This window comes from Equus przewalskii, chromosome 32 (genome assembly GCF_037783145.1).
Source record: "Equus przewalskii isolate Varuska chromosome 32, EquPr2, whole genome shotgun sequence".
Lineage (NCBI taxonomy): Eukaryota > Metazoa > Chordata > Mammalia > Perissodactyla > Equidae > Equus > Equus przewalskii.
The window spans coordinates 20,447,422-20,590,933 of NC_091862.1; the positions used below are offsets into that span (position 1 = coordinate 20,447,422).

At 39.1% G+C, this 143,512-nt stretch overlaps 1 protein-coding gene across 4 annotated transcripts; it reads left to right on the forward strand.

Moving 5' to 3' along the window:
- Nucleotides 1-5,690: 5,690 nt before the first annotated feature.
- On the forward strand, nt 5,691-97,379 carry SHPRH (SNF2 histone linker PHD RING helicase). 4 transcript variants are annotated; one of them, XM_008540872.2, is made up of 30 exons: nt 5,691-6,025; nt 16,021-16,694; nt 19,016-19,145; nt 21,249-21,467; nt 22,509-22,587; nt 23,527-23,677; nt 24,820-24,928; nt 25,563-25,819; nt 27,262-27,921; nt 29,178-29,429; nt 31,565-31,643; nt 35,566-35,729; nt 35,842-36,098; nt 37,501-37,622; nt 48,398-48,486; nt 50,540-50,632; nt 53,356-53,463; nt 54,413-54,555; nt 59,154-59,327; nt 59,640-59,702; nt 60,707-60,932; nt 62,958-63,101; nt 64,227-64,328; nt 68,803-68,874; nt 72,094-72,282; nt 87,465-87,557; nt 88,259-88,345; nt 89,127-89,305; nt 94,109-94,189; nt 95,397-97,379. In XM_008540872.2, the coding sequence occupies exons 2-30, from the start codon at nt 16,053-16,055 to the stop codon at nt 95,491-95,493; spliced, it is 5,061 nt and encodes a 1,686-aa protein (XP_008539094.2). In that variant the 5' UTR covers nt 5,691-6,025; nt 16,021-16,052; the 3' UTR covers nt 95,494-97,379. The 4 variants fall into 4 exon arrangements, 2 of the variants coding, with proteins under 2 accessions (XP_008539094.2, XP_008539165.2); XR_011535451.1 differs by having other exon boundaries at nt 5,739-6,025; nt 89,191-89,305; XR_011535452.1 differs by lacking the exon at nt 5,691-6,025 and adding an exon at nt 6,057-6,234 and having other exon boundaries at nt 89,191-89,305.
- The last annotated feature ends 46,133 nt before the right edge of the window (nt 97,380-143,512 follow it).

Sequence of the window (143,512 nt, forward strand, 5' to 3'; positions counted from 1 at the left end):
ATCAGGCAAGAAAAAGAAATAAAAGGGAACCAAATTGGAAAGGAAGAAGTGAAATGGTCACTATTTGAGGATGACATGATTTTATATATAGAAAACTCTAAAGAATCCACCAAAAAACTCTTAGAAATAGTACATGACCACAGTAAAGTTGCAGGATACGAAATCAATATACAAATCAGTTGGGTTTCTAAACACTAACAATAAAGTAGCAGAAAGAGAAATTAAGAATACAGTCTCATTTACAATTGCAAGAAAAAGAATAAAATACCTAGGAATAAACTTAACCAAAGGTGAAAGATCTGTACATTGAAAACGATAAAACCTTGTTGAAAGAAATTGAAGAAAACACAAAGAAATGAAAAGCTATTCCATCCTCTTGAACTGGAATAATTAACATAGTTAAAATGTCCATATATCTCAAAGCTATCTACAGATTCAATGCAATCCCTATCAAAGTTCCAACAGCATTTTTCACAGAAACAGAACAAAGAAACCTAAAATTTATGTGGAACAACAAAAGACCTTGAATAGCCAAAGGAATCCTGAGAAAAAGAACTAAGCTGGAGATATCACACTCCCTGATTTCAAAATATACTACAAAGCTATAGTCATCAAAACAGCATCATACTGGCACAAAAACGACAAACAGATCAATGGAACAGAATCGAGAGCCCAGAAATAAACCCACACATCTATGGACAGCTAATTTTAGACAAGGGAGCAAAGAACATACAATGGAGAAAGAAAAGTCTCGTCAATAAATAGTGTTGGGAAAACTGGACAGCCACATGCGAAAGAATGAAAGTAGACCATTACTTACACCATGAACAAAAATTAATTCAAAATGGATTAAAGACTTGAATGTAAGACCTGAAACCATGAAAATTCTAGAAGAAGACATAGATAGTATGCTGTTTGACAGTCGTCTTAGCAGCACATTTTCAAGTACCATGTCTGACTGGGCAAGGAAAACAACAGAAAAGATAAACAAATGGGACTACATCAAACTAAAAAACTTCTGAACAGCAAAGGAAACCATCAACAAAATGAAAAGACAACCTAACAATTGGGAGAAGATATTTGCAAACCATATATCCGATAAGCGGTTAATATCTAAACTATCGAAAGGACTCATACATCTCAACAACAAGAAAACCAACAACCCAATTAAAAAATGGGCAAAAGATCTGAACAGATTTCTCTAAAGAAGATACATAGATGGCCAACAGGCACATGAAAATAAATTCAACATCACCAATTATCAAGGACATGCAAATCAAAAGTACCATGAGATATCACCTCATGCCCGTCAGAATGATTATAATTAACAAGATAGGAAATAACAAGTGTTGGAGAGGATGTGGAGAAAAGGGAAATCTCATACACTGTGCTGGTGGGGGTATGAACTGATGCAACCATTATACAAAACAGTATGGAGATTCCTCAAAAAAAAAAATAGAGCTATCATATAATCCAGCTATTCTACTGCTGGGTATTTATTCGCAAAACATGAAAACACAAATGCATAAAGATATATGTACCCCTATGTTCATTACAGCATTATTCACAATAGCCAAGACTTGGAAGGAACCTGGGTGCCCATCAAGGGGAGAATGGATAATGAAGATGTGGTATATATACACAATGCAATACTACTCAGTCATAAAAAAACAACAAAATCTGTCCATTTGTGACAACAGAGATGGAACTTGAGGGTATTAGGCTAAGCAAAATAAATTAGAAGGAGAAAGTCAGATATCATATGATCTCACTCATAAATAGAAGATAAAGACTACAACCAACAAACACAGAGAGACAGAGATTGGATTAGTGGTTACCAGAGGGGACGAGGGGAGGGAGGAGGGTGAAAGAGATGATTAGGCACATGTGTATGGTGGTGGATTTTAGTCAGTCTTTAGGTGATGAACATGATGTAATCTACACAGAAATCGAAATATAGGGCCTGCCCCCGTGGCCAAGTGGTTAAGTTCCCATGCTCCCCTGTGGCGGCCCAGGGTTTCACCAGTTCGGATCCTGGGCGCAGACATGGCACCACTCGTCAGGCCACGTTGAGGTGGCATCCCACAGGCCACAACTAGAAGGACCTGCAACTAAGATATACAACTATGTACTGGGGGGCATTTGGGGGAGATAAAGCAGAAAAAAAAAAAAGATTGGCAACAGTTGTTAGCTCAGGTGCCAATCTTTAAAAAAAAAGAAATCGAAATACAATGATGTACACCCAAAACTGATATAACGTTATAAACCAATGTTACTTCAATAAACAAACAAACAAAAAATACACCGATGCTGAAGTCTAAGCATAACACTGCCCTTCTAGTGGATGGAAGCTTTGGAAAGGTTCTTTATTTTTGGACAAGTGTCATTTTATGCTAACACTACTATGACTAAGCTTCCATGAGATTTTCGATTCATTCTGAAAGTGTTACGACACTATTTTTGTACTTTAAAATGATATATGATGGTGACTCTTGAAATATTCAAAAAATGTTTTACTTGTTTTTTTCTCAAAACTGCGTAATAAATATTACCTAAGTCATAAGCGTTAATAGACTCATCTACAATTTTCCTGTATCTTAATGCCCAGAGGCCACACTGACAAAATTAGTTGGAAAAAAATAAGCCATTGAAAAAGTAATAGTTGGGAAAGAAGGCAGGGAGGGACTGGGAAGCAGACCAATGATACAGATTTTTATCTTCATTGATAAACACTGAATGTAATCTCACATCTTTCGTTACCCAACAGACTCACCTTCAACCTTGCCGTTGCTGTTACCTAACTTACAAGCATTGCTTTATTAACACCCAAGACAAACACTTAAAAAGAAATGATGAATTTCCTTATCTTTATGTCATAAGTTCATGTCCAATGTAGCATTTTATGTACAGATTACAAATGTTACTTTACAAATTATAAGAGGCAGAAGGGACACAGCTTGAGTTTTTAGTTTGCAGGTTGAGCTGGCAGCAGGGGAGATAGAACAAACTTTGGACTTTGAAATAAATCCAATCTGCAAATTACCACGGAAAAATTTAATTGAAATTTAACAATTAAACCTATCCATGGCTGGCCTGAGGAAAAGCTGTGCAGCTCTAAACATGACAATTTGTTTTCAGGTCACATACCTCCTGCCCTCCACATATCCTACTCATGCTACAGCAAAGTGTGCCCAGTCCTCTGATGCCATTGCTTGCTTGTTTGACTTGGCAACACTCCCTTCAGGACAGCTGATCACCCCTGCCAGCACCAATTTTCCAAGACCATGTTTCTTTCTCCCACTCTCTGTTAGTACCACACATATTTTGACAATGGCTTTGGACATTGTAATTCATTCCAGAATAGTGACTTTGACCCTGATGTTTTCAATTTGTCTGGAAGAGGGAAAGCAATCCCAAGAGAGGTTGGTAGTAGAGGAAATGGCAACAGAGAGTCATCTTTGGCAACCATACTGAGTGGCCATCAACTTTGCTTCCAGACAGCAGGCAAAGATATGTAGAACATGGAGTAAATTTCTCAAGAAATTTTATTAAGGAGAAAACAGTGCTGGGCCCAAAGGATCCCTATTGTTGATATACACAGCCCTGTGTCATCAAATAATTACACACCTCTTGCCTTTATTTTTATTTTTCCCACGCCAACCTAGGAAGTTTGGTGATAAATTGTTTATTTTTATTTGATAGAAAATATGACTTAGGAATAAGAAGCAACAGCCTAGACGGAGAAGTCAAGAGGAATTCTCGGTCTTCTTGTTCCCTTAGAGCTAAACTGTGGCAAATCACCAAATTTCTCTGAGTCTCAGATCCTTCTTCTGTGAAATAAAAATTTTAAATCTCATATTATCATTCTAAGAATCAAATGGAAAAATGAACATGAAAGAGCTTTGCAAAACATAATGTTCTACTCACAAATCATCAATTATCCTGTTTCTGCCCCCAAAGGGAGTTAAATTTGCATTAACTCAACTACTCTCTCTCAACCAGTCCTCCTCCTTGAGAACAACCTATAGCATTCGTTTCTAATACAGATGACTTGGGTTAGGGCTATGGCTGGAATAAAGCTACTGTCCCCAAAAGGAACTGGAGCTAAAGCTTTGGCCTCACACTAGGAAGCAAGTGGTCTGACTGCTATCACATTGATGGTTTCAGGAAGAAGCAGTTGAACTCTATGAGCACTGATTCACTGATTGGTTTATGTTCAATCAATTTATTCCCACTTGTAGAATGCTGTTAGGTCACTAGCATCTAATAAGTGGACAGTGTTGTCAGGGGTGAACAGGTGTTTCACAGCTGGGAGCTTCCAGAGAGCTAAGGTGCAAAAATAAACCAAGTTTTCTGAAATTAGCTCGAGTGATTCTAATTTGACAACATTATCCCATGGAGGTTTTTCAAAGATAATACAGGACACCTTGCAAATACAGAATTGAACATACCACTGGAAAATTGAAGAGAAAAAACTTTGTTTAATTGTCATCACTAAACGATAGTGTATAGAATTCCATCTCTGTAGCTGAAATCACCTCTCTCCACAATTACAACTGGATCTGTAGTTTAATATATTGCACAACATAACAATAATTATGTCTATAGAGATTAATTACCCCAATCAAGGTGAACAAAGATGAAATGATGCTGTGTTTATTTTAAAATATTTCTGCCTGGCACCAGCTGGACTCAATCAAACTATGAACTTAATTCCCTGCTCCGATGGTGAGAAGTGACATAAAATTATCAAAGATAAACTTTTGCAGCACAATATACATTTAAATACTGAATTGCAAATTACACTTCCAAAAGAAAGGTTCCACTATGTCTTGTACTTAGTAAAACGATCAGTTCGCCAATAAAGAGAGACCCTGCTTGCCCAATGCCCCCGCATTAGCACTATTTCTTCAACTTGACTCATGAAACCTTGGATAAGGTCTCTGATTTCCATCAAATTTTACAGGGTTTTGTTTATGTAGATGGCTTCTTTCTGGCTATCTGAGAGGTTTGTGATGAAGTTCTTTACTAGGTCATATAGGGGCCACTCTGGATCATCTCTGCAACTACAACAGATGTTCTCTCAGGCAAGAGCTTACTTTCATGTTTCTGTGATCACACATGCCAAGATGCCCAGTCTTTTTGAATCAGCTGCTATTCACAGGATTTTCATGGCCAATTTTTTCAGAAGTGGGTGCCAGGTCCTTCTTGCTGACTGGAATGTCTGAGTCTAGAAGCTCCACTGAAACCCGTCCACCATGGGTGACCCTGCTATTTGAAATACTGGTGGCATAGCTTTCAGCATGTCCACCTTCGTGAGAAAGAGGCTATCTCTCAGTGAAGAGAAGGAAAAAAAGGCTAAGATATTGGAAGGCCAACTTCAGCACAATACATGTAGTTTTTCACTCACCTTAAAATATTTACTCACATTTCCCTGGAAAGTCTTTTTCAAAAAACTTTTTTGAGGGAGATAAGCCTCATCGGTACCTAATTAGTGGTTGCTTTCTAGAATCAATAAAAAAGATGCGTTTGCACAATTCTTGTCTGCCTTTTTACCAAAGCTATAAATCATTTACACCCGTCACTTGCTTCAAGGCGAGCCCCGCCCCTTCAGCAGGGAGCCCCGCCCATACAGGCTTAGAGCCCCGCCTCCTCCTTAGAGGGTCCAGCCAATCCTGTACAAATTCTTTAATAGCGTCGGGCAGAGCTATCGCGAGACTTTAGCTGTAGCCTTTGATAGTCTTTAACCGTGTGGACTTGCGCAGAAAAGACTCATGAAGCTATTGCGGGAGGAAAGGGGCGGGGCGCCCCGACGTGCGCGTTCACCTTGACCCCACGCTCCAGCGCGCGCCCGGCAGCTAGGAGCTGTGGTTTCTGGGTCTCCACGGAACCCCAACATAAACCAGCATAAAGCGCGCGCCCACCTCAGGCGGATGTTCGGTGGGTGGCCCGTGATCTGCGGGGGCATTAGAGGGCCCCGGGCCGTGCTGCAGAGAGGCTGAAGAGGCTTGGAGAGCCAGTCTTGGTAGGCGCTTGGGTGATAGAGGGTCAGGGGTCAGAGGTCGGGGACGGGAAAGGTCTCTGGACGGAGACAGGGAGGGAGGGAGGGAGGACTCAGTTGCTGTGGAGCCCGGGAAGTTGAAGGGCTGAGAGGCAGCCGCAGCGCGAGTCTCCCCGACCCTTCCCCATCCCGGACGTGCGGGCCTCGGGACGGCCAGGCTCCCCCGGGAGAAGGTGAGGCCGTGGGAAAGCGGGCTGTACTTCTCCCGGGGGCCGGGGCCTGCGGAGTTTTGTTCGGGGGTCCGAGGGCCTGTCGTCGCGCCCCTTGGGCTCGCGGTGGCTTGTTTGCCCGGCTTGCTGCAGCGACCCGGCGCCAGCACCCTGCTCCGAGTCCCGAACCGCTCTGCAGCCTTTCGGAAGAAAACGGAGTGGGGATCACCGTTCGCTGCAGAGATGCCTCTAGAGGCCGCAGCTGGGCAGCCGCCGAGCTTCTGGGTGCGCGGGATCGCAACGCAGCAAGAGGGGAGGCCGAGGCTTCTAAGTTAGTCCGAAAGTTCTCAATTACCTTCGGGGTCTGGTTCATTACATTCGCATTCAAAGCCACCCTTGCACTTTGTACTTTTTGACTCCAACGTAGTTGCTAGGTTTATGAACGAAGCTGTGTTAGCTGATGATTGACAGTCACTGTCTGATATACAGTATTACTAAATAATGACCATTAGGCTTGTGCCTTTTTTCTAGGTAACTTGACATTAGCCACGAGGTAGAAGTCCTCGGTGTTTGATGTTTTCTTGCTTGTATTTAAATTAACTTGAGGCTTTAACTGAACAAAATAAAATAATTTTAAAGTCATTATACCTATCTTTTGATAGAAAAAATGATGAAACTCCCATGGATAGAAGTGATCCATGAGATCTGTACTGTCACCGAAAAGACTGGTTGGTTTATGATCATTAACCGTGCAGGAAGCAGAGTAGTAGTGGGCAGTAGTTGGTCTTCCTAGAGCCTGGAAGGACCAGTTAGCCAACAGGCTGGCAGATTGAGAATAGAATAGTTTACTTTTGAAAGATGCTGTTGTATATATCCTCTTTTTACCCAGCCTAAAAGAATTGTACTTATAGAATTATTAAATCTTTTGTGAAGAGTTCAGGCTAGAACAATTTGGGGGAAACAGAATCTACTGGTGAAAATGCCTCTTATGAGGGCATTTTTCAAGCTCATGCAGTTAACACATATTTTAGAGTTCAACAGATGTAAATACTCTCACCCTACTGGAGTTATCACTACAGAAAAAGATTGTGGGCATGCCAGGTCGTCAGGAGCTTTTCAGTCATCAGTAATGATTAGGCTTCATTTGCATAATGTTCACCCTGGACAGCAATGTGGCAAATGCATACTCCTTGTTGCCTTTGATAGCCTAAAACCAGATCTGTCATGCATTTGCTGTAATTCAGGATTGGTTTGTGTCTTTTAATGAAGAGAGAATAATTTGGAGGAAAAAAATCAATTTATTTGTTGTATTGTCTTAGTAGCTTAACATTTTGTGTTTATGTTTCTAGCAATCTGATAGAAGTCAGTTTTCTCTGTCTGATTCTGTGCCAGAAATAGTAAGGAATAGTTTCATATTACCAATAGTCTTCTAGAATGTGATTGAGAGACACTTGTCCAAAAAGAAATGTGAGTAAAGTACTGTTAGGTCCTTAGAAAGAGAGAGAATATTCAGGGAGTTAGAGATCTTTGTTTCGCCTTATTTTGTATATCTTTTTCATCCTGGCACTAACCTGGTATTGGGGGTACAATGCTTAATAGGGTACTATTCCTGCCCAGCTTTCAAGAAGTTCAAAGTCAAACAGTTAAGAGCACTGTAGCAGTTGAGATCAAGGGGAAGAGGCCTGTAATTCAGCATACCTGGTCATGGAAGGTTTCATGGGGAGATTGGGACAGTGATAGGCAGAAAAATGTGAAAGGGCTTTTCAAGTATAAAGCTTTTTACATTTAAATGTGGGACAGTAAAAGTGTGGTCCATATAGAAAACTGCATATAATTTTGTTTTACCCAAACACTGATACTTAAGGGGGAGGAAGAAGAAGTGGAACCATCAAAGGTGTGATTCATGTGGTATGAAGAAAACCAGGAGAATGATTTGGAATTGGAATATGATTAGAGATATATAGAATTTTATTAGTACTTGACTTACTAGCTGCCAGTTAACATTATGGTTATAAGTAGAGTTGATTAAATGATATCTTCTTTGGTTCATGAAGTTATTCCTAGATAGAGATCTCTTAGAAAAAGAGTTAACCAAAACAAGATTGGAGAGAGGGGCAGGGGGGATCATGAATGTTTGCTCAGTTGAGAACTGAACAAAAGGAGAGCCTTGCTGGAAATCCTGGTATTTATGTTTCTCAACTTATCATTATAATTGATAAGCACTTTCAGCCTGTAATGTTGAAAGAATCAGGTTGGAGGCAAACATCAGGAGTGTGCAAATTATAGTGATATAGGTAATTCTAAAAGATACTGGATGAGTGTTACCAGAGCACAGAATAAACAGTTAAAGAAATGTGTTCTGGTTCAATATGTCTATTACAAGATTGTTGTAAGAGAAATGTCACACGTTACCTCCACTTACAATTCATTGGCTAGAACTGGTCATGGGACTATGCAGTGCCAGTTGGGCAGACATATCCCTCCATAATATACTTTGGAAGGAAAGAAATGGATTTTAGTAGGCAGCAGGTTATCCAAACTTGGCTACACAAAGGAATCACCTAGGGAGCCTAAAAACTCATGGGGCTAATGCCTGGGTCCTATCCCCAGAGATTCTGGCTTAATTGGCCGTGAGGTACCTGGGCCTCAGGATTTTTAAAAGTCCCCCTTCGGTGATTCTAAGGTGCAGTTAAATTTGAAACACACTGATCTAGGGTCCCCCATCCCACTACATTAAAGTTTGGATATTGTAAACTGGAGTTTATATTGTTCTCAGGTTGGTGATGATAGCAACTGCCACTTACTGAATATGTGCTAAATTTCTGTTACTGTGCTGTTGTATTTCATTGTCTCTAACCATAGTCCCACTATCATTCCTATTTTAGAGAAGAGAAAACTGTCAGAGAGAGGCTAGATAACTAGTCCAGTGCCACACAGTTAGTAAATGCCAAAGCTAGAATTAGAACCTAGGGCTTCAAAGCCCACATTCTCACCTGTCCGCCGCATCACTCTGCAGATGTGAGACTCTATAGCTGGTTGCTTTGGGGGGCGTTAAGAGTTAATGATTCCATAATTACCATGTGATTAATACTACTGTGGTTGGTGTGATGGATTGTGTAACTGGCCCAATTCCCTCCCCACCCCCTACCTCATATCCACACTCTTTGCCATGACCAGTTGTACCCAGTAAAGAAGTGTAGTATATTTCCTCACCTCTTGACTGAAGTCCATCTGTGTCACTTTTCCTTTGGCTCATGGAACCTTAGTGGTTTTGCCATGACCAAGCACTTTGAAAAGTACTTGTGTAATTGGATTTGCACTTTCACACCTGAGCCATTGCCGGAAGAACATGCCTGGGTTACTTTGCTGGTCCCCGGAGGAGGATGAGAACTACGTTAAACAGAGCCAAACTGCCTCTCCAGAAACCTAGCCTAGATCAGCCAGTCGTCAGCTAACCTGCTCATCTGTGAAAATAAATGGTAGCTGTCTCAAGGCATTGAGCTCTAGGGTGGTGTGTTACAGAGCATATTTGTGGCAGTAGTTAACCGATAAGCTGGTAGAGCCTAACTTCTCAACATTCCAGCTGAGTGACCTAATTCTAGTATTCCACCCTGTGCTTTGAGGAGAACTGGACAAAGATAAACACTTAGGTTATTAGGGGCTTCCTATGCTATTCTGATCTCTTATCAAGATAAGAGAGGAGGTAAGATGCTTGAAAAGTGATTAACCGTAGTCAGATGGATTATAGACCATCACCTGCACATTGGTAACCAAGCGCTGGCTAAGGGAATGGAATTCTCATGATTGGCGTAGACCAGCCCTGGTGTGTGTGTGTGTTTGTTTGTTTGTTTTTTCCTCATTAATTTTTTTTATTGTGGTCATAACAGCGTATAACATAGTGAGATTTCAGTTGTACATTATTGTTTGTCAGACACCATGTAAGTATGCCCCTTCACCCCTTGTGCCACCCTCTGCATCCCTTCCCCCGGTAACCACTAATTTATCTCTGTCCGCAGGTTTGTTTACATTCCACATGTAAGTGAAATCATACGGTGTTTGTCTCTCTGTCTAGACCAGCACTGTTTCATAGACGTTTTGCAATTATGAGAATGTTCTCTGTCTGCGCTGTCCAGTACACTAGCCACTAGTCACATACGGTTTTTGAGACCTTCAAGTGTGGTGAGCTCAGGAGCTGAGTTTATATTATTGTTTAATCTTATTTAAAGTTAAATAACTACATGCAGCTTGTGGCAACCTTACTGGACAGCAGAGACAAACAACTTCCTTGGGGCTGCTGAGAAAACCACCCTCCTTATAAGTCACAAGGCCACCATGTTCCTCAATAAAAGGGAAGTTCTATCAGCAAGGAAGCAGGGTAGATCTTAGCTAGATAAGTAATGTTACTTCGCTTTCTTTTATGGTTATCGTTCTATTCAGATTTTCTATTTCTTGGGCCAATGTCATTCATTTATATTTTGTTAGTAAATTACCCATTTTATCTAGATATTTCAAGTTTATTAGAATAAAGCTGTTCTTAATATTCCCTTATAATTTTTAAATCCCTCCTGTATCTACTTTTTGTTTTTGCTTTTTAAATCAGCTTTATCAAGGTATAATTTACATATAATAAAATCCAACAATTTTAAATGTCCAGTTTGATGAGTTTTGACAAATGTGTGCAATCATGGAATCACCATTTGACAAATGTATACAATACAGGCTTTATGACACTTTCGTTACGATGCTTAGAACGTTTCTGTCACCCCACAGCTCTCCCTCCAGGTCCTTTACTGTCAGTTACCTCTTACCACTTCCTGGCGCCTGGTAACCACGAATCTGCTTTCTCTCACTAGGTTTTTGCCTTTTCTAGAGTTTCGTGTAAATGGAATCACAGTATGTAGCCTTGCACATCTGGCTTCCTTCACTTAGTGTAATGCCTTAATAATTCATCCTTGTTGTATATATCAGCAGTTTATCATGGAGTAGTGTTCCATTTGTTTATCCGTTCACCAGGAGATGGACATTTGGGTTGTTTCCAGTTTGAGGCTTTTATTAGTAAAACTGCTGTTAACATTCAAGTTTGTCTTTTTTTGTGAATCCGTGTTTTTATTTCTCTTTGGTAATACCTGGGAATGGGATTACTAGGCTTCGCAGAAGGTATGTATTTACTTTTATAAGAAACTGACAAACATTTCCTGTTGGCGTGTTGGAGAGTTCGGTTCCAGTTGCTCTATAGTCTCAGGTTTGTGAATTTTAACCATTCTAGTGGATATGTAGTTTCTCACTGCAGTTTGTGGGTTGTATTTGCCTTGACTTAATGACTGATGATGGTGAAGATATTTTCATGTGCTTATTTGCCACTTATAGATCATCTTTGGTGAAATATCTGTTCAAAATTTTTGTCCATTTTTTTAATAAGGTTATTTGTCTCACTGTTGATTTCTGAGAGTTCTTTCTATATTCCACATACAAATCTTTCATCAAATATTTGTTTTACTAATAGTGTCTCCCATCTGTGACTTCCCCTCTCATTTCCATAACAGTATCTTTTGAAGAACCAAAGTGTTTAATTTTGATGAAGCTTAATTTATCATTTTCTTATAGTCTCTGCTTTTTGTGTCCTATTTAATTACTTTTTTTGCCTAATCCACTGTTACTTAGATTTTCTCCTCTGTTTTCTTCCAGTTTTATAGTTTTAACTTTTATGTTTCAGTTTATGATCCATTTCAAGTTAATTTTTATATGTGGTGTGAGGTAAAGGTCAAAGTTCTTTTTTTTTTTGCATATGGATATCTGTTTATTGAAAAGAATATTCTTTCCCCATTGATTACCTTTCAACTTCTTTCAAAAATCAATTGACCATACTTAGGTGGGTCTATTTCAGGACACACTATTGTGTTCCATTGATTTACATGTCTGTCTCTATACTGTGACCACACTGCTTTGATTACTGTCAATCTAAGTGCTGGAGTCAGTGTAAGTCTTTCAACCTATTCTTATTTTTCAAAGTTGTTTGACTTTTCTAGAACTTAGGCATTTCAATATAAATTTTAGAATCAGCTTGTCAGTTTCTAAAAAAAAAATCCTGTTGGGATTTTGAATGAGATTTCTTTGACTCTAGATCAATATCCAGGACTTGGTATCTGGAGTCTTCCAGCCCATAAACATAGTACATAGGATGTCTCTATGATTATATTACCATACTGTTTTCTCTCTTTTTACATAGGCTTGACAATTTTCAGAATAAAAACTTTTAAAAATTTAAAAAAATTAATTATAAAGAAATGTAAAAACGAGAAAACATATATATTTATACACATATTTTTCATTTATGATGTTTTTATTCCTTTGTGTAGATCCATGTTTCCATCTAATATCATTTTTCTTCTGCTTGAGAACTACTTTTAACATTTCTTGTAGTGTAGGTCTATAGGTGATAAATTCTCTTGGCTTTTGTGTGTCATTTTTTTTGCCTGAATTTTTTAAAGATATATTGCTAGATTTAGAAGTTTATGTTGAGAGAAATGCCTAAAGCAGGAAGATGGGGCTAACCTGAAGAGATGGTCTTGCTTTTCAGCAATTTAATTAAATTGTATACCTTTTTGTGGTTGTCCTTGTGTTTACCCTGATTAGGTTTCTTTAAGCTTCTTGGTTCTCCAGGTTGATAGGTTTTAGCAAATTTGGAAAAAATTTTTGCTTCATTTTTTTCTTCTCCTTTCCCATTTCCTCCTGAGATTCCGGTTCCATGCATGCTGGACTGTTTGATGTTGTCCAGTAGGTCTCTGATTTTCTGTTTTTGTTTTTCCAGTCTTAGTTTCTTTCCCTGCTTCTTTTTGGTGAGGAAGATTGTCCCTGAGCTAACATCTGTTCCAGTCTTCCTCCATTTTGTATGTGGGTCGCTGCCACAGCATGGCTTGATGAGTGGTTTGTAGGTCCACATCCAGGATCCAAACCCACGAACCCCTGGCTGTTGAAGCAGAGCGTCCAAACTTAACCACTTCACCACTGGGCCAGCCCCCTCTACTGCATTTTTGATAGTTCTGTTGTTACTGTGTTTAAACTCATCTGCGTTTTTTCTGCCATGTCTCATCTGCTGTTAATCTCATACAGGATATTTTTCATTTCAGATATTGTGTTTTCCATCTGCATAAATTCCATTTGGGTCTCTTGTATACCTTCCATATTTCTTCATCATCTTCATGTTTTCCTCTACCTTCTTGAACATATTCAAATTGTGTACGATGGCTGTTTGAGAACTCTACATGATGCTTTGTTTATTAGGAGTCTTTCCACAAGCAGTTCTAGCCATGTACGAGTTCCAGGGATTGCTCCACCTACTTCTGCTAGTGATTCTTCCTCCAGCTTTGAATATTGCCCTCACACAAAGATCCAGGTCATCGCCCTCTCAGAGACTCAAGGGACTCCTCTGCGTATCTCCAGAGCCTCCTCTATGAGCAGCTCCTGCCTCTCTGGTATTTTTGCCCCACAAATTCTAAGTTCTGTCCCCTTAACTCAAGAGAGACCACTGGACCCTGTTTGAGTTTCTTCTCCCTGTGCTGTGCCTGGAAAGTGTCTGCTAGGGGTAAGCTAGGGTGGGGAAGACCAACCATTCTGGTTTGCCTGGAAGTAAGGGGTTTCCCTGGATTTGGGACTTTCATTGCTAAAACCAAGAAAGTCCCAGGCAGACTGGGAAGAGTTGGTTACCCTAACTGGGGCTGTGGTAGAACTTCCTTCATTTGTTTCATTTCTTTGAGGGATCACTGTAGCAACTGCTCTGTAGTTATACCCATTCTGCTATTGAGTCATTGGCCAAGTTATTTTTTCTTTTAAATTTCAGTAATAGATTACTTTTCTAAAATTGCTAATTTTTTTTAATAACCATCTTTTTTGCATTCTGACTTCCTGCTTCTATTTCATGAAAACAGTATTTTATCTTCTTGAGAATGTGGTGATGTCGATTGTATGTGATATAAAGTCCTATTCAGATTACTCTACCTGTTTCCTTGGGTGAAAGTTTGTCTTTGTTGATTTATTCTCCTGTTGGAGATCCCTTAATGTTTGATTGTTGCTTGTGAGCTCATCTTTGTAGTTGAGTTTCCCTGCTTCACCTTCCATTGTCTCTGCTTGTACGGTTTGCTGAAGGAGAGGGTCAGAAGCAGCTGCTGGGACTTGTTTTCCATTGTGTTGAGTGAGAATGGGGAATTGGTGAGAACTCTCTATAGGCAGAATTCATTGTCATCTGCTTTTTTTCTTCTGTAGTCAGTAAGAAAGGGCATCTTTCCAGTTTAGGGACTGCTCTCCCCAGGAAATAGATACTCGCATCACAGCTACCTTGCCTTTAGGAGAGGTAGGACAGGCAGGGACCTGCCAGTTCTCACTTTATTGCTCCAATATTATCTGTGTTTGTAGCCCTGGACCCACTTTGGTTTCCACTACCAGGTCCGCCACCATTGAGCTTGGAAGCCCTCTTGATGGTGCTCCCATCTTTTGTGCTAATACATTCACCTGTCACTTCGCTTTTCAGATTGATTCCCTCTGTATTGTTGTTTAGGAATTCCTCAAAGTTTCTCCTCAACTGAGATTTCTCCTAGTGGTTTTGTTCTGTTTTAAACAGGGCTGTATATTTCTGAATTGTTTCTTTGCAGCACATTTCCCGTTCTCTCCTAGATTTGCAGCAGAGTGGTTCAGGATGGGGGGAGTCTGTAGGGGTAGAGGGGTGTCAGCTGCTCTGTGTGCTCAGTTTGTCATCAGACATCAGTACATCATGTACTGTGCTCAGTACATCAGTCTGTACTCAATTAGAGATAGCGATTTGATCTATACGTCTTTTGTATCCTCCCCTAAAATACAGCACAGTACTGAGTACTTAATGGGGACTCAGCAAATACCTGATTGGATTCTACTGAAAAATGGGATTATTGAGAATATTTCTTAAACTCTAGTTGAAGTCAAATTTTAATTGTCTACACATTCATTTTTTTTCAGCTACATGGTAGGAATAGGCAGCAACCATCATTATGACTTTATGATTTAATCTCTTTGAATTGTTCTAGATTTCATATAGGAATTGGCTATTATTTTAGCAAGGGTGTAGTTTGGGCCCTACTTTATATAGGCTTCTTTCAGCCTGATTTTCTCTTTTGAGATCACAAATCTTTCTTTTCTTTTTTTCCTGCACTTTTTCTTTTCTTTTTCTTTTATTATCTCTGCCCCATTTCTTCTGGTTGCCATCATTACCTTATTCTTGGCCCAGCTAGCCCTCTCATCTTTTTTATCTGCTAATCCACAAAAAGAAATACATTTTGGTATTTTCATCATCCTTTTTTGAAAGAAAAGATACATTTGTAGGGATTTTTTAAACTATGTAAGGGTCAAGTGAAGTTTTGTTAACTCTTTGGGATTATAAAATAAAATTGAAATTCTGCAGTGATGCAGACATGAGTTTAAATGGTACTAAAACTCTTCAAATATGCATTTCCGGGATATTTGAGAGATTCACCTTACTGTCATGCTGCTCATTAAATGTATTTTTAGAATTTATTTTAGATAAATTGTTTTTATTAAATTTATCCATTGAACAGCAGTAAGACCATTAGAATTTATATCATGCCTGAGATTAAGGTCAGTATGTTCTTTAGCTATATTTGACTTATTAAAAAATACTATCCATTGTTTTGTGTATCTCTCTGAAGATTTCATACTATGGGTATGGACTGTAAGTTTATGCTGATTTTCTCCTTGGGAAATTTGTCAGGAACATTTTGATACTAAAATCCTCTCTTGGAATGCCTACTGTTTTTTACCTTCTAGAATTCACGTTTACCAACCAAGAAAACTTGAAAATGAGCAGCCGACGGAAACGTGCTCCTCCGGTGAGGATAGATGAAGAAAAGCAACAGCAGCTCCGTTGGAATATGCATGAGGACAGAAGAAATGAACCCCTCCTCTTAACTGATGACGAGCACTCCTGCCCTGGTTCAGATTCCTCTTCTGCTCATTGCATCATCCTAGATGATAGTCTGAAGGAAGAAGTGGCTCCCAGAGATAAGAAGAAGAGGTGTTCGGAAGTGGTGAGCGTCTCAAAATCAATCGACAGAGAAGAGACTGGTGGCACTTTTTCCCCTCTCTCTGTAAAGCTGAATATTGTGATTTCTCCCTATCACTTTGATAATTCTTGGAAAGCATTTCTAGGAGAATTAACTCTTCAGCTTCTTCCTGAACAGAATTTAGTTGAAAATTTTTCTGAAAGGAGTTTTACCTTGATGAGTTCCGAGTCCAGCAATCAGTTCCTGATCTGTGTTCATTCAGAATGCAAAGATGTAGAGAAACAGGAAAAAGGCCTCAATGAGCCAGTCAGTGTTTATGACAAAGGTATTCGAGTGGAAGCATCCTTCAGTGGAGAAATGTTAGAAGATTTGGGCTGGCTGCAAAAGAAGAAAAGAATAAAACTTTACCAAAAACCAGAAGGAAATCGCATAATCAAGGTACTCGATTTCTGTGATGTCTTTTAAGGCTCTTCTGCGTTGGGCAGTCCATTTTGAAGTTAACTTAGAAGGAAGGTCTAAAAAGCCAGAAATAAGTCTCTCATTATCAAGTTTCAAAGTACACTTTATTTTGGGCTTTCAGTAACCAGTAAAAAATATTTTTTTATAGCTAATCACTTCCAGGCTGTACTCCTTCAAGGAGGTCTTCCTGATTCCTCCTTTCCAGCTCTGCCCTCAGTGACTTATTTTGGTCTTCATTATCTCCTCCTCTTCCTGTGGCAGTCCTTTAACCATTTCCCTGTTTGCCTTTTCAGTTCCTCCCTCTACTTTGTCTCTGGAATGGCATATGAATGCAAATGGAATTCTCTTCTTTACTGCCTGCAGAATTGAGTATAGTCTGGCACATAAATCCCTCCTTTAGTAGTAGACAAGTAGCGCTTGTCAGCTTCTCCAGCCTCATCTTAGATCATTCTGCTTTGTTTTCTGTCCCAGAAATTCCAGATTGATATGTTTCCTGCACGTTCCCTGCCATCTTTCTGCATCTTTGTTCTTTTGCTCTCACAGTTCTCTCTGCCTGGGTTGTCCCCTCCTCTTCCCTGCTGACGCCTGCTCATTCTGTAATATTCAGCTCAGAGTTTGCCTCATCTAGGGAGGGCTTTTCTTAAACTCTGGATGCTGTTACATGCCCTTCCCCCGTCATACCTGATGCGCATGTTGATTTTTGCCGTGGTCACTTGTAGCATACTTAGATTTTAGATCTTTCTCCCTCACTACACTGTGAAGTCTTTTGTCTTCACAGCCTAGTAAAGTGCTTGATACTGAAAAGATTTTCAGTAAATGTATGAATAGATTTATAATTCATTTCAGGCTCTGCTGTGTAGTAGCCAAGTAACTTTATGTAAATCATTTAAATGCTCTAATTTCAGCTTCTTTCTGTATGAGATGTAAATCATACCCATTATTTTTGCCTCATACAATTGTGTTGAGAATCAGGTAAGAGAATGTAAGTAAATGTACCTTATAAACTATGAAGCAGGTTAATATGCTTTCATGCTAAAACTTGAAAAGAAATTCTAAAATGTTAAATTCACCTTTGTTCAATTGAAAACTGTCCTATACGTTTCTCACATTAAAAATAATTAGATCAATAGCCATGTTTATAGTTTCAGAATTGACAGGAGGAAAGGAGAAATTTTAGAAGTATTAGATTGTAATTAATTCTTCCCTGGATAATGAAACTGTGCAGCCAAATATTCCCTCACTTTGCTGATTGTGAGTGCCAAAATTGTGGCCCAAAGATAACAAGTCTGTAATGGCTTGCGTGCGTGTGTTCTATCCACCTGCCCCACACACCACGGCAGGTGGATAGAACACACACACACCACGTCGTGATCTCTTCTGTCTTCTCTGATCTTGATTTTTATAAATATTGCAACATTTATTGCTGCTGTAGTAAGGCCTCTCTAGGTGAACGCAAAGTAGAGTACAGATAATAATGGAATATAATCTGTACTACTCACTCCTATAGGAAGCTGTTCGATTCTTGTTCTTTAGGGAAAGAATGAGCATCTCAGTGATTAGGGCTTTAGGTCCCTGGTAATACAGAGAAATGAAGGGAACTCTGTTTATTGAGTATCTGCAATTAGGAAATGTTAAAATTGTATTATCTAGGCGTCTCATATAGGCTTCTCTCCATTTTGCAAATGAGAACTTCTCTCTAGGGTCGAAGTAAATGTTATGTTTCCTGTTTATTTAGCTCCTAAATATCAATGCCAGTATTCAAATTCAAATGTTTTAACTGAAATACTTCATACTGCATTGCTTCACCAGAATCAAGATATATAACATTAATCAAGGTCTGTTTTCCTAACCATTTTAGTGTTTGATCTGATAATAGGGATTCCCAAGCCTAATTGTGCTTAAGAATCCTAGCATATGTCAAAACCTCCTGGGAGAATCTGCATTTTTAACCAACTTCACTGATTATTCTGATCCTCATCAAGTTTGGAAATCATTGACTTGCTAGATAGAATTGGTGTTCTCATCACGTTCTCCCAGGTTTGGTTCCAGTTAGGGAAGTATTTTTTTCTGGCAACTTGAATGGTGCATCGACCCTAGCAGACCCTACATTTGTAGACTGAATTTGTTATTGCAAGTGAAAATGTGTGAGGGAGATTTGGTAGGTATATATTTAGTGTTTGTGGGGCAAGTACTCTGAATACTTTTAAAAATGGTGATGGTAAAAAATGTTTTTCTTATGTCCTCATAAAGAATGGTATAATACCATTAAAACTATTTTTATGTTGATTAATTCTTTCTAGGTTGGAATTTATCTTTTGGAAGATGGCCTAGCAAAACTAGACTTCTTGAGTGATGCAAATTCGAGAATGAAAAAGTTCAATCAACTCATGAAGAGAGTGATGGAAAAGTTACACGATTTCATTATTCCAGGTAATTTTTAAAGTAAACTTTGAAATTACTATTACTTAAGAGTTGTGGGTTTTTCCCTAACTCCTATAGATAACAAACAGAGAAACAGCTAATAAAACCATAATAAAAATTAAACAACCGGGGCCAGCCCCAGTGGCCACGTGGTTGAGTTCAGCATACTCCACTTCGGTGGCCTGGGTGCAGACCTCTACTGCTCTGTTAGCAGCCATGCTGTGCTGGTGGCCCACATACTAAAAAATAGAGGAAGATGGGCACAGATGTTAGTTCAGGGCGAATCTTCCTCAGCAAAAATTGAAAAAAAAAAAACCTCTGTAAAATCACTATATGACAAAATTATGTTTATCTGAAATGTTCCCACTAATATATTGTGTCTTTATTTGCTTAATATTGTGCTTAGCTTATAGTAAGTAGTCAAGAAATATTTGCAGAGTCAGTAGGCAGAGTCTAAAGGAATCTGAGTGGTTGGAATTTTTGCATTATTCCTGTGCTTTTATTTGGCCATGGCCAGAGATTCTTGGCTGGCCTTTATTCCACCTCTCCTTTGCATTCTGACAACTCATCTCAAGAGTGTGCTTCCCATAAAGACCAGTTCATTTTGCTACTGTTCCTTGGCAAGAAGTTGCATCCTTGCTCATGACTGCAGGTTCAGAGTTGTCTGCCATTGCTTCCCAAGGGAGAGTGTGGATGGCTTGGCGCAGCTCATCAACACTGCTGGGAAATGGTTTAAATTATCCAGGTCCTGCTTATGGTCAGTCAGCATTATTTCAGGTGCAAATTATAGAACATTTCATACTGGAATATTCGGGAAATGAGCTTCTAAGCTTGCTTGTCGAATTGTTTCTGCAGTACGTTCTTTGCAAAGCTTCATAATATACTAATAATAGTAAGTCATTTGTGCGTGTTTTTGCGTGCATAAAGACTTAAAAGGAGGAACATCTCTGGTTTCAGAATTGGATGGAATGCTTTTAAGTACGTCTAGAGCTTTTAAAGTTATGGTAAGAACTCCATTATTCTGCCTTTTAAAAATGAAACAGTTTGAACTTTTCAAAGGAAAACTTCAAAGAATTTTGAAGGAAAACTTCAAATTTAGTTATCAATGCTAGATTATGCAACTACAGTAACAGTTTGAAATAACCAAGCATTTACACATCAATTGTAAAGTTTTAAGAATCTTAACATGGCATATTTTTTATTGAAAAAGTAAGTTATGTATTTTGTGGCTGTGCATAATCTTTTATATGGAATAATCTTTTCATTCTAGGGCCTATGAGGTATGTCCTATAAAAGTGTATAGGCCTTCTTGAAACAATTCAGGAGTAAATCATTAGCTAAAGAGGGTTTGTAAATACAAGATTCTGAGTTTTTTCATGTTATATAGGCACAAATCTTCCACAGGGCAATTGTGTCCAACAAATGAATCTGATATTCTTACAAATTTGTATTAATGGCAGAACACTTATCTGCTAATTGGCTGATGCTGCTATCCCCTATTCTTTTTTAGCACAGGAAATAGAATGGGAATCCTCGTCTTATTAGACATAGAAAAATTATGTCTGCATAGGGATTTTTTTATGTTAAGATGTAAAAGTGAAATAAATTATGCTTTTATAAACTGGCAAAGGATATTCACATTAAGTTCCTCAAATGTTTATTAAATATGTACAATGGGCAGAGCGTGTGCCAGTTGCTCTGAGGAGCTATAAAAACAGAAGACGCCGTTTGCTTTCAGAGCATTACAGTTCAGTGCAGAAGGGATGAATACACGTAAATGATTGCGCTGCCAGACAGACTGTGACTTATTGCTGTATCCAACGTGTGAGTATTACACGAACACAGGAGAACATTAATTCTAACCGAGGAAAACAAAAGAAAATGCCATGGAAAAAGTAGCAGTTGAACTATCTTGCTGGATGGATGGGTAGATTAATCAGGGAAGAATTAAGGGTAGGGCCTTCCAGACACGAAACCCACTCAGCAAGACCCCAGAGGTGGGAGAGTGCATGTATGCTCTTGGAATAAGAATGACTTGTAGGAATAAGAATGACTTGTAGTTATAAAAGGTGGATTGGGTTATTTTGAGTACATTTGTTGTTGGGTGTACAGATGTGTTGGAAGAGGATGAGGAAGATTCAGAGAGTGAACCAGAGGGACAGGACATCGATGAGCTCTATCACTTTGTGAAGCAAACACATCAGGAAGAAACACAGTCCATCCAAGTGGATGTCCAGCATCCTGCATTGACTCCTGTGTTGAGACCATACCAAAGAGAGGCTGTCAATTGGATGCTACAACAAGAGCGTTTCAAAAGCACTCCTGCTAGTGGCAAGTATAAGATGCTTAAAGAAAGGCAAATTGATCAGAGGGATTATATGAGAGAAAGGGTGGGGGGGATTGATTATTAAACAAATCATATTGAAAAGATTGATTTAGAATGGGTGTTACTATGAATAAAATTATTTTCTAAGAAATCCTTCATAATTGAAATCTGGAGAAATTCATTTGTGAGTTCCTTGTCCATAAAAGTTTGAACTGATTTTTCGTGTCAAAACATAATGTTTTGAAATCCGATCCATGCTGCGTGGATCAGTAATTCATCTGTTTTTCCACAGACTGGATTTTTTGATGAAATCCCGTGTGTCGTGTGGTAGTTCTTCTGTCTCCTATAGTTCCCATAAATTGAAGCTTTTTCTCTTTAATTTTTTCATTTTATGAATCCTATGTATCTGTGTTCCTACTTCATCTGTTAATCCCTAAAGAAGGCAACAAGAAATTACTTGCTGTTTCACTGACGGGTGGAGACATACTTCCCATTTGGCAGTTGCTTTAAACAACGTGAAATGTTAAGAGAAAGGACAGTGGAAAATTCTGACTGAAACAAACTTAGTTCTTGAGTGTTAGAGTTTTACCTATTTTTTCCTCGGTTAAGTAAGCCTTCCCTCTTACTCTCAGACTCATGCAAAATGTTAGGTCTGATCTGAGTTAATGTCTTAGCCCACTAGCATAGGTCTCTTGAGTTATCTAAAGACCTCACGTAACTTTCTGAAGGATTTGTAAAAGAGAAGCTACTTTGCTTTACCGTTAAGAGTTTGTGATATGTGTTAGTTTTCTTCTTAATCCTCTATAGTTCACTCTGCTTTGTTTTCTGTCTTATCACTTGCTTATATGGAAAATATTTGTGCCCAAAGCAAAGGATGCTAAAGAATACTATCTGAAGAAAAGAATGAGAAGAATCCTAGCCTTTTTCCCACGTGTATGTGGCTTTGCAGGGTATCCTGACTGTTAACTTATTTTTGTTTTAATGTGATTATCTGGCAGAAAGGGAAACAAACAAAAACTTGTGCTTACAGTTATATTCTTCTTTAGAAAATGCCCTGAACTTCTTGTGGCAAGAGATTGTTACATCTGAGGGTGTGAAACTCTACTACAATCCATATACAGGCTGGTAAGATGAAACTTTATTTATGTGCTTGATAGTAAAAATAAATGTTACGAAAACCTGTATGAGATTGGTGACGGGTCTTTAGCCTTGGCAGTCCCTCGAGAAGGAATACTAAGTTAAAGTCTCTTTAGCCATTTTTATAGATAGCATAGATATAGGATTAATAGCACTTGTCATTTTTCAGTAAATGAATGCAATATAGTAGACTTCAGATGCTTAGTTATTGATATTTAAAGAGATTATGGGTCTTTGTAAAAATGTCGTGATATTACTATGGGCCAGTGTTTGTATTTTTCATTAAGTTTGTCAACTTCTATTCTAACAAAGTTTTTGGATCATTAACCGTAATTAGTGAGTCAGTAGGTATTGCCCTTCTTATTTTTTTATTCACAGATTCATAAAGGTCACAGAAAGAAGGCAGACATGTTTCCTTTGATTTATAGAAGAGAAAAAAATGATGGGTGTTTACCAATACCACTCCTCTTTCCACAGACTTAGTTGTCAACTCGGGCAATTGTTTTTTAATTTTTTGTTTTGAGGAAGATTAGCCCTGAGCTAACTACTTCCAATCCTCCTCATTTTGCTGAGGAAGCCTGGCCCTGAGCTAACATCCGTGCCCATCTTCCTCTACTTTATATGTGGGACGCCTACCACAGCATGGCTTACCAAGCAGTGCCATGTCCACACCCGGGATCCGAACCGGCGAACCCCGGGCCACTGAAGCAGAACGTGCGAACTTAACCGCTGTGCCACCAGGCCAGCCCCCAGTTTGGGCAGTTTTTTGATTATCACAGTTCTTAATACTCATGACTGAGGGATATGAATTGTTTAAAATGTAGTCTCAAAAAACTTAAACTTTTATGCATTTCTTCCAGATCTCTTTGGAACAGTATCATTTTGATTTGCATTCCTATGATGTGTTTTTCTTGTTTATTCCTTTAGCATCATCCGCGAGTACCCAAGTGCTGGGCCCCAGCTGCTTGGAGGAATCTTAGCAGATGAGATGGGTCTTGGAAAGACAGTAGAGGTGTTGGCTCTGATTCTGACACATACTCGACAAGATGTCAAACAAGATGCTCTCGCTCTTCCGGAGGTAGGAGGAGTACTGTAGGGTTGGGAAAGCAGGAGACATATGTTCTCAAAAAGCATCATATGTCGAACATTTGCTTGGCAGTTAAGCCAACACTTTCCGTTTACTCTGCAGCTAATGATTTATATTAGTCATTAGTTAACTTCAAGTGGGCACAGAGAATGGGATGTTTGTGACCCGGCAGGGTTTTTTAAGTGATGTTGGCCAACTAGGAAGAAGATATGCTGTCACCAAGCTTCCTTCTGGCTGGCAGAGAAACTCCCTTAGGAAAGTACTATTATTTCCTCAAATATTTTGTCACTACTGCAAGTCTCCGTATTACCACTAAATATTTTTGAGAGCTAGTTTTAAAAAAATTGTACATATCTCAGATACATAAATCCTAGAATCTAATAATTAGAACGTTGTTAGTAATTAGATTGCTAGATGAAACAAACTCTAGGTCCTTGTTCCAAAATATGTATAATTGTGTTTAAAAATATAACTTGTAGAGTTTACAAAAAAAAAAAAACTCCACTGAAGCAAGGATAGCTCATAGCACATATTTTCCAATAATAAAATCTAAAATCAGCACATTAAATCCTGCTGAAATGAGGCCACTAGTTAAGGGTATAACTAGTTACCTGTAGTGCCTACCATCCTCGCAACCTTAGTAATTATGTGACCTGTGATCTTTTGATAGGGTCAAGTTTGCAGAAGTAGCCTTTCCAATTTGAGTAGGGAATAGAAAATAGCTATTTCCTTTGCAGAAAGATGAGTTGGAGTATGCAGTTTTAACTCTCATTAACTTCTTTTGGGATTTTCTGCTCATTAGATATTTTAACTCTAAGTTATTTTCAATATTATTATAAGTTCACTAGGTTAATTCAGTATTTAAACAAACCTTAAGAAGTTAACTTCAGAAGTTCCACACTTAACATTTAGGTAATTCCAGATAATATGCACAATTTTGAAAAGTGATGGCTAGCTATAACCCCTGAAATGAAAAATAAGTTTTGTGTGTACGATAGCATATTTAGCCCTTTTGTTCGTGATTTTTTACAACTCTTTTGCATCTCCTTAATAGAAGGAGGATTCATTTTAATAAGCAACTCAGAATACTGAAAGCAAAACACTGTGTGACCGCTGAATGTTGTTTATGTCAGGGAAAAGTGGTGAATTACTTCATTCCATCACATCATTCTGGAGGAAAAGTGAAAAACACAGAAACCCAGAATATGGAATTTGAACCAAAAGAAAAAGTTCAGTGCCCCCGTAAGTATGAAAGCTCTTAAAGAAAATACCTTTTTACAGTGATCTTTGTTACAGTTCTTGTGATCTTTGTATGGAGAAATCTTGTAATTATTATGAATAATTGTTTTTACAGTTGTTTATACTTTGCATAAATTGATTCCATTGCAAGCCATATTATCTTAACAAAAGTAAAGATTTATTCTTTCATTTGACTTGGTCCAGGTAGTTCTTGCTCAATCCATTATATTTAAGTTTCTTTAACTTACAATTTAAAGCAGGCTTTGTTTATTCTTGAGTGTTGCTACTTCAATGTCTGCTAGCAAATGTATATTACCCTTGCTAATGGTAGCATATACATAGATAATTGTGAGAGCTTTTTTTTAAATAATTTTAAATGGTAGTTGCTTTGTAAGAATAACAAGGTGTAATTCTTCCTTAAGTTGTTTCCATTACAATAATTTATTTCTTAATGTGTTGAGATAAATTTTTATTTCATTGTCTTCTAAATGACAATATACAGACAATGTATCTTCAATAAATCTTTGATTTATTTTTTTCTTAACTTGGTCCTGAATGCACATTAAGATTAACTGCGTTTTATTTTCTTTGAATTTTAATTATTTTGACTGAATTAGTGTATCGTTTTTGCATTTAGCTACACGTGTGATGATCCTGACAGCTGTGAAAGAAATGAATGGAAAAAAAGGAGTTTCTATCCTTTCCATCTATAAGTATGTCAGTTCTATATATAGATATGATGTTCAGCGGAACAGGAGTCTTCTGAAACGGATGCTGAAGTGTTTAATCTTTGAAGGTCTTGTGAAACAAATCAAAGGCCATGGTTTTTCTGGGACTTTTACATTGGGGAAGAATTACAAGGAAGAGGATATATATGATAAAACAAAAAAGCAGGTAACAGAGCATTTATTAAGTAGCTATATCTGATACCTTACAGAATGAGTTGACAGTTCCCACCTTGACCCTGAAGCTCTCACAGTCCGAAGATAAAAACAAACTAGTTAGGAAAAGCACTTGTGGCTGTGACTTTGGTTTTCTACTTCCTGAATCTAAGTTCCATCCCAGAGAAGAGGGCTTGGTACATAGCACGTACTCAATAAATACTTATTGAGTGAATTAGAAAATTAGTTAAGCATATTATAATTTAAAACAACTTTTCTATCCTCATCATGCTGTTTGTTGTCAGCAGTTAAAAAGTTTGGTCCATACTTAAAAATGTTAATGATACCTTATATTTGCCTAGCTCTTTATATACATTTTGAATCTTTTATCTATAAACTCTCATTTTTCTCATGTCATCATCTTATAAAATTTTTACATTTTGTTATGAAACGGCTTTTTTTGGGCTAGTAATTTCAATTTGCTTTTAAGAATATAGTTATAAATTTGTAAACATAAATCTAGAAAAGACTAATGACAACAAGTCAAAGTGTGGAGCTACTGGCTTGGCTGCTGTGAAAGAGATGGCAGACAAGAAAGTTCATTTCCTAGAGTAGGGGGTCTAAGATTTTGTCCCCGGCCAGGGTGGAAGACTGCAGCGAACTTCTGTGCTCTCCGTAATCCTTTTGCCACCAAGAAAAGAAAATCTCCTTCAGTTGATGCTATTCATTCCATGCTCAGTGTCCCAACTCCTCTGTTCCACCTTGGCTCTGACATCACTTCTGGGAAGTTATGCTGGTACCTACCTCTCTCTCTTATATACCCCTCTCATGCATCTATAGTGTCATTTTATTTTTTATTGTTTTCTCTTTTCCAACAGACCCCTTTGAGACCAGGAGCTAAATATTCCTCATATTTGTATCCCCAGCACCTAATACTGTGCCTGGCACAGAAATAGCATTCAATAAATAATTTGCAAGAGTGGGCACAGGTAGAAAGAAGAAAGAAAGAAGAAATTTGTTTGCTAATTGCAGTAACTAGTAGATTAACTTTCACTTTTTTTAATGCTATATTTTAGTACTTGGTATTTTTGTAATTGCCCTACTTTGTGTATTTGTGTACTATAAACTGCTAGTCTTTTATTGATTTAGGCAGACAATAAATTATAAGAAGTTGGTAGCAAAATATTAGTAGCTCCTTTTATCTTTCTAATTTTTATTCTCTCCAAATTTTAAGTATACAGTAGTAGAGCCTCCTTTTTCTTTTGGACCTGCAGACTGCAGGGAGGGTTCTTACAGAGATGAGAATGAAAGCCACCGATCAGGAGTGATCCTCCTCAGGGAAGAGGGTAGCAAACACTGGCTACTGGATTTTTATGTAAAGCGCATAAAGTTGGGAATTTAATTTCAGAAATCTAACTTTGTTGAAATAAACTCAATAAATAATATTTTTCATAGGCAATAGGGAGTCCAAGGAAAATTCAGAGAGAGTCAAGAAAATCGGGGAGCAAGGACACAGATTCTGAATACTTGCCATCAAACACCTCTGATGATGATGATGATCCTTACTATTATTACTATAAGGCCAGGAGAAATCGTAGTAAATTGAGGAAAAAGCCTGTTCCACCCACAAAAAAGGGAAAAAGTCAGCATGACATCAATCTTAACTCACAAGATCACTGTCCAGCTACCAGTGACTGTGGAATTATCGATGTTACCACAGCTAATAGTACATGTGTATTTGACGTCAAGCAAGAACATGAAGCAAAGGACCAAACTGAATCTCTAAACCCAGCGGGTGGTGATGTCCCATTTACTAATATCATGAGTCCCTATAATTCCTCAGATTATCGCTTTGAGTGCATATGTGGTGAACTTGACCAGATAGACCAGAAACCTCGTGTTCAGTGCCTGAAATGCCACCTGTGGCAACATGCAAAGTGTGTGAATTATGAAGAGAAGAATCTGAAGATTAAGCCGTTTTATTGCCCCCACTGCCTTGTTGCAATGGAGCCAGTATCAACAAGAGCAACTCTGATCATCTCCCCCAGTTCCATCTGTCATCAGTGGGTGGATGAAATCAACAGGCATGTGAGGTCGTCATCTCTTCGAGTCTTGGTAAGGCGGTTTGGGCTCTTTAAGAGGATAGGAAAATGTAAATGTAAATTTTTACTTCTTTATGATAGTTTTTATACTCTTCATTGCTTTGTTGTTTATCCCCTAATTAACTCAATGAGATAATAATAGTAAATGAGAACTTGAAGAGGAAATTGAGAATAAGAAATAGAACAGTAGACTGTTTATTCTTTTCTGACATCAGAAGTTAAAGCATTTTAAGTGGAAAGATGTGAAAGCTTTTGAAAAACTTTGTATAAGCATTTATACGCTTAGAGAGGAATACAATCCAAAGGCAGCGTTGTGTAACGGTAGCTGCTTGTCTGATTTGCCACCTCTTAGCTCCAGAATCATCCTCTGAAGCATCAACTACCTCATCTATAAAATAATTTAGTCATTCACCAAGTATTTATTGAGCACCTGTTATGTGCCAGCAACGTTGCTAAGTTCTAAAAATAGTACCTCTCACAGACTTAACTGTGAAGATTAAATGATGTGGTAAAATGCTGGCACTTATTAATGGTCATTTGATGTTACTGTTTACTAATAGTACTCTTCACTCCCTCAGTTCTTTCCACACATACGTCGTTGGGGGTTTTCTGTATTTCAGCCACTATAATAGGCCTGGAGAATATAGTAATAAGCAAAACACCTTTTTTGCTGTTGGGGAACTCTGTTCTGTGGGGCAGGCAAACCTTGGTTTGACTCTTAACTCTACCAGTTTTGAGCAAGTCCCTTCATGTTTCTCATGTGTGGGATAGGAATAATAGCTACTCACAGGGTTGTTGTTGAAGGAGATAAAGCGTAGCCCAGTGTCTGAAACGTGAAAGGCATTCAGTAAATACTAGTTCTCACTGTTCTTTTTCATACCATTGTGCTTTTGCACATGCTGTTTCTTCCAGCTTCTTACCTGCCTGCAAGTCCTTTTCGCCTTTTCTCCACCTGCAAGAACTCCTAAATATTTTTCGAGGTCCACCTCAAATGTTAACTCCTCTCTGATGTACCTTCTCAACCATAGAATTGGTCTCTCCCTGTGATGCTGTCACAGTTACTTCTGTTACCGCTCTTTTCACATTGCTTATGTTACTAGTCTCCACGCTAAAATGTGTCTTTCTCTAGACAGGTGTAGGATGTATCTCATAGCATGTTTGGTCCTAACCAAATAGAAAGGGCCCAGTCAGGGTATAGATGGATAAATGCTTCAGTGATCTTTGATGAGCCTTTCCGCAGTGACTATGTCTGTGCTGACTGTTTCCTAGGTATATCAAGGAGTGAAGAAAGATGGCTTTTTACAGCCTCATTTTTTGGCAGAACAGGATATAGTTATCATTACCTATGACGTCCTTCGTTCAGAACTAAACTACGTGGATATCCCACACAGCAACAGTGAGGATGGGCGTCGCCTTCGGAAGCAGAAGCGCTACATGGCCGTTCCCAGCCCCCTGGTCGCTGTGGAGTGGTGGAGGATCTGCCTCGACGAGGCCCAGATGGTGGAGTGCCCTGCTGTCAAAGTGAGCGCTTCCGCAGAATCTTCTGTGGGCTGGAGGAGACACGGGGGAAGGGGTGGAGTGCCCTGCTGTCAAAGTGAGCGCTTCCGCAGAAGCTTCGTGGGCCGGAGGAGACACGGGGGAAAGGGGTGGAGTGCCCTGCTGTCAAAGTGAGCACTTCCGCAGAATCTTCGTGGGCTGGAGGAGACACGGGGGAAAGGGGTGGAGTGCCCTGCTGTCAAAGTGAGCACTTCCGCAGAAGCTTCGTGGGCCGGAGGAGACACGGGGGAAAGGGGTGGAGTGCCCTGCTGTCAAAGTGAGCACTTCCGCAGAATCTTCGTGGGCTGGAGGAGACACGGGGGAAAGGGGTGGAGTGCCCTGCTGTCAAAGTGAGCACTTCCGCAGAAGCTTCGTGGGCTGGAGGAGACACGGGGGAAAGGGGTGGAGTGCCCTGCTGTCAAAGTGAGCACTTCCGCAGAATCTTCGTGGGCTGGAGGAGACACGGGGGAAAGGGGTGGAGTGCCCTGCTGTCAAAGTGAGCACTTCCGCAGAAGCTTCGTGGGCTGGAGGAGACACGGGGGAAAGGGGTGGAGTGCCCTGCTGTCAAAGTGAGCACTTCCGCAGAAGCTTCGTGGGCCGGAGGAGACACGGGGGAAAGGGGTGGAGTGCCCTGCTGTCAAAGTGAGCACTTCCGCAGAAGCTTCGTGGGCTGGAGGAGACACGGGGGAAAGGGGTGGAGTGCCCTGCTGTCAAAGTGAGCACTTCCGCAGAATCTTCTGTGGGCTGGAGGAGACACGGGGGAAGGGGTGGAGTGCCCTGCTGTCAAAGTGAGCGCTTCCGCAGAAGCTTCGTGGGCTGGAGGAGACACGGGGGAAAGGGGTGGAGTGCCCTGCTGTCAAAGTGAGCGCTTCCGCAGAAGCTTCGTGGGCTGGAGGAGACACGGGGGAAAGGGGTGGAGTGCCCTGCTGTCAAAGTGAGCGCTTCCGCAGAAGCTTCGTGGGCTGGAGGAGACACGGGGGAAAGGGGTGGAGTGCCCTGCTGTCAAAGTGAGCGCTTCCGCAGAAGCTTCGTGGGCCGGAGGAGACACGGGGGAAAGGGGTGGAGTGCCCTGCTGTCAAAGTGAGCGCTTCCGCAGAAGCTTTGTGGGCCGGAGAAGACACGGGGGAAAGGGGTGGAGTGCCCTGCTGTCAAAGTGAGCGTTTCCGCAGAAGCTTTGTGGGCCGGAGGAGACACGGGGGAAAGGGGTTGAGTGCCCTGCTGTCAAAGTGAGCGCTTCCGCAGAAGCTTTGTGGGCTGGAGGAGACACGGGGGAAAGGGGTGGAGTGCCCTGCTGTCAAAGTGAGCGTTTCCGCAGAAGCTTTGTGGGCTGGAGGAGACACGGGGGAAAGGGGTCGAGGGAAGCTGTCCATGGAGAATTTAATAGTTATGGGGTAGTTAATCCATAGTATTGATATTGGCCAGAAGATGGCTATTAAACACTCCACATTCACTTTTCTCTTGTAGATAAACTACATACCCTCAGGAATTATCTTGGTACTCTGTGAATTGTTGCTTTATATGCAATGCTCACGTACATATGAATAAGATGGCAGTTTGTGTGTGATGCAGATCAAAGTAAACTCTATTTAGGGACTTTTCTAAGCATTTCTGCCAAATTGAAAGCTCATCATATAGGCTCTGATAGCTTTGGGCCAGAGTTGACTTTAGCAGTTTTTTTATCAGAGACCAAATGGTGACAGGAAAATACTCCTTTAGAGCATAGAATTTTGATTCAGTCTTTGTCTGTCATAGGCCAGTCTGTAACCTGAACTGAATTTATGAATCGTATCTATTGTCACAGTGGTTGATATCGGAGGATGGGCTGTTGAGAGGATGTAGCAGTCATTCAGGGAGCCTTTTCATTCTACTCATACTGAACTACCTTTTCTCTTTGGGGAGAGACGTGGCAGCCCCCTTCTCATGAGAACCACTGTACTAGAAGATGGCCCATTGAATATGGCATTCAACACTGAGTGCGATAACACTGAAATAAGAGCAAGTGCATCTGACCTGAAGTAGGGCTTTTTGTAGGCTATTTTCATGAGTAAACATATTCCTGACTTCTCCTTTTTTCTGTCTTTTTCTCCTTTTTGTTTTATTTCATGTTTCTCTCTCATCAGGCTGCAGAAATGGCTCAGCGCTTGAGTGGGATTAATCGCTGGTGCATCAGTGGCACTCCAGTACAGAGAGGATTGGAGGGTAATCGATGGTTTCCTCCCATATTGCATATGTTTGAAAAGCTTAATTTTTTTGAAGAAAATGTATTGTTATGTTTAACGTTTGCTGAAATGCTTAAGTGTTGATACATGTAAAAATTTATATTTGACTCCTAATGATTTTAAGCATTTGTCTTTTTAAATGGATTCCGATGATTTTTGTTTGTATGTCTGAGGACAGCTGTGTAGTGAGTAGTCTCATTCTCCTAAGTTGAAGGGTTCTTGTGCCTGCCCAAGCAGTGTACATACACGTCTGGACCGAACTCAGAGTTCCAAAGTGGTAGGGAGAAAACAAAGAGAGAGACAATGAGAGAGGAAAACAGAATGAGTCTGAATTGGCTATGTCTACAAAAATAAGGACCATAGTTTTCATTGGCTGAATCCATAAATAGTGAGACCATAATTTTTCTTATTGTGAAAGTTATAAAATATTAACAGCTTTACAATGTCATACCTTACGCGTAAGCCGTTACTCCTTCACCCATTCCTCTTAAGCATTTAGATCGTGTCTAGTGCCCCCTTGCTCCCACGCACACATTCGACTCCTGCTTCCACATTATCTCACTCATATAACCTACTTTTTCTGTAGAGCAGACACTGCATTTTTAAAACTTTTATTCAAGCTTTGAATATTCAAAACTAAAAGTTTAAGTAAATATTGTTTTGTATGATAAATTCCCTGAAAAGCTGTCATTAAAATGTAGTTAAATTATAAATATTCTTGGAGTCCTCTGGCAAGCATTCATCCTCAAAACTTATTTTTCTGAAAATTTAAGTTTTCATATATTGTTTTCAGCGGGGTGACTTATTCTGCTAAAATAAAAATATCAACATCCATTACTGTGACCTGAAAAACAGTACATTTTTTGATGATTATTTTTAGGGGAAAAACGGTTTTCTAAGAAGATTTTAAGTATATATTTAAATATTTGCATAATGTTAGTAAGTTACATTGATACATATTTATAGAATAATACCAGGCTAATTAAAAAGCCACATTTAGTGATCTGCTGTTACATTTGGAAACTGCCGAATTTGGGCAGTTTGTAAATATTTAGGTGTTAATAAGATCTCATTCAGCTCAAAAGTTAGCTGAGAGGGTACAGAAAAAAGGAAAATGCCTATCAGAGTTACTTTTACCTAGTTTTAATGTTGAAAGAATATGAGCAATAATTCCTCAGTTCCCTGGGTAGGTTATTTTGGATATATAGGATGTTGGCAGATGTTTGGAGCACTTATAATCATTCAACAAATTCTTGAGTAATTTTTTTTAAAATAGCTTTATTGAGGTATAAATGACGTGTAATAAAACTGTAAATATTTAAAGTGTAAAATCTACAAACTTTGGGCATATTTGTATACCCATGAATCTATTTCCACAATCAAGACAATGACCCTCCAAAGTTTCCTCATGCCCGGGTCTGGCCCGGTGGCACAGTAGTTAAGTGCGCACCTTCCGCTTCAGCGGCCCGGGGTTCACTGGTTCAGATCCCAGGTGTGGACATGGCACCGCTTGGCAAACCATGCTGTGGCAGGCGTCCCACGTATAAAGTAGAGGAAGATGGGCATGGATGTTAGCTCAGGGCCAGTCTTCCTCAGCAAAAAGAGGAGGATTGGCAGCAGATGTTAGCTCAGGGCTAATCCTCCTCAAAAACAAAAAAAAGGAAGGAAAAAAAAAAGTTTCCTCACGCCTTAGTTACTTACAAAAGAGCTTGCCAAACTTTCTGGAATTTGGGTTTCTCTTTCCTTTCTGATGTCTTTAACACTCTGATTCTTGCGATGTATCTGTTCTTTGTGTAGTTGCTGCAGTGCGAAGTTAGCCTGCCGGGACTTACTATGTTGTATTTGGAAGTGCAAGTCTCATTTGTTTTCCTTTTGTGTTAGACCAGGGTTTCTTAGCCTCATTGACATTTAGAGCCAGAGAAATCTTTTTTGCTGGGAGTTGTCCTGTAAATGTTGCATATTGGCTTCTACCCACTAGGTGCTAGCAGCACTCCCGCAATTGTGACACCCACAAATGTCTGCAGACCTTGCAAATGGCCCCTGGGGGGCAAAGTCACAGCCCTGCACCCCCACCTCAGTTGAGAACCACTGTGCTAGACTGATAGAGATAAATCAGATTTGATGATTTATTAATTAGCAACAACGTAGAGATCTGGTGAATCCCAGGTTGGCCACATATTGAGCAAGGAAGTGAGGCTAGGATGTTTTCATTCCATAGTTTGCCAGGCCTTAGTATGTTTCTCCCGTCAGGCTGAAATAATGTCCATCCACTTGGAAAGTCAAATAGGCAAGGACACTGCTCCTCTCACCCTCCATACCCGATGTCTGTATAATATACTTGTTTGTATAGTATACAGAGCATTGGCTTCGGGGGCTATATGAACCTGGATTCACATTCTGACTTATTAGCTATATATCCATAAACAAATTATTTAAACATTCAAATCCTTAATTTCCTTATTTGTAAAATAAGATGTTTTAAAGATTAATTATAACAAAGTGTGCAAAGTGTTTAGCATAGTACCTGGCAGATGTTAAATATTCACTGAGTGATAGCTGCTTCCACTGCTGCTGCTGCTGTTCTTATTTTCTATTTACGTATTCATATGTTTTGTTTCTTTGAAAGCGTTGACTTTAAAAAACTTAAGTACTTTGTGGTGCCTTTATTGGTTCATTTATTCTTTGTGACGTATAATAGCGAGCGAAAAATAGACAAGGTCCCTGACCTCGTTGAGCTTACAGCTTAGAGGGGAAGATCTATTTATTAAATACTTAAACAAATACGAGATTGCAATGAAGATAACTTTCATGTATGAGATAAATATAAAATTCTAACTATAACAGGTTTCAAAGAAAGAGGTCTAGTTCTGTGATGTCACATAAGAGGGATGCAGAAGGAAGTGACAACTGAACCAAGATCTGAAACATTAACATGAGCTAGGTAAAGAGGAGGGGAAGAATTCTCTATTATAGAGGAAACAGAAAATGTGAAGATCATGCGGCAGGAGGAGACCCAAAGAATGTCAGGGTGGCTAGAGTTCAGACTGCTGGGGAAAGCATGGTGGACTGAGAGCCTGAACAGGTGCATGTAGACCAGACCGTGGACACGTTGTAGGCCATGATAGAGAATTTTATTTATTTTCTTAAGAATATTAGGAGTTATCGAAAGGATTTTAAATGGTTGGGAATCATCTTGTGGTTAGAGTTATATTTCAAAGATCACTCTCTGGCAGTGTGGAGGATGGTTTAAGTGGGCAGAGTGGATCCTAGGACATCAGTTGGTTGGCTACAGTAAGTTATCTAGGCCCATGCCAGCACTTTTGTTGGACTAGGATTGTCCTGAGGAAATGGGAAAGTGGTTAAGGAAAAATTAACAAGGCTTGTAGAATGATCAGTAGATGTCCAGGACTTCTGACTTCGTGGCTTCATGGATGGTTACAGAATTCACCAGTGAGTAGCACTAGAAGAGAAGCAGGTGTGGCAGAAAGATTATGAATTTGATTTTTGCAAGTTGAGTTTGAAGCAGCTTTGAACCTCAAAGAAGTGGTAGCACATAGGCAATTGGATTGATTTGAACAGAAAATATAAATCTGTGGATATCTGCGTATAGGCAATGGTCCTTTCAGATGTTAATAACTCTCAGGAACCATCAAAGTCATTTAATTCAACCTAAATATTTGTTAATTGTCTTCAGAATAAATGTTGTAGATAGGGTCATAGCACAAAACATACAACAAAATAAATACTCAAAGGATGTAAGTAAGAGCCTATACAATCTGCATTTTAATTCATGGAAAGTTCTGTGTGCTGTGTAATGTCTATGAAAGTGGTTATTCAAAATAGTGATAAAGACATATAGAAACAGTTATTCTCAGTGTGCTTTTTTCTTTTTTTCTTTTCAGATCTTTTTGGGTTGGTGGTCTTTCTTGGTATTGAACCTTACTGTGTCAAACACTGGTGGGTTCGACTTCTCTATCGCCCTTACTGCAAGAAGAACCCTCAGCACCTCTACAGCTTTATTGCCAAGATACTCTGGAGGTCCGCAAAGAAAGATGTGATTGACCAAGTCAGTAGGATAAGTTTTTATTGATTAAGGGTACTATAAGAAAAAGAGAAGCAGCGTTGGGATGGGAAGTTACATTTCCAGGTGAAATCATTTTTTTTTTCTCTTCTTACAGATCCAGATACCCCCTCAGACAGAAGAAATACACTGGCTCCACTTTTCTCCAGTGGAAAGACATTTCTATCACCGTCAGCATGAGGTGTGCTGCCAGGATGCAGTAGTAAAACTCAGGAAGATTTCCGACTGGGCTCTGAAGCTCAGCAGCCTGGACAGAAGGACTGTCACTTCCATCCTGTACCCATTGCTGAGGCTCCGGCAGGCCTGCTGCCACCCACAGGCCGTTCGTGGGGAGTTCTTGCCACTCCAAAAAAGGTTTTCTTATAATTTCCTTATGCTGCGATTGATCATATGGTGGTAATAAACAATATTTGAGCAATTAGCTTCCTAGCCCACAGTTGGATTCAGAGTCTTATAACTGAGTTGTCATTTTTAGCAACGTGGTGGTTTTTCTTTGGTATGGAACCCCATTTGTGAAAGAGAATCACATCATCAAAATTATCTTTTTGGTTTTGAACGTTGGTTTTAAAATTAAGAGTATTATGGGATTTGTTGTTTTGCTTTATGTTTTTGCTGCACTCCAGATATGAAAGGCTTTTGTTCTTTTCTTATCGTATTTTTTTGTTCCCACATCAGGTAATTAGATGAATTAGATATTCATTGAATATTTTCTTTATAATGTGCTAACTTTGTCTCTTCGATTATTTCTTCCTAATGTGTTAAGGTATTTATGTCCACAATACTCTATTGTCCCAGAAACTTTTTTTGGTTCATCAGATTGTGACTCAGGAACTAACCATTTTTTTTAGCACCTGATATTAAAAAGATACCCTTTCAGGTGCTGTAAGAGAAATTATATTTTTGTCCTTGCCTTTAAGCAGTTCATAGACAAATAAAGGAGATAACAAAGATTATAGATTTCTATAATATAAGGCAAACATGATATATTTCACAAGAGGTACATATAAATTGCTGTGGACAATTAGAGTATGGAAACAATTTCTATATAAATGGCTAATGTTAGCCTCCTGTAGAAATGTCATTTGTTCAGATCTTTGGAGAATCTTCATTTTTAAAGATAAAAAAATTCAGGCTTGTGAAGGTTAATTAAGTTTTGATGCTGAGATTCAGACTCAGTCTTACATTCTAACATGCATACTGCTTCAAATATGTTGTACTTTGTGCTTTAGGAAGATTTTTCTAGTTCCATTCTCCATTGACTGAAATGGGAAAAAGTTAAAGAATGATGGGATCAGACAGAAGATTCTTGCTAGAATAGTAAGAGATAATTCAGTTAAAATTGATAGTGGTAAAATGGAGGTGAAGAGAAAGATGTTGAAGATATCACAGAGTCTGTAAGAGTCTGGCACTCTTTTTTTTTTTTTTTCTGATCAGGAAGATTGGCCCTGAGCTAACATCTGTTGCCAATCTTCCTCTTTTTGCTTGAGGAAGATTGTCACTGAGCTAACATCTATTCCAGTCTTCCTCTGTTTTGTATGTGGGACACCACCACAGCATGGCTTGATGAGCAGTGTGTAGATCCATGCCTGGGATCCAAACCCACGAACCCCTGACTGCTGAAGCTGAGCATGTGAACTTAACCACTATGCCACCAGGCCAGCCCATGATAGTCTTGATCTTATGTGATATAATACTCTCACTGAAATAACACTTAGAGTTTTCTTTCTAGTTCTAAACAGTCTGCCTTTTCTTTTAGCACCATGACAATGGAAGAGCTGCTGACATCTCTGCAGAAGAAGTGTGGAACTGAGTGTGAAGAAGCCCATCGGCAACTAGTTTGTGCTCTCAATGGCTTAGCAGGCATCCACATCATTAAAGGTAGAAGGTGATTGCTTTGTTAGCTCTGATTCTTCTAAATACTTAATGAGGAAGATTAGTTATAACAGAAATCAAAACCCCCCCCCAAGAAAGACACGCTCACTACTGAGCGTAATTTAGATGGCTTCCACTTAATGGAGAGCAGTTATGCAGACCATTTCAAACCTTCCAAGTTTATATATGCCTTCATCAACTTCCACTTTTAGAACTTATTTTTTTAGAGAAATTGGGATTTGAACAAAGATTTGGCTATAAATTATTAATCTTAGTCTGTAACAGTGAACAACTGAAAACAACCAAAATGTCTAGAAGTAGAAGAATGGTTAAATTTTGACATTCAGGGGAATATGTTGGTCATTGATTTACAAAATAGTATTGTTTGTAAATTCATTCTTTCAACTAATATTAAGAGTGTCTGCTGTGTGCTGGGCATGATCTCGGTAGTGAAGATGATACAGTAAAACAAAGTCAAGTCTCTCATTTGTGAACTTGAGATTCTTAACAGAGGAAGACAGACAAATACACATACACACATAATGTGTATGGGTATAGATATAGTGTTATATACAATGCACAAAATTTAAGCTGGTTGGAAAGATAACCTTATGTTTCACGGAAAGATGTTTACTTGGTGTTTCCCATCTCTTATTGATCACTGTTTTTCGTGGCCTGATGTCCAGGATCTTACAGACTGTTGTTTCATATATATTTTGTCTGCTATTTTAGTTGTTTCAGGAAGGAGGGTAAATCCATTGTGTGTTATTGGCCAGAAGCAGAAGTTATATAACTGGCTTTTCCAATGAGCACCATTTAGTAAACACCTTTCATAGAAATATGAGAATCATTATAACTGTATTACATAGGTTCAAGAATGAAGATTGAACATGTTAAGTAGAGACATTGAAACACAAATTCAGACTTCTAGAGATGCACATTTCAGAGCCTGATATGGAAATTATGCTTAATAAATAACAGTTTAGACACTGCGGAAAAAAAATTAGTAAAGTTGAAGAATAGAGTAGAAACTATCCAACATGAAAAAGAAATAGAATAAAGACTGAAAAATTTGAAAAGAGCATCAGTGAGATTGTGGACAACTTGACGTGGTGTAATATAAATGAATTGGAGTCTCTGAAGAAGAAAAATATGTGAAGAAATGTGTATTGTGGAATTTATAACATGTAAATGTAAAACGTACAGTAACAGTGGCACAAAGTCTGGGAGGGGACAAATGGATATGTAATGTAAAGTGTTTATACTGTATATGAAGTGGCATAATATCACATGACAATAGACTGTGACAAGTCAAAATATGTGCTCTACATCCTAAAGCAACACAGGAAAGAGTTAGAGGTAATAATCTAAAAGAGGAGATAAAGAGGAATAATAAAAAATCCTCAATCTAAGACAACAGGCAGAAAAAAGAAAAGAGAACAAAAGACAGATGAGGCAAATATAAAACAAATAGCAAGACAGTAGATTTAAACCCAGGCATATCAGTGATCACATTAGATGTAATGGTCTAAATATCCTAATTAGAAAGCAGAGATTTTTAGAATGGATAAAAAAACAAAAAGCAATATCCAATAATATACTGTCTACAAGAAACCTACTTTATATTTAAAGATGCGGATATAAGAGAATGAAAGAAGATAATACCATGTTAACTCTAATCAAAAGAAAGTGGAACGACTATGTTACTGTTAGGCAAAGAATATTGCCAAGGATAGAGAGTGTTATTTCATCACTGGAAAATAGCAATCCTAAATGTTTATGCACTTAAAATCAGGGCTCCAGAATAAATAAAACAAAAAGTGACAGAACTGCAATGAGAAATAGGCAAATCCGTAATTGTCGTTAGAATTTCAATATCCCCCTCTCAGTTATTGATAGAACAGGAAAGCAGAAAATAAGTAAGGATGTAGAAAACTCAACACTGTCAACTAAGTGACATGATCAATAGTTAAAGAACATTTTAGCCAACCAATGAAGAATACACGTTCTTTTCAAATGCACATGGAATGTTTACCAAGACGGCATATTCTAACCTGTAAAACCAGTCACTAAATTTAAATGGATTCGGGTCAAAAGAAGAGCAAAAAAATACCAAGTCAGCAAAAGACAGGAAATAGTAAAGATCAGTACAGGAGTCAATTAAAAGGAAAACAGAAAAACAGAGGAGAAAAACAATGAAATGAACAGCTGATATTCCTGGAGAAGATCAATAAAAATTTATAAACCTCCAGTCAAACTGTTCAGAAAAAAAGAAGACACAGATTACCGTTATCAGGAATCAAGAATAAGAGAGGTGACATCACTACAGATTCTACAGATGTTTAAAAGTATCATAAAGGAATATTATGAGCAACTTTATGCCAAAAATTTGACAACTTAGATAAATGGACAAATGCTTTGGAAGACAGAAGCTACTAAAACTCACTCAGGAAGTCAAACCACCAAAACTGACTCAGGAGGAAATAGATAACCTGCATAGCCCTCTGTCTAGTCAAGAAGTTAATTTTATAATTAAAAAGCTTACCCCAAAGAAAATTCTAGGCCCAGATGACTTCATTGGTGGATTCTACCACACATTTAAGGAAGAAATAATATTAAATCTCTATAAACATCCAGAAAACAGGAAAGGAAGGAATACTTCCCAACTTATATTATGGCAACATTATCCTGATTCCAAAACCAGAGACATTTCAAGAAAACAAAACTACAGACCAGTAACACTCAAGAACATAAATGCAAAATTCTTTAAAAATGTTAAACAAAATTAATCCAACAACATATAAAAGGGATAATACCTTATGACTGAGTGAAGTTTATCTGGGGATTGCAAGATTGGCTTCATATTCAAAAATCAATTAATATGATTCACCAAACTAACAACTAAAAAGGAAAACTTTGTGATCTACTCAATAAATGTAGGAAAAGTGTTTGGCAGAATCCAACATTCATTCCTGATAAACACTTTCAGCAATCTAGGTATCAAAAAGAATTTTCTCACTCTATAAAAGGTGTCTATAAAAAACCTACAGCTAATGTTACACTTAATAGTTGAAAACTGAATGTTTTCCCTCTAAGATCATGAACAAGTCAAGAATCTTCTGTTACCACCTCTATTCAACATTGTACCAGAGTTCTCTCCAGTGCTGTAAGACAGCTAAAAAAATAAGAGTTATCAGATTGAATGGGAAAAAAAATAAAACTATCTTTATTAGCTGCAATATGATTGTCTATGTAGGAAAACTACTAGAACTAATAAGTGAGTTTTGCAAGGTTGCATGATACAAGGTAAATATATAAAAATCTAGTTAATTTCTGTATGTTAGGAATGAACAATTAGAAATTCTAGCAAGAATATCATTCACAGTAGTATCAAAAAATATGAATAACAGGCATCAACTTGAAAAAGAGATGTATAATACCTATACAAAAATCACAAAAGCATTGAAAATTACATTGTTGAAAGAAATTAAAGAATACCTAATTGTTTCATGTTCATGGATCAGAAGACTTAGTGTAATTAAGGTGCTGATTCATCCCAAATTGATAAATAGAGTCAATGCAGTCAAAATCTCCCAGTCAAAATTTCTGCAGCTGTTTCCTGGAAGTTGACAAGCTGATTCTAAAATTCACCTAGAACAGCCAAAACAACTTTGGAAAAGAACAAAACAGTTGAAAGATTTATACTACCTGAATCAAGACTTACTTTAAAGCTACAGTAATTAAGACAGTGTGAGACATAGCCGTAAAGATAGGCAAGAAGACCGGTGGGACAAACTGGAGTCCAGAAATAGTCCCACTTATTTATGATCAGTTTATTTATTTATTTATTTTTTTTAAGATTTTATTTTTTCCTTTTTCTCCCCAAAGCCCCCCGGTACATAGTTGTGTATTCTTCGTTGTGGGTTCTTCTAGTTGTGGCATATGGGATGCTGCCTCAGCGTGGTCTGATGAGCAGTGCCATGTCCGCGCCCAGGATTCGAACTAATGAAACACTGGGCCACCTGCAGCGGAGCGTTCAAACTTAACCACTCGGCCACGGGGCCAGCCCCATGATCAGTTTATTTTTTAACAAAGATGTAAAGGCATTTCAGTGGAGAGGTTAATGTTTTCAGTAAATGGTGCTGGAATAATTAGTTATCCAAGTTCAAAAAGTAAATTTCAACCTTGTACTACATAAAAATCTCAAGATAAAGAGAATATTAAACTGAAATTAAAACGATGAAATTTCTAGAAGAAAACAGAAGATAAATATTTGGGATTTTGGATTAGGTAAAGACTTCTTAGATATGACACCACAAGTACAACCCATAAAAGAAAAAGTGATAAATTTGATTCCAGCTAAATTATTAACCTCTGCTGTTCAAAAGCCACTCTTAAGAAAATAAAAAGATAGAGCCAGCCCTGATGACCTAACAGTTAAAGTTTGATGCACTCTGCTTTGGCAGCCCAGGTTTAATTCCGGGCACAGAACCACACCACTCATCTGTCAGCAGCCCTGCTGTGGCAGCGGCTCACATAGAAGAACCAGAAGAACTCAGAGCTATCCACAACTATGTACTGGAGCTTTGAGGAAGGAAAAAAGCAGGAAGTTTGGCAACAGATGTTAGCTTAGGGCAAATCTTTCCCTGCAAAAAGCACGAGAAAAAGAAAAAGATAAAGCATGGAATAGAGAAAATATTTGCAAATCACATATCTGAGAAAGGACTTGTATCTAGAATATAAAAAGAGCTATTAAAAACCAATAAGAAAACAACCCAATGAGAATAGGCAAAATATTTGAACAGAGACTTCGGTGAATATATAGAGATAGCAAAAAGCACATGAAAAGATAGATATTCAACATCATTAGTCATTAGGTTTATGCAAATTCAAACCATAAGGATGCTACTATGCCCTGTTAGAATAGCTCAGAATAAACAGATCAGATGTTGGCAAGGATGTGGAAACAATAGGAATTCTCATTCATGCACTGATGATGAGAATATAAAATTGTACAGCCAGCTTTCTATTATTTCATTTGCTCATTAGCTTCATTTCTATGACTCAATTTACTTTTGTAACTTGGAATTAACTCACTGCCTCTACCTTTGTGTTAGAATCGTTCATTCTTTGCAGAAACTTATTCTAGATTTTCTTCCTGATAACTTTCCTGGCTATCTGAACTCGTGTTACTTTTTTGCAACTTGAATGAATCATTAGTACTCTTTTCAATAACTGTTTCAATCTCTTATTGCATTTGTAATATAATAAGAGTTTTGTAGTTTTTATACCATAGAAACTCTTAGGTGCTTTCTTATAGTAATGAGGAAATTACTGATGTAAATGTACCTTTTTATAAAGCTACTTTAAAACCTTGTCTAATAGCTTTGGTTTAGATAATTTGATCTTAGCTCTCCAAAACTAAGTAGAATATAGTCCTTGAAATCATTATGTATTTCTTAATGGTGAAATAATGTACATTTTCCTGCACTTTGATAACCTAGGGTATACAAGGGCTGCTCTATTTCTACTTTCCTCACAAAATCTGTGGAATGAGCTCATCGTTACAGTGTTACAGCTGGAAAGGCATTTCATGATAAATTCCACTTCCTTTCACCTTCCCACAAAGATTACTGATCCATTAGTCTACTTGGGTACACGATCATGGAGAGAATTTAGCATTATTCTCATTTACCTAAGACCTAAAAGAAATCAGTTGCCCAGGAAAATGTGTGCTTTTGTAGAATATGAGGAGGTGTTCTAAGCCTCTTGGAACTGAGTGGCCTGTCTTTAGTTATTAGCTCTTCAGCATAACAGAACCAGAACTAGAAAGTGTCTTCCTGTCCTGGATAAGTGGATAGAGTTTGACTCACAGAGGCCACGTAGAAGTCACTCTAGACAAGAACTGGAAAAGATGCGGCTTCTTACTTGCTGTCGTTGTAGCCCTGTGAACTTGAGTGCATTTTTCAGCATTTCTGAATCTCAGTTTCTTTATCAATAAAATGCAGATAATACTGCATGCTTAGCCTCCCTTGAAGTATTGCTCTTAATGTGAATGTGTATGCACATTGAAAAAACCCTATAGAAACATATAGATGAGGAAGGATGTTATTGATTATGGTAATATAAAGTGACCTTAGAGTCTTACCACTTTTCAACCTGCAGCCAACACAAATTTTATTATCAGTACCCAATAAGAGGAGAAAGGGCATATTATTACATAATATTCCTGATAAATTGTTCAAATATGGCACGTGCAACTTTGTGAGCAAATCTCCCCCCTGGGGCATTCCCTAGGAATTCTGCAATTTAGCTAGCAGTGTTTGCAAGTTTGGATTCTCTAATAATTCTTAATCTCAGTTGCTAAGTGCGCCTGTGACACTAGTATTCCAGGCATCAATCTACAATCTGAAATGATCTGTGCTTTACAATCCACAGTGAAAGACTAAGTAAGGCAACTTTTCAATAGAAAATTTTTTTAAAATTACACTTTCCTTTATTTCAACTTAGAAATAATGAGGCAAAAAGTAGGAAATTATGTGTCATATCTGATACCAGTTTCTCACAGTCCCAAATTAATTGAGTGGAATAATTGTGATTAAAATCTACAGAATACTTGGCTAATACAGATAAGAAAGAATGTGTGCTTGGTCTTTAAAATACTTGAATAATGAATATACTAATTAAAATATTTTCAGGTCAGTAAAATCTAGCATCGTATCTGAGAAATGATCATTTTTCTACAAGCGTTTTATATTATACATAACACTTTCACGTATATATTGTTTTATCCTCATAATTACCCAATGATTGAGGTATTATCATCCTCATTATACATAAGAAAACTAGAGCTGAGAAGGCTTAGTTGTTTTCTCAAGATTATAGCTAATAAGTGACAGAATTTGCATTGGGCCTTTTAATTTCAAATCAATCTTTTTTTATTATACTATGCTTCTTTATCAAATAGACATTTATAAACCTCAATATTATGCTGTCTTTAGTAAGTTGAAACCCTCCATCAAAAATTCCTAAAATAGGGGCTGGCGCAGTGGCGTAGCAGTTAAGTTGGCACGCTCTGCTTCAGCAGCCCGGGTTTGCTGGTTCAGATCCTGGGTGTGGGCCTACGCACCACTTAGCAAGCCATTCTATGGCAGCATCCTGCGTAGAAAATGGAGCACAGATGTTAGCTGAGGGCAAATCTTCCTCAGCAAAAAGAGGAGGATTGGCAGCACATGTTAGGTCAGGGCTAATCTTCCTCAAAAGAAAAAAAATTTCTAAAATAGAGTACTATATTACTTGTAGATTGTCACATTAATAAAAACAAATTTCAGATTTTCCATCTTCTAAACATGCATCCCTCATTTATTCTATGTTGTTATCACTCAGAAGCTTAGACAGTGAAGGAATTTCTTCACTTGCCCTGTTTTCTACTCTCCTTTTTGGATTTCTTGACCCCTTTTCCCTGCTGTGAAGTTATGCATGATGTGGGGATTGGGGAGAAAAGGTTATTCATCTGGTCATTTCCAAACACCGGAGCGCTGTAGCAGGCTCAGTGTGTAGGTGGCTTCTGCGTGGCAAAACCCCGTGTTTGGCATGTCTGTCACAGCATTCCCACTGTAGTTCTTTGTCTTTCTGTGCTTGGAAACTACTGCTGTTTGTTAAAAGAAATCCTTGTCAGCAAGTCCTAATAAGGGATATGTCCCTTCTTAGTTTAACTGTAATTATAAACTTAATTGTGACGGATTTACTGCTTTTAGTTTCCATTGCTTAATTTCATAGTGGTATGTTAAACAATAAACAATTTTTAAAGTAACATTGCATATTTAACTTACATAGTTCAAACTCTCCCAAAGTGAGATCAGGCAGTGAAGATCTAACTTCTGAAAGAAATCTAAGATTAATTTTAAACTCTAGAAGAATTTGCTTATATTATGTGCAAATGTATATATATGATAGACAATATACACTCTAAGGTCCTCACTGATTATGGTGTTAAAACGTGGTATTATTCCAATTTTGTACAATGTTTTTGGTACAAATTGTTTGGTGAAGATTTGCCTGGCAGTATCAAATCCAGTATGATTTGTTTATTTGGAGATGTTAGTGCCCTCAAGTGGCAAAGAATGAGTATTTCCAAATTTGGCTGAAACTTGCATAACTTTATTCAATATGCCTATTTTTGTCTTTCTCAGAAAGCGTGTCTTTTTTTGTTTGTTTTTTTTCAAGTATGCTTTGTGGTGAGGAAGATTGGCCCTGAGCTAACATCTGTTGCCCATCTTCCTCTTTTTTTTCCTCCCCAAAGCCCATACATGGTGGTATGTCCTAGTTGTAGGTCATTCTACTTCCTCTATGTGGGACGCTGCCTTAGCGTGGCTTGGTGAGCAGTTTGTAGGTCTGCGCGTGGGATGCAAACCTGTGAACCCCAGGCTGCCGAAGCAGAGAGCGTGAACTTAACCACTCAGCCATGGGGCTCGCCCCAAGCATGTCTTTTTTTAATGAGCATAAAAAAACATATTATAATGAATAGTTCAGATTCAACTGCTTATATTATAGTCTAGTCATTGGACTTCCTTCAAAAGGTAAAGGAATTATGAAGGGAGAATTGTTAAATGAATTATTCTCTATAAATGATAGTATAAATACTAGAAATAAATAATAGAATCCATGTCTTTTGAAAAGCTTTACAAGAATCTTCAAAACTAATAAAAGAGCTCATTGTGTGAAGATAATTGTGTTACTCCTACATTATCATGTAACTTTATTCTCATGAAAATAGTCTTCTCCCTTATCAATGTGAATAGAATTTGGCTAACTATAAAGTATGTGAAAATGTGTGCTTTAGAAGCTATATATAAAGCAGTGGTATAAAAGCAAGTATTTGCACAAGAATGTGAATGTTAATGCCACTGAACTACACATAAAAACGATTGAAATGGTAAATTTTATGTATATTTTACCACAATAAAATATATGTAATTGGCTTTAACAAAAGGAAGAGAGAGAACCAATAACAAAATTTACAAAAGTATATATAGAAAACTCATATGGCTATGAACAAAGTCCTAAATCCATGATATTAATAAAACCAGTATGAAATTTAAAAAGAAAACCAAGTGTGTGAGGATCAGGACAAAAGCTTTCTTAGTAAACTGAAACTAGAACATCTCTGTACCATTTCTTTTTTTGTATTTCATGATTTTGCCACTGTTAGATTTTTATGTTAGTTGTATTTATAAATTACCAGTTTTGAGTTTTTCCCCAGGTGGCAAATAAGATAGCTTCCCTTATTAAAAATGTTTCACCTCTCCTTTTATTGCAGTGTCATCAGACTTTTTCCAAAAGAACAAGATAATTAATATTTTAGTCTTTGAAAGCCATAAGATCCGTTGCAACTGCTCGGCTCTTATTCTAATGCCAGAGCAGCCACAGACAGTACATAAACAAAGGAACGTAGCTGAGTTTCAGTAAAACTTATTCATGGACCCTGAAATTTAATCTTGTATAATTTTCACATGTCACAGATTATTATTATTCTTTTGAATTTTTTTTCAGCTATTAAAAATCTAGGGGCTGGCCCGGTGGTGCAAGCGGTTAGGTTTGCACGTTCTGCTTCAGCGGCCTGGGGTTCACCGGTTCAGATCCCAGGCATGGACCTACGCACCACTTAGGAAGCCCTGCTGTGGAAGGCATCCCACATATAAAGTAGAGAAATATGGGCATGGATGTTAGCTCAGGGTCAGTCTTCCTCAGCAAAAAAGAGGACGATTGGCAGATGTTAGCTCAGGGCCAATCTTCCTCAGCAGCAGATATTAGCTAATGTCTGATCTTCCTCAAAAAAAAAAAAAATCTAACAGCTATTCTTAGCTTCTAGACCCTACAGAATGCAGAGGGTCAGATATGATCCATGGACCATAGTTTGCCAACCTGTGTTTCAGTTGATACTTTTTGAACTATTTTATTTGAATGAACTATTAATTGTGAACAATAAAAAACAGCATAAATCTCAGACTAATTGTGATTCGTGTGACCAGAAATAGAAAGAAGAATCCCTAAGTTTTTTTGGGGGGGGGGAGGTGAGGAAGACTCTCGCTGAGCCAACATCTGTGCCAGTCCTCCTCTATTTTATGTGGGACGCCGCTACAGCATGGCTTGATGAGCGGTGTGTAGGTCTGCACCCAGGATCCAAACCTGTGAACCCCCAGCCACTGAAGCAGTGTGTGTGAAGTTAACCACTATGCCACCAGGCCGACCCCTAGAGTCTCTAAGTTTTTGAAATGCAGTTTTTAATTGTAAATCAAGTTGGCCTAATACCAAGAAGAATAGAACCTATCAAGAAGAGTAAATTATTTTTCTGAGAATTATGTGTAGGTTGGTCATAATGTTTTGCATATTTGTTTATAAATATCTATAATTACCCCAAATTTGTCCTTAATTTCAAATATCATAATGATTCCTAGTTGGTGCCCTTTAACTTCAGTAAGAGGAAATCATTTATCTAAATTAAAAATTAATCCAGAATTTTTCATTATAATTTTTAAACATTATAAATTTATTTGTTTGGTGTTCTATTCTGTGGAATTAGGGAAACAAAAGGAGCTATCAGCTTTTTTACTAGAGCAGTCTTATTAATACTGAGTTAAATTCCTTTTCTTAAAAAAAATAGTGAGTTGTAATCATTGTGACGTTTTTAAGATAGATGTTTTTAGGTAATAGATTACTAGAGGACATGGGGAGCTAAACACATGAGTTTCTTAGGCTTTAAATACATTTTAATTCCTCAGGTGAGTATGCCTTGGCCGCAGAACTGTACAGAGAAGTGCTGCGTTCATCTGAGGAACATAAGGGAAAACTCAAAACCGATTCACTGCAAGTGAGTAAAAAGTAAACACTTTCAGGTATATGTTCTATTTGTTTTTTACAAAATAACTTTTCTGAATATTTAAGAGGATAAAGGATAACAAATGGACTGAGTCGTAATCTCTGAGGATAAAGCTTGGGATTCAGTTCTGTTAAAAAGCACCCAAGGTGATCTGTGTGTACACAAGAGTTTGAGAATCACTGCTGTTCCATCTGCTCAGGCCAGTATTGGCCACGAGACGGGCTAGATATGTCTCACCTACACTGGAAAAATGGCTCAAGGTATTTGTACTTTGAAGATTGAGGTCAGTTTTATCACTTTTGCATATCAACATATTTATTCAATGATATTCACCAAAAAGAAAAGAAAATGCGTCAAACTCAGCAATGGAATAGTAATAAAACTTATCCAGTGATCTTCTGTTGAACTTCTGGAGGTCTTTTAGGGAGATTTGGATGTTTGAATTATAACGCTTACCTAAGTGTGAAATATCTTCCCCTCCTTGGCTCTGTCCAGTGGATCATTTAGATAAGGCTTTCTTGCTAAGTGGCAAATAAGGACCACTTTTATTGATCTTGGTGAGGTTAGGCCTGAGTCCCAGGGGAGGCTTTTTTACCATTGAGAATCTAGACCTTGGGACCTCCGAGTTCACGTGTGCTTCATCGAGTGTGAGGAGATGTGTCTGCGAAAGAGGAGAGGAGAGAAAATTAAACACGAGTCTACTTATATTCTGCATGGGTAAGGATTACAGAAGGCGGGCCCTGGACCTTAGGCAAGTGTGCTTACCTTGTGGGAGAAGCAGGAAGCGCAAAGATGCCATGCCCCTGAATAAAGCAAACACAAATAGAGGTGTTGGCAAGAAGACAGATAGGTCCACTATGCCTGAGCTCAAGAGTGAGGAGTAAGCAGTCAGCCTGGTTCTGGCTTTGGAGTCACACCTACTGGTCAAGCATAGCCTCCTGAACGTCTTGCCTTGTCCAGTCAGATGAGCCGCTCTCTTCCCTCTGGATGAAGTGTGTGAGGGGGTGGAGGGAGGCAAGTATTCCTCACAGTGTATTCCTCCCTCTTGTGCATAAAGAGGCAGAAGTTCTCTTGCCCAAGAGTGCACATCGAGCAGAGGAACACGGTTCTGCTGCGTTGTTTCTCCAGTTGTATTCATACTTCTTTCTCTTGTTGCTGTTGAATCTGGTAGTCTTGCTGATTATATTATCTATGAAGCCGTGTTGGAGAGACCTAAGACAGTTGAGGTAGCTCTTCAAAGGTTGACTCCACAAAGATCCGTACAGTCGCCAAACAGAGTAAACCTTTATGCTCTCAAGTCACTGGCAGCAAATCAGATCTTACCAGGACTCTCCTGATCAGCCTTTAGCCCTAACTATCTTCCCAAGGAAAGACTCAAGTTAGATAGAAAATACTTTCAGTTTATGTCTTCTCATAGCCCTTGACTCCAGAGGGAGCCTCTAACCAGCCACAGACTCAGTATCACAGTGAGAAGCCTCCCTTACGTTGAATGCAGAGATAGAAGATGGAGTTTTGTCTTTCTTCCTACATCATCTTCACCTCTAGCTCCTCCCCTTTTCAGCCCTAAGTTCAACAGATTCAGGTCATAGCCCTGATTTCTTACGTATTTCCTCATCCTTATTTTTATCATAAGGTAGTTGCTCGGCTCATCCGGACTCATTTCCCAGGAGAAGAGGACTCAAGGCTGTGCAGTCAACCTTTCTACTGTACTGCACTTACCTAGCATACTTAGAGTTCCTCATCTAGACAAATGCATGCATATTAGAAGTATACCTATATCATATGTTCTGCAAAATAGACATATTTCATGAGACTGTATATTTTTAAGTGAAGAAAATTTATGTCATGAATTAAGACCTTTACTCTAAAACTGACTTTGGTTTTCTCTGAGAAAGTTGGTACTCAGATTGGTTTAGAGGAAAAGTATTCAGTGATCTGATCTTAAATGTAGTGTTAGTGCTGTGTATGGCAGATTAATAGTAGTTTCTCCCTTTAGTGTCCCCTGCATTGGCTGTCATAATTATTGCCTTCTGTGTGTTTGTAGAGACTTCATGCTACCCATAACTTGATGGAGTTGTTGGTAGCCAAGCACCCAGGGATACCTCCTACCTTGCGAGATGGCAGACTTGAGGAAGAGGTAATTATTATTTTTTCATTCTGTCTGTAAAAGAATATTTTTTTCAGACTTCATGCTCCATCGAATTGATGTTTCCTAGGGCCTACAACATTTAAAGATAACCGTGTTTTCCTCCTGCTTTGACCTTCCAGACTTTGGTGATTTTGGGTGGCAGAGAATGGCAATGCTCCGTATTATTTTGATTCTCTGGTGATCTGCTTGTGTTATATGGTAACTGCTTGTTGTAGATATGGCTGTTGGTAGCCGACAGCACAGAATGTAAATAAGCAACAAATGAAAAAAGGAGACCTTGCTGATCTCATGAGACAGATCTGCAAAGGGTGTAGTTTAGTAAAAATGAAAAGTTTTGTACTTTCTCCATCTTTCTGTGTATTATTTAAGGCAGTAAATAAACTCAAATTTTCAGTGGTGTTTCTTATGTCCTCCCAAAGAAGTTCCCTCTGCAATGAGTATTGACTCTCATTGGAAGGAAAGAGTGATATTTAAATATTTCATTATAAATTGTTAATGTTTATTATGCTAATTCCCCCATGGATTTTTGCCTTTTTAAAGATCAAAGAGAGATAGCAAAAGTAGTAGTTGTGTTTGACATGTGTTGAACCTACAAATGGAGCCTTTGTTTGAATCAACAAGATAAAAAATGAGATTGTAGGGCCCAGCCCTGTGGCCGAGTGGTTAAGTTCGCGTGCTCTGCTTCCTCAGCCCAGGGTTTCACTGGTTCAGATCCTGGGCGCAGATGTGGCACCGATCATCAGGCCATGTTGAGGCGGCGTCCCACATGCCACAACTAGAAGGACCCACAACTAAAATATACAACTATGTACTGGGGATATTTGGGGAGAAAAAGCAGAAAAAAAAAAGCAAAAAAGAAAATTGGCAACAGTTGTTAGCTCAGGTGCCAATCTTTAAAATAAATGAGATTGCATACATATGTCCAGCCCTTTCTTGATGTTAGATGACAGTCTAAGTGTTGGAAACTTTTGAGTGAAATTTTATTCCCAGGGTAGGCGTCTCATCCTTGGATAATTAGTTACTCTTTGTTTAAATACCTTCAGTGATAGGAACTCTCTAGGAGACAGTCCGATCTGTTAGTAGGCAGCTCTAATAACCAAACAATTATAGCCAAGGAATTTTAATAGAAATTAATTGGAAGGTTGTGACAGGAAAAGGAAAAATGCATCGTAGAGAGGAGGGTTCGTACTATATAGATGTATTTCTGAGGAGGCCTCAGTAGCACTTTTTCCCAGGTCTCATAGAATATGAAGCCACAGTATTTCAAAGCTGGACAAGATCTGAGAAATCATCTATTTCAACCCCTCCTTTTGCAAATGAAGTAGTGGAATCCCAGAGAAGTGGACTGGCTGGTCTAAAGAGTTGTAGCTGTTCCGTTGAACATCGTGACAGTGCCATTTTTGTAGGTCAAAGTGGTCTAGTATTGGCAATTTCATACGACTCAACCCGCTGCTAAGTGGAAGCGTTAGGATTTCCAGTTCAGTAGTCTTTCCACGTTTTCTTCCACTAAGCCATACAGCCTCGGATCCCCTCTCTTCATTCATAAAATAGTTTCAAGAGCCAGTTAAGTATTTCAGTTAAATGGAAGAAAGTGAAGAATTTTCATAAGCTCCCTAATGGGAATTTATAAGAATAAAATTTTTCAGTATTTCTGTTGCTTGCAAATGCGATCCTTCTTGTCTTGAAAAATTGAAAGGGGAAGAATTTTTAAATCCTTGTACTAATCTGCTAGGGCTGCCATAGCAAATTCCACAGACTGGGTGGCTTAAACGACAGACGTTTATTTCTCACAGTTCTGGAGGCTGGAAGTCCAAGATCAGGGTGTGGGCAGGTTTGGTTTCTCCTCTCTTTGGCTTGTAGATGGCTGCCTTCTCTCTCTGTCTTCACATGGCGTTTTCTCTATGCACTTGAATTCCTGGTGTCTCTCTTTTCCTTTAAGGACACCAGTCATACTGGATTAGGGCTCTGCCCTTATGATCTCATTTAACTGGATTTACTCATTTAATTACAGTCATGTGTTGCTTAATGACAGGGATATGTTCTAAGAAATGCATCCTTAGGCTATTTGGTCGTTGTGCAAACATCATGGAGTGCACTTACACAAACCTAGATGGTACAGCCCACTACACACCTGGGCTCTATGGTACTAATCTTATGGGACCTCTGTCGTATATGCAGTCTGTCATTGGCCAAAATCTTATGCAGCGTGACTGTACCTCCTTAAAGCTCTGTCTCCAAATATGGTCACATTGGGGGTTAGGGCTTTACCACATGGGTTTTGGGGGAACACAGTTTAGTCCATAATGTTGGTGTTACTGTAAATTCTCAAGTATTATTTCTAAACTAAAGTAATTCCAAGAAATCGTAATAAACGAGAAATTCTAAAAGATATCCTTGCTTTGCCTCATAATTTAAAATATTAGTATTCTTCCCTCTCCCTTTTTTTTAAATTTAAAAATGATAGAAATTTGGAGAGGAAACCCTTGGGATTTCTTAAATTTTGTGACTTACAGGCAACTATATTCTCTTCAATGTATGTCTTAGGAATTTCTTGCATGGCTTTTATATTCTCTACAGTGTACTTGTAGAGTTTTATGCTTACATCGAATTAAGTAACTTTAAATTTATAAAATAATCACTTTCTTGAAGCATACTAAATTATTTTCTAGACCTGGAGTGAAGGTTTATACTTGTTTCCTGTTTCAACACAGGCCAAGCAACTGCGAGAGCATTATATGAGCAAGTGTAATACGGAAGTTGCTGAAGCCCAGCAGGCTTTGCTACCTGTACAGCAGACCATACGTGAGCTCCAAAGAAAGGTATGGCCCCAAAATGACTTTTCTTGTGTTTGTTTCCACGTAACATTTTAGTTTGGGGAGAAAATTGAACTTTCTTATTCATCTTGGAATTCTTAGCACCTGGTACAATACCAGGCCCACAAGAAAAATTTATTTGCCATTAGCAGTGGTATTGATTGAATGAACAGATGCACAGACAAATCACCTATTTTGAGGTTATTCTCTTTCATCTCTTGTAAGCTATAATGGGTTTCCTTACTTTGGTTATATAACAAATTGTCCTTTGAAGAAAGTAAAGACTTCCATAACCTCCGTTTGATCTTAGATGTACATATTTCCAAAATCTTTGCTCTTAAGATGTCAAAACGTTAGAACACAGGTATTTTTCTTCTGGAATGCATGCCGTTTGTCATTTCTAAAATTTCTCTTTTATGAAATCAATAGCAAAAGCTAAAGAGGAGGCTACACAGTATGCTGTCTTTTGCTTTTTCATTTTAGTGAGTTACTCCACATTTTATTCTTCCTAATCCATTAATTACTTAATATTCAGGCATATAATTTTGTTAGTTATCATAGGTTATTCATTGAGTAGAATCTAGTTCAGTCAGTTGAACATTAGTATGAGGTCTGTCTTTATTCTGAGAAAGAAAACTATTATCTTTTCAAATATATAGAGTGAGTACTGAATTTTCATTTTGGTAAAGTACTTAAAAGAGCTTTGTTATACAAGTGTATACAGTAAATTCAGATTCATCCAGAGTAGTCAGAAAACAGGTGTTCTCTTTAATTATACATGCAAAAGTTACTCACTCATGTATGTAGAGTATGTATATTTGTCTCCTCACTATTCTAATTCCCTTGAGAGTTGCATTTATTACTTCCTTTGAAGTTTTCACAGCATCTTTCCCAGTGATAGAGACATAGTGAGTACTGAAAAAAATTAATTCATCAGCGGTTGTGTTTTTTACAGATACATTCTAATTCTCCTTGGTGGCTGAATGTGATCCACAGAGCAATAGAATTTGCTATTGATGAGGAACTGGTTCAACGAGTGCGAAATGAAATAACCAGCAACTACAAGCACCAAACGGGCAAGCTTTCTATGTCAGAAAAGTAAGAAAATTCTACAAAATAGAATAATTATATGAGTAGTCACCCCAAATATTTAGGTCGTTTGGCATTAAGAGGTGCAATTAAATATAAGAACTCGTTGTGGTTATGACCATCTGGATTTTACATATTGTTAAGAGTACATTTCAAACCAAAACATTAAGTATAAATCTAAAAGAAAAATCTGTTTTTCTATGTCTTAGTCATTTTTAAATGTTCTCTTTTTATTGTTGGTTTTTTGTCTGCTTTAAGTATTTTCTTTTACTTTTGTTGGACTAAGTTGCTTAAAGCCAACTTTAAGCACAGTTTTTTGTTTGTTTTTTTTTTCCTCAGGGGGGCTTTTAGTTTATTTTTTTATTTTATTGCAGTAACATTGGATTATAACATTATATAGCTTTCAGATGTACATCGTAATATATTTTGAATTCTGTGTAGATTACATCATGTTCACCACCCAAAAACTAATCTAATTATAGTCCATCCCCTCACACGTGAGCCTAATCACCCCTTTTGCCTTCCCCCCTTCCCCCTCCCCCATGGTAACCACCAATCCAATCTCCATTGTTATGTGTTTGTTTGTCATTGTTTTTATCTTCTACTTATGAGTCAGATCATACGGTTTTTGACTTTCTCCCTGTAACTTATTTCACTTCACATAATACCCTCAAGGTTCATCCATGTTGTCACAAATGGCCGGATTTCATCACTTCTTATGGCTAAATAGTAGTCCATTGTGTATATATACCACATCTTCTTTATCCATTCGTCCCTTGACGGGCATCTAGGTTGTCCTGGCTATTGTGTATAATGCTGCAATAAACATAGGGGTGCATGTATCTTTATGCCTTTGTGTTTTCAAGTTCTTTGCATAAATACCCAGCAATGGGATAGCTGGATCGTATGGTAGATCTGTTCTTAATTTTCTGAGGATACTCCATACTGCTTTCCATAGTGGTTGCACCAGTTTGCACTCCCACCAGCAGTGTACGAGGGTTCCCTTCTCTCCACATCCTCTCCAACATTTGTTGTTTCCTGTCTTGTTAATTATAGCCATTCTGACCGGAGTGAGGTGATACCTCATTGTAGTTTTGATTTGCATTTCCCTGATAGCTAATGATGTTGAGCGTCTTTTCATATGCCTGTTGGCCATCTGTATATCTTTTTTGGAGAAATCTCTGTTCAGATCTTTTGCCCATTTTTTAATTGGGTTGTTGATTTTTTTGTTGTTGAGATGTATGAGTTCTTTGTATATTTTGGATATTAACCCCTTATCTGATATATGGTTTGTAAATATCTTCTCCCAATTGTTAGGTTGTCTTTTCGTTTTGTTGTTGGTTTCCTTTGCTGTGCAGAAGCTTTTTAGTTTGATGTAGTCCCATTTGTTCATTTTTTCTTTTGTTTCCCTTGCCTGGTCAGACATGGTATTTGAAAATATGCTGCTCAGACCAATGTCAAAGAGTGTACTGCCTATGTTTTCTTCTAGCTGTTTCATGGTGTCAGGTCTTACATTCAAGTCTTTAATCCATTTTAAGTTGATTTTTGTAAGCACAGTTTTGAGGTAGACTTTGTTTTGGAGAAGTTCGTCCTTGGGGTAAGGCATTCATACTTCCTGTGGGATGTTCCCTAAGAGCTGAGCATAGTGCCCTGGTGGCCCGGTGTTATACTGTAGAGTTACCTGCTCTCTCTTCCCCATCTTTCTTCTCTTCAACACCACCCGTTCTTCAGTGTCTTCATAGGTAAGTTGGATTATTACTCTTTTTGTATAAATGGTGAATAATTCGTCCCAAAGAACAAGTTTACTCTTTATCAAAAGTGTCCTCGGTGATTTAACCCAAAGGAATGTCTGTCTAGTATGGGAATTTTAGATGTTGTGGCAGAACTGTTGGTTCTAGGAAGGGGAACAGAAAGAGGATCTTTTATTGCTTCTCAGATCATATCTCACTCTACAGTCAGCCTTGGATTAGTGTTAGTTTTCAGTGAATATTCAGCATAAGAATATTTTTGAAATGTTGCAGAATATTTTCATTTACCCTTCTAAAAACTTTTCTAAATGTCTGTGAAGACCCTAAAGAGATATGCTAAATTTCCATGTGTCATTGTTATCTTGGAGGTAGCTTATTACAATCATCATCTTTTTCACCATATAATACCTGATGAGCTTCTCATTTCTGATATGTATGCGGTATATTCTGCTCTTGAGTGCACTTCCTTTGTCCCTGGTAAGCCCAGGAGTCACCGTTCCAGAAGAAGTTGTCATTTAAGTCGTGATTCATTTTATCCAGTTTGAAGGGGTATCCTAATGTGTTGTGTCATCTCGTGGAATCAGTTGATAAAATATTTACAATATCTTGAGCTTGTTTTTCTTAAGTCACGCACAAACTACTTAAAAGTTGTACATCCCCATATTAGGACATATCCCTTATTAAATGTTTTGAGGTCCCAGGGCTGTAAAACGACCAATAGGAAATGTAAAACGTCCATTCATTACACACGTGTTCTTTTAAAAACATCAGGAATAAATAGAAGGTAACAAAACGCATTTTAAAATGTGTAACTTAACTATAGGTGAGTTAATGTTTTTTTGTATTACATATATATTCAGAGATCATTTGGACACAGTGCTGCCATGTTTTTAATGAGATTGCCATTTCTAAAGGCAAATTGCTCGCATGGGCTTGTTATTGATTCTTGGGAAAGGCTGTGTAGCTCAGTGGTTAAGAGCACGGGCAGGTTCTGCAGTCAGACCGCCTACGCTGTGTCCCAGCTCCACCACTCGCCAGCTCTGGACCATGGGACAGTTGGATAAGCTCTCTGCCTTAGTTTCTTCATCTATAAAACCACACAGCCTTGTGAGGGTTAATGGATTAATATTTGTACAGTGCTTACTTAAAGTGGTGCTACCATTTAGTATGATGTTTAAGAATTACCTTCTGTTAGTATGTTTTCTTCCCTTTCATTTATACGACCTGCAAGAGAGACCATTGCTAAGACTTGTTAGATGCTTGTCTGTGACAATATTTTTCAGCCCCTCGTCACGTGGCTCAGACTTGAGTTAGTGGAGAAAATTTTCCCAAAGCCACTTCTTCCCTGTGGTTCACAACTTAACTTTTGAAGAGCAATTTAAATTTCTAATAAGTTAGAAGTAAAAAACTTTTTGTTTTCCTGGGTAATATTTGATACCTACCCTAATTTTGTGCAAGCATCTGTGCAGATTGCTTTAGAAGTTACTGAGTAGCTACTCTGTGTCTGTTACATAGGTTCTCAAAAAGGACCTGATCTAATTCTTAGCTTCTGAAAGTTAGCCCAATGAGAAGACGAGACCCATGAGTGATTTGAGAAATAGGAATGTGTGCAAAAACTGAACACAAAGGACTCGAATGATATTTTTAATAAACTCCATGTACAGAAAGAAACAGAGATGGGTGTTGTGAAGCATTGGGGAAGCCTTCAGGAAGGAGCGTGGGCTCTGGAACACTTTGGAGAGAAAGGCGTGTGGCATTTTAGGAAGGAGAGGAATATGCTCAACTTAAAAAGCAAACAAATCCTGTTTGTATTTTCCCTTTTTTAATTTCTTATTATTCTAGACTTTCATTTTCCTTTCATAAACTCATAACACACATTCATACATTTTTTTCTTAGCTCATTTCATTCACAGTTTATCAAAATGGTTAAGGGGGGTCTGGCCCCGTGGCATAGTGGTTAAGTTCGGCATGCTTGACTTTGGTGGCCTGGGTTTACGAGTTCAGATTCCAGGTGCAGACCCACCACTCATTGGCCATGCTGTAGCAGCAACCCACATACAAACTGGAGGAAGATTGGCACAGATGTTAGCATAGGGCTAATCTTCCTCAAGTTAAAAAAGAGGAAGATTGACAACAGATGTGAGCTCAGGGCTAATCTTCCTCAGCAAAACAAAACAAAAAAATTGATTAAGAGCATTGTGTTTGAGTTTAACTCCTAACACTGCCACAAAATAACTTTGTAACTTTAGTTAAATTACTTCAATTCATTAAGCTTTATGCATAATGTGAGCACAGTAATATCTATTGAGATTATACAGGAGAACTACTTGACAAAATTCCTGGCATATAGTAAATGCTTAATAAAAAAAAGAAATATATATATACATGTTTATGTATATTTCTCACATATATATAATCTCCTTGTAACAAGGAATATAATTCTTGGCTATTTTTCTTCTTTCTTCCCAATATTCTTTATTTTTCATCCTGCTGTCACTTCTCCACATAGAACAAGGATATCAAGAGGGACATCTGTAGTTAGTCAGCATTAAGAAGAAAGAATGTGGCACTCCTGGTCTTTCAAAGACATCTGAGACAGAGATTTTGCATCCTGTTTTTCAGTCCCCGGGAGCTATCAGACTTTTCGTTGTCTTTTATAGTAGACAACCCAAAGTTATTATTCCTTGTCTACTACTAGAAACCAATTGAGTACACTCCTAAGGTAAACTCACTCAAGTGTGAGTAGGTAAAATGTTGCAGTTTCTTTAACACTTTATTTGCAGCTATTTTCTGAGTTTGAGGAAGTTGACCTACTGTCCTTTTCTTTGCGTTGTGCGTGGTGCTGGTGATGGGCATCAGGTTCCATGACTGCAGAGGTCTTCAGTTCTTACTTACAACGCAAATGGAAGAGCTCAGTAAATTCCAGAAGCTGGTAAGAGAGTCTGTGAAAAAACTGGAGGGACCTCCATCTCGAAATGTTATTGAGTCTGCAACAATCTGCCACCTGCGACCAGCCAGACTTCCTCTCAACTGGTAGGTAGTGGGAGACATCACAGTGAGAGGGCATTGTTCCACTCTGCGAGAGTTCTGCAGAGAGAAGAGACAGTGGCTCATATAAGAAACTTTTTTCATCTGAATTCAGACAGAAGTAGACATGTGTTATTAATCTAACTTAGAAAAAAGAAACTCTCAAGGACCACATACTGAAAACCATGTAACTTTTTTTCTAAAATGGCATATTTTTGTAAAGAAAAAGTGAAGTATAAAATGCTAAGCCTCTCTTAGGAAATCCTAATTGCTGGTTATGTTTGTGAATATTTCTCTGATAATTTCTTCTTTTTCCAGCTGTGTCTTTTGTAAGGCTGATGAGTTGTTCACAGAGTATGAATCGAAGCTGTTTTCTCAGACGTAAGTTCTCTGATTATTTCTCATCAAGAAAATGAAACATTTTACAAGACTTGGTGTTTTAATTTATAAGACTGTGTGTTCCTCATAGTAACCTTTCTCATATTTTTTCTCTTACTAAATCAATTCGGTCAACTTCGGCGTTTGGTCGTTCAGCATGCTCAGTTTCACCTGTGCGGAAGTTCCCCCCAAATGCTCATGTCACGTAGTTCTGTGTCATTGAGAGACTGTCGAGGGGAGTAACACTCTCCAGTCCACCACGTTTGAACTCAAATCTCTGCCCCACTGGCAGGCAGATGGCCTCTCTAAGCCTCAGAGTCCTCATTCGTGAAATGGAGATAACAACATGCCCTCATTGAGTTCTTTATGAATAGTAAATAAGAAAATGCACATAATTGCTTAGTTTAGTGTATGATACATGGTAAGTGTCCTATAAAATGTTAGCTCTCATTATGGATGCACTTTCTCCAACAGAAATTTGAGGTCTTCATCCCTGTGTTGGAGATTAAGCTACTTAGTGAGTGCGTATAGCCATGGCATTAGCAAGATTATCCCTAATTTACAAAGTGGAAATTGAGAAAGGGCTAAGTTCTGATTGTCTCCAAAAAAAAGAGATTGACAGTATACTTAAAGATCATCTGGTGGTGTTTTGTTTTGTTTTGTTTTTGTATGATTGATGATGGTGGTTTGTGTTTTGTATTGTTTTAATTCTCACAGTGGGAATTTATTTTTATAAATAAATTTATAGTGTGGAATTCATAGCCATTTTTCATTATAGTAGAGTGCGCTCAAGAAACACTGGTCAAATTTATGGTGCCTCAAACATTTTCAGAGTTGCTGTGGTTTTTCCAAAGACTTGTAGGCGTGATCTTAGAGACGTGACGTTGAAAGTTGTTGATGAAATTTTTGTCACTGACCTTGCTTCCCTGTTGGCTCTGCCAGTGTGACTTTCATAGTGCTTGTTAGCCACTCACAGTAGTTCCTGTTTTGTTCTCGTGTGTCTTCAGAGTCAAAGGCCAGACTGCAATATTTGAGGAGATGATAGAAGATGAAGAAGGACTGGTGGATGATCGGATGCCGACCACCAGCCGGGGTCTGTGGGCCGTGAGTGAGACAGAGCGAGCCATGAAAGCTCTGCTGTCGTTTGCGAAATCCCATCGACTTGATGTTGAATTCATTGATGAAGGAAGTACTTCCATGGATCTCTTTGAAGCTTGGAAGAAGGAATATAAGGTACAGTATTTTAAAACTTCCTTCCAGTATTAAAAATTCTCCTCCACTACATTAATTTTAATTGCTACTTTCCTTTTTCTCTCTTTAGTTTTTAAAAATCTACTTAAGAGACTTCAGGTATCATAATTTCTTTCCCTAAAATATAATGATTGTAATGATGAATAATAAGTACAATAATACTGAACAAATAAGGAACTTCTATTTATTAAATTGCTAGAAGAAAATCATTAAAATGAAGTTTACATGAAACCTTTTATTTAGCTGTGAAATTGTGTCATTCTATTCTTAGCTTGATCTTACACTGTTATTTTGTGAAATTAGAGTACCATTTTGTTTCGAGTTTGGTTTTGTTTTGCTTGTGCTCTGTGAATAACAACCAAACATCAACAGCTTTGAAGATTGGAGAATACGGTAAATATTTCTCAACATACAAGACTGGAAACCATTGAAATCAATAGTGCACAAAATAACCTTTCATACTTATACTTTAATAATTTCATCAAATTATAACTCTGCACTTGAGATAAGATTCCAGAATTCCTTAATTTTGAATTATTCTTTATATTTAGATTTGTTAGTCCATTATCCTCCTTTGCAAGTGAGATGAGTAAGGGAATGAAAGAAGTGTTTTATTTATCATGTTATAATTACATTTTATGTCTTTTTTTTTTTTTTAATCTGAAGTTCTTGCCTTTTAGAGCAGGGTAAAAGTTTCTATCCAGAAAGAAGATATGCTATCTGTAATATCAGCTCACACATTTGATAAATTGGGAAATGATACTTTTATAGATTCAAAATCATTTGTTGATAATTTTTTTTCTTTTCACATTGCTATTCTAAATGCAAAAGCACATTACCACAGTTAGTTACAGCAAGCCATATAGGAAGACAGCACTATATACGTGGTCCATTTGCCCCTGCATTCTTCCTTTGGGCTCAGTTTGGCCACGTGTTGTGTGTCAGAGGAGTGCTCATCGTCAGTTCTCCCAGGTCTTTGTGCGTCTGTTCTCTATAACGTGGTAGACTGTCCCCTTTTACAGCAAAGCAAATGAATGAGCTACTGCTACACACAAGAATCAGGATCCGCCTCAAAGCATAATGTTAGTGAAGAAAGCATATCAAAACTTGTATACTGGGGGCAGCCCCGTGGCCTAGCAGTTAAAGTTCCACGCACTCTGCTTCAGCGGTCTGGGTTCCTGGGTTCAGATCCCAGGCGCAGACCTGTTCCACTCATCAGCCATGTTGTGGAGGCATCCCACATGGAAGTAGAGGAAGATGGGCACAGATGTTAGCTCAGGGCTAACCTTCCTCAAGCCAAAAAAGAGGAAGATTGGCAATGGAAGTTAGCTCAGGGTGAATCTTCCTCACACACAAAAAATTTATACCAATTAATACCATTTCAGTAAATTTTAGAAATAGATACAACCAGGTTATTAAGGATGTATAGATTAGTATAACTCCAAGGAAAAGTATGAAATAATAAGTCCAATTCAGAAGAGCAGTTGCCCCATTATTGGGAGCTGAAGGAAGAATGCATGAGCAAGGAGGGTGAGTCAGTTGAGACAGAACACTGAGGCGTTATAAGGAGTTGGTATTGTTCTCTTTCTTAAATTGGATGATGGGGACTCAGTTATGTATTTTAGTATCCTCATTATCATATATACCTATTATTTTGAATATTTGAAATATTTTATAATAAAAAATATTTCTTTAAAAATGAAAGCAGAGATTTCACCAGCCTAGTATTAATATATAAAATATCTTTAGCCCACCAAGAAATCTTGGGGTATTCGGTTCCTAAGAGTCTGAAGAGGCAGTCCTCTGCAGTGTCCTGTGGAGATTATTCAGTCGCACTTCCTCATCCTAAAAATGGCCCAAGAATTGCTGATACCTTAGACAGTTAGTGAAGAAAATGTCTATGTCGTAAGTTGTCACTGAAGACTTTTGACCAAGGTACATCTTGGTAGTTTTAAGCAATTTTAATTAGATGTTTCACCACTGTCTTTGTCTTTGCTGTTCCTCCAGTTGCTTCATGAGTATTGGATGGCTCTGAGGAATCGTGTGTCTGCTGTGGATGAACTCGCAATGGCCACAGAACGATTTAGAGTACGTCATCCTAGGGAGCCAAAACCCAGCCCGCCTGTGCTTCACATCATTGAACCGCACGAGGTAATTAATTTGCAAGTAGATCTCAGAAAAGAGCCCAGCAAGTAGATGTCACAGAAATCCTAGATCCACAGAAGAGAGAGAGTCAGGGCAGTGGTCTCTTCAATAAGCATGTATTTAATCTTTATTCTTAGTTTGAGCCATAAGAAGTTTGCTTTTATAGGTCAAAACATGGTCAAAGATGAGCAATTTCATATCTACTACATGCTTAGCATTCACTATCTTGGTGCATTTGTTTGTTTCTCTCCCGATTGCATATTCATTTATTTTTGAGCACCCTCTATGTACCAAAACCTAAAGATATTCTTGGTTAGTTTTTAGATGTACATCCTATTACCTCAGCTTTTTCATAACCAGAAAAGCTTTCCCTAAGAACAACCAAAAACTTTTTTTCCAGTGTTTCCTTTGCTAATAATGAACAGATATTGATGACTTATCTTCTAATAAATCCCTTTTTGTATCTCAGGATTAAAAAATAACTCCACCAACTTTTTCTCTTTCACATTAAAAATATTATTTCTTTTATAATTTATTTTTATTCCTGTGTATGTCTAATTTTTAAATCTTTTTCTTCCTATAAAGCTTGGAGACTGTAACTTAGAAAAATGTACAAATATTTATTATATACTATTTCACTTTTAAAATAGAATTCTCAATAATTTTTTTCTTTGGAAACAAATTCCTCTTATTTTTATACTCCTTTCTGTCTACTATATTCTACTAATGGGGACCATGGAGAGGAGGTGGGCAGGGAAATTGTTTACTGTATTTCTTAAAATCACTTTGACCAAAGTAGCATATCATTTTGTTTTTCTTTAGCCCTTGGATATATTACTAAAAATGGTACACAAGTAGAATGTGGGTTGATTTTTATTTGACTTCAGCTGTATAGAGAAGCTTCCTATTTGAGAACTCTGTGTTGAATTTTATCTTTTATAAAGCAAAAATATATATATTTCCTTTTGAAGTATATTTTCTAGTATCCATTTTGAAAATTTAAGTTTTCACACGTAGATGGGTTTTTTTTTAAAATAGGACACATTTATATTATTGAGGAAGAATTATGCATATTTAATATAATTTTATCTTTCTGAGAGAGTAAAGAAATTATTTTGTTTTGTTTTTTAGGTAGAACAAAATCGTATAAAACTACTGAACGATAAAGCCGTTGCCACATCACAGCTTCAGAAAAAGCTTGGGCAGCTTCTCTACCTAACTAACCTAGAGAAGGTAATATTTTTAAAAGATACTACTTTTTCCCATGCCATATTATCAGTAAACCACTTTGGCGACTCCTTCCATTTAATCTATTAGTCCTATAATTAATGCTACAGGGGTTTTTTTTTTTAATCAATCTTATATTTGTATGTGTTAGTTATATGAGTCAGAACACTAGCTACGTCTGCGATAGCTACACAAATCACAAAAGAAGATGATATCTTTAGAAAATATTACATAGATAATATAAAGGGTGTGCCCTATATAGTACAGAACAGTGTCAATAGACTAAAGTTCAAAGCCTTGAATAGTGGAAGTATCACAGCTTACCTCTGGGCAAAGACTGCAGTATTTAATGTACATACATGCATTCGTTAATGCATACATAGATTTTTTTTAATTTGTTACTTGAAACCGTAAGAGGTATTCGGAAAGTTACTAAATCACAGGACATGGTAATAAATTATTTAATGTAATTCACAACACATTTTCTGAGTTGTGAGCAAAGTATTATATTGGACATTGATGAATCTAGTGCCATTTTATGGTGAGAATAAGAGGCAGTTGGCAGAATGCCTTATTAGAACGAGAGGTAATAGTAGATCTTTGGATGGGGCAAACAGAGGAGAGCAGTAGACTAGCGTTTGTCCTGGGCACTGGTCCAAAATACAGTGAAGTGAATCATTAAATCCCAATGATGACAAAATGCGAAGTTTACAGTTCATCATAGGTAAAATAGCATGGTGGTTAAGAAGATCGACTTTGGACCCAGACAGTTCAAGTTTGAATCTTGATGCCACTATTTTCTAGATAGAGGACTTTATTCAAGTTATTTACCTCTTGCCCTATCTGTAAAATGAGAATAATAACACTGTCTTGGCAAGGCTCTCTTGAGGTTTATATGAATTAATATATGTAAAGTGCTGAAGTAATTCCTGGCTTATTCAGCATTTTCTAGATGTTCGCTATTAATATTATTATCGTATTATTACTATGATGACTACTACTGTTATTCTGGCAGAATAAAAACTTTTTAGAAGTCAGTATCATGCAAAATGCTCGCACTGGAAAAATATTTGAGGAGCCAGCCCCATGGCTGAGTAGATAAGTTCACGTGCTCCACTTTGGCGGGCCAGGGTTCACAGGTTTGGATCCTGGGTGTGGACCTACACACCGCTCATCAAGCCATGCTGTGGCAGCATCCCACATGGAGGAACTAGAATGACTTGCAGCCAGAGAGATACAGCTATGTACTGGGGCATTGGGGAGAAAAAAAAAAGAGGAAAAATTGGCAATGGATGTTAGGTCAGGGCCAATGTTCCTCAATAAAAAAATAAAGAAAAATAATAGTTGGGAAACAAAAAGTCTTGACATTCCTGAACATGAGCTTTTAAATGTAAGATTCTTATACTTTAAATGTGAGTCAAAATTAAGATAGTTAATCATGTCTTAGTTATAGGACAGAAGTTGATATTCTTTATATGTTGAATTGTTTTTTAAAAAATTAAAATTTTAAGGATCTAAATATCTGCCTAGGAAAACCCAATTTGGCCAATAATATAAGAAAAAATGTTTAATCTGTAAATGAAGGAAAATCAAATTAAGCAGGTGTCATTTTCTGCCAACAAGTAGGCAAGGATTTTTTAAAAACACTCCACAGTGGTGAAGGGGCAGTGAAAGGTATTTTATGCATTATGATGAAAATATATGGGCCAGCCCTAGTGGCCTAGTGGTTAAGTTTGGTGTGTTCCACTTCGGCGGCCCAGGTTCGGTTCCTGAGTGTGGACCTACACCGCTCATCCATCAGTGGCCATGCTGTGGTGACGGCTCACCTACAAAGAGAGGAAGATGGGCAGCAGATGTTAGCTCAGGGCAAATCTTCTTCAGTGACAAAAAAGAAGAAGAAAATAGAAATTTATATGGCCTTTCCCTGAAATCACTTTAACGATGTATTAACAATTTTATATACTTTGTATCCTTTGACTCAGTAATTCTTGGAAGTTTTCCTAAATATTCTAAATAGATACAGATTTGGGAAGTGAATTAGGTATTAAGGATATTTATTGCAGTCGTATTTATAATAATATTGATAATAAACTGGAAATACTAAAGGTCCAACAAAAAGTACAATGTTTATATAAATTATGGGTTATTACAATGAGATTATGATATAAATACTTTAAATGGTGTTTTCAGTGAATAAATTGAGCTAAGAAAATGCTCATGTTAGAAAGTTCAGAGAAAGAAATAACTAAAATTATAAGTGGAATATTATCCCAATTTTTTGTGATTATGTTTATTCAAAATAAATAAAAGATAATGAATTAAACTTCTTTAAATAATTAATTTTTCTGACAGTCAACAAATGTTTATTGGGCACCACCTATGTGCACTCATTATACTGGGAGTTTGAAATAGGCAGACTTGGTCCCTGGCTTCAAGCAACTTTGAGTAATTTGATGTGGACATATCATAGGCACTAGATCAAATAGTGATTAATAAGATGTTAGTGATTCAACCAGACTTGACAGATTAAATGTAAATTAATCACTTAGTGCAGAATGGCACGCATTTGAGAATGCTGCAGAAATTCAAAGATGAACGTGTTCTATTGTCGATCAGCATTTTTCAGTGTCAGGCGCCAAGAAGCTGATAAATTTCCAGTGAGAGTCCAAAGCACAAAGAACGTCTGCAGAAGAAATGTTCTGAATAATACTAGGCAACCAAGAGCATCTTTCATAAAGAGTCCACCACTTACTGGGGACTGCCGCTTCTTTATAGGAACAGCAGGCAATGGCAAGCCATCACTGCTCCAATAACTAGGGAGGGAAAATGATTATAAAAGCCTCCTATTTTTAAAGACAGTGGAGACTTGTGCAAGCAAAAGGTTGAGATGAAATGACATTCCAGAGAAGGAAGAGCCCTTTCCAGGTGAGCTGAGATTGCTGGCCATTGTCCTGCCTGAAAGCATTTGCTGAGTGATTGCGGGCTGAGATTAAGGCTGGCTTTGCAGAGGGACTCAAATAGGGGAAAGAGAAATCAGTAGAACTTTTAATGGCCAGGTGAGTTGGTGTTACATTTTGAGACCTAGAGGAGCTTCAATGCACAACAAATTTTACTCAGTTGCTAAGTGATAGGGTTGCGTGACAGCTGGGCCTGAACTGGGAATACAGAGTGAAATTTTTCTCAGTCTCGCGCAGCGTTTAGGAGACAGTTTCTCCCCACAAGAGCAAGGGACCTCAACAAACACATAACAGGTCTTACCCTTAAGACATTTGAAAGCACAGGTAGACTAATTTTGAACTAAATTTGCAACAGTCCCCAAAACCAGCTCAATTTTTTACTGGAACGAGGTGATCAGCCACTCATACCTTAACCTAACTGCCTGTGAAGGGTAAGGATAATCCTCTCGGGAGGAAAATAACATCTAATTTTGTCTCTGCAGTTGTTTGTATAAACAAACTAGCAAATCTGGCATATAATTTAAAAATTATAAGAAATGTGAAGGGCAGGAAAATGTGACCAATAATTAAAGAGGAACAAGTGGACAATAGGTCCACGCCCAGGATCCGAACCTGTGAAACCCTGGGCCGCCAAAGCAGAGAGCACACACTCAGCCACTCGGCCATGGGGCTGGCCCCCAATTTTTTAAAATGCCTGCATACTTACATTTTAGTTAATGGAATTGTTTTTGAACCCTTAGAGTTGCTGCATCCATGTACAATTTAGCTTTTTTTTTTTCCTACTTAAAAACTTCAAAGGATAATCAAGAACCATTTTTTTTTAATGTTTAACTGTTTGGTTAGTGAAACCACAGGCTTAAAATCTTTAGTGATCTACAAGTCTAATTTACTTTTCTTTATGTTTTCTTCAGTTTTAAAACCTATTTGATGACTTTTTTGAAGCTGTTTCAATTTTTAAAATAGTTTTAAAGAGATTTTGAAAAGCTGTTATACTTCACTGTAATTTCCGGGCATAGATAGGTCTCAGATCAATAATATTTCTGCTTTCAAGTTATTTGCTTTGCTTTAATGAGATTAGACCAAGGATACTGAGAAGAAACCAGTATTAATAAGGAGTTTGGTAGATAAACGCTGCTTCTTCTCATGTCCGTAATCCCATGCCAAGGGGACATGCAGAATATGTATTTCTTTGTAACAAAATCTAGCTTGAAAGTAAAATTTAGCTAAGTTATATCACATTTTGCTTTTCATTTTGCCTTTTGTGATAATCACAAATGCAGTAATATGATAACTTTAACAAACTGTAATAAAAATTGTTTCCACTTTTTTGTTCTCTTCTTGAATAAATGTTATTTCTAAATCCCAGGAATGATAGTATTAGATAATAGATAAATTATTCGATCATCTCAATTATTAGGTTATTTAAATTGCAATTGTCAGCATTTACTTCTATAAATGAGTTATAAAACATGCATCAGGTTTTAAAATGTAACTAACGTACGCTTGAATTCTTTTTTGGATAGTCTCAAGACAAAACGTCAGGAGGTGTTAATCCAGAACCTTGTCCAATCTGTGCTCGGCAGCTGGGAAAACAGGTGAGATTGGAGTAAACATCACATGCATTTATAAAACGCTTTACAGTTTTCAAAGGCTTCTATAGACAATCAATCAATATTTCCTTCTCTCTCTCTCTCTCTCTCTCTCTCGACAACTTTGTATGCAAGGCAAATATTATCTCCATCCTAAAGATGGGCCAAAGGTTAGCTGACATGCTTAGTGCCACATATGTTTGAGCAGTGTTTTTCCTTAAGTGATAGGTGAAACATATTTCTAGAATAATCGTATTTTTTTCGTTAAAGATGCATGGTTTTGAATATTGTTTGTAGTTGTAAGATTGAGTCTTAAGTAATTTAACTTTGTTGGTTTAACATGCTTATTTGGTAATTGTACAGAAATATAATACAGTACACATGGATTTACTTAAGAAAGTATTACAAAGGTACAGTAACATAGCTCTTACTTAGCATTATTAATATCTAATAATACCAGGCTGTAGGGGCCGGCCCGGTGGCACAGCGGTTAAGTATGCATGTTTTGCTTCTTGGCGGCCCGGGGTTCACCAGTTCAGATCCCGGGTGCGGACATGGCACTGCTTGGCAAAAAGCCATGCTGTGGTAGGCGTCCCACATATAAAGTAGAGGAAGATGGGCATGGATGTTAGCTCAGGGCTAGTCTTCCTCAGCAAAAAGAGGAGGATTGGCAGGAGTTAGCTCAGGGCTAATCTTCCTCAAAAAAAAATAATAATAATAATAATACCAGCCTGTAAAGTACAAATAACAGCAATTCTGAGGGAATTTAAATGCGATTTTTAGAAGACCATTTTATCAATTGCGTATATTTCTTTGTGAATATTAGTATACAAATGTCTATGAGCTTGATGGTATTAGTTCTCCTCAAAGAGATTCTTATTTTTATCCTGCTAGCTGATTTATGAAACTATAAATTCCTACTTTATATGATAAATATATACAATATCAGAATATTGATTGCTTTTCAAAATTTGAAAAATAAGCCTATTACTGTTAAATGAATAAGAATCTTCTCAGCTGTTTTTTTTGTATGGAACCAAGTACAGAAAATTAAATAGATGAATTCCACATTCTGTCCTCTCATAATCAAAAAGAAAGTACCTTTTAGTTTCCACAGTTTATGAAAAAGGTGAGATTTTAAAGGACACTTTATTGGTAATAAATATTAAAAGGATAGGTATTAAATTGGAAACCGAGCAGAAGAATAGTAATGTACAGATACTGGTGATTTCTGATAAAAGTGATAAAAATTTTGTGAGAAAAGTTATGAAAAAGTGGAAAAGATCATGATATAGGTAGTTTCTAATTTGCTTTTTGTTTTGATGAGATGCCTGCAACTGGATTGATTGTCTCAGAAATTTTATCTAATTTTTGTCTTAAACACTTTAAGTTTTTAAATTTCTTTCATATACATTATTTCATGTAATTCTAGCATAACCCAAGTCTCCCACGCTTAGGGGAACATGTTGGATTATAATAAGAGTAACAAAATTTTACTTTTCTAACTCTTTTTTTTCTTTTTTTTTAAAGATTGGCACCTGAGCTAACAACTGTTGCCAATCTTTTCTTTTTGTTTTTCCCTGCTTTTTTCTCCCCGTATACCCCCAGCACATAGTTGTGTGTTTTTAGTTGTAGGTCCTTCTAGTTGTGGCATGTGGGATGCTGCCTCAGCGTGGCTTGACGAGCGGTGCCATGTCCTCGCCCAGGATCCAAACCAGCGAAACCCTGGGCCGCGGGAAGCGAAACGTGCGAACTTAACCACTCGGCCACGGGCCTGGCCCCTAACTCTTCATAACTATAGTCTGTAGGAACTCTAGATCCTTTCCCTTTAGCTTCCCAATTCTCCTCCTCTGTTCCTAATTTAGAGACTGTCTCGGAGTTAACTCACATATCCTGGCTAATGCCCTGGGAGGCATTGCCTTTTGTCTCTTCTTCTATTTAGGCCATTTTATTCAACTTCCTGTCACTCTAGTGCGCTCTGGTGCCCAATTTCTCTTTGGTTTCTCCTCCATCACAGATGTAGATGGACCCATCTTGCTGTTCAGCTTGTCCATTCTGAGCTTTCGAGAGCTGCACAAGTCCTCTCAAGTAGAGGAAGTGCTCTCCTCCCCCGGAGCACTAGAGGTACACTGAGTACAGATCAGTGCTGCTACGAAAATGCCAGAGGTACTTCTCTTGCAGCTGCAACTCCTGAGGACTCCGGCACAAATCCTTGAGAGCAGAGATGCAGCTAGAGAACAGCCTGACCGACATCAGCCAGTAGAACCCCAAATAACCCTCCCCCTTCCCAATAATTGTTCTAAAACCACATCTTTCTCTTCCCTTAGTGTGAATTCTTTTCCAAGGGGCTTCTTAGTCTGTCCTGCGAAGTACCTCGGGTAGGCCCAGCCGCACACCTTCTTTCCATGCAAGTCCATGCATGTCCAAATCCTAGAAAAAACAATAGCTCACAGCTTAGGAGACTTGTCACTCACAGCACCACTCAGTTCTTGTTGGTGGTGGTGGTTTTTACCACGTAAAAAAGGTTAAATTATGAGCATAAGATGCCATAGCTTTTAGAACTGACATGGAGACTAAATCTAATATGCTTCTACACCCCTCTGTTGCCAAAAAGGGGAGACATCTCCGTCATATGCTCCAGAGATTCAGAAGATTATTGGACTTTTCTTGAAATAAGACAAGGAGGTTTTAAAATATATTTTTATCAGTTTATTTGGGAGTTTTTTAATGTATTCAGAACCACTTTTAAAATAAACCTGAGATATTAGCCCATCTCATTTTGTATATCATAAATGCTTTAACATGTGAAAATGTAAATCTGTTTAATAAATTGTATAGAATATATTGAATATGATATTATCTCCAAATTAATATTGTTCTCAGTCTCTCTGTTGTATTTGCTGTTAGAGTGCTGAGGAGTAATTTGCATTTTTCCTAAATACTGAAGTGAGAACACCAGCTTCTTACAAAATAATGGTGACTGACTGACTATGAGGGTGAGCAGGGCTAAAGACTAAGAGAGCTTACTCTGATTGGTCTAAAAAACAGTTAATTTAAAAGTACAACTTATGACTTTTTAAGCTTTTATGACTTAAAGAATATTAATGTCATGAAATATTTGGGAAGTGGAATTATGACACTCTTCTCCTTTTAGCATATTTCTAGACTGGAAGGCATCTTTGAGCGCATCTCACTGAGGCATGTTCTCTGTGTTTTTTTTTTTAGTGGGCAGTCCTGACATGTGGGCACTGTTTCTGCAATGAGTGTGTCTCAATTATTATCGAGCAGTACAGCGTGGGGTCTCACAGAAGCTCCATTAAGTGTGCCATCTGCCGCCAGAACACGTCTCACAAGGAAATCTCGTACGTCTTCACCTCAGAGAAAGCCAACCAGGAAGAGGACATCCCTGTGAAGGTAAAGTAGGTTAAGAACGTGTAGACACCTAGTCAGGGCAGTGTAACAGGAGTCGGTATCTGGCAATGAGAGCATCGGCATCAGAACAGGCTGGCACGGTGAACGTGTAGAGACCTCTCTGGTCGGTCCATAGATCTGAGCCGAAAGCCTTGGCTTCACCATCTGCCTTTCCGCTGGGAGGAGCCCAAGGGCACTCTCTCAGACATAGGTAGCACTAGTCAGGCCCACTGTGGTAAAAAGCGCCGTCCTAGAATTCCAGTTCCCTGTCACATTCTGTAGCATCTCTGTCCGCTACAAATACATAGAGCTCTGGTTGAATTAGAGATGTATGTAAAGAAAGCTTCTTCCTCATTCTTTCATTCAGCCCTGGATATAAAGGGAAAAGGGTGTGCACAGCCAGATGGGTTCCTGAATTAGTGAAGGTGGCCTCAAGAACACAAGAAAGGTGTAGTGCGCTTCGCAATGGCGTGGATGGACGTTTCAGGGTACAGCCCAAACCTGGCTTGATTTTCCTAATTTTTTCCCCTGCTTCATTCACAATGTTAAGAAAGTGACTATAATTTGAAATCAAAACAGGATCCATAACTGGACTTTCTGTCTAAGGGCCATTTATTTAATGAAAAGCCTTTACTAGACGTTTTTTGTTCTTTGTTTTCCTTAAACATGCTCTTTTTTCTAAGCAAACTTAGACAAAGGACAAATCGATATATGAATGTAGAGGGAACATAGGGAATGTAAGGAGCAGTTGAGAGAATGGTGGAGCTGGCTCTTAAGCAATAGGTAGTAGAATCTTTTTCATTAATTTCTTCTCCTTCTGGGTTCTTGATGCTCTCTTCTCACTTAGTTATTTATTTTTTCCTTGGTGAGGAAGAATCACCCTGAGCTAACATCTGTTGCCAGTCTTCCTCTTTTTTTTTTGGCTTGAGGAAGATTGGCCCTGAGCTAACATCTGTGCCAGTCTTCCTCTATTTTGTGTGTGGGTCACCGCCACAGCATGGCCACCGACGAGTGGTGTAGGGCCATGCCCTGGATCCAAACCCACAAACTCAGGCTGCTGAAGCAGAGTGCACTGAACTCAACCACTAGGCCATAGGGCTGGCCCCTCTTCTCACTTATTTTTGAGGATTGTATTTGATGAGTAGAATTAACTACAAGTTGAAACTGCCAAGAGTTAGGCAGTTATTAGGATGCCCCTCTCCCAAGAAAACTACAGTTGAACTAAAGAATATCTAATTGCTGTTTATTCTCACTGTTATTTTAATAAAACCTGAAAATCTCAGTCACGTTGCTCTTTAGTGTGTTGAGACAAACAGAATCTCAAAGTTGAAATGAACTTTCATTCATGCATTCTTTGCATACATGTTTATTGGACACACACTGTGTGCCAGGCAGTGTTCAGGCCTCATGGCTGCAACATACAGTCATGAATAAAACAGACATGACTGCTGCTCTCATGGATTTTACAGATTGGCAGTGGAGGGAAAGAGTTTGAGTTGAGGCAGAAAGCACAGACATTAAACAAATAATTAATGTGGTATGATGTTTGTAAGCACTACAAAAGAAAATCAGACCTAGCCTCTCTGAGAGAATGACAGTTAAGCAGGTGTCCAAAGGATGAATGGATGATCCCACCTGGGGAGAGGGTAGAAGTGATCTTATGGAGAGGAGGCTGCCAGGCAGAAAAAAACAAACAAGAGCTCAGTATGTGCAAAGGTCTGAGACAAGAAGGAACTCAAATGGAACTGAATGGCTGTGGTGTAGAAAACACAGAGGAGAAAGGAATGAAATGAGCCTGGAACCTGAAGAGGGGCCACGTGGTAAAGGGCCACCTGGAGACTTGAGAATTTTTGTTTCAGATAAACAGAAAGCCGTTACATGTTAGAAGCAGAGAAGCTTCGTGATCAGATTGGGATTTTTAAAAGATCCCTCTTGCTGCAGTGTGGAAATGAGATTAGCAGGGACAGAAAAGAATAGAGTAGAAGAAATTGGAGAGCTCAGTGTAGGAGGCTACAGCAGTAGCAGTGGTGGCTTGGATTAGGTTGGTGGCGGTGGAGATATAAAGAAGTGGATGCAGTCAAGAGATATTTGGAGTAAAGTTGATTAGTAAGATAGAAGGTTAGAGGGCTTGAGGAAGAAGGAGATTTCGTGAATGACCCCATGGTTTCTGACGTGAAGAACCGGATGGATCATGGTGCAGTTACTGATATAAGGTATTTGGAAGAAGGGTACATTTAGACATACTATATTTGAAGAGCCTCAAACATCCCGGTAGAACAATCCAGCAAAGTGTTAATATGTGGAGCTGGAGGTAGAAAATTCAGAGTCATTGCATAAGTGGTCTGTGAAGCCATAAGAGTGAATGAGATTACTTAAGGAGAGAAACATAGCAGTTAGCTCAGATGAGGCCCTGCTGAAGTCCACAGTTTTTAAAGGTGGAATAAAGGGAGAGGAGCTGCAAAAGCAGACCAAGAAAGTGCAGCTGGAGACATAGGCAGTCCAGGAGGGCATGCTGTCCACAGAGGCCCCAAGAAAACTCTGCTTCAGCCAGGGGCCACTTACCAGCTGTGACCAGTGAGGCTGAAGGTGGCGTCACTACAGTGTGGACTGGTTTGGCTAATGAGGGTCACTGGTGACTTCAGAAGGACCTCTCTCAGTGGAAATGTACGGGCAAAAAGCAGATTGGGAAGGAATGAGGAGTGACCAGAAAGTGAATAAGCAGAGAGAAGAAATGCCCAACTATTGTAGAAATTTAGCTGTAAAGTAGAAAAGTGAGAATTGTAGCCAGAGGAGATAGGAAGTGCAAAAAGTCCCTATGTTGTTTTTTCTTTTTGATTTTGTTTAAAATAAAAAATTCTTGAGTATGTTTAATCTCCAGGAAAGAAGAATGGACTGAAGATATAGGAGAGAGAAGAGATAATCTGTAATAAAGTTTTCTTGAGAAAACGGGAAGGGTGTCGGTGGACAGAGAGAAAGTCGAGATCTCATTGAAATCAAGGAGCAGGTGCAGATTGGGCTGTTGAGCAAACAGACTGTAAGGGTAGGCGTCCGTACCAGAGAACAGGAGACCTTAATTAGTCCTTTTCAGAGAGGACAGGTATTCAGGACTCCAGATGTGACTGTGGGAATGGGTGGTCCAGTGAAGGTGGAGGAGGAAAGATGCTGGCAGATGCAGCGGTGAGACCTGCGTGTTGAATGGGTTGTCCAGGTGGACAAGTGCGTAACCTGCAGAGTTAGTTATACTTTATGCTACTCCCCCCACGAAGAACTGCCTTCCTTCTCAGTGCCCCCTCCCCTTTCTTCCCGCTTCTGTAGTTTCTCTCTTTCCTTCCCACAAAAATAGTCTTTCTTCGCCCTTTCTTCCTTCTCTTCTATCTCTTCCTCTGTCCTCAGGCATCCCAAGGACCACAGATGGCATTCTTGGCTAGGAAGGGCTGCTGACCCTTAGGTGAAAGCATTCATCCCCGCACAGGGACGGAGCAGAAGAAAGAACTGCTGTGTCAGGCTCCATGCAGCTCATGCAGTTGATGCAGTGAGGTTTAGGAAGCGATTGCTCTGGCTACTGGTAAACAGCACAGCCTCTGTGAAACTGAGTCACTGGGCCCATCCAACCCAAACACCTGCTCATTTTATGGCAGCTTTCCTAGACACCAGGAGAGAGATCAGGACAGTTACGTTTGTTGTCCTGTGGGGACAGGATTACCAGTCATCTGTTTATTATGCTCTTTCTTTCTGTCTTTCATGGGTACAGATGAACACATGAATTAATTGAAGCGTCTTGTAAAAATTTTGTAAGGTACAGAATTACTAAAGTTAATTTCCCTTTTGTTATAGATGCATATATACTTGCATTTCCTTTTTATTAAATATGTGACTGAATATTACACCTGTTATGCAAGTAAGTTTGATCCGTCTTCCACATTCTCATGGTGCTTCTTGCCACGTTACTTTTGCTTCTCACTGCCTTTTCTGTCACTGTTTGTGTCTGCCACTTCTACTTTCTGCCTCCTGTTCTATTTTCTGACTTCTGTCAAATTTCTGCCCTACCTGCCACCTTCTCCTTGAAGCATCTGCTTGTTGTTTTCTCAGAGACTCATGGCGCCCTTCTGACTCTCTGAAACTGTCGCACTAAATGGTCAGCTCATGTATCTCAGAACTGAGGGAGTAATCATATGTAAGATAAAGATAGCTCTGTGTGAATAATGAAAGCTTTGAAATTTTTATGTATTAGTTCAAACTGTTCCTAAACTTAGGGTGTTTTTCCTTTTGTGGTTGACTATCAAATCCCTGATCTTTCTTAAACAATCCTGAGAAGTAATTTTTTATTTTATTAAAGTTTTTGTGTTATCTGAAATGTTTATTTCACTCTAAGCAGTCACGTCGACTCTCAGACGTAGCAACCAGCATAATATAATATCATACGTAGTGCTTCATCATATGGCTGATCTTGGAGAAAAGCTATTTGGAGAACATAAAAATAGCATTAAATAATATGACATTTTTTTCTGCTAGTGTTTCACAATGTGAGGAATCCTACTGATTGACCGTAGAAATAAACCGAATGCTGAGATCACAGTGTGCCCTTCAGTGGATACATTTGCGTTACAGACTGTATCTGCCTAGCGGCAGTGTGACAGTATTCCTGAATGACCCTTGGAACCTACTGGGCATTTCACAAAGTAAACAAAATTCCCCTTGCAAGTTCTGACAACTGCCAGGCATTTGGGATGGTGAAGTAGGCCTTCTGGCAGGACATAGGCCCCACGTGGCATGTTCTCTGTGTCCTAAGTTGGCTGGGTTTCATATAAAGCATTTTTGTCACTGGAAACCCTGACCCTATAATGGACAAGATTGTTACGTCATAAGAAGTTTCTGTCCAAGAGAAGATATACTATATGGATTTATAGCCACAGCAAAACAGCAGCCACACGCAAGTGCAATGCTTCATCTTCTCAAACTTTTGAGTGACTAATAACTGGCATGCTTTTTAAAATAAAGAGTTTTTTCAAGCCCCATTCCTATAAATTTTAACTTATTAGATCTAGGATCTGGTCCAGGAATCTGCATTTTTAACGAGCAAATCTGTTGATAATAGAGATGTTTTATACAGTCCTTTTGTAGAGAAAAAAAATACTGTATTTCTATATTTATTTCTATAAGTTCCCAGAGAAGCCTAGGAATGCCATGTGTCAAATTCTACAATGTATAGAATCCTATCGTTTCCTTCCTTTTCTTTTTTTTAAGTTTTTATTCAGTTGATTCAAAGGTGACTTGTGAAGTCTGTCTTGTACTTTCTAAATATAATTAAAATAAACTTCTAGGTGGAAAAAGAATGATTACAAAATTCTGAGTTTAAAGTTGGCATAAAATAATTTGGTAAATATAACCCACAAGTAATTATATTTAAATACGCTTAACTAAATGTTTTTATATAAGATGCTTGCACGTGAACATTGCTACATTTAGAATGCAATTGTTTTTATCAGAAAATGTCATGAGTAAATATTATAATTGTAGAAAACAGTTTCTACTCACTGGCCAAAACTTGTAATTCTGAACTTAGTGAGTCTTGTGTTGAAGTTAGCAATAGCTTGCAATAAATTGAACTTGCAATAGAGACTTCTAAAATGAAAACTATAAATTATCTTTATGAAATTACCTTTGTGGAAAACTTATACTTTGTAGAGTGTAAATTCCATTAAAATGTGGAAAGGACATTACTCATGAGATGGGGCCTTTGTTTTATTCACTACTGTATCCTCAGCATCTAGAACAATGCGTAGCATGTAACAGGTACTCAGTAAGTGGATGCATGATGGATGGATGCATAAATAATTGAATAGTATTTCCATATAATATCCCTAAAGGGCTTTGTGTCCAAATAAAATTTTTAACCTTTTTGTAATTGCTAGCTTATCTCTTTGAAATCATTATGCAAAATGTTTAAAAGAATAGGGTAATATTTTGTGGCCTAGCACACTCGTAAGATTTCCCACACCCTAGGCAGAGTTTCCATTGAACTTTATTCAGGTAACATGTGAATGCTTGAAAAACCCAGCACTTGCCCCAGGAGTACGCTTGGAAATTATTCCTACTTTGTGAGACCAATCACACAAGCTGCATCACTGCGCTAAATTGTATCTGTCACTACCAACATGGGTTTTTAGCATGATGAACAGGTGCAGACCGAAATAAAACAATGTTAACTGATCTTACTCAGCTGGAACTACTATGGACAGCACAGGCACATTGAAAGAGTTAGCTCTACTTCAAAAAGAAATGTCCAGAATAAAAGTAGTGAAAGTGGGAAAATACCAAGACAGGAAATGACTTCCTCTATGGCGAACAATAATAGGAAACATTCAAGTTATTTGCAAGTTACAAACCACCAAGGAAAACTAAAGAAAGATCTACTACCTATCACCGAGTTATAATCCCAGTTGGTCATATTACTGATTACAGAACGTGGGTCTGTTTTGGGGGGAGGGGCGGGGAAAAGCTAAGTTGTGTAATTTTGTCTTCTTTAAAGTGTTGGTCCTCAGTGAGCTGAATCTTCAAAAAAATCTCTAGTCTCAAGACCTTTGATTCTTTTTTTTTTAATTAATTCTTTTTTTAAGGAAGATTAGCCCTGAGCTAACATCTGCTGCCAATCCTCCTCTTTTTGCTGAGGAAGACTGGCCCTGAGCTAACATCCACACCCATCTTCCTCCATTTTACATGTGGGACGCCCGCCACAGTGTGGCTTGACAAGCAGTGCATAGGTCCGCACCCGGGATCCAAACCAACAAACCCCAGGCTGCCAAGGTGGAGCGCATGAACTTAACTGCTCATGCTACCAGGCTGGCCCTTCAAAACCTTTGATTCTTATAGTATGTTTAAAAAACTGTAAAAATCTACTCAAGTAATAACTGGAAAGATGCAAATATTCTTTGTGCTCTGTTTCAGATGTGATTGCCCCACCTCTGACAAAGCTGAGACTCGGCGTCTGTGGCAGGTAGCACAGATTAGGCACCCATTTGACCCTAGAGCAGTGAGAGACTCTGCAGGTACAATGGCTTGCAGCACAAGGGTAGTGACGTAATCCGAAGACTAGCTCACTTGTGCTGAACAATTCCGATTGTATCATTGAAATAATAAGTTTAAAAGGGGCCAGAATTACAGGCCTCCCACCCATTCCCCTAAAACCCTCGTTTATCCATAAGAAATGAGGGTAGACAAAAAGCATATTGTTTATTTTTTAGTAGAAATAATTCATTCAAAATAAAACAGAACACACAAAAGTAATGCTCTGCTCCGTTCTCCCTTCTTTGCCTTGCCACTGTGACCAATTTCTATTTTTAGTTATAGACATCGTGTATGACTTTCAGTAATATATGTAAATTTTGTTTCTTGAAATACTAGCTTTCGACAGTATCTTCTGATGCCTCACTTTAAAATATGAGGAAATTAATGCATCTGTTCCTTCTTCACTCTTTCTTCTCCCCTCCACATCCTAACCTGTGTTGTAGTATCATTTTTATATTATAATGTTTATAACATTCACATTTGGTTATCTAATTATAGACATGTCTTCCAGACTAGAGAACATCAGTAAATGGTGTGTACAGCATTATAATATAAACACTGTTCACTGTAGAACCAAGTAAAGTGATTGAAGTCGTGCAGACGGGACTGTCACCCTAACCCTGTGTCATTTAAACTTTGCTTTTCAAAGAAGACTCTTCCACGCCCCCCAGTCTAACAGAATTTGTTATTTTTTTAGCCAGCTTCCCTCATTTCTGTGTCAGCTTCGTCTGGCACCGTTATCCATGTAATCCTCATTCTACAGTTCTTTTTTCACTACGTTATACTGCTTCAAGAAATTTTAGCATGCTGAGTATGTAAATGGCAAATTTCAGAGTTTTTACACTTCTGAAAATGACTTCCTTCTGCCTTCATTTTGGAGTCATAAGTGACTGACAACCCCCTTAATGTAAGACATTATTTGACATGTTGAGTATGTGTATTAGTGTGTGTGTATTTCATATGTATGGAATATACATAAACTCTCTAAAGATATGGCCTGCCTCTTGACATAAGAGAGTCTGTGAGCATGAATCGTCTGTCTCTCCAATGTTTGATGAAGAATGTGACTGAGAACACCACGGACTCCATTGTGTTGACTTTTTTCTGCTGTTCCTCAGGACACAGCAGCCACCTTCGCCCTTAATTCTACCAGTGGAGCTCAATAAGCACGACCCTCAGAATCCACAGATTTTACAAAGCGGAAGGGCTGGGAGGGGAGCGTGGACACATTAGGTAAAGAGGGAAAGTAAAAGGGGTGGAAGGAGGACGAAGGACTAGACCAGGGAATGAGGGAAATACGGCAGCAAGCTCACGGTTCAGGCTCATGGGCTGCCACGCCCTCCTTCCAGCCGCCCTAGTTTCCACTTTTATTGTAGAAGTTATTAAAGAAAAATGCAAAGCAACGATAGCTTTTCCGTCGTAGAGAACCATTTTTCTTTTATTTGTGTAAATCAAGTGTAAGTAGCCTTTGCTCTTGCAGTAGGGAGATCTCACATCTGCTCTCCTTCCTTCCCTAAGTGAGGAATCTCAGCAGACAGGAGGTGGAGGGAAAGGAATAGAGTGAAGTCAACTGCGGTGTATCCTCTACGCCTTACTCAAGGATTTTTCCTATCAATATTATTCTCTCCTCTTTCTCCAATAAGACTTCAGGGAATGAAAAACAGTACCTCACTCTAAAAATGCATTGGTAAAATGTTTAGGCCCAATTTGGAGGGGAGGGGTTGAATAAAGTCTAAATTAGATACTACTTGATAGCTTTTTATTATAATTCTTCCAATCTACTAAATATATGTCAAGGAAACAAAACTGAGTTTTCCATCCTTTTAACATGTTTAACAACTTTTCACTCAAAGTTTAGGTTCTGAGAATTTTACAACAGGAACCTGAGACTATAGAGCTGCCTTGTTCCAATCAGGGTTAACTTGGTGATGAAAATAAGTTTGTTTACCTATTTAGAGTAGACAAGAGCTTACATGACATTTCTCATCTTTAGCTGTGCTACTGGACAACCTCTAGGCCAGCTTCACGAGTAATATTCTTTGTTGGCCTTTGTTGCTAATGGCTCTTAATTGTTTTCTCATTGTCTTGACTTCCTACCCAAAAGTCTGGAGCTTTTAACTTTGTACTTAATTTTCCAGAAAGTGAAAGACCTCTGGTTTGTGTAGCTTTGCAACCTTGTTTGGTTTTTTGTTGATTAAATTAAAAGCAAGGGAGCAAAGATCTTCATAAAGAACAATTTTATGTGATTCTTTTGTTGTAAGGAAGGAGCATTCCATCCTTTTTCTTCCTTGTTGACTATAATAGGGCTCTTGGCTGCTCACCTCATGAGTGGAAAACCAGGAGAGGCACTGACTTGATCTGAGTGGTCACACTGTATCTCCCTTCCTGATTCCCTTGTTGACCTTAGAGAGAACTAGTGCCTCAGAGAGAACATCCACGAAGATATGGTCAAGGCAGGGCAGAGGACAGACGATGTGTCTTCACTGCAAAGCTGAGCCTTGGTCATGGATGTTTCAGAAACATGAAGAAAAACCAAGCGTTGATCATGAAGTCATGGTTGATGGATGTATATCTGGAAGAACTGATAAGATTCGCAAGAAAGGATGGGAATGAGGAAAGGGACAAGAACTTCAGAAGAGAACAGAGGTTCTTAGAATTAAATGCAACTTCATTAACCTAATATATTGTGAAATTATCTGGCAGTTTTGTGGGATTTCTATTCCCATGCACCCTCCTTCCTGATACATGTCATTCCAGCTTAACTTTGCATCTGTGTTTTTACTGGTACAGCTAAAAAGTAAGCTAAGTTAGACTGAGGCTACCAATTTACCTGTCTTGAGAATATTCTTACTCTAACACCTTGCATAGGGATAAATTGATGTCTACATGTCCTCATCCTTCTCTCGTTTGCCTTTTCTGTGATCCCCTCCAGGCCTGTCTATATATAACCCATCTCTTTCTTCCTGTTTTAATCTTTTTTAATGAAGTGAATATTTTTTTCCTGTAGCAGTAACCACATTGAATAGTCTTCTCAGAAGCAGGCAGATTTGAGCCCAAGTTCATTTATGTATTTGAGATAGAGAGAAATAGTTTAAAAAGCTGTAGAATGTGTATAGTGCTCATTAAGATGGTATAGTAAAGCATTCACTTAAATTGCTTCCAAGCCAAACCAGCAGTGTAAACCATCCTTTGCTTTCTTCTCTACTCTAACATGCATTCGGCTGTACCTGTTTGGGAGCAAGGGGGTGTGTCTTTTCATCTTTGGATGTCCAGTGCCTGATGTAGTTCTTGTTATTTAGGTGGACAGTAAGTTTTTGTTGAGTGATAAATGAATGATTTGAATAATCAAACATGAACTTCCTGAGATGTTGGAGGGACTTGAGTGATGGGGGAAATGCGGAAGAAAGTCTGCCTACGTCTCTTCACTTTCATTGACTCTGCCCTTAGACCAATCATGGTCTTTTCAGTATTATTTTGGGACTCTCACTTTTCACTTGCAAGTGAGAAAGCACAAGCAGGAAAGAGAAAAAAACTTCGTGAATAAGGGCCTACGTGGTAGGAATCTATGATTCTGAAGATGGAGAATAAAAGCCCACCAAGTCTGCTGACTTTATTCACCTGTCCTATGGCTGCTGATGGGTAGGTGACAAAATGGTTGATCAGCATGAATGAGGTGGCACCGCACTCCATCTGACAGCTTCCTTTAAGAGCAGTTCCAGTGATTTCCTTACACACTACCCAGCACAGAATCCACCAGGAGCCTGCTTCGTGTTAGATTGCATCCGTTGTCTTTCATGGCTGCTCTTGTCTGAGTCTCTCCAGCTTTTATAAGTGGGAAAGCTAGAGATTAATCACAAGATTTGATTTATCTATTGTTACCCATTCTGAATGAATGAAAAATATGTTGAGAATTTTAAACTGTCTTTTAACCCCCTTTGATTTTTATTTTGTTTATTCATTTGTTTTACTCAGGTGTGTTTGGGACTGAGAAGCCTAAATGTAAATATTAAATTTTTTTGCATTAAATAAACTGAGTGAGTGTGTACTATTTACAGAGGACCATGCTAAGCTCTAGGTGATATAAAAGTAAATGGCATTTTCTCCTTGTTTTCAAACATTATATTGACAGATGAGTGACAGAAGTATACTATACTCTGAGGTATGATATTATGTGAAATCATACTAGACAGGACTATGGCCGGGCAGTTGATTGAGGAAAGAGCTGTTCTTCTCCAAATAAAATCTTTGATTTTCCCCTTATGAAAGACAAAGTTAAATCTCAAGCACAGAAAAATCTAATAAAATAGTAAAGTCAAAAAATACTTACTTTTAAATCCAGATGTCATTTGTTAAGCAGTTGAGAATTTCTGTAACTAATATAATGTATTAATAGAACGCTTTTCCTTACGTTATTGCATTTAGTATAATTAAATGTGAACTACATACAGAGAGGTAGGAAAATATTTACAACATAAATTTAACATGTAACAGTATATGAGAAGTCCTACAAATCAGTAGAAAGAATAACCCCTTTTTTTTTAATTGGCAAAGGATATGGATAGACAGTTCACAGAAGAGGAATAGAAAATGGCCAACAAATGATGTTCAAACTCACTGTCAGGAAAATGCAGACTAAAAGAGAATTTGGTTCCTCATTTTCCCTATCAGATTGGCAAAAAATTAAATTTCAACAAGTGTGCAAAGAAGCAGGCACATTTAACTGTTGATAGTTAAAAGTTCTAGCATTTTTAGAGGGCAGTTTGATAAGGAATCTACCAAAATCCAAATATCTAAAAAGTTCCTTTAACCTTTGACCAACAATTCCATTTTGATGTGCCTATCCGACAAAACTATTTGCAACTTGTACCCAAAGCTGTAGGGACAACCATAGTCACTGAAGTATTGTTTGTACACAAGAAAGAATGAAATCAGGGGCCAGACCTGTGGCCTAGTGGTTAAAGTTCCACGCACTCTGCTTTGGTGGTCCAGGTTCACTGGTTCAAATCCTTGGTATGGACCGACACTGCTTGTCAGCCATGCTGTGGAAGCGATCCACATACAAAATACAGGAAGATTGGCACAGACGTTAGCTGAGGGCAAATCTTCCTCAGAAAAAAAAAGTGAAATCAATCTAGATATATTTTAATAAGCAAATATTTAATGAAATTGTTGAACCCTAAATATTGTGCAACCATTGAACTGAGGTAAATAAAAAGGTCCTACATGAAAAGATTGCTAAAAGACAGGGTTAAATGAAAAGGCCATGTTACAAAATATGTTTAAGAATGTTTGTGGGGTGTGTGTGCATTTTTATGTAGTAGGCTTCTAAAATATATAAGAAGGTCTAAGGATAAATGCCAAATTCTTAGTGGTTTTCAGATAAGGAAAGGCATAAAAAATAGATATAAATTTTTTAATCCTATATACTTCTGTTAGCTTCGTTGTCGAATAAACATGTTGCTTTTTTTGTAATTTTTTTAGAGTTATCAAAAAAGTTCTTGTGATATATCTAGGAAATAGGACAGAAACCAGATCTTTACCTAACTTCTATTCAGTTTTTTTCCTACTGTTTACTACCTTTCTGTGTTACCTTTTTAGATCAATAATCCTTCGTTGTCTATAGCATTTTCTTTTCATTTGAAACAAATTATGAATTCTTGTTAAAATAGACTCGTAGAGGCAGTGGATTTTCAACATAGCATCTTGTAACTTGAAGCAATTTTTAATGATAATTTATGATAATTTAAATGTCTTCAAACAGTCTAAAACATGAAATCTTTTGTTGTGGAGAAACTGCTTTAACACATTGGTCTAACATAAGGATTATGCATTTGTTGGCTTTGTTTTCAAAAATTGTACGGGGCATGCATGCTTAAACCAAGAGCCACGGACATATACAGGCCACCCACTTTCTCCATTGTTCTCATTCTCAGTAGCCACTTTCTGTCCATCTGGAAGAAAAGGGTATTAAGCTCGGCTCACTGCCTTACACAGCTCCTGCCAAGCAGAGTTGTCCGTGCCTCGGCTTCCTTATTCTTCTGTGATCGTGGAAAGTAACTGGACTGGGCCCAAATGAGATCATTGGGAACTTCCACTGAACTGGTCAGACTTTGATAAAGGGGAATGTTTTGGTCTTTTTCTTTGTAGAGTTAGCATTCCAGCTGGGAATTTTCCCCACAAAAGATTATTCTGTTTTCTTTTCAACTTTTGTAAGAAGTAGCTTAATAGATGGAAGGGTTCATAGTTATCCTGGTATTTCACTTGAAAATATTTTTGAAAATGAGACCTTGCAAAGAACATGGATGTTTCTGTCTAAACTCCTAAATGATCACTTTATCCATGATTTCCTGTTTTCTCTTGAGATAGTTTTGCTCTTTTTTTTTTGAGGAAGGTTAGCCCTGAGCTAACTACTGGCAATTCTCCTCTTTTTGCTGAGGAAGACTGGCCCTGAGCTAACATCTATGCCCGTCTTCCTCTACTTTATATGTGGGACGCCCACCACAGCATGGCTTTTGCCAAGTGGTGCCATGTCCGCAACCAGGATCCCAACCGGCGAACCCCGGGCCGCCAAGAAGTGGAACGTGCAAAGTTAACCGCTGCACCACTGGGCCAGCCCCAGTTTTGCTCTTATTTAAAGTAATTTTTAGACTGAAATAGGTCCCTTATATTTTTTAACTTTTCAAGTATAGTTGAAAGTCTACATATCCAGAGAAATAAGTGTAGACTCAGGATTTTAGTATGAGAATTTTTTAATTTTTCCATAATGCTATCTTGCGAACTTAAAATTAGTATAGCTCTCTTCCTTGGTTTGTTTCTCTTTTTACCTTTGAGTATCTCTTCCTGTAATGGGGCTGGGGCTTGAGGAGAAGAGTAGTGCTGCTGTGAGAATATTTCTGCTTCTTTCTGGTTAGATCTGCCCCCTTGTGAGTAGTCTGTGTCATTATAGTGCTCATGTTTAAGGTCTCAGAAAGATTGTAAGTTGCTCTCTACTGTTTGCCGGGTGTTTGGCTCAGCGTTTGTATGCATTTTCTCATTTAACCATCACAACAACCTGTTGGAAATGAATATAATTATCATGCTGCTTGGCAGCTGTGGAAACTAAGGCTTAAAAAAGTTGGAATTTGTAAGACTTTGAGATGCAGAACTGGCAGTTGAATTCAGATTTGTCTCACTCAGAAGTCCGTGCCTTAATCTCCGTGTCATACCATCTCCCAGAGCTTTCCAGGAGGGACACTTTCTCAGTGAAGCCTACAGAAACGCTTGCCTTGGGGCCGGCCCGTGGCCGAGTGGTTCAGTTCACGCGCTCTGCTTCTGTGGCCCAGGGTTTTGCCGGTTCAGATCCTGGGAGCGGACATGGCACCACTCGTCAGGCCATGCTGAGGCGGCATCCCACATAGCACAACCAGAAGGACCTACAACTAGAATATACAGCTGTGTACTGGGGGCCTTTAAGGGGGAAGAAGAAGGGAAAAACAAAAAAGATTGGCAACAGATGTTAGCTCAAGTGCCAATCTTTAAAAAAAAAAAAGCTATATTCATTTTCTTATTTTCACACTCATAGTGGAAATGGATTATTGAAAGTGCAAAGAGCACTCTTTAAATATTTATCTAGCTTTGTATACATCTGCTTCAGTCCACGGGGACATCATTTGTCCCTCTGTCATTGTCCTTTGTCATGCCACTGTGAGAAAGGATTCTTTGTGCATCAGATCCTGCGCTGTTTGCTTATGTAGGAGTTTTGATTCATTGTATTCTTACCATTTCCACCACCATAATAGCTGAAGAACAGAGTGTTTTTGAATATCAGATCTTCTTATCTAAAGTAATGAAATTTTGTAACTACAAAACCTAACCGCTTCACTAAAAAATTATATCTTCAGGGTCATAGCACTGTGTGCCTTTCTGGTGTACTTTTATAGTTGATTCTCTCAGGGTATAAATTTTGGAACTTCTGCAATTTCAGACAAAAGAAAATTTCCAGCAAATACAAAATAAAAAAGGATAAACACATATGCACCTGCCCTATACTTTTGATAATAAAGTGTTTTATGTTGGTTTTCCATTCCATTGTTATCTACATTTTATTTTATAGTAATGTGTCTTCTCCCTTGTGTTCAAAGGGCAGCCATTCTACCAAGGTGGAAGCTGTGGTCAGAACTCTGAAGAGAATCCAGCGTAGAGATCCAGGGGCTAAGGCGCTCGTTTTCTCAACGGTATAATCATTTGCATTCTCAGTCTTAACTCAGACTGGCTTTCTGTCTCTGACCAGTTTATATCTGAGAACTAATTGTTACTGTTTGCCAGAATACACTTGAGATGCAGAATTACTAATAGGTTTTTCCACGTTACCTTTTTTTCTATGTTCATAGGTCAGAATTATCCGTACAGAAATTTGATGCTGCTTCACAAGGCAATTCCTACAGCTGCATCTCATGTTTTTATATTAATTTTACTTAGGGATTTTCTTATATTAATATTTTTAAAATTGAAAATTGTAACCTTGGAAGTCTCATTTCACAAATGAACATGATTGTTTAAAATAAAGAAAATTAATCTACTGAATGAAGTATTGAGTAAAAATTCTAGTTTTCATTTTTGAAAGATAAGTAACTACATCCATTAAGCACTTCATTATTTATTTTCTACTACTTTTGTTTATCTTAATTCATTTCTTGAAGACAGTCCTGTTTTTTACTCTATCTTTAACCAGCATTTAATTTAAAACAAAAAAAAAACCCACAACCGTTTCAAGGTTGAACTAAATAATATTGATGGTGCTTCATTTGAAGGTTTTGTTTTTGTGTTTGTTTAGTTCTGAGATACAAAATCATTTTGATTTAATCCCTTTTCATATCCGCTTCACATGAAAGCTGTGTGTAAATATTTGTTTTCTTATTGTTTTATGTGCTTTTAGTGGCAAGATGTATTAGATATTATTTCAAAAGCTCTCACTGACAACAGCATGGAATTCGCACAGATCAGTCGTGTAAAGACATTTCAGGTACGTCCAGAGATTTTACTCATATTTTCGGAGTGGATTCAGTTGCAGATTAAAGCTGCTGTTAACTAGCTTACTTGAATTTATTGTATTGTGTCATATATAGACATAAACTCCAGGATTTGAGTTCTTGAGTAACTATAAAATTAACATTCAAAAGCAAAGTAGGGAAACTGTAGTTATTTTCTTCTATTCGGTTATACCCAGCAGCAAGACCATTTGTTAAAGATCTCCTGACTTGAGGTGCTTTTCTTTAATAGAGGAAAAGATGGCCTCTGATCTGCCTTTTGAATGGACAGGGGCCTCATGCCCCTGGGATTGGGTTCTAAAGACACTGTATCAGGCAAGACTGCCTAAGTTCAGGTTGTCCTTACGTGACACCAGCACAGTGACAGGTGCACACCCTAAGAGACAAACACAGAAAGACCAAGTGACAATTTAGCAGATTCACGTCTTTATCTCATACTCATTCTAACACATTCTTTCGCTTTCTGGCTCTCTTTGTTCTCTAAGCTTGTATAGTTTAATGTTTATACATCCCATACACATATCTTGTGATGCCACTATATATTCTAAAGGACAAGAGAGCTTATGTGACACTTCTCCTCATAAAGTCCAGCAGCAAGTTTACATTTTCTAAAATTGGTATTTTACTTTTTATTTTCTTAGTTATTACATTTCACAATGACCTGGATACCATTAGGCATATTTAATATGAGCTATAATATACTGCTCTTATTTTTAACTGATCCAGCTAAAATTTAAATGTACCTTTCTTTTTTAGGAGAACCTTTCAGCATTTAAATATGATCCCCAAATCAATATTTTGCTGCTGCCCCTGCACACAGGTTCTAATGGATTAACCATCATCGAAGCAACTCACGTTCTCTTGGTGGAGCCCATACTGAACCCTGCCCATGAGCTTCAGGCCATAGGAAGGGTGCACCGAATTGGACAAACAAAGTAAGGACTATAATTAACGTCAGTCACGTTTGCTTCACGTTTCTCTGATACGAATCAGCATTTAAACTCTTCATTTATGTTCATCATAACCTAATCATTTTGCTTACCTCCTGATTTAATTTTCAAGTATTATATAACCAAAAGACATCTTGAGATCTCCACCCCTCCCTCCTCCAAGCAGCAAACACCCCACATTCTCCCAGATTTTTGTCTTCCCTCCTTCAAAAACTACCCTGATCACTTCATCAAAACAGTTCTTAAAAGGCTTAAGACAACTGTGTGGTGGAAGGCGTCCATGATGACTCTGAGAAGTGTTGATGTCTGAATACCTAACGTAGCCCGTATTTGCAAGAAGGCATATGTCAGGCACGACTGGAAACAAATAGCTCCGTTTTAAATTCTACCCTTTAGGAAAAGACAGCCCCCCAGGTCCACTCTGAGAGAGAATTAGATTTAGTTTAAGCCCCAGAGCAAACCTAAGGTGAGTATTTATAGTATATGTTACTTTTATTAAAGTATCAGAATGGACAATTATCTTTCATAAGTCATTTCAGATGTATTACCTCCTGGATGTGCGATACTTTGAGTGTTTAAAAAAGAAATACATCCTACTGAGCACTCATTAAATAAATATTGACTGAGCACCTCCTATATGACAGGCATTATGTTAGATAACATTCAACTGAATAAGACGTAATGTGTTGCCCCAAGGAGGTTAGTGTGTAGTATGGGAAACAGATGACTTACCATGTTACTGCAGAGTGTTCAGACATGTGGCTAGAAGTACTGTGGTCACAAAAGGAGGGAGTGATGGGTTGTGTGCCAGAGAAACAAGAAGGGCTTCATTAGGTTCAGTCTTGAGGGAATAATTATTTCAAAGTTGGGCTAGAGAAGGGGGTTCATGCAGCCAAAGAGAGTTGCATGTGCACAAACACAGCGGGGAGAGCAATGTGGTATTTCTAGGGGCTGTGAGGAGTTTGGAGCTGCTGGAGTATAAAGTATGAGGAGAGGAGTGGCAGGAGATGAGGTCTTGTGTGCCCTAATCAGCAATATAGACTGCTCTGTAAGCCATAGCCGGGAGAGCAAATGATGAGTTTTCATTTTAAGCAGGAAAGAGACCTGTTCTTCAAACAAACCCTTAGCACATATGGCAAAGTAATATAATTGTAGTAAATGCAGGCTTGTTCTAAAGTATTGCCAAGTGTCATGGAAAATGCAGTCTCGTCTTAGCTGGTTGTGTTTTTTGTGTGTTTGTTTTGTCTTATATTTTTAAACATTGACTTCTTGTCTTATCAGTGTTTCTAAAGCATGTACTGGACTAATCTCAGCTGTGAGGCCACAGTCTAAACAGGCCGTCCCACACGGCCCCCCAGCACCGCTGTGCATCCCTAGTCAGTGGATTGTTCTGCCTTCTGAGGAGACTGTCTGAAGTCTTCGTATCTTCCTCCTCCCCGTTGACGGTGATCTTGCCTCATACGGGGAAACATGCCGTCAGATTAGAGGGCCCTCATCTTTCGTCACCCCCTTGCACAGTCTGCCTGCATTAATGCTCACGTACTTCATCCAGTACGTTTTTGTTGAGCGCTTCTGTGTGCCAGGCACTGGTCTAGGTACTTGAGATGCCTTCATGGAGCTCAAATTCTAGTTGTAAGGGGTTGGAAGACGGACAGATGGTAAACAATAAACATAATAAGTAAACACAGGCCATGTTAGGAGTTGGAGAAGTAGAGCAGGTGAGGGGATTAAGAGCACAGGTGGCTGGGCAGGAAGGCATGGAAGGTCGTATGGGGAAGGTGACATCTGAACAAGGAGATGAGAAATGAGATAAAGAAAAGAGAGGAAGTCATGCAGAGGTCTTAGGGAAGAGCGTTCAAGTCGACAGCACGCTCGGCCCAAAGGCCCTGAGGCAGGAGTGTGCCTGGTGTGTCTGAGGCCTGGCACAGCGCCGACTCGCTGGAGGAGAGTGAGCGAAGCGGGGAGAAGTAGGAGGTGAAGTCAGAGGGCTTGGAATGGGGGTGTTATATGGGCCCAGGAGGCTTTCGCTGCGTGTGAGATGGCGAGTCCCCGGAAGGCTCGGAGCAGAGGGGTGACTGTGATCTAACCTGAGTGCGAGGTTGAGGCCTGGGGGAAGGGCAGCAGGGAAGAGGAGAAGCAGGGAGAATGGTTAGGAGGCTGTTGCGGTAGTCCTGGTGAGAGGTGAAGGTGACCTGGACCACGCTAGAAGCAGCGGACGGAGTGAGAAGTGGTCAGGTTCCGGATAGAGTTTGAAGGTGCACAACCAATAGTATTTGTTGACAGGCTGGACATGGGTGTGAGTCAAGGTTAACACCATGGTTTTTGGCCTGGACAACTAGAGGATAAAGTAGCTTTCAGGTGAGCTAGGAAAGACTGCAAGGTGGAGCAGGTTTGGTGAGAGAAGAACAGAGTTTATTTTAGATAAAAGTTTGAGATGTTTATTAGACGTCCAAGTGGAAATTTCTCTTCTGTAATTGGACACATAAGTCCAGAGTTCAGGAGAGAAATCTGGACTAGAGAGATACATTTGGAAGTCACCAGCAAGTAATGGTATTTTTAAGTCATGAGACTGAATGAGATTTCCTGCAGAGTGAGAGTAGATAGAGAGGACTAAACTCCCGAGCCCACCAAAGGTAAAGGCTCTGGGAGAAGAGGAGGAACCAGCAAAAGAGACAGATAAAGATCATACGGTGAGTTGGGAAGAAAACCAGAAGAGAGAGGTGTCCCGGGAGCCAAGTAAAGGCTGTAACTCAGGAGGAGGATGTGATCCACTGTGTCATCCTGTCGAAATGTCAAGTAAGTGAGGATTGAGAAGTGATCATTAGATTTAGCAGCATGAGGGTCAAAGCCAGTTTTGGTGGAGTGCTGGGGGTGATAGCCTGATTTGAGTGTGAGAGAGAATAGGATTTTATTTCTTTATTAACAGACACTTATGTAACAGAGAGAGTAACTTGCCCCAGGTCACATAGCTGGTAAACGTGGCAGGCTTCACACACAGCCATTCTGCCTCCACAGTCCATGCTTTTACCCACAATGCACTGCTGCCTCTGTGTCACTATAGGACTAGTATTTTGAGGAGTTTTGCTGCAAAGTACAGAGGAAAGGAAGAGAGTGGGATCAAGAGAGGGGCTTTTTTTCCTCTCATGTGGGAGAAACAATAAGAGAATGATTCATTAGAGGCAGAGAAACTAGTGAAGCAAGAGAGGAGGGAGAATGCGGGCGCAGTGTCCTTGAGCAGGCGAGAGGTCTGAAACTCAGGGCTGGGGATTGGCTTTGGGCAGGAGCGTGGATCTTCCTTCTGTAGTAATAGGCAGCAAGGCACGCTGTATTCCTTCCCTTTTATTGTGGTGGAAGAAGTGTCCCTTTTCTTTCAAAAGCCAGCCATTCCACTTGTCCTGGATCCCATCCCTTCTCATCTTCTCAAGGATGTTCCTTTTGTAATACATTACCATATTCATATGCCTTAATATCTATCTTTAAAATAAAGTCACTCCCCTCCATTCCGCCTCCACCTCCACTTCCTTACCTCTCATTCTCTCTCACCCTTTCTGGTTGGGTTTTTGTCCCCACCATGCCACTAAAATGAGGCTCCCAGTGTTATTAATGTCCTACTTCTTGCCAGTGGTTCCTGAGGGTTCTTTTTCCCTCTGTACACTCTTTAGGTGAACTCCTCCACATCCAGAGCTTTAAGTAGCATTTATATGTGGATGCTTCTCTAATGGATGTCCCCCAGCCCAGACATGCCCATTTAGCTCCTGTCCCAGATTCATATATCCAGTTCTGTCTCTGCACATGAATCTATGAACTCTACACCTCCCCTTCCATACCTATCTAATAGAAAACTCGAGATTAACAAGAGCAGAACAAAACCGTGTTCCTACTGCACTCCCACCCACCCCAAGTCTTCCTCATCTTATAATGTGGCACTGTCATCTATAGTTTCTCAGACCGGAAATCCAGGACTCTTCCATGTTTCTCTCTTACGTCACATCCAAACCATCATTTAAGTCTTGTCGGCTGTACCTCCAAAAGGTATTCCAGACCTGCTGACTGCCTGCTGTCTCCACAGGGACAGCTGTGGTGCAGTCCACCCTCTTGCCTGGACGACTACGAAACTTTCTAACTGGCTTCTCTGCCTCCACCCCTGCTGCCCCACAGTCCATCATCCCACAGCAGCCAAAGGGATTTCGAAAGTATAACCAAGTGCAGCTCCAGTCATGCATAAAACCCACTGATGGCTTCCCCTTATAACCACAGTAAAATCCAGATTCCTGCCGTGTCCTACGAGATCCTCATAATCTGACCTCTGCCCCCTCTCCACTCTCATTGGCACCTCTCTACCCCTCATTTACAATAGGCTGCTGCCATGCTCACCTTCTTTCTGTCCCCGGACCATTTTCAGCTTGTGCCCAGCATATTCTCTTCAAGTCCTTCCCAGGACTTGGCATGTATTTACTGTTTCTTCTGTTTCAGTGCTCTTCCCACTCCTACCTTGCTTAGCGTCCTCATTCCCATCAGTCATGTTTCAACTCATGTCAGCCTCCTCATGGCATTATCTGGACCTGAGACTGTCTCAGTTGTTTATGTGTTCATTGTGTGTCTCCCTCATTGGACTGTTAGTTCATTGAGATTAAATAGTTTGTTTTATTCACTGCTGATCGCCCCCCAGCACCTTGATTAGTACCTGCTGCAGAGCACCACCTGACTGACAAATACAGCATGTAATAGATGAAGTCTGTTTGTTCTAACTCGATGTTTTTAAACTTCTCATTGTTACATACCTTCTAGACCTACTATTGTACACAGATTCTTAATTAAAGCAACGATAGAAGAAAGAATGCAGGCCATGCTGAAAACTGCTGAGTGGAGGTAGGTGGCAGGGGACTGCACGTCCATGGGGGATTTTCAGTGTGTGTAAGATGCTGTCAGCGTTTGGAACTTCTCCGTTCACATCACCACTTAGTAAACCAATAGATATAAGTACCAGTACTTTCTGAAAGCAGGGTATGACATTTTACCCATTCAGTGCTTCCCAGTCAGTGCTCGGGACATTTTAATTTTTGAGTTAATTTATCAATAGGGATTGTAATGTTTAAAAGTATCCAGACTATCCTACATTTCTTTGCCACATTGAATTACTTTTTAAATGAGGTCTGTCTTTATGCTCCACCTAAAAGCCTTAGTCTGATATCTATAAAACCAAACTTACACTGCTCTATACATCACTCTTTTAGTCACGCGTGGATGGGAAGGTCTGGCTGTAAAACTCGGCTGGTCATCCTGGTGTTAATTCCAAAGGCAGAAGAACAGCAGAGAGACCAGAACAGCATTTATTTTAAAAACTTAACTTTGGAATCATAAGACTTCCTAGTATTTATTCCATAATTTTTCTTTAAAGTCATATTGAAAACATAAACAAATGTCTTACTCCCTCCTTGTGAGATGGATGCGCTGGGAAATGCACACAGGGGACCATGGCCTTAGAAGGGACTGCTGCCGCAGAGCTACTGCGCGCAGCCAAGAAGCAGTTTGAATTCAGAAATTGTCTTCCGTGGGTGGCGTCTGGGAAGGAAGGAGGCTACCACAGAACTTTTTGCCTCAAACGTGAAGGCTTTTTGTTATTGATGTTTCCATATGTAACGGAATTCAGTGATTATATTTAAACTGCCTCGATAAAATAGCAGTTAGAAGAGCTGTTAAAATTCTCTCGAAACAAATTAACTTTGGATAGTAAGAAGGTAAATTGTAAGGTGAGAGCCTTTGTAGCAGTTGGCAGGGGTTTTGTTTCTTTGTTTCATTAATGGCGCAGAGAAAAAACATTTTATGACAAAGTCTAAAAATAATACATAGAAGTCTTCACTAATTTAACTGGCTGGCATCATGATCCCATCCCCTCCTCTCTTCTGCGAGTCTCTCCTGGCTCACTCACACCACTTAGGAACAAATGTGTTCTTACATTCTTATAAGAATATAGTATTTTTATATTGGTATATAACTAGAACAATAGATAAGGCAAATATAGTAATTTATTCCCTGGGGTTTCTTTCTGACTCTGCTCACCTGGGAAATCCTGCAGTCACACGAACTCGTCGGCGAAGCATTCGGAGGCCTCCGTCTTGACCGTGGCTGATCTGGCAGACCTGTTTACCAAAGAAACTGAAGAACTTGAATGAAGTCCCCTTGATTCAATCCACAGACGTTTATGTATCTCAAAACATTCATAGCTTCTAGAGCAAAGTTATAAGAAAAAAATCCAGTAGATGTGAGTCAATGCTGTTCTCATTTGAATGGATTTCTCTTTTTTAGTTGTATAATGTTCTAGTAGTTGAGTCCTTTTCAATATACTGTTTCCAAAAGATCTATAACGATTTTTAATTTTACTCTCCTAATAAAACATTTATTTTTGTTCCAAAGAATATCTATATCTGAGGGAATTAAGAGAGGTAATGTGTACTTTTCTTTTGCTAAGATCAGTCTTTAAAACGGTTGGACTAAGAGAGAAAGTAAACTAGTCTAGTTTTATATGACCTGATATATTTAACCAACATAGATCTCATTTTGGGGAGGGCCTTCAGTGTCTTTAGCACATGATTCACCAATGTTTCGTTAGTCATATTTTAAGTAAATGGTGAATTATATGAACTCCTAGTTATTTGAGTAGGTTTAGACCGTAGCTCCATGCATAGTAACTTTACAGTAATAGAACTCTTCACAATAAGTTCATATTAGGCAATTTGTTCTTTTCTCTGTACCTTGCTACTAAAAATCAAACCACTGAATAGTTTCCTATTCTTATTACATGGTAAAGAGTGTTGATGTAAGCAGTTTAAGTAGCTTTTTTAAGGGTATTAATGTTTACCTTAAAATTATCTAAACTGCTTCCTCTACTTTTGATTTTTCCTTCTGTTAAGTTTTTACATGTCTTAAGATTGACGTATCTGTAAATATTGCAATTTTTGTAATTTTAGTTCTTATCGTTATAACATGGAAATATGGCGGGGGGTTTTTAGTCATCATTATACTGATGTGTTGGATTCTTTTCCTTTCCCACATTCCTGTGTGACTAGACTTTAAACTACTAACATCTAAGTTGATGATGAGGTTTGTTATGTTATTCCACTAGGACTTCCCTCAAGGCCTAGTATTTGATGTGTGGAACAGAAGATGTCATATTCACATAAGCAAATAATTGCAAATGATAATAACCTAGGTTTTCTTCTTCTGTGAAGAATGAATGGACTTTGAAATTGCTAAATAAGGAATAGCTTGTGTTCTAGCCCTTTGATGCAATACAAATGTGCTTGTTTTGTTCTCTTTGAGCTTCCGAGTTTTAAATGGCCCTCAGGACTCATTAGCTCCTACTTAGCTGCCCAGAAAACTGTAGTAGAAATATCCCTGGGTCACACTGTCCAAGAGGCTCTGGTGCTCAGTTAAGGTGCATTTTCTTAATCTAGGTTTATGGGGTGACATAATTCAACTGAAGAAAACACATGTTTTTGGTGCTTATTCTTCAGTTAAAGGGAGATATGCATTGATTCTTTTATAGGAAATTAAACAGAACTATTATTTTTGTAGCTCTTGACATATTATAAAGAGCTTTCCTATACATTCACATGTTTAATTTGCCCAACAATCCTGTGAAGTTGGTATAGTTAATATCATTCCTGTTTTAAAGGTAGAGAACTAAGGTTCGGAAATACTGAGAGACGTGCCTCTGACACGTAGCAAGTAAATGGTGGAGCCCAGGTCCCCGACTCCAGCTCTCATGTTCTTTTCTCATTCGTATGTCGTGCTGAGACTCAGAAGGTCCATGGTTATAATTTAATGATGAGCATATTTCAATATTGATGAGAACATTTCAATATTTCTTTTTGTTTTTTTCCTAGGATTCCTTTTTAAGCTCAAGTTTTAGGGAAAACAATTTGATATGTTTCAATTTTGTAAAAAAAAAAAAGTATATATATAAATATGAAAATATAGCTATCTGTATTAGAGAAAAACTGTTCTTATTTATTTCTGTAAGATATCAATTAAATAAATATTTTAGTGGAAATTGAAATTTGGGGATTTATTTAATTTCTGAGCTGTAGAACGTGCAGCGTGGGTTTTTTTGTTTTGGTCTCTCAGCAAAAGATGTAAAAATTGTTTCTACTACAGAATTTTATATTTCACAGACTTCTGTTATTTCTTCAAAACAGTTGTGACTATTCTTCCAAATAATTGTTGGAAACAAATACAGATCTAATCCCCACATGTCCTTGGCTGCAAACAGAAAACTTTTCTGTTTTCTTCCTCCATCACTTTATATTCTCTGAAATATCACTGTGCTCACAAGTAGTTGTTCTTCAGTGGGTGCTGGACTGACGAACCAGCGAGGGAAAATGACGTAATCCCAGTCCTTAGAGAGCTTGAGCTCGTCTGGACCTGGGGACGCACTCTCTGCTGATGAATCCAGGTGAGCTTACTTGGCCTGAGAACTGACTCATAGATGACGTAAAATACATGTACCTAACTCCATGGTCTTTTGCCTCAAACCCAGATAGTTTTACTATGCTAATTGCAGCTTCAGCTTTTCTCTTTGATGTGCTCTAGACAGAATGATCCATGCGTTTAGTTTCAAGCCTTAGTCCCTTTCATATCACCTTAATAACAACAAACTAAAAACTCTCGACAAAATGATTCGACATGTAACCACAAATTCTTTACAAATAATTATGAAAGTTAATACTTATCAAAATACTTAGGAATTGAATTTAGCGATGCAAGGTTCATCATCAACTCAAGCTACTCTTTCAAGTGGACAAACTTCTCTTGCTCTCATTTGCTGGTTCTCCCAAGATTTAGTGTGCTAGAGTTCTTGATGTTTATTAAACTACAGGATAACCTTTGAAAATGCAAAACCACCTATGCTAAAGGACCTCAAGCTTCGTTAAACTGACTAAAAAATCTTTCAATTTTTCTAGAATTTAAAACAAAATTCCACAATAATATGCCATTTCATAAGGTTTAACTGGCATACCACTGTGAAAATGAAGTCATTAAAACAGTACAGTACAAGCAATGCATTTTAAGCCTATGTACTCTGATAAAGGAAATCTTCAATAATATTTCTTCAAAGCGAGATGAATTAACTCTGTGTTTTATAAAATTTGCAAGAATCTCCGTGTACCTCTGTCACATTGTGAGGCCCACATGAGTGCTGTCACATATAGGGTTGAATGTGACCCACTTGCAAGCCTCCCTTTAGAGGAGGGCTGGGTGAGTAATTGATCACCCCAAAGGGAATTCAGGTCTCACAATAAATAGGTTTGTGGTGTTGCCTCCGAGTTATAGAACAGATAATGTCACATAGAGAAAACAGCATGAGAACTTGGCAGGGACCGAAGGTGGCGTCCCCAGCCTTCCCTGGCCTTCAGTGAGCCTTTCAGAGCCACGCATATCTAGTCTTTGAAGGGCCCACACCATCCCTGGGATCCTAGTCCATTGTTTAATATCAGTGACTCGCGAGACTGATTTTGTTTGTGAAAACTGACTTTGTTATATTCAAACCAAACCCTTTGTGCTGCAGCTTATGCTTTTTTGTTGCAAAAGAGAAATCAGCTTTAACTTTCGTTCTCTGTCATAATCCTTTGTACAGGTAGCTATTGTTATGAAATTGTTCACTAACTTTCTTTCTGCCTATCAGATATTCCATTGCTTCAGCCTTTTCTTAAAAGTCTTCCTGTCCAAACCGCTTTGGTGTCTTTGTAAACCTGCCCTGATGCTCCACGCCCCGACAGAGCCTCTTCAAGGAACAGTTGTGTCCAAGGATGTGTTTTCAACGTGTGGATCCTTCCAGATCTGTGAATTGTGTGCCTCACAGTTCTGACCCCTGACCCCTGACCCCTCCAGTGCCTTAAGGAGCTGACATTTGTACCCAGATTTCCTTAGGAATCTAGTTTCTCCTCACTTCATTAATAAATTATTTAGGGTGTATCTACTGAGATTACCTGTGCTGTTTTCAAGACCTAAATTTAGTTTGTATTTACCACATCTCTAATTCTGTACTCAGAACTGTAAAGGCACCCTAAGCCCCTTCTGTTTCCCAGCTTCCCATAATCACAGTGCTACATCCAGTTGTTTTTCCAGACTCTTCATAAAAATTTCCATTGACTAAGATGAGGGCATTGCTGCCTCTTGGTCATGTTGAATAGCTTTTCCCTTTACTGTCACAGAATGATGTTTTCTCGGTAAATGCAAACCTATGTTTTAAAAGGGAATGTATTTTAGTTCCTGATCTTGCTTTATTGTATCAGAATGTTTATCAATGATTGGCTATTAAACTGGTAAAGCATCATTGTAGAATATTGTATTTCCTTTACACATCCTCAACGCTTTTCACTTTTTAAATCCTTAATTGATAATCACGTTACTACTTATATCTGCAGGTGACCATTTCTACCCTGCACTCAGGCTCAGTTTCCCAGAGCATTGCCTCCCGCGTGAGATGGTTCAAGTAAAGACATCACATGGCATTTCTGTCTTCCTCTTAAGTTGTTAAGGACATCTCAGTTGAGCAGACGCCTATTAATGCAGCGAGTAGTTTCCAGGGGATGATTATTCTACTCATAATCTCCATGCACACAGCAAAGATTAACACATTTCCTTCTTTGATGGCTTTGGCCTTTCAAGCATCAAGGTAAAAATCTTTACTGATTAAATCACTTTTTTTTTTTTTTTTTTTTGAGGAAGATTAGCCCTGAGCTAACATCTGCCGCCAATCCTCCTCTTTTTGCTGAGGAAGACTGGCCCTGAGCTAACATCCATGCCCGTCTTCCTCTACTTTATATGTGGGACGCCTACCACAGCATGGCGTGCCAAGCAGTGCCATGTCCGCAGCAGGGATCCAAACTGGCGAACCCTGGGTGGCTGAGAAGCAGAACGTGCAAATTTTGCTGTGCCACCGGGCGGGCCCAGTAAATCACTTCTCAATTCTCTCTCTCTTCCTATCTGTTCTTTTCCTCCTCGCTTTTTAAACTGTATGTCTAGATATTGGAAAAGCAGTTTATCCACCTTTCCACGAAGGAGTGTTGTCTCAGACCCCCGCGCCAGCAGGGGCACAGATGTTCCTAACCTGGAGGCAGTGGGCCCTGGAGGACGCAGCTCCTCAGATGAGCCTCGGAAGGTGAACGCCCAGATTGCGGACAGTCTGCCGCTCCCGGGAGAGGGTCCGCCTGTCTCTAGCAGCCCAAACTGACAAAGACATAACTTGTAAACAAAAGGTCTTTAGGGTCTTCAGTAATTTTGATGCATAAAAAGGTCCTGAGGCCAGATTTTTGAGAACAACAGTAGCCTGTTTGTAAATTATCTTCAGTGTCTCCTCATCAAGAACAAGGCAGGGAATGGGCAGACTTTTCCTAGCCATGCCCTAGTGAGTTGCTGTATGTGCATTTTTATTGACCACTGTCAAAGGCCTGGTTTAGAGAGAATCTACCCACACGGCAGCGACAGTATCTGCGGGCGTGGTGGACTTTGTATAACAAGTTCCTTTTCATTTTGCATCTTACACTTTGTTTAAAAAAGAAATTAAATGGTTGACGTTGCATATAGCAGCTGACTTTTTAAACCACCACTCACTCCATATGAATGTAAAATAGATGGTGATAGTCTGTGACTGCTCTGTGACCACAGAATTGTCACCTGTGATAGTTTTATGAGTCACCTTGGCTAGGCTGTAGTGCCAGTTACTCAATCAAACACTAGCCTGTGTGCTTTGTGGAAGTGTTTTGTAGATATGATTAAAGTCCATGAGCTGCCTTTAAGGGAGATTATCCTAGATAACCCGGGTGGGCTAAACGTTGCAACAACAACAACAAAAAGAGAGAGAGTGTTTGGAATAAATATCACTGGTGTCCATTATGGCCTCCAGTTTGGCATATACACATTCCAGGAAATGCAAGGAGATCATTGAGGTGTGGAAAGAAGATAGTGGAACTTGTATTGAGTGGGGGATTATTTATAAGAGAGAAATTAAGCTTCCCCTTATTTCATATGCAGATCAACACTAACACCCTTATTCCCATCCACTTTGTAGGGCAGTCACATGTCAGTGACTCATAAGTGAATTTGGGAGCTACTCGTAGGATCAGGCAAAGAAGGCGTGCTGAAGAATTTCATCCTTGTATCAAGACATCAGTGGGGAGGAGCTAGTCACCTTTTCTACTGAATGCAGAGCAGAAGAGGCCTAAAGCATCCAGTACGATTTTAATTATCCATGAGAAAACAATTTTAGAATGCAAAGTGAGTTCTCAAAGGAGATAGTGAAATTGTTTCTGAAAGATCTTAAGAAAAGGCCAGGATTTTTTTTAAGTGCAAGTGAACTTTAAGGCTAAGTCTGTAGTGAAATAACTATGGTATTTCCCATTTTAGGGTTTTTTTCTTTCTCCCAAAATGTGTGGTGTTAGATTCCACAATCTCCTTAGCCAAAAGAATAATAAATACAAAAAAAAAGATTTCCTTTTCTACAAAGTTAGTAAACATAGAAAATGCAAGTATTTATTTTTAAATTATCAAGGAATTCAATGAGTTCAGTAGAAAAGGCATTCACTTCCATTGGGTGTGCAGTAAATAGTCATTGAATTTGATTGGTTGGCATAACTGATAAACTTGGTTCACATCAGAGTTTTGTGAGTTACTAAAACATTTGCAAGCATCCCGCCCAGTAGAGACCCAGCTAATAAACACCAAGAAATCATTTAACGTTTCTCCTCTAACTGCACTATGTCTATGTTTCATATTTAATAGTAAGAAGTACTTATTTGTTGATTTTGATATCAGTAATTAAGTGTTACACAAGAATAGTAAAATCTATAGAGTCAAACAGTACATTCACAGTTGCCTAGGCCTATGGGAGGTGCTGGGGTATGTGGAGTGACTGCTAGTGGGTATGAGGTTTCTTTATAGGATGATGAAAATGTTCTAAACTTAGATGGTAGTGATAGCTGCACAGTTCTGTGAGCATGCTAAAAAAAAAACATTAAATCATACACTTTAAATGGCTAGATTTTGTGGTATGTGAATTATATCAATAAAAATATTCTTAAACATTTTTAACATAGCACAAAGATTTTTTTTGTCATTTGGCATGCAAAGCTTTGGCAGAGCCTATTCTAGATTAAAATGAGACAGATGGTCTTCAAAATATGAGACATACATTGTAAAGAATATTGTACTTGGGGCCTGTGAATCTCATTGATATCTGGCATCCACAGTTAAAATGTTGTAGCTTCTGGAATTGCTGGCTGTAATTGACACTCAGTTGAACAGACAGCCATGCAACAGGGGTACTAAATAATGTATGAAGTTCTTAGTCGTGAAACAAAAGAGACTAATTTTCTTTCAAAAACTTATTAATCATGATATTCTTACACAAAGCCCTAATCAGGCACACTTCCCAGGTTCTAACAAAGAATCAAAGGGTCTTCCAACTCAAGTATTGACTAGCTATAACATGTAACCTCAAAGTAGTATGTTCTTTCCATCCTAGAAATGTGTTGTAGTGCCAATCTTCCTTAGGCACTCAAACATTGAATTGAACAATTGAATCTAAATCCTCAAGAAGGTAGAAGGCCCCAGCCATTCTGGGCCTCTGTGGCTTCTGTGTCCTCATCATCCACACTCCCCACTATCCCTCCGTTCCACTCTCAGGGAGCTTCCTGTAACTAGAAGATGCCAAGCATGCTTCTGCAGGGCCTTTGCAATGGCTGTTCCCTCTGCCTGTATGCTCCAGGATCCCCCAGATACTCATGTGGCCCACTGCCCTGCTTCTTTTGAGCCTCTGCTCCAATGTCAACTTATCAGTGAGGCCTTCTTGAGCATCTATTCAAGATTGCACCCTTCCCTCCCACCACTGTTGTTCTATCCCCCTGATTATTTCCTCGAAGCTCTTATCGCCATTTGATGTATATTCATTTAAAAAATTCTCTCTGGGGCCGGCCTGGGGGCACAGCGGTTAAGGTCGCACATTCCGCTTTGGCGGCCCAGGATTTGCCAGTGCGGATCCCGGGTGTGGACATGGCACCGCTTGTCAAGCCAAGCTGTGATAGGCGTCCCACATATACAGTAGAGGAAGATGGTCACGGATGTTAGCTCAGGGCCAGTCTTCCTCAGCAAAAAGAGGAAGATTGGCAGCAGTTAGCTCAGGGCTAATCTTCCTCAAAAAAAAAAAAAAAAATTCTCTCTGTCTTTGTCAATGAAAACAAACTCCATAAGAGCTGAAATTTTATTTTCTTTACTGCTATAGCCCCACACCTGGTACACAGTAGGAGCTCAATAGATATCTGTTGAAAGGATAAATGAATAAGATGGAGTAAAAACTAGTACTATTCTAAAAACCTCCCAAAGAAATTGTTTTTTCTTTAAAAAAAATAATATTAAAAGCTTATAATTTCTCTCATTTTCCATAAAGTAGACTGTGGGCTATATTTTAGATACCTATGGATTTCAGTTTTTTGGACTAGTTGCTGCTACTTGAGGCTTTGCCTCATAATCATGGCTTCAACGTCACCTATGACATTTATAAATGATCCCCTAATTTTTATTTCCACTCCTTAACTCTTTTTTTCAGCCACAGATCCTTCATTCTAACTTACCTTTGAATATACCCAGCAGCACCTAAGTTTGGAGTAAGGCCATCTGAGCTCTTGACTTGATCTGATTTGTCACTAACAAGCTGGGTCTCCTCAAACAAAACATATATTCTCTCAGCTTCCTCACGGGTAAAATAGAGAATTGGGTTAGCTCAGCAGCTCTGAACAATACATTGGCGTATTTTGATCACTTGAGAGAGATCTGGGATGGGATGAGAATCATGCTTAACCAAAGCCTTTATTTTCTGTACTCCAGTTGGACAGTCTAAAGCTGCATATGAGTGCAAATATTAGTCACAAGTGGAAAAAAGTAACCGGAGTAGATCATCTCTAACCATTCTAGCACAAACATTCCATGACTCCTCCTTTCCAAACAAAATCTTCATCCTGCTTGCTTTCAGAGTTCTCTTCCTCTCTCACCATTTATCAAGCCTCCAAGGCTCTTTATGAACTTTTTTATTCCTCACTTCCTACATAAGTTCTGTTAATTTCGTATACAAAAGATGTCTCTCAAATCATCATCATTATTCAAATACACATCTTCATTCCTTCTCATCTCAACTTCCCATGACCAGACTCCTTCTGAATTTTAGCTCCAAACATGATCAATAGTTCCTCTTTGCCTGTAGAATAAAGTTAAAATTCCTCAGTTTAGAGTTCAAAGTCCTCAGTGATACGCTCCCAAGCTACCCTTCCAACCAGTTAATCCGTGGTGTTGAATACATCCCATCTAATTCTCCAGCTCCACTCTCATCAGAGCTCACTGGTCTTCTAATTTCACTTTGGGCTTGGCCCATGGGGAGCCTGAACAAGAGATTGGATGGAGGAAGGAAGTGAGGTCAAGACATTTCTTCTCCACCTGCCTCTCTGCAGAGTCCACAAGGACTAGCTGCTTTCCTCTACCAACGATCACATCTCTCATCCAATGGCTCTATCTAGTTTCCTATAACTGCTCCTTCTTCTCTCCCCTCAGGTAGTAAGCTTGCCCAGCTCTTACTAGAATCAGAATGCTCATTATTCCTTTGCTTTCTCTCAACTGTGCCCAACCATTTTTAAATCACTCCTTTATTAATTCTTCCTCAGATTACCCAGTCTGAGTGTGCCTACAGGGCCCCTGGGATGCATCCGCCTATCTGTTCTTTTCTGTCATCTTATATTTTAACTACAATGATCATTCTAGGTGCTTAACTGACTTGCTCTTCTGGAACAAGCTCTAAGCGACACTCTCTGCCTTTGCACCTTTGCCCCTGTTCATTCCCTAAGATGGAATAAAAATATCCTTATGCCCATGACCAAGTGGGAATTATCCTAGGTATGCAAGGCTGGTTCAACATTCAAAAATCAATTAATGTAATCCAACACATCAACAAGCTAAAGAAAAATCACATGATTGTATAAAGAGATGCATAAAAAGCATTTGACAAATTACAACTCTCGCTCATGATAAAAACTCTCAGTACACTAGGACCAGAAGGGAACTTCTTCAACTTGATAAAGAATAGCTACAAAAAACCTAAAGATAACATCATACTTAATAGTGAGAAATTCAAAGCTTTGCTGCTAAGATCAGGAACAAGGGCAAGGATATACCCTCTCACCACTGCTTTTCAACATCGTACTGGAAGTCCTAGATAATGCAATAAGACAAGAAAATTTGTTAAAAATGTATACATATTTAGGTAGAAATCCAAAAAAAATATGTTAAAGATCTATATATAGAAATAAAGATCTATATGTATAAAGAAAACTGTAAAACTCTGATGAATGAAATTGAAGAACTACTAAATAAGTAGCAATATATTCCACGTCCATAGATAGGAAGACACAATATTGTCAAGATCTCAGTTCTTTCCAACTTGATCTGTAGATTCAATGCAATCCCAATCAAAATTTCAGAAAGCTATTTTGTGGATATTGACAAAGTAATTCTAAAGTTTAAATGGAGAAGTAAAGGGCCTAGAACGGCCAACAGAACGTTGAAGGAGAACAAAGTTGGAGGACTGACGTTACTCAATTTCAAAGCATACTCTAACAGCCACACGCAAAAGAGTGAAAGTAGACCATTCCCTTACACCATGCACAAAAATCGACTCAAAGTGGATTAAAGACTTGAATGTAAGACCCGAAACCATGAAACTTCTAGAAGAAAACATAGGCAGTACGCTCTTTGACATGGGTCTGAGCAGCATATTTTCAAGTACCATGTCTGACCAGGCAAGGGAAACAAAAGAAAAAATGAACAAATGGGACTACATCAAACTAAAAAGCTTCTGCACAGCAAAGGAAACCATCAACAAAATGAAAAGACAACCTAACAATTGGGAGGAGATATTTGCAAACCATATATCAGATAAGGGGTTAATATCCAAACTATACAAAGAACACACATCTCAATAACAAAAAATCCAACAACCCAATCAAAAAGTAGGCAAAAGGTCTGAACAGAGATTTCTCCAAAGAAGATATACGGATGGCCAACAGGCATATGAAAAGACGCTCAACATCATTAGCTATCAGGGAAATGCAAATCAAAACTACAATGAGGTATCACCTCACTCCGGTCAGAATGGCTATAATTAACAAGACAGGAAACAACAAGTGTTGGAGAGGATGTGGAGAGAAGGGAACCCTGGTACATTGCTGGTAGGAGTGCAAACTGGTGCAGCCACTATGGAAAGCAGTATGGAGTATCCTCAGAAAATTAAGGATAGATCTACCATATGATCCAGCTATCCCACTGCTGGGTATTTATCCAAAGAACTTGAAAACACAAAGGCATAAGGGTACATGCACCCCTATGTTCATTGCAGCATTATTCACAATAGCCAAGACTTGGAAGCAACCTAGGTGCCCATCAAGGGACAAATGGATACAGAATATGTGGTATATATACACAATGGACTACTACTCAGCCATAAGAAATGATGAAATCCGGCCATTTGTGACAACCTGGATGGACCTTGAGGGTGTTATGCGAAGTGAAATAAGTCAGAGGGAGAAAGTCAAATACCGTATGATCTCACTCATAAGTAGAAGATAAAAACAATGACAAACAAACACATAGCAACAGAGATTGGATTGGTGGTTACCATGGGGGAAGGGGGGAGGGGGGAGGACAAAAGGGGTGATTAGGCTCACATGTGAGGGGATGCACTATAATTAGTTTTTGGGTGGTGAACATGATGTAATCTACACAGAATTTGAAATATATTGCGATATACATCTGAAAGCTATATGTTATAATCCAATGTTACTGCAATAAAAAAAAAAACTTACTCTAAAGCTACAGCAATCAAGATAGTGTGGTATTGGTGAAAGAATAGACAAACAGATCAATGGAACAGAATACAGCCCAGAAATAGACTCAAATAATATAGTCAAAGGGCAAAAGGGGTGATTAGGCATATGTGTGTGGTGACAGATTATAATTAGTCTTTGGGTGGTGAACATGATGTAATCTACACCGAAATCAAAATATAATGATGTACACCTGAAATTTATGTAACGTTATAAACCAGTGTTACCAAAATAAAAATAATTAAAGTAAATTAAAATTTAAAAAATAATATAGTCAACTGCTCTTTGACAAAGGAGCAAAAGCAATACAACAGAGGAAAGATAGTCTTTTCAACAAAACAATACTAAAACAACTGGACATTCACATGCAAAAAAATAAATCTAAACACAGACTTTATACCCTTAACAAAAATTAACTCAAAATGAATCACCGGGGTTCGCAGGTTCAGACGTGGCACCGCTTGGCAAGCCATGCCGTGGCAGGCATCCCACATATGAAGTAGAGGAAGATGGGCTTGGATTGTTAGCTCAGGGCCAGTCTTCCTCAGCAAAAAGAGGAGGATTGGCAGCAGATGTTAGCTCAGGGCTAATCCTCCTTAAAAAAAAAAACACACAGATTGCTGGGCCCCACCCCAGAGTTTCTGATTAAGTAGTTCTGGGTGGGGCCTGATAATTTCTAACAAGTCCCCAGGTGATGCTGAACCTGCTGGTCCAGGGATCACGCTTGGAGAACCCCTGCTCTGTGAGTACAGTGCCTGCAGAGAAACCTTCCAAAGGTGTGTCTCCTTTTTAATTGTGAAGACCTTAGGTTGGTCAGAACTGTGATTTGTCAACATTCTAATACTCTATGATGTTAAATGATATTGAAATAGAAAGACAAGCTGCATTTGTGTACCATCCACTTAAAAGGATCAATGCTTTGATCTTCCCTTGCCACCAAATGAAGTAAGTATAACTTCAAAGGGTCTGAGGAACCCTCTTTAAACAGGGTGTGAAAGGAAGGGTGACATAACTGTCATAGGCCTTGGGGCAAATACATTTGCAATTTAAGTGAAGACATGCCTGGAGAAACACTGAGTGTGGCTGTTAGTCTACTTATGTCAGAGAGCCCTAATGCAAATTCCTTTACAGCCGGGTAAGAAGAAACAGGATGACACTGAATCTTTAAACATGGTTGAAAGATAGAAAATTAGCTATGCCCTAATAATTTTGTATAAAGATTTATGTTAACATTAGCAGCAAAATAACACATGCTACTTACTAGTGGGTCATATTCTGACCTTCAACGTTAACTCTCACCCAGAAATCATGAAATCGTCATCTGAACCAAAGATTTGATTCAGGGAGAAATTCCAAGAAGTGTTTGTTGTTGTTTTTGTTTTTTACAAACTCCTCAGTCTTATTAATATGGACTTATTTGAAATACATAAATGTGCAGATTTTTCTCCTGTGTAGATACCACCTCTTTAACAGGTGTAACCAGAGCAATCTCTAAGAGGTTCCAAACAGTTATGGTCAACCAATTAGACACACATATCTACATACAATTAGGACAAGGGATAAAAAGCAAGACTCTTCTATGACAGCTATGGCACCTACCTTCGGATTCGTTACTTCTCATTTACTTTTTATATTCTCAAGTACAAATATTAGAAGTTCAGATATGTCAGTCTGCCTTTAATTTCATAACACACACCAGGGGGCTCTCTCATTTCCATTGACTGTCTCTGTGTCCTAACTTAACTCTGATGACCTTATCTCAGCCTGACTGAAAATGGGTGACCTTATCAAAACTTTCTAACAAGAAATAATATTCAGCAAAAGTTAATTCTTCTTGAAATAATTTATTCCTGTTTTTCTTTTCTTGTTAAGAACTCAGTAATGAAATCAAGCGGCTTGATTTCAAGTCCAAGCCTATCAGTTGTGTTATATTAAGCAAAGTTTTGGGCTTTAGTCTTTCCTCATGAGTAGAAATGGAAACGATGGTGTTACTTGGTGTTTTGGGCTGAATTGTCTTCCCCTCAAAATTCCTATGTTAAAGTGCTAACCCCTAGTATCTCAGAATGTGACTGTATTTGGAGACAGGATCTTTAAAGAGGTAATTAAGGTACAGTGAGGTTATATGGGTTGGTCCTAATTCAATGTGCCTGGCATCCTTATAAGAAGAGGAGATTAGGACACAGACATGAGGGGCCAGCCCCGCGGCATAAATAGTTAAGTCCTGCATGCTCTGCTTCAGCGACCCGGGTTTTGCAGGTTCGGAGCCAGGACGTGGACCTAGACCACTCATCAAGCTATGCTGTGGTGGCATCCCACATACAAAATAGAGGAAGATTGGCACAGATGTTAGCTCAGGGCTAATCTTCCTCAAGAAAAAAGAGGAAGACTGGCAATGGATTTTAGCTCAGAGACAATCTTCTTCTTCAAAAAACAAAAAAGGACGGAGACATGAGTGTACACAGAGGGAAGACCAAATGAAGATGTGGGGAAGAGACAGTCATCCATAAGCTAAGGAGAGAGGGCTCAGAAGAAATCAGCCCTGTTAGCATCTCAATCTTGAATTTGTAACCTCTAAACCTGTAAGAAAATAAATTTGTGTTAAGTGACCCAGTCTGACCACAAACTCATTGGCTTAAAACAAAAGAAATTGACTCTCTCCGGTCTGGAGGCCAGAAGGTCAAAGTCAGTTTCACTGGGGGAAGTCAGGTGCTAGCAGGGCTGCACTCTCTCTGGAAGCTCAGGGGAAAATCCTTTCCTGTCTCTTATAGCTTCTGGGGCTGCCAGCATTCCTGGCTAAGCCTATATCACGCCCGGTCTACGTGGATAGAGTGCCTTCTCCTCTTCTCTCTGTGTCAGACCTCCCTCTGCCTCTTCTACGATGATGCTGTGATTGCATTCGAGGCCCACCAGATTAATCCAGATAATCTCCCTTTGCCATGAGCCTTCGCTTAATCACTTTCATAAGGACCCTTTTTCCATATAAGGTAGCATTTACAGATTCCAGGGATCTGGACCTGACGGCTTTGGGAGCTGTCCTTCAGCCTACTCCAGTATCGGACGCATTCCGTGCATTCGAACACTCACCTCATGAACACAAGTTGCCTTCCTGTGCACCTTGAGTTAGTAATGTTTAATGAACCAGATTTTCAGTGCACCGATTTACTTTGAGATCAGGGAGAGACAAAGAGAGGAAAAGTGAGGCTAAGAATGCAGAGACTGTTAAAAATCCTATTTCTCCAGTGACTTCTATTGTGAGCTTTAGCTTCCTATTTTAAACTTTTAGATTTTATATTTTGGAACTGAAATAAGTAAATTAAATGTAAAAAGAAGGATTTGGATTCAACCATTAAGTGTTTTAACAAACAGTTACATTCACTGCAAGATTCTGCATACCAGAAATCTTGCTCTCTACCCCTTCTCTGTCTATCCTCCCACCTCAGTCAGGACAAGCACAGGCCAGGAGAAGTGACAAGTAATTGTGTGCTAGAGCAGCTGATGTTTGTCTAGAGAAAGCACTTTTGACCTCTGAATCCCTGGTGGCAGGGGGCCCAGAGAGGAAGAGGCAACTCTTAAAGTCTCCTTTAACCCCTTCCTGCCACCAGGGGCCTCTTCACCGGAATCAGAAACCACTGGGTGTGTCCATGTCCCCGTTTTGCTTTCGGCGCTTTGAATGCTACCTAAGATGAACCAGCTGGCCACTTTCAGAATGAGGTCAGAGGTTGCCGGCTCCTGTGCTCCCAGTAATGTCTGACAATAATAATAATACCTGATACATAATAATAACAATACTTCCTATTAGTCTAGTATTTTCTAATAAAGAGGACTCTTTCCCAGATACAGGAATACAAAAGTAGATAAGATACATTTTCAGCCCTTAGGCATCATTTCAACCCAGTTAATTATAACTCATTCAATGCCCAAAACTCAGGGAGGAAGTGAATTGAAAATAGAAGCAAAACTGGGCACAGGGGGGTAGGGAGGTTGGGGTAGAGGGTTGTCAATAAAACTCATACCAAGCAGGACCCAATTTGTGTGCCTGTTACTTGCAGCGCACAGAGTTGTAAAATGGCTTGATGGAATCAAAATCAAAGAACTCAAGGGAAGATGCAGAGGCAACACAGAGCGCTTCCCACTTAGGGCCTGAAGGGAAATCTTAGACTCACTGGCACCAAATTCAGAGTTTGTTCTATTCTACTGCGTGGTCCCAGCTTCTGGGCAAGGTACTCCTTTGTCGCCTTGATTTGGTGAAATAAAGATACCCCCCAAAAATTGCAAATTAAATCATAAAAGGTAAACCAGTTAAAGACTGCCTGCTCTCCACAGTCAGTTCCACTTTGTCTTGAAATGCTCATTGAAGCAGCCCAGAAACCAAGATGCAGCCAAACCCAGCTCTTGGGGACAGTGCCCAGACCTCTCCTCGTACCAGGCGCAACCCCTGACACGAAGCCAGCTTTGAGATTTGCTCTAGTGTGTATTGCTTCTCACTGCAGGTGGAACAGCAGCTTGAATTGGAATAAAAAATAAGCATCTGCTTCCTTCCAAAGTCAGGTGGGAAGAGCATGAGGGATCAAAAGCCTCAACGTGTGAACTCAAACAGGGACTTACGTGGAAGCCTGGGATGGTCAGAACCACGGGGAAGAAAATATTCAGCCCAGGGTAGTAAAACTATCGCAGTTTAGGAAAATGCGACAGCTTGTTCTGAACGTTCCATCCTAGAAATAAATAGAAAGGCACCACAGTCTCAAAATATGTGATGGTGTTTTAAGTTTTATTTGATTCTTTAGATTCATGAGGCTAAACAAAGGGGCATTAACAAAAAAAGATAGTGGCATTAACAACTTTGCCTACCACTAATGACCTAAAAAAATGTGGCAACTCAAAAAGAAACAAACAATCATTTCAGTGCAGACTGTCCCCAAAATCTAGGACATCACATCAAACCTTGCTCCTTTTGGGCTTTTCACTTGGAAAGAAAGCTGTGCTTTTTTCTTTTATACTTGCCTTTATGCTCCAAGCCTTTTAAAATCTTGTTTATAAGCTAAATGATTTTTAAAAACCCACGCCTGTCTTTGCACCAGATAGCAAAATACTACCTCTTTGCAAGAGGCTTTGTTGTTTGTTCTGGTTTTTGTTTTGTTTGTGTTATTGCTGTTGGTTTTACTTAAAAAAAATCTTCCATTTCTTTTTCAAGGATTTTTTTCAGCCTTACGATGTTTGGCATGAGTAAAAATAGTGGAGGTTATTCAGTAATAAATATCCTTAAGGAATAAATGTGAAGACCCCCAAGTTAAGGTCCAAAGCAAGGAAAGAGGAAAAATGAAGAGAGTAATGAAACAAGGAGATGAGACTAGAGGAGATAGCCCAGAGGGGCTTGTCTTAAACTATAGTCACACAACAAGGAGAGGAGAAGCAATCTATTTGTCCACAAGATGAAAGGATAAACCACTCATGTAAACAATGCTTTGTAACTCGTGGAACCACTGCCCGACACTCTTATGATTCAAATGACTCATGTGGATAAATACCAGGTAAAAAAGATGATCACAGAAGATTTTAACACAATCCATTCAGCAACAATTTTCCAATAATACATCACAAATAACTGTAAGTCCTCAATACCCTGCATCCTGCTGAGTGTGGGTCCTGCTTCCTGACAACCAGCCACTTATGAGTCACTAAAGGCAGCAGACAGCAACAGCCAGAAGATGCTGCTTGTCAGTAACCTTTCTAAAAATACTTTGATCAGCTTCGCTACTTAAAGACCTTTACTGGCTCCTTGTGACATTGGAGATGTCCTGAACAAGACAAAATTTGTCCTTTACTAGCTGGCCCAGCTCTACATGTCTAGTCCCATGTTAGCCACTGCTATGAACGGAATTGTGCCCCCCTCCCAAATTCACATATATTGAAGCCCTAACCCCTCCAGTGCGAGGGCATTTGGAGACGGAGCCTTTGGGAGGCAGGTAGAGTTAGACGAGGTCAGAAGGTTGAGGCTCTCATGATGGGATTAGTTTCCTTATAAGAAGAGACACCAGGGGGCTTGCTACCCGCCCCCACCCCACTAAAGCCTGCACTGAGGAAAGGCCAGGTGAGGACATAGTGAGAAGGCTGCCACCCACAAACCAGGAAGAGAGCTGTCACCACAACTCGAATCAGCTGCCATCTTGATCAGGCAGTTCCCAGCTTCCAGAACTTTGAGAAATAAATTTCTGTTGTTCCAGCCACCGGTCTATGGCATGTTGTTATGGCAGCCCAAGTCAACCCAGACAGCCACTTTCTCCTGACAAAACTCTAGTCACACTAAGCTCCTATTCACTCAACCCATGAGTGCCTTTGCATATACTGCTGTCTTTGCTAGAATGCTCTCCTTTGCCTTCCCTGTCTGTGTAACAGCAGGCAACTGTTGCAAAATGAAACTCCCTACTGTCATTTTCATCCAGGTGCCTTAAAATATTCGTTGCTCATGGAGGAGCTACACAATTTAAACTCAGGAGATCCATTACAATATATTTGCATTTATCCATGCATTTCTTTGGAAATTTGGTCTTATCTGTGTCTACTTTTGTATAGCTAGTCTTGGTTCAGTTATTTCAAACACGTATTCTTAAGACTTCTTCCCTGGTTAACTTTAATTAGAACTTCTGCAATAATTTCTCTTATTTTTAAGTCCCAACACAAGAGCACTTCATCTCGAAAAGCTTCACCCCTTTACCGGTGCTGCCATAGATCTTACTTCACACTTTAGCTGTTGCACTTACACTGTGGTATTATAATTGATCTATTTGCATATTTGCCTCCTTCTGGCTGAGTGGGTCTGCCATATGCACCTTTCTATCCTCAGCACTAATACAGAGTCAGACGTATACTTGATGCTCAACACCTGCTATCCTTAGGGTCAGACACCAGTCTAATGAGATTTAACATGACACGGAGTTTGGTCTTATTCTCATGTCCATTCATTCAACCAAAATTAACTGAGCATCTAGTATGGACCACACACGGAAATACAGAAACAAACACAACATGGTCCCTGCTCAGCACTCTAATCCAGGAGAAAGGAACAATCTCACACCTGGGCTGCAAGTGAGAGAGGGTTTCCTAAGACATAGAAATGGTTTGATGGAAAAAATAGGAAAATAAAGGCAAAATGTTCTATGCTACTTCATCACTTTTCTACAGACATGAAAACACTGTTTCAGAGAGAAATGCAGCACCTCACACATTCTGAATATAGAGTTTTATTCCTACAAATGTTCTTGAGCTTTGTTCTGAGATGCAGATAAATTACTTTGAAATCATTTGATCCTTTTGGGTCTTACCTTTAAGATTTGTTAAGCAGATCTGAAGCGGTGCTAGGCTGAGGGCTAATTATTTCTCACCACTGAGGCAAGACTTTCCTGAGTATCCTACCCAAGGCCTCATGAATTATAAGAATTTCTACTCCGGCTGGTTGGAATGTGCACCACTCTCAGCCCTTGTGAGTATCAGGAACTGTTCTCACTAATTCTTCCAGACTTTTCTCCTGGCCTAAGGTAGTTTGCTACATGTAAGCACTGATCTGTACTCTGCTTAATACCCAAGGAGTACTCTGCTTATCTCTGGGGGTTTTTCTTGGAGCAGTGCTCCTCTCTTTGGTACTCTGTCCTGTGAACTCTAGCCACCTTGGTCCTCCCAGACCCTTAATTCCCTGCCATCAACTCAGGGTGTCTTCCGGGACCCCACCAATGATCCCCATCTTTGCGCCATGACCTGTCGATGCTCTCAAGGTAGTAAACTGAGGCAGTCATAGGGTTCACTTTGTTTCCCATCTCTGCGGGATCACTCTCCTACACAGCCTGATGTCTCCTGTCTAAAAAGCAATTGTTTCATATATTTTATTTTATTTTTTAATTTGTTTCATATAGGAGCATAAATCTAATCCTTATTTTCTTAACTTGCCAGAAAGCAGAAGTCTTTGTCACCGAGTTTTGCAGCAGAAAAGGATTGTTGTTGAAGGCCTATTTATCCCTTTCTAGATTTTTTAAACATTTCTACCTAACAAATTATTCTTGTACATAACGTGTTCTACCATGACCAAAAAAGTGGATGACGTCAGGCAGCATCAGTTCACTCTCAGGGGACACAAGAAAGTAACTACTCATGACCTCTGCCTGGCCAAACTTGTCCTTAAGAGGATGCTGGCACATAGTTGCCTTTCCTTGTAGAATCTGTGTACTAAAAGTTTCAAAAAAGACAAAAAGTCAAAGGATATTCTACAGTTTGGTGCTGTATATATTGAGGAATAAGGCAATTTGTGGGGCTGGAAGTTTCCAGCACCACCCGTCTCTGTATAAAAAATTGCATTTCATAAATTGACTTACCAATCTTTTGCAAATACTATTAATTGCCTCTGGTAATACTGCCATTTGAAAAATAACAACAACAATAATAATGATAAATGGGTACTAAAGGCTTCCTATGTAACAGGATACCAGCTCAGACCAGGCTCAGAAACGATTCTGAGCCAGTGCTGCATAGTGCCAATTCAACAAAAAAGGCAAGCTGATTAGTAATATTATTAACTAGTACCAAAATCTTGTATTATCCACCAGGCACTGTTGTAATTCCTCATATATATTTATTTATATGAACTTTTTAACAGCCTTATGGGAAGGGACTGTTGACTCTCTCCTTGACCAAACTTTTGTCAGGCTCCTCTGAATCCTCTTCCCAACTAGCCTTCAACTTTAAGACTTCCATGTTCATCTTTGCATCCCCCAGTTTTAGCAAGAATTCTGCTAAGTTGCATTAGCCAGAATCCCCCACCCTCAATCGCTAATCACCCTCGATATCTGATCGGGTTCCTCATCGTCCACTACAAGGCAACATCCGATTAACCTGCCTGCCTTCAGCAAGAATCCTGTTAGGTTGGTTTAGCCAGAATCCCCTCTTACCTTCATGTTTCCTCTTAGGAAATTTCCATCCACCAACACCATCCGTCTCCCCGCCCCCCTATCCTTGGCTATAAATCCCCACTTTTTTCTTGTATTTAGAGTTGAACCCAATTTCTCTCCCCTACTGCAAAACCCCATCTCAATAGCCCCTATACCTGTCACGATAATCCTGAATAAAGTCTGCGCTACTGTTTTAACAAGTATCATGAAAAATTTTTCCTTGAAAATATTCCTGTTACAGATAGAATAATTAAGGCATTAGGAGGTTCAGTTATTTTTCCAAGCCATCCCACCTCATAAGTGGCGAGGCCAAATCTGAGCCCAGGAGTGTGACTCCGGAGTCTTTCTCTTATAACGTCTTTCAATTAGCCTTTACATTTGTTTTCAAAGTGAAAGCCAGGCACTGTCACAGCTCCCCGCATGGCAGGAGTTTGATTTTATTCGGAAGACACAAAGCCAGTCTCTGTCTTATTTTGCAGCAGTGCCCACGTCCAGTTACTGAGCGTAGGCCAATATTTTCTGATTAAGTTCCTTGCCAAGGTTCTTTGTCTTCTTCAGGGCAGAAGTAATATAGTGAAAGCTGAGTTGTACATTTTCCATTCAGTGCTATCCAATAGAACGTTCTGCAGTGACCTAAATGTTTTATGTCTGCACCATCCAATACACTAACCACCAGCTCAATGTGGCTATTAATGCTTGAAATGTGGCTAATATCACTAAGAAACAAGGGTTTAAATTTATTTTAATTTTAGTTAATTTAAATTTAAATTAAACGACCACATGTGGCTACAGGCTACTGTATTGGGCAGTGCAGATGTATCATGGAGAAGTTTCATTTATCACATGAGGTAGCATAACAAATCTTTGTAAGATATTAATTCAAATCTACGAGAACTAATTAAAGCTCTTCCAGCCACGCTCTGTGGTTTCCTTCCACCCACTCTATCTCGTCCCTCTTCCCCTTCGGATAAAACACACACACACTCAATCTCTCTTTAGCTATCACACTAGACAAATAGCTGTTTCCTGAGTATATCCCGCACTTCCACGTTGCCCGTACCCAGACCATGTTGTCGTTATTGTTTTATCTGCCTGAAGTGCCCCTCCCCTCTTGTCTTGCAAATGTCTCCCTCCTTCTCAACATGTCATGTTGCTTTCTTGCTCCCCTGGTTCCCCTGGACAGAACTGATTGTTCCTGTGTCCCTAGGTATAGACCACCTCTGTGATGTAACATGGAGTATCTATCTATCAAGTCGTGCACAGAGACTGGATGGATGGGGAAGGAAGACGAAGAGAGAGAGACCGGCGTCAGGAAGGCCAGAATCCAAACTGATGTCACATAACTGCAGGGGGGCATGGAAGGCCCCTGGTATTACATCAAACATTTTTTTTTCGTAACAATCTTAGCTTTTGCCCCAGCTATCCATAAGATGGTTTAGTACATGTTATTGTTTTGGACAGCGTTGCTATATTTCCTTCAGTTGAGCAATAAGAAATTGTGTCATAAATGTACCTCATTATCTTGCATAGAGCACAGAAATGCCAGTTTGAAGCTTTTCGCTAGACAACTAGGACCCACAGAGTACTCAGATATGACATCCATGAGTGGGTTGAGTTCAGGAGCCTAACTGCACGTACTCTTTTACTATTCAATAAGCCCAGGGTGCTCCGTAGTTGGTAAGGATAGTGCAGACTACAAGAGACGTCTTTAAGGACATTTTTGAAGGACTTTAAACATAAAACTTAAGCTATATCTCATTCCTAATAGGACAGCCAAGATGTGCCACTCACACAAAGAATTTGCCCTCCAGCTGGAGGAGTGCAGTTGGCCGACAGCCTAGTGCCTTCAGGAGCCTGGACAGCTCCCAGCCACTACTCGGGATGCCACACTAGGGCCTCGCCATCTCTCCCCAATGCCAGACTGCATTTCGGTCAGTCTTTGCTCCAGAGCTCCCTTTTGGGCTGGCCAAGATTTTCCCAGAGCTGTAAGTTGTTTGAGCTGTTCCTGCCCAACCCTCTTTCCTTCCTACTCTCCTTTCACATGGGTCAGACACACCAAATGTCAGACCTGAGGCTCCCTTTCCCTTTATCTTTCACTAACATTACCCCTGATGAATTTCTTGCACTTACAACTACATCTTGGTGCCTCTTCCCAGGAGACCTGAACTAATACCATTAGATAAGTCACTTCCAAATGTAGAAACAGGAATCAGGCCCATTTAAGCATAGGATGTGCCTCCATGGCCTCCCCATCCACAACTACATTAAAATAACAAGAGAAACAGAAATATTTTCTCCGCTGTTTTTGGGTGGAGGCGGGGCGAGGAAGATTGGCCCTGAGCCAACCTCTGTTGCCAAACATCCTCTTTTTGCTTGAGGAAGATTTTTGCTGAGCTAACATTTGTGCCAATCTTCTTCTGTTTTGTATGTGGGACACCGCCACAGTATGGCTTGATGAGCACTGTGTAGCTCCACGCCTGGGATCCGAACACACGAGTCCGGGATGGCCAAAGCCATGGAGCATGCGAACTTAACCACTATACCAGCTGGCCAGCCTCTGTTGTCTACTATTTCTCACTTGTTTTTACTAGAAAAGTCGGTCTTTCACGGAACTGTTTTCCTGAAATAGAAATAGGTTCAGTTACTGCCAAGAACATTTTTCCCACCAGATCCATAAAGTAAAATAAGGGATAGGTCACTATTTGTCACTGCAAATGACAAAGTGGGATTACCACGTTAGCCAACCAGAACAGATTAGGCTAATTTTTTTTTTCATAGGAGAACACACAAACAGAAATTTATACAAACATGTATGGGGATTTCTCTACTGCCTGAAACAGATCTATGATTCTGTCTCTTAGAATATATGCTTTCCATTTGCCCAAACACAAATGTGGAGGGGAAAAAAGTATTCTGGAATTGATCCTTTAGTGGAAGGATTTACGATCTATTTATACTTAGACTGATTTAATCTTAAATTCACTGTCTAATGCAGAATTCTCCTGATTCCTTTGCCTGTTGTAGACACAGCTGGAACATTGTGATATTCAAAGTTTGACTTCTTAGAATGACTATACCTCTATTAAGTCAGACCATCTTGTGGAAATTTAGATTATATTTGGTGATAAACCATAATGCTTTGGACATATTACAAAACTTATAAAGCTAGATGAGATTCTCCTCACTTATTGAAATAAATAATATGTTGGTCTAAACTGGTTACAACTTCTCTTTTGATAGCGCTTTTCAAGATTGTTTTTTAAAACACCATCCACACTGACTTCACTGGTTTATAGCTATTTCTTAGCATTTTATGGAAAAAGTGAAAAACGGGGTTACCTGGATTGCTCACAAATTAACTCCAAATTACTCCTAGTTTATTTTTTAAAGTAAAATCCCTCCTCAAAGAACAAATATCAGTCACGTCCTTATTGCCCTGGAGAGGCTGTAAATAAATACTGTCGGGTTAGATAGCCTTGGGAATGATGCGTTAGGTACATGTAACTCAAAGACAGACCTGGATGACATGCTGTTCCACAGGCTGACCAGATCAAGTGGTGAAAGACTAAGACCCAAAGTGGGGGTCTGGGGAAAGATCCCAGGACACCTGGATACTAACCCTGACTCGGCCATCTTGGAGGAGCCCCTTGACCTCTCTGGGCCTCAGTTTTCATTACCTGTCTTGTGAGTAGGCAGCTCTCAAGGATGTCTAAGGTCCACTCTGGGATTAGCAAGGCCACTTCCCTTCTTCCCTTCTACAAGAGGCGCCAGAGGTGACAATAAAAATGGCCAATGTGTAAAGTTGGAGCACAAAGAAAATCTAACCAGTTTTTTTCCACATTCACATGGAAGGTTGATTTAGAGAAAATTGTCAAGGGCAACCCAAAAGATATTTAACTAGGCATAAGATCTGCAAGTGTGGTTAAATGCTGGAGTCCCTGGAGGCAAGAGGCCAAACAAAAAAATGGGGTTCTTTGGGCCATTTCCAATCTTTGATCTGCCCTTTAACACACCAGGTGCTTGGGGATTACAACAGAAAACTGGTTTTTCCTCCACAACACACTTTTATGTACATGATGATCAAAGAAATTTAGCCCATTTGACTAAATGGAGCTATTGTCTTCTGAGCCATTATTTTAAACACATGAGGTGGAAATTTTCAGTTTTTAAGACCATATCAATAGCATTCCTTACCTAATCTGGAAGACACATTACTATCTTAGTTGATATGGCATCTACTCAGGTACATTCCTTATTTTCAAGTTAAATTCTTCTTCTGGGTTCAGATCACTACACAAGAAAGAGTTGAGGATATGAAATATTATTTATGAAGAATTCAACATCTAACTTTCATGTCATATTTCTTTCTTTCTTTTAGTCAAATTTTAGGTCTATAATTATTCAATGTGAAAACTGCTGGAGTATCCTTCACATAATGCCAGGTTTGATATCATATGCAAAACCCTGTTAGTGAAGAAAACAAATGAGAAAACAGACAAGTACCACATACTTCATGAAGCTCTGTAATAGAAGAAATACCTAAATCCAGTTTGGGGAGATTAAGAAAGTAGGATATGAATTGAAACCTAAATGACGAGTGGGAATTAGGTTTTGGCAGAGACTGGGAGAAAGGAGAGAATCCTCAGTCAGAATAAACAGCTTCCAGAGGCAAAAAGAGATCAGACAGTATTTAGGATTAAGCATAAAGTTTGAAGGGATGCGGGCAGACAATGGTGAATGATAAGACTAGAGAGGGAAGTGGGACCAAATCATGAAGGAAGGACCGGTGTGTTGAGCCTTAATTTCTAAACACTTTCCACATATCTACTGGATCTTCATTTATCCTCCACAACAAACATGCTTAGAAAATGTATTGTCATTTTTATAAAGGAGAAATTAAGGCTCAGAGTAAAATATTTTGCTAACATGTGTTTAATAAACGTGCTCTATATTCTGTTCATGGACTGTCTTCTTGATGCCACAATGTCAGGTGGTGGTGGGAGGAATGTGGATAGCAGGTGTTTTTTGCTTTTCATTCTGCAACTCACAAGTTGTTCCTAAGCCACAGATTTCCACGCCCTTCTGCATAACCCATTAGGAAGTTCATCCATGACTCTTGTGGGATTTAGACCTTAGACTGATTCCCTAGGGGGTCGTTGGCAGAAATAAAAAGTGACTCATTGGACAGAATTAGGATCCTGGGATTCTTGCTTCTATTTTTAAAGGTATTAGATCCAGAGAATTCACGTTATAACGACAGACTTCGTGGGTAAGTTAACCGAGTGAGAATGACAAACCAGATTTTCCCTGGAGTGTAAATTGCACAGTCACAACGACTTGGCAAGGTAAGGAGAAAGCTTGTACAATGGTTGAGTAATGTGGTGACCCGGGTGTCCTCTCCACATGAGTGACTGGTCACCAGGTGTGACATATGCTAAGCTAAAGCCAGTCAAAAGAGGCTTTTAAGTAATATAAACTTAATATGGACTCTGGGTCTTTGCATTTATTGTTCATTTGTTCAAGGGTCCTTGCTTCAACCTTACGAAACAATGCTTACGACACTGTAAGTTAGTATGTGACAGCAGCAGGCTTCTTGATCTTCGATCAAGCGTAATCCATGGCTTTATGTCCTCTCAATCCTTTCTAGCCTCCCTTAAGTTGGGAAGGATAAAACACTACTGAAAATAATGAATAAAAAACTCTAGAAAACAAATCCAGATGTTCAGTCTTGTTGAGATTTCTGATGGTGACCTGTTCTCCACGTCACAGTTCAAACATACCACACTTCTGCTATTAGCAAACTGCTAAGCTTCCCGTCTAGAAAAGGTTTAGGGTTGGGCGTGCAAAAAGAAATAAAAATCACATTCTGTCTTAGAACTAATATGGCTCTGTGACACTGCATTTCAATCAGAAATTAATGAGCATGGGGCTGACCTGGCGGCATAGTGGTTAATTTCACTTGCAGTGCTTCGGAGGCCTGGGGTTTGCAGGTTTAGGTCCCGGGCACAGACCTACACACCACTGCTCAAGCCATGCTGTGGTGGCATCCTACATACAAAATAGAGGAAGACTGGGACAGATATTAGCTCAGGGCCAATCTTCCTCAAGCAGAAAGAGGAAGATTGGCAGCAGATGTTAGCTCAGGGCCAATTTTCCTCACACACACACAAAAAAATTAATGGACATATTGGAACTTTCTCAAAGTTAGGCTAGAAATCTATCTTAAACCATTTTAAGCGAAAAACCAAAAGGAAGGGATTTATTTATTGTCTTAAGTAACTGGACAGTCCTTCATAGGTCAGTTGTAAACAGATTCAGGAGACCATGCATTGTCATCAGGCTCTTTTCTTCATTTCTAGCTGTGCTTTCCTTTGTGTTGTCCTCATTCTTAGGCTCCTTCCAAGTGCTAGCAAAGATGGCACCTGGCCACTCTAGGCTCCATTATCCTTATGGCTACAGATGTCAGTAAAAGGGAGCACCTCTCTCCCTGACAATTAGAATTACAATCAATAACCCAGCCTGAATTGCCTGCCCCTCCCTGAACTGATGGCAGTGTACAGAGCAGTGAAGGACCCTTGACTGATCTGGCCTAGGTACACACCACCTTGGACTTGGATAGACAGGGAGTGGGAAATGGGTTGGTTCTCCAGAAGGGAAAAGTACAGAGTGAGAAAAAAATAAATGCAAATGTCCTCTACACAGGCAACCCAAACTGAAAAAAACTTTCTTTATTGACAGCTAAAATATATAAGTATCTTTAGAAAATGATCTTCCTGGGCCAGCCCGTTGGCGCAGTGGTTAAGTTCCCACGTTCTGCTTTTTGGCAACCCGGTGTTCGCAGGTTTGGATCCTAGGTGCGGACATGGCAACGCTTGGCAAACGCCATGCTGTGGTAGGCGTCCCACATATAAAGTAGAGGAAGATGGGCATGGATGTTAGCTCAGGGCCAGTCTTCCTCAGCAAAAAGAGGAGGATTGGCAGTAGTTAGCTCAGGGCTAATCTTCCTCAAAAAAAAAAGAAAATAATCTTCCATAATACTTGCCATATATTTGAAGAATATGTTATAATGCTGTTAGAAGGAAAAAGATTATTTTTGTCTCCCTTTTACCCACAAAGACTGTTTAAATGACACAAGAGAATTTCCCAGGACACTATAAGTATTAAAACATTTTAAAATTGACTTAGTTAATTTAAATTTAAAATATCAGTTGACATTTTTTTGCAGTGAAAACAAAAACAAAACTTTGCTCAGAATATATCTTAATGGAAGTTAATTGGCTGACATAGCACGCAAAGAAAACAAAGCAAGGAAGAATCAGAATGACATTTGGGGAACCGACTAGTCTCTGTTTCTGAAACTTACACATTGTGCTGTATGACCAAAATCCCCTAGCTTACTGCTGAAAATTCTTAGGATCATTCAGAACTTTCTTTACATAAAATACTTTTAATAAAATATTGACAAATATATCTTTATACCTAACTTAGGAAAGAAAGCTTTTATTCCCTTACTGTTAAAAAATAAATAAGTGCTGGCCCAGTAGCATAATGGTTAAGTTTGAACACTCTGCTTTAGTGGCCCGGGGTTCGCCTGTTCAGATCCCAGATGCGGACCTACACACTGCTCATCAAGCCATGCTGTGGCAGTGTCCCACATACAAAATAGAGGAAGATTGGCATAGATGTTAGTTCAGGGACAATCGTCCTCAAGCAAAAAGAGGAAGATTGGCAACGGATGTTAGCTCAAGGCCAATCTTCCTCACCAAAAAAGAAAAGAAAGAGATGTTAACTTAATCGATTGTTCTTGTAGTCAACTCTGAGAATGGAGGCAGGGGAGAAGCAGGGGTGGTGGGAGGAGGGAGAAAAGACTGCAAAGATGGAGAGCAGTCAGTATTTCATGTTAGACCAGCAAAAGAAAGAAAAAGAAACGGCATTTGTAAAAGCTGGCTCAGTATCAGACTGTAAACGAAATACCTTCCAGAGCTGATTGTATACAAGGCTTTTCATAAGTTAAACATTCTCCCGACCGTCAAGGTTGCGAAAGAGACAGAGACTAAAAAGGAAAGCGGTCTTTCTTCTTTGAGTATCGGATAAGGCAGAGATTCCCATATCTTTGAAGCTGGATCTCAATCTCATCATGAGTTTGATCCTGTGGCATCCTCTCCAACCCCCATTCCTTCAAGCACTGTGATTAAAATTTATTTCTTATGAAATTAAAGGGAATTTTATTCTTAACACATTTTCTTCCATTGTTTGATTAAATTGGGCTACACTGTGGACTCTCCCCAAACAGACAGTGAGTTTCCTCCAGCTGGGAGACGAGAGCAGGCAGGGAGGAGCCCACTCGGGCAAGGTGGCTTTCCCGTCTGCCAGCAGCATCTCCGCTGGGGAGACCTCAGCAAGTTCCAGTGCTGTTTCCCTCCACCTGAGCTTCTCTCGTCAGAAACATGGTCTGTGTGGACCACTCGTCCTCTGGGTGATGTTTGGCACATACAGGCTTTGATGATGACATTTTGTCTTTTATTTGAACAGTTCTGAGCAAAAGGCAGTTGGCTGCTTAGATATAAAAGAACCATAATACCTTCTCAATCACAGAGCAGCTAATGGTATTACCAACAGAAATTTGGCCGACTGTGGAGAAAGCAGGCAAATTAAGAATCTAATAACTGGATGTCTGCATGTGCTGGTTTGCCTTAAATAATTATCAATAGTGCCCCTTTTAACTCTCAAAGGAGTTCCAGTGTGGGTGATAAAATAGATAGTCACCCTATAAAGAGCCTATACTTCTAAAGGCACTGTTGCAGTATGCAGACATGGTTAGATACCATGACATAGCAAAAGCTCCTTGATGATACGAGTAGCGGACTTGCAATGAATCGGGAGTATGAAAACTTAATATGAAATAATTAGACCCATTATCTTGTCCAGTTCTAGATTTTCCACTTAACCTGCATGTTTGCTCCCTGGAGCCCCTACAAGGGACCTCGGGCATGCCAGTTCTGCTTGGGAACCAGGGGGAAAGCTTGCACCAACCAGAGGAACAGGGAGAATATCAGCCCCCGGAAGGAGCTCACATGTTCTGGAACACGGAGGTCATTAGAAAAGTAATAAGTGGGGAGGGGCGGGGAAGGGATGATAAGAAATCAAAAGTCGCCTTTGCCCGGCTGTGCTCCTGCCCTTTTGTCATGCCCTGTGGTGAGGGGCTTGCATTGCCTCAGCCAGGCTCGGAATAGAAGCTGCCCACCATCACACCAACTGCTTAGGACAAACCTCCCCTCACGTCCCCCAGCTTGCTCCCTCCATTTGTTTACTTCCAAGAGTAGAGGGACCTGGAGTGCAGTGTGTAGGTGAGAATGCTGGGACACAGTCCTGCTAGAATGATGGCTACGTCAGCGCATCTGGTCTGTTGTCTAAATTGCACTTGGACACGAATAGTCACACTCAAACCTGAGAACTTTTAAAACCATAATCATCACTTGAATTGCAGTGCGGAAAGAAAAGCATGCAATTAATAAACACTTGTGAACCTAAAAGAAAGAACAGTGGTCAGTATACATGCAGTTACCGGCTCCGTAGCAGAAATGTGCAATTTTTTGAATAAGTAGATTAAAAATTATTCCTGGCTTTAAATAAACTACTTCCCCTGGTGTTTAATACACTGTAACTCATTGTGAAAGCAGATAAATAAAACAAAGAGGCCCACCTGGCATCACCCCTTGAGGTTGTTCAGATTCCATCGACCAAATAGAATAAAAGGCCACTGTATTACTCAGGCTTCTCCAGGGAAGCAGAACCAACAGGAGATAGATAGATAGATAGATAACTTTTATTATAAATATATGTAATATATAAAGTTTTATGTATATATAAAATCTCTTCTGATATATATATATATATATCTCAGAGAGAGAGAGAGATTTATTTTAAGGAATGGCTCACGTAACTGTGGAGGCTGGCAAGTCCAAAACCTGAACAGTAGGCCAGCAGGCTGGAGACTCAGGAAGGAGCTGCAGTTCAGGTCCAAAGGCTATTTGCTGGCAGAATTCCCTTTTCTTCCAGAGAAGTCAGTCTTTTTCTACCAAGGCCTTCCACTGATTGGGTGAGGCCCACCCACACTAAGGAGAGTTAATCTGCTTTCCTCAAAGTTTACAGATTTAAATGTCAATCTCATCTAAAAAAAATGCCTTCACAGAAACATCTAGAATAATGTTTGGCTGATTCTCTGGGTACCGTGGCCCAGCCCAGTGGACACATGGTATTGTCTCTCACGATCGCTGTCCCTTTGTAATGCTACTTTGGTCTTGTTTGTGCCTTTAAAGCCCAATTAACAACAGTCAGAGGCCGGAAAGCATCTGTACCTGAGAGAGTATATTGTAATGTAAAGAAAAAGAAAACACCCATGGAGCATTATTTGAAATTAGTTACACAGAGCAGAATTCTTTCCTAAAATAGTAAAAAAGATAGAGAAATTAATTCTCTCAAGCTTTTGCCCAGGTGTCCTGACCTACATTTTGGATGATGCCACTTCTAGGAAAATAATCACACCAATTCATTCCTTGGACCAGAGATGTAGATAAATACGGTAGGTAAAGGTTACATTGACTCATTCAGACCTGCTGCTTCTGACCTAAATAAGAGAGTGTGTGGTTGATTTATGGTCAGGAAATCAGAAAATTGTCAGGAAACAGTTTTTGGAACTTGGAAATGTGAAGTATTTTTTGTAAACCTTACTTGAAAGGATATGGCAATATGTTTCACCACTAGAACGTACTTTCTCTTTTTGATCAAGGATAGATCCTTAGTGCTCAGTAGCCACTACTGTGCGCAGCCCAGGGGCAATCTTGCAGCAGAATGGAGCCCAGACACTGACTGTCCCAAGGGGCTCTCTAGGGGCCAGAAAATCTGAACCCCAAACAGAGCCTCCTGGGCTGGCACATGGGCTGACAATGACACAAGACACTTGAAGAAGAAACTTGAAACCTACCATCCCAGAAAACTTTCCTGGCTTTTATTTTTCTTTCAGAGAAAAATAGGTAGAAAAAGGATTTAAAAAAAAAAAAAAAGAGATATAGCCAGACATTTACAAAGTGAACTTAATTCTTGTGTAAGCTATTTCCCTTTAAATGCAAGACATCCCCCTGAGACTAAGTGCTCTTGACAAACGAAGTAAACCTGCTTCTTGGAAATGAAAACAAAATACCATTTGTGGTGAATAATTTCTATTTACATTTTATTCCTGGTAGTAAATAATTATTTCTATGTTTTTACCTCTTGAATTTTAGATCAATGAAATACGTGAAATAGTCACTCAATGATCTTTTCTTCTTGCTATGCTGAGGATATGCTTAATAACCATTATTGCTCATTCATTTATTCCTTCAACATACTTTGAAAACCATGTACTAGTATGGTGAGATGTGCTGGGGATTGGGAGAGGAGTACGACACAGCTTCTAACCTCAAGGAGCTCTCATTCTAGTAGGGGGAGCAGGCAGGCAAACAGGTGTGGGTGTCATGAAAATGGACGAACAAATACACAAAGGAACGTCAAGCCTTCTTCAGAGAGAAGAGGTTAACGGCGATCTCAGTCAATAAGGAAGGTGTAAGTTTTCTCAATGTCTACTATGTGTCTATCTGCCTTCCTTTGTCTGCTGTTGCCTTCATCAGTGGACACCCTGAATCAAGTTGAAGGATTGACCCCGTGTTTCTTCCTCATGGATGGCAGGTGATGGGTTGCATGGAATACAGGGACTGCAAGACAGGGGCGCCTTTCATGAAGCTTTTCCAGAAGTGAGAACAGAAGCTCCAATGCAGAGTCACGGCCTAAAGGGTGACCTTCAGGGAGCCAGGAGCACAGCGTCCAACAACCGTCAAACGTGAGGACTACTACCCGCGTACTCCTGGCTCGGCCATTCTCCATTTGAGGGTTGCCAAAATAGCATGGGCCTTTACTGCGTTTATTGTTCATACCCTGCTGCCCACTTCCAGAAAGAACTTGAGAATGCTTACTTAAGTCAAAGATACTCGTACAATATGATCCTTGAAATTATAAAATAACAAATGTTAAGTAATTCAGGAGGTAGTGAATAGTTTAACCTAGTTTTATGCAATTGAGCATTAAATTTAGCTCTATTCTCACAAGTTAAGGGGAGAAAAAAGATAAGAAAGAAGGAAGATGAGTGATGGTGAACAAGATGAGTTCACATAGCTTTTATCATTGAATAAAAAAGAAAAGCAGCAATTCAGAAGTGTCTTTATTCTTCCTTTAGGGTAAAATCTTAAGAGGGATATATTATAAGGATATTTCTACAAAGGGAATTATGTAAGTAATAGTTGTACAAAGGATGTAGACACATACTTACAGCTTTGTGTGTGTGTGTGCTTGTGCGTGTTAAGATAGCTGAAGGCAAATTACTAAAGCTCTTTACAGGTCTTTCTTTTTAAAAAGATTTTATTTTTCCTTTTTCTCCCCATAGCTCCCCGGTACATAGTTGTACGTTTTCAGTTGTGGGTCCTTCCAGTTGTGGTATGTGGGATGCCGCCTCAGCATGGCCTGATGAGCGGTGCCATGTCCGCGCCCAGGATCCGAACCAGTGAAATCCCGGGCCACCAAAGCAGAGCGCACGAACTTAACCACTCGGCCATGGAGCCGGCCCCTCTGAAGGTCTTCCTATAGGAGCCAACACGGTGATAACAGCTCCTACTTGTTACGTGTTGACACTGTACACGGGCTTTACGCATCTTTTCTCACAGTGTCACAGGTGTATGCTACTATTCTTCCACAAGTTAGCTAGGAAGGAACCGAGAGAGACTGAGGCACTTGGCCAAGATGGAGAGCTAAGACATAGCTCCAGGTCTGCCTGATCTAAAGTCTGTGTTCTTTCCACTGTACCCACCTATGCATGTAGAATTTTGCTGATTTGATACAGAGATAGGAGAACAATCTGGAAAATGCTAATTATCATGCCCCCATATCTCCAATTACTATTGTATGAGTCCAACTTTTTTTTTTTTCAGGGAAAGATTCACCCTGAGCTAACATCTGTTGCCAATCTTCTTCTTCTTTATCTTTTTTTTCTTCCCCAAAGCCCCAGTACATGGTCGTATATCCTAGTTGTAAGTCCTTCTAATTCTTCGATGTGAGCCATGGCCACAGCATGGCTACTGACAGACAGGTAGTATGGTTCCATGACTGGGAAATGAACCCAGGCCACTGAAGCAGTGACAGTGCCAAACATTAACCACTAGGCCATCAGGGCTCGTATGAGTCCAACTTTTGATGCCATCAGGAGGGCAAATAATCTGAGTTTGAGGTTGTTGACAAAAACCTGCCATACTGGTATTTTGCAAAATAAAATTCAAATGTTTTATGCACCAGATTCATAACAGGTGTAACTGAATGTCTTTTCAATGAAAATTAGAGTCAGATATATACTTTCCAAGATGAGGGGTAAATCGTATCTTTGTGCAAAGGTAGGCTGTGGGACTGACTAGGATTAGGGCCAAAGCTTTTCTTTGTAAGCAGGTTGATGCTCCAGATTTTACACAACAAAGCTGGAAAGCAAAAAACACCAGTAAGCACTCTTGCTTGAAAGTGACAGAAACCCAATTCAAACCAACGTGGAAAAAAGGAAAAGAATTAGCTGTCCTACAAAATCTAAAGAAGGAGTGAATAACCAAACTACATGAAAGGCAAAGACTCAGTCGGGGCCCACCAGCCAAGAGAACTGGGAACTTGAATGCTGCCAAGTCTCTCTTCTCTCTCCCTTGCTGTCTCTTTGCTCTGTGCCAACTTTTTCTCACACTAGGCTAGGCTTTCTCGATGTGGCAGGACATATGATCACCCACGGTTTCCAAGTTTTATATGTCAGTTCCATCATAGGATAGGACTCTCTCACATGTACCACACCCCCCTCCCCAACAAACAACCCAAGAAATGAGTAGAAGAGCTTGGTTTGGTGCCCATCCCTGGAACTCTCAACACTTTCTAGGAAGGAGAGTTGGTCAGAGAACCGCATGATTGCAGTGGAAAGAAGAGCAGTTTCCAGAAGAAAGAGCTGTTTTTTCCAGAACAAGGCAGGAGGTGGTTGGTAGAACAAACAGTAAATATGTTCCATAAGATTCTCTGGTCTCAGTGGCTTTGAAAAGCAGAGATCACCAACTATCAATTTCTTCTATATAATCATATTATACTTAATTGAAGGATTAAATTTTTTACTTGTTAATACTCTTATTGCAAAAGAGATTTAAGATCACTTAAAGGGACACATAAAATATACTAATAAACTACCAATAAAATAGACCAATAAATCATAAACTACAAATTATATGAGAGTGAAAAAGAAAAAAACAAATATGGGGGCAAAAATAAAAGTAGAAATGAATTAATTGTAAAATGCAATTATACTGTCATTTTGAGCTACAAATTTTGCTCTCTGATAGGGAATGGGAAAAGGGAAATCTGATTGATAACACAATTCCTGGTATCCATAAAATAACACAAATCAATGTCTCGAGATGAGCAAGACTATTTCTCATACTTGGACCAAAAAGGAAACATTATTGAGGTGCTTCATAAAGGAAAGAGTGTATATTCTAATAACACAAGTTCTATAGTAGGATTAATAAAGAAATTCTCAATACAATCCTAGGGTTTCATATCAAATACAATTCAGAGGCAACAATTCTGTAGGGGATAAAACAATATTCTGGAAATACATCTCTTAGCATTTGAAAGACTTAATCCAGTGATAAATTTCATGCATTCATTCAAGTAACAAATATTGTGGATTACCTACAACTTGCCAGACAGAGATGCTGGGAATACAGTGGGAACAAAATAGGAAGGAATGATCTTTCCTAAATCATCCACGGACATTGTTTCTCTTAGCTGAGCTTTTAATAGATTCTTGAGTAACAAAGAATTCAAGAATGTACTCCTTAACAAGTAGCTAGTGACTCTTCTACGTTGCCAATTAAGGACACAATCATACGGCTCCTGCAGGGAAGAGGTGGGATTAGAACAGATAACTTGTGAAAAATACAGAATTTAGCAACGACATTTTCCTGAAGCCATTCCACTTCGTCTTGGAGGTGAGTGAGGGAGTTTCCACAGGCAGAACCAAGATCATCCCTAGAAAATAAGGAATGTCAAAGGGCCCCAAGTTTTTCTTCCAGGTAATTTGACAATGATTTTAATTAACAAAACATTATAAGGCAGTATATCTGAACGCCAGTCTCAACATAGTAAACGTTCCCTCATAAAATCTCAACATAAAACGCTCAAGAACACCAAGTTTTGAACTACTCTCTGATAGCCTCCAAAAGGGGCTATTTGTCAAATGTACAATCTAGGTCAGTGGACAAGATGTCATGCTACATTGATTCCTAATAATAGTTTAAAGACTGAGAGTTAATAACTAAAAAACAATTTTGAAGTAGTTGTTCTTTTCTTTTGGAGGGAGGCAATAGTTAACAAAATCAATTGTCTGTTAAAGGTCCTACATTAAGATTACAAAATTGTATCAGGTATATCTATCAAAGCACTTTCCAGGAATCCATAGTGCGGCCTGTGGACCAGTTCCTTTCTGAGCAGAGTGTATCCAGATGGGCCTGCCTGGATTAGGAGGCACAAAGGAAGTATCCCAGAGAACTCACCGGGTGGCTAATGTTCATTCATCAGAATGAGGTTATATAGCATTGGGTGTACACCAAAATTACAATTTGGTTTTGGGTATCATTGATATTGATCAGGGGATATTATTATTATTTTTATTTTACTGTCACCAGTCAATAGGTTAAACAATCTATGAAACCACTCCTGTATTTTCTATAAGGATGCATCCCTTATTATTCGCTTTGTCAAGAAAGCATGTATTGGGCCAGCCCCATGGCCAAGTGCTTAAGTTCGCATGCTCCACTTCTGCAGCTCAGGGCTTCGCTGGTTCGGATCCTGGGCGTGGACATGGCACCACTCATCAAGCCATGCTGAGGCGGCGTCCCACATAGCACAACCCTAGGCACTCACAACTAGAATATACAACTATGTACTGGGGGGCTTTGGGGAGAAGAAAAGAAAAAAGATTGGCAACAGATGTTAGCTTAGGTGCCAATCTTTAAAAAAAAAAACAAAGAACATGCATCTAATTAATACAACCATTGTGCCAATTTACTAACTCCATTTAGGAATGAAGTTAACCTATCAGTTCCTATCTACTCTTATTTTTACAGGTAGTTTTGTGATAAATTATATAAATCCACATTGAAAGCCTGTTATTTATATTAAAATTATAAAGTTTGGTTCACGTAGCCTTATTAAATCAAAAGACAATAAATCAGAAATGACGCAAAAATTCTGAACTTGTTTCTAATCTTTTTCTTGGTCAAATATGTGAAAGAGAACACAGGAGTGGCTCAGTCACAGCCCAGTTCTACCTAACGCTTGTCTGTTCCTCTTAAAGGAACAGTCCTAGCGCGGCAAATGGAGGCACTGGGTACAGGAGGCAACAGTGAATGTCCGTTAAATGAACTCCACTGAGCAGGTGACTATAATTTAGGAAGACGGAAAGTTTCCCTCTTGTAAATACATAGACTATTTTTGAGCCCTTGCTGCAGAAATAGAGGTGAATTTGACTTCAAATTGAGAGTGCTCCTGGGGATCTGTGTCAACTTAATTGATTAATCAAATGCTCTAAGAAGTATGGCTGATTCTGTTTAGGGATAATTCTACTATAAATTTCCAAAGAAAACTTGACTATCCAGAAACCTCTGGGAATTAAATATTCTAAAAAGCCAAACAATACAGGTAACTAAGGGTTACTCTTTTTAGCTTGAAAATGATTTGGCTGCACTTTTTGTTTTGTTTTAACTATGTCAAACAGAACTTTTGATAAATACGCATGCTTCTATTTTCTTAAACAGAATTTACTGAACACACCCACTTGTTCTTACATGCTACAGAATGTTATTATAAACATCAGGTACAGCACTGCTCTCAGCACCAATCAAATGTGTAGTCACAGAGCAGATATGTGTTTTCAGTGTTTCTGTCTGAATTTTTCTCCTTTCTCTCCTTTCAGCAGAATCGCAGGCAATTATTTCTTGCTGCTTTTCGTGTATGTGCTTATTCCAATCTTATTACCATACTTCAATTTGTGGCCTCTATTCTGTTGTAGGTTAAGATATGAAAAGCCACATTCAAAAGTACTGTATGGAAAATAAGAGAATTTAGGTTTTAAATGGTTCAAATGGTATCCTCTATGAACAAAATGTGTGCATTTTTGTTCCTGAGCATTTGGACATATTTGCTCTCTGAACATCTATTTTAGTCTTTTTTGGCTTCTGGGATATTGGCTGTTTTCCTGATAGGTGAGTTTTAAAGACAGGTTCAGCAGAAATGTAGTATGGATGTATACATAAGACAAGTCATTAGTTGACTAACAAGTACATATGTTTCATCCATTCTGCTATTTCCTCACTGTTGAAGAGAGGTTACATGTGTGTTGAGGAAGATACTTCCTTCCAATTTCAAAGGACAGGAAATATATTCACTTCGTTGCTAGTCTAAGTTCCATGGGGTATGGTGGCAGCAAGATGGAGAATTAGGCTAAATAATAATTTGAGTAATTTTTTAAAAAACTGTTATAAAACACTTACAAAAAAAATCTGAGAGCATTTAATCACAGGAGGTACTAATTATGTATTTATTGATCTTATTACTTAACGTCCATCTCTCTCACTAGACTGTAAACTCGAAGGCAGCAGAGACAATGTCAGTTTTACTAGCCACTTTATCTTTAGTGTTTGAACAGAATCTGACACTTAATAGGTGCTCAACAGAAATTTTCAAATGACTCAATCAAGGAGTCGTTTTATATACAATTGAGAGGGAGGCCATATTTTCTGATGTGAAGGACATGGGATCCAGATTCAGAAGGCTCCCTCACCTCTCTACTGCACATGATTTTAGACAAATCACCTAACATCTCAGAACTCCAGTTACCTCGTGTGAAAAGTGGAGGTAAGAATAAAGCCTGCCAAATAAGTTGCCAGGAAGGTCAATGAAATGCTATATTGAGAGTGTTTCTTAAACAATAGGGTATTGTGGTAATATTTTTTTGTCAAATTATAGTAACAGATGAATAAAATTCTTGAGAACAAACTTGATATTTTCTTACAGGTTCTGTTGCTTGATAAAAAATATTAACAGCTATAATTCTCAGTGGCAGCTAATATTCCCAAAAGTCAGCTCATCAGACATTGTGATTCTGCTGGCTGCAGTGTACCTGTGAAGTATTCTTGCTAAAAAATTGAACTTGATTCTCATCAAACCAGATCTAATTACCAGTTTACAGGAAATATGGGGGTAGCTGGCAATCAATAAGTTCCAGACTAAGAAAAACCCTCTTGGACAAATGACCTGGTTTCTTTAATGAATAAATTTCAAAGAATAAAACCAAAGTGAGAAAAAAAGATGAAGGAGCCGCCTGGAAATTTAAGGTGATTAAGAGACTCATCAACCAACTGCAATGTGTGGTACACAACCTAGTTTATTCAATAAATAATTTTAGGAATTAAAAAAGTGAAAGTGAAAAGAGAACCCAGAGATTAAGATGAACTTCATCAAAATTTAAAAAATTACTTGCTCAAAAGACATTTTAAGGGAATAAAAAGACAAGCCATAGACTGGAAGTAAATATTTGCAAAACACATCTAAAAAAGGACTTTTATTCAGAATATAAAAAGAATTCTTGGCACTCAATATTAAGAAAACAAACTATTTTAAAATGACAGTTAAAAAATGGGCAAATGAACAGATACTTCATCAAAGAACAGATATGGATGGCCAATAAGCCTATGAAAAGATGCTTAACATCGTTACTCACTAGGGAAATGTGAAATAAAACCGTGATGAGTTGCTGCTATGTATCTACTAGAATGGCTAAAGTTAAAAGGAAAAAACCCTGACCATATCAAATACTGGTGAAGACGCAGAGCAGCTGGAACTCTCATACACTGCTGCTGAGAACGCAGACGATACCTTGGAAGACAGTTCAGCGATTTCTTACAAACTTAAACATGCACTTAACATGTGACTTACCAATCCGACTTTTAGGTATTTACCTAAATGAATTAAAAATTTATGTTCACACCAAAAACCTATATGTGAAGTTTATAGAGGGTTTAGTCATAATTGCCAAAAACTGAAAACAACCCAAAAGATTTTCAACAGGTGGATGGTTAAACAAACTGTGGTACATCCACACAATGGAATGCTGCTCAGCAATAAAAAGGAAGAAATTACTAATACATACAGCAATATGGGTGAATCTCGAATGCATTCTACTAAGTGGAAGGATCCAGACTCAAAAGGCTACACAGTATGATTCTATTTGTGTGTCATTTGGGAAAAGGCAAACCTATAGGGACAGAGAACAGTTGAGTCATTGCCACGGACTGAGGATGGGGGAGGAGTTGACAACAAAAGGGCACAAGGAAAGTTTTTGAGGTAATGGAAATATTTATATCTTGATTGTGATAGTGATTACAAGACTGTATGTGTTTGTTGAAACCCATAGAACTATACATTTAAAATGGTAAATTGCGCTATAGGAAAATTACAGCACCGTTTCAAAAAGGAGAAATTTAGAGACATATCAACCAATGGCAACGTATGGATTTAATTTTGCCTCTAATTAAAAAAAACTTTAAATATTTTTATAAGACAATATTTTTATAAGACAATTGGGAGTAATTTGAACACTGACCTGATGTTTCATGACAATACTGAGTTATTATTTCGAAGGTGTTGTGATAGTGATATTGTGGATGTATTTAAAGAAATAGTACATATCTTTTAGAGAAACATAAGGAAATGATACAATGCCTGGAGTTGGCTTCTAAATAATCTAGATGCACAGAGCAGGGGTACTGATAATACAAGGTTGTCCACGAAGTTATAGTCATTGAAGCTGGGTGATGGGTATACGAGGGTTTACATTCTAGTCTCTATACTTTTAAATGTGTTTGAGATTTTCCCTAACGTAACATTTATTTTTTTTTTAATTTTAAATCTTGGGTTTTTTTAATACTAATTAACCTAACAGTTTGTAATTCTTACAAACGCAGAAGTATATTATATACTGTTTACGTAAGTAAATACACTAATTTAAAGAAATTTAAGTTGCGTTACTTTTCTTATTAAAGACTTTTACTAAATATTGAGTAACAATGCAATCTACCATTTTTGTAATACTCACTATGATCTTTCTGCCCAGGCTCTGAATACTGCTCTCCACAGTGAGGAGATTTAAAACTTGTGGACTGACTCCTTTGCATAGATGTAACTTGCAAAAACCTTTAAAAAAAAATAAAGATGGTTTTTTAAAATTGCGATAAGAACATTTAACATGAGCTCTACCTTTTAACAAAATTTTAAGCACACAATACAGTACTGTTAACTATAGGTACAACATTGTACAGCAGATCTCTAGAATTTATTCACCTATATAACTGGAACTTCATATCAATTAAACTGCAGCTCCCGTTTCCCCCTCCCACAGCCCCTGGCAACAACTTTGGGTATATAGCCAAAAGAATTGCAATCAAGATCTTAAAGAGATATCTACATTCCCATGTTCATCACAGTGGTATTCGTAATAGCCAAGATATGGAAACAACCTAAATGTCCATTGATGGATGACTGAATAAAGAAAATGTGAGGGAAATCCTACCATTTGCAACAACATGGATGAACCGGAGGACATTCTGCTCAGTGAAATAAGCCAGTTGCAGGACAAATACTCATGATTCTACTTATGTGAGGTATCTAAAACAGTGAAAGCTTTTTTTTAAATGCACAAAGATTTTTTAAAACTAGAACTCCTTCATCCTATGGAAAAATTTTTTTAAAAAAATCTTTGCCAGAGAAGCCAAGGTCAATATGGAAACTCATAGCATGAGTTGAGTTGCTTTTTAAATTCCCAGAAGGTTTTGATGGCACCTACTGACATCTTAATTGGAAATCCATCCTGTCTGGCATCAGTTCGCATTTCCAGACACTTGCTCCACCACTAAACTAGTTCTAGCTTGATATTAAAGCATGAAGTCCTGAGCTCCCGAGCCGTTATTAACGTGGATTCACCACACAGTCCTACATTAACCTAAAAAATTTAAGGTGTTCAGTACCAACCATGGACTTCTGTAAATTTCTGTCACTTCGACTATTAGAAATGCTCATTGCCTTCTGGTTTTAGATCTCTCTCTTCTATTTAGTATGACTATACTGACTGCATGAATTTCATTTCATGTAATCTTGCTTCAAACTCTTGAAAATGCAAATGTATTCATGGGGAAGAAAATAGACACATACATAGGATCTTATTACACAGTACTTAATGATTTCATGCTACAGGGTACTATTATAAAGGGGTTTCTTTTATTAGTTAACACAAAAAATCCTCCCAGTGTACATAGTCTTCAGGCTTTTAGTATGCCTCTGTTCTTCATTCCCAAGAGAGTTGGGGAGGACAAGAGGCTGAGCAAGAAAGCCAGGGCCCCAGGCCGAGTCACCAGCAAACCAGTGGACCAGGGCCAGCCTGGCTCAGGCCACAGCAGGAGGCAGCTGGCAATAGCCATGCCAGAAAGAGCTGGCATGCGAGTGCTGGCCACGCAGCCAGAGGCCAGGAGGTTGGGGAGGTCAAAGCAGAATGCGGCCTCCCAGAGTTCACGGCACAGAAGGCTCAGCCCAGGCGTTCTTAAAGTGGTTGTATTTCAGGTGCCGACTCCAACTGCACTGCTTTTCCCTCCCGGCCTCCCGCGCTTCTGAATGACAGTAAATTCCTTAGTTTTTGCCCTTTCGGTAACTCATTCTGAGTCTAAAGTTAATATTAATACTAACCAAATATTTAACTAATATTACTTGGGGTAAATTGCAGAAGCACTATTGGTAAACCATTTGGACTGACTGACTTCTATGAGAGATGTTGGATTTTGTTCTTAAAGCTTAAATGCCTTATTTCCAAATATGATCTCAAAGATTTTTTTTCTCGTATTAAAAAATAGTAAGTAATGCTTCCTTCCTGTGTGATTTATAGTGGAACTCTTTTATGGCATTCTTCATTATTTAAATGGATTTGTGAATGAAATCAGATACATGACGCCACTGTTCTCTAAATCACAAATACAGCAAAATATTATTATAATATAGATGATTTTTTGCAGTGCCATTCAATCTAACATTAGAAACTATATTATCTTTTTACCCACCTTGATCTGAGCACCACTGTAAAAATATGAAGAAGCATTTTGTTTGTTTCCCCTTCTAGAATGTCCTTATCCCCACAATCAACATGGTACCTCTCTCCTTTCACCAAACCTCTTGTCCCTGACCCATGAATCCTTGAGGCCTGCATGGGTTCAGGCTCTAGTTCCAAATCTTTTCATCCCGCAAATCCTCTATAATTCTCTCTCCCCTTTCCTCTTCTCTCCATGCACAAGGAAACTCAAAGTTTTTAACGATTTCCACCCATTGCCATCCTGAGAAGTTATCATTTCACTTCCAGGCAAGGAAACTGGATCTTTTATTAGCCTTACAGCATGTATAGCAACTATGCAGAAGTAGGCCGTACTGGGCCACCTCATTCAGAATTGCTGGCTGGGAGCCGTACAGCTCCAGAAAGAAAGCATCCCAAACGCTCTGAAAGCAGGAGGTATCAGCTCTGCAGGGTATGTTGCTCTTTTTAATGTAAGGTGCTGCATTGAAGTCGTGTGCGTACCAGACAGTAGGCTTGCTGAGTCCTGGCTGTTCTGACCCTGCAATGATTAACACCGGGCCTTGGGCAGGCATTTGGTGTCTGCATTTGTAAAATGATGGGTTAATCATCTCTGTGGTGCAACTTGTTTGCTCATATTCTTCCTGAAAGTGAGCCAAGGCAGAATCAGGAGATCCCAGCTCTAGTTCCCGTTCTTGGTTGTGCGGCCCAGAGTAGGGCTCACTTAAATGCTCTTTGTGGGGTCGGCCCCATGGTCTAGAGGTTAAGTTTGCACACTCTGCTTTGGCGGCCCAGGGTTCACTGGTTCAGATCCTGGGCACTGACGTATGCAGCGCTCATCAAGCCATGCTGTGCTGGCATCCCACATACAAGAACCAGAATGACCAGGATATGCAACTATGTGCTGGGGCTTTAGGGAGAAAACAAAAAAGGAAGATTGGCAACAGATGTTAGCTCAGGGCCAATCTTCTTCTCCAAAAAGCATAACTTAAAAAAAATATATACTAGAAGATTTTTTTTAAAAAGTTCATTAAAAAAAAAATGCTCTTTGTCCCTATTTCCTCAAATGCTAAGTAACTTGAGTAACTCACAAGATCGACAGTGAAGCTACAATAATTGGTTAAAAATGGTTTTAAATAGTTTTAAATGTTTTATGCAAATGTAAGGTACTCTTCACTTAAAAATTAGGCCAGTTCAATTGTACTTATCAAAATGGACTCCTGTGAGTTTTAGGGGAAGGACTTGCCTCTGCTATTGAAAACAAGGCAGCAAACCACAGTGTCCAAGCCAGGACTTCAAGGGTGGAAGACAGAGCACAGGAATGGAAAGTAAGAATATGTTTCCTCACCTGTTGTGTGGGACAGTCCCATCCCTTCCGGCTCAGGGCACATACTCCTACCGAAGCAAAGTCTGGCTGAGGCAGGAAGTTGTGGGTATTCACAGGTTTGCTTATGCCTTGGGGGCCCATAGGGAATAAAAGGATTTTCTTGACCAGCTCCCCTCTCCATCAATTCTTTTATTTATTTATTTTTTTGGTGAGGAAGATTGGCCCCGAGCTAATATCTGCTGCCAATCTTGCCTTTTTTGCTTAAGGAAGATTTTCACTGAGCTAACATCTGTGCCAATCTTCGCCTATTTTTTTTTTTTTTTTTTTGTATGGGGATACTGCCAAAGCATGGCTTAATGAGTGGTATGTATGTTTGTGCCTGAGATCCAAACCCACAAACCCCAGGCCACTGAAGTAGAGTGCACGAGCTTAACCACTGTGCTACTGGGCCAGCCCCCTGTCAATTCACTTATTATCCACCCCTTATCCCTGATCCTGAGATCCCTATTTTTTCAGACATCTTAGGTCAACTCAAAAGGATGCTTTGGTGTTGCTGTTCATATCACGCCAAGTCAGGGCCTTCCTGACCATGAGCTCCTGCAACAATTAGATCAGGTACATTTACTCTGATGTACTTTTCATTAAGGCCAGCCCTGAAAAGTTCCGTTTGCGTTCTGTCTCTTTCTGAAGCCTGCTTTCCCCTATTTCACAAACATTAAAAGCATCTTACCAAATGTGGGAAGCAACTGAAAGTTATTCCAGGGCTGAGGCATCAGGCAGTTCTATTTCTCCAAGGAACATTATTGTGTGGCCTCACTAAGGAAGGGAAGAAATAGAAACATATGTTGTTCATCGTATTTCTCTGCATAATATACGCTGAGCAGCGGTCATTGCAGAATCAGGGTGTGGTCAGTTCAATCAACTCTGGAATGTTTCAAAGAGACTTGGGGACAGATTAGGCAACTGAAAGAGATGATAAGGTTTTGTGTTGTGGTGACATAGGCCTTAAAGAATGACCAATGTGGACCTGCCTTAGATCTTTCCATTTCAAGCTGGAAATGAAATTAAGCATCTGATAAGTGAACTACAAGTCAATTTAGCATTAATTTAGTTTTTGTATGAGTGTGTTTGTTTTCAATATCTTGTTAATTAAGTCAAAGTGTGCGGGAGTCAGATCCTAGACTTGAGTCCTGGCCCAGAAATTGATTTTACTTGTCCTTCCTACTTAGAAAATATGGGTGATATGAAAAGTCATAATGCCTTGGGGAACATAAAATGTCAGGGAAGCCAGCTCCAGAATTTCTGTGAAAATATCAAGGGCAATTGACTTTTGTTCTTCATTTGTGTCCAAAAACTCAATAAAACTTCTACATGGAGAAAAATTTTCCCGAGAATATCAAGGCAAATTGAGGATGTTGATGTCAGAATTGCATCCTGTGCAGTTCTGACTGTACCACCCCTTAATGCGCAATTCTTATGAGAAAAAGAAACAGACGCCGAGCTAGACCTAGATGGCTGGGTGGGAGATTTAGCTTCTCATCAGAGTCCACAGGTGGAACAGATAGGAGGTGAACTTCCAGAGTTCAATTTGGAGGTCTCTACCTCCACGTGCAATCCTTTTGCCATCCTGAGGCCTTGAGAATCTCCCATTCTCATGCTTCAGATCTTCTTCTGCTACCAACTGTCCATAACCCTTCTAAATAACGTCCTGCCTAGTCCAGGGTGATCTGTCTTTTAATAGGTGATTCTAGAAGACCTCATAATCAGAGGAGGAGCACACTGGTAATTTTGTGTTCCACCCAGAAGACCTGTCTTTCACACAGGTGATTAGAGCTCAGACCTCCCAACCTTGAGGGAAAGGGCAGAAAGACACATATCTTTCCTAGAGTTTTGTTTTCTTCAAGGGAGAGTCAGTCCGGAGAGGAACCAGGGGGCCATTTGCCAGACACTAGCTTCAGCTTTGTAAGCTGATAGGGAATGGAGAGCACTCTCAGCCTGTAATCCTTTGTATCCTGGAGGAGAGAATTAGAAAGGCCCACTCTCGCTTTCTAGGTCTTACCATTCTCTCATCCATGCTCTATAAGACCTAATTCTTCTTTTAATGGGAAAATTCCTCTCAGTCTGCATTTTCACTTTCGAGATTTATGTGATAGAGTCTTTCAGAATGCAACGAATTGACCTACATCGAGTGATCATTAATGTCAACTCATAATTATTGCTTTGCTGACACATATCTCTTTTCTCCAACTCCATCTTCCATGTTCTGAACACAACCTGAATTGTTTGTATAACTAAAGAGAAATGGAAGTAATGCTGGTTAATGTATTTATTCAGGAAATATTCTGTCTTAGCACAACAAATTAACTTAGCTTGTCGCCTCAGATATTTCACTGGAGTGAAAGATAACCCATTACTTTCAGGACCAGTTTGCCCGTGAAATGTGCCAAGGTAGCTGTGGGCAGGTGAGGTTCTAGCGCAATGTCATTAAGCATCCTCTTTCCTTTATTATCAAAGTGTAAGGTCAGGCAAGAGAAAGGTCTGTTGAAGAAAACTGTGCTGCCATCTCAAAGTATGAAGTAATAACTCACAATTCTTGCGGTAACACAAATGTCGTTTAGCAAACATTTAACTATATCCTACTCCCCTGGGTCCTGAGGATACAGGAATAAACAAGATAGACAACAGACCTTGCCTCTGGGCCATTTGGGGTTACCATGTTGATACTACAAGGCTTAATGGAAGAATTCAGCTACAAATCTTAGTGTCAGGACCCACTACCCTTCAGAGCCTCGTCTCACAGGCTGACTCAGCTGTTTCTGGATTTTCCCAGGGAGTTTGTCACATGTGCTCAGGAATAAATCCACTCATGATCTTCTGCTTTGGCGTCTTCCTCATTGCCCAGTGCCTCAAGGGAGAGGCTGAACCTCTGCCCTCTGTGAGGACATTCCTCCTGGCTTCCATATGTACCCCTCAGCTCTGTTAGGCTCTGCAGCAAAGTTGCCCATGGTAGTACAGAAATGGGAACAAATTCCCCTCTGCCCAACACGATGTCACAATTTGTCACTTGGGCCTGAAGCAGCACTGAAACAGGTCTCTCAGCTGCCTACTGCACCTTCCTTGCTAAGATGTGTGACTTCACTTCTGGGATCTGCCTGCGGACAAGACGCCCAACACTACTAAGTGCTCATGTGCCTGGCATTGTTCTGAGCACTTTACACGAGGAACTCATTTAAACCTCACAATAGCCTGTGTTGGGGGGTGAGTGGGCAGTGCTATTATCTTTCCCATTTTAGAGATGAGAAAAGTAAGCTGTGGTATATTAGTTATCTATTGCTATGCAACAAATGACAACAAATTGAGTGGCTTAAAACAACTAACATTTATTATGCCACATTTTCTATGGGTGGGGGCATGGCTTAGTGGGGCCTCGGTTTCAGTCTCTCACATGGCTGCAATCAAGGTGTAGGCTAGGGCTCAGGTCACATCTGGAGGCCCAACTGGGAAAGGATCCACTTCTAATCTCATGTACATGGTTGTTGGCAAGATTCAGTTCTTTTGAGACATTGAATTGAGGATGCCCAGCTGGTGTTGTCCAGTGGACACCCTCAGTTTCATGCTCCATGGGCCTCCCCAACATGATGACTTGTTTCATCAAGGTCAGCAAGGGAAACTGCCATCAAGACAAAAGTCACAATCTTTTGTAACCTAATTGTGGAAGAGATAGCCCAACACATTTGA

Excerpts from the sequence above, each read along its gene's own strand:
- SHPRH (XM_008540872.2), top strand. The coding sequence starts at position 16,053 with ATGAGCAGCCGACGGAAACGTGCTCCTCCGGTGAGGATAGATGAAGAA. Across the intron at positions 21,468-22,508 it reads CAAAAGCACTCCTGCTAGTG|AAAATGCCCTGAACTTCTTG; the intron begins GCAAGTATAAGA and ends ATTCTTCTTTAG. Across the intron at positions 48,487-50,539 it reads TCAAAACCGATTCACTGCAA|AGACTTCATGCTACCCATAA; the intron begins GTGAGTAAAAAG and ends GTGTGTTTGTAG.